At 52.9% G+C, this 140,700-nt stretch overlaps 2 protein-coding genes across 20 annotated transcripts; one reads left to right on the forward strand and one right to left on the reverse strand.

The window, feature by feature from the left end:
- The first annotated feature begins 2,341 nt into the window (after nt 1-2,341).
- BCOR (BCL6 corepressor) lies at nt 2,342-120,184 on the forward strand. Of its 19 annotated transcripts, none has more exons than XR_009333075.2 (18): nt 73,631-74,384; nt 93,424-93,549; nt 94,874-94,952; nt 95,894-98,734; nt 99,394-99,447; nt 99,919-100,105; nt 105,525-105,785; nt 106,133-106,477; nt 107,074-107,399; nt 107,731-107,985; nt 112,808-112,974; nt 114,169-114,314; nt 114,766-114,843; nt 115,042-115,198; nt 116,726-117,013; nt 118,444-118,550; nt 119,226-119,304; nt 119,908-120,184. XR_009333075.2 is itself a non-coding variant. In XM_067023413.1 (17 exons), the coding sequence occupies exons 4-17, from the start codon at nt 93,464-93,466 to the stop codon at nt 117,015-117,017; spliced, it is 5,274 nt and encodes a 1,757-aa protein (XP_066879514.1). In that variant the 5' UTR covers nt 73,631-74,384; nt 90,855-90,931; nt 91,205-91,268; nt 93,424-93,463; the 3' UTR covers nt 117,018-117,889. The 19 variants fall into 19 exon arrangements, 14 of the variants coding, with proteins under 14 accessions (XP_066879519.1, XP_066879516.1, XP_058906686.1 ...); XR_010838642.1 differs by having other exon boundaries at nt 120,019-120,184; XR_010838643.1 differs by having other exon boundaries at nt 106,235-106,477.
- Nucleotides 66,252-67,157, reverse strand: LOC136793388 (uncharacterized). The gene has a single exon (XM_067023178.1). It carries the CDS (start codon nt 67,155-67,157, stop codon nt 66,252-66,254), a length of 906 nt encoding a protein of 301 aa, XP_066879279.1.
- Nucleotides 120,185-140,700: the final 20,516 nt, after the last annotated feature.

A 140,700-nucleotide genomic window follows, 5' to 3' on the forward strand; every position in this document is an offset into this window, starting at 1 on the left:
CCACCTGTGAGCGCCCACCATCCCCATGCTCAGACCCAGGCTGGGTTTTGGGGGACCTGGAGGACGAAAGCCATAGGAATGCCACCCTGCTCCAAGTTTTTCCCAACTCTGGCTCTGATGTGGTTTGCAGGCCAAGTTAATGCCCCTGTTTCCACAACATCACTTCCTCTGCAGCGTGAGAAAAGAGGAAGAAAACTCGCTCTGTGACTCTCCTCTTCCCCCAGGGAAAGCACAAAGCTGTTGGAAACAATAAAAGCAGCCCTGTGTAAAGGGGAGACTTTTGTCTGTGCAGTCAGGGGTTGCTGCGCCCGCGACTTCCTGCAGGGACATTCGGCAGCTTTGCAGATAAATAAATGCTCACATTCAGAATGACCAGCCTAGAACACTTTTATGAGCCTTTTCTCCTCCCCAGGCTGTACACAGATAATAAATCATATTAGCATCCTGAACCTCTGGTTCAGCATCACTTGTCACCAGTTCCCCCTGCACGAGGGGTAAGTGAATTTCGGCAAGACTGTGTTCAGCTACGATCCGGCCATGTAGGATTGAGGCCTGTGGCCTCCTTGGAAACCACTTGATGTTTCCAACCTGGGCTGGCCACAAGCTGAGGTCACAGGGTCCTGCTGGTCACTCCAGACCAGACTGTAAAAGAGGCGGCTGAAACCCCAGCCTTCTAATCAATATTGGATTGTTACTTAGAAAATAAACGCTTTCATTTCTTGGTTCATTATCATAGGACCATGAGCCAAAATAGACAACTGTCAGAAAGAGAGAAAGACAAAGAAGGAAGGGAGGGAGGAAGGGAGGGGTAGAGAGAGAGAGGGAGGACAGACTATATATCACTAATCAGAAACAGAGACTAGCCATTTTCCTCTTCCATGTTCTGCCTAATATAGTGACTTACACCACAGAGGCATTCAACAGATGTTGGAGGAATCAAACTGGAAGGGAGAAAGTTTACTTTCAGGTAACCGGAAATGAAATTTGTCCTCATTTCAGGCTGCCCAATTAGTGACACAGAAGGAACAACTGGTTAGGTTTAGAAAATGGTTGTGTGTGTGTGTGGGGGGGGGAGACGGCGGATGACAATATGGATTACCTGAATATATGAATTTTTAAAAATCGCATCCTCTCTTTGCCTACCGGAAGGAGCAGGACAGCCCAGAGCACCAGCGGCAGCTTTCCAAATGGCAGATATGGTCCTACTGCCCAGCATCTCGGAGCTGTTGGTTGAGGTAGATGACTGCCTTCCAAGAGATGTGACCTCACAGCTGGTGAGGGCTGGGGCTCTGGAACAAGCTGCACAGATGCACGGATCATGGTGTTCCTTATGTGGTCTGTGAATTAAAAGATAACCACTGAGCTGCAAGTCACGCTCCCCCCACGCCAACACCACCACCAGCAGCCTGTGGAAGGGAAGCCAATGAGCCATGTTTGGTGGGCGTATACTCCTTTCCTGTGATATGTTCAGAATCACTTCAAATGCAGCTCCAGGCTGCCTGACCCTGAGCAGTTTCCTACGGAGAAGGAACAGGGCGGGGCAAATGGCTGAGATCAAGTAAAAGCTGCTTTGGGGATGTGCCCCAACAGGTTCAAACGCTGCCCGGCTGATTGGCTGGGGGCAGGGGTGGGAGGTTAATATATTTTTGAATAAGAGTTTCCTGTTATCTGCAAACAGTCACAAAACAGCTAGAGATTTTATTAAGGTAAAACAGTCCTCTTAAAAGGAGCAGTGGTTGGGGCAGTTTTCTCTAAAATCACTTGCCATCAGTGATTCTGTCAATCATTTATTCAGACACCCATTCATTTCACCATTATTTATTAAGGCCTACTGGGTGCCAGTCACAACGCAACGTGGAAAATATGTAGCCCTCAAGTGAACACTAGGTTCTGTAGGTGGGCCTGTACTTTTGATTCCAAGGTGAGCACTAGCATAATGTTTAACCACCCCGGACTCTGGGACACCTGGGTTCAAATTCCTACTCCTACTAAGTCATTTAGCTTGCTGGGTGACTGATAGAGTCAATTAACTGACCTTTCTCTACGCCTCAGTTTCCTGATCCGTAAAGTTCAAGGGCTTCTAAAGTACTCGGCACAGCGAAGAAGTGGGAGCTACTATTACTATTTAGCGCAATCCCTCCACCCCACCCCAGCTCTGATCCGTGCCGCACTCCACCGCTCCGTGGTATTTCGGAGGCTGCCCAGGCCCTCCGCCGCTGGGCCGTGACCCTGGAAATCAGGTCAGGCACCAGTCAAGGCGGCGTGTGCGTGTGCGTGTGTGTGTGTGTGTGTGTGTGTGTGTGTGCACGCGCGCGCGCGCGCGCGTGTTGGGGTGGGAGTTGGGGGGGTGGCTTTCTTTGCGCGCGGCTTTCCCCAGGGCCTCTGGACAGTCTAAAAACTCACTTGGGAGGAGAGGAATGAGCGTGAAGTGGCTCTTTCGATCTGAGACACCCCCTCCCGGAGGAATCACCCCCTCCCCCCAGCCCAGCGCGGAGTGAAATCTTAGAAGCCGCCGCTGCCGGGTTTGAACAGAATGCCGGAGTCGGTGGAAGCCGGAGCTGGTCGGCCCGAAGGTCAGCGAGTTGTTTTGAGTTCTCGTACCCGGAAGGGGGGGAGGCAAGGAGGAGAGGACGCCGGGGCCCGAGAGACCCCGCGTCAGAGCAGAAATTGTTTGTGCTCCGGAACAGGCAGATAGGCGGAAGCCGCGACGGGGGCGGGTCACGTGCGGCGGTGGCGGCGCAGCTGGCGGGGGAGCCGGGCTGGGACAAGGGCCGGGCGGGGGTAGCACGGGGCGGCGGCTTTCGCAGCCGAGGGTGGAACCGGTGTACTCCGGACGCTGAGAGCGAGTGGTGCCCCGAGCCCGGGGCGAGGGAGGTGCGCGAGTTATGGAGGGGCTGGGGTGGGAGCCAGCGTGCTCGGAGCTCCGCGTGGTGCCGCACGGGCGGGACGAGGGATTGCTGGGGGGTGGCACGGGGTACGGAAGCGGACCCCCCAGGCAAGACTGGCGATAGCGGGACCGACGCGGAGACTGCGCGGGCGTCTCAACCCCGAGAATGGAGGCGCCGCTCCTGTAGTCGCCGGCCTTGTTGTCTTCTTGCACGCAAATCCCGGAACGACCGGAGCCGCCATCCCTGCCTGCGTCCCAGGGGTGCCCCATTACGCGCGGGGAAGGCTGCATCCCGCAGGGCGACTCGGGCGGGTCAGGCTGCGGAGGTGGCTCCGCGGAGAATGCGGGCCGGAGTCGTGGTGCACACGACCCACGCTCCTCCCCCTCCCCCGGAAGAGCGGGCGAGGGAAGGCGCGGGCCATCTGTGGGGACTCCCCGGGGCTGTGGGAGCGGTGCGGGGGCCGCAGAGCGGGAGAGGTGCTGTAGAGAGACCATTGGCCCTACCTTAAAGACAGGGGTGGCCTCGTGGCCGGGGTTGAGGAGTCTGAAGTTTCCCCAAAGTAGCGAGCGCTACTCCGGCGTGGGATGGAAAGAACACAAACTTGGCCATCCGCCAGAACCCTTGGGGACGCCTGACTTCGGTGCCACCCTGCGAGTGGTCCGAAGTGTCCCCCTCCGCTCCGTAGTCCACGAGGTTGAGGTCCGAGGCCTAGAAAAGTGGGAGAGTGTGGTCAGGCCTCGGACGGGAAACCCACCCAAGTTCCTCTCCGACGCCACGCGAGAAAGGCGCGGAACAGTCGTCTCGCAAAGTTTCCCGCCCCCCTCCCATCGGAGAAGGGCAGCTCTTCCGGCGGTGGGGGCGGGGGAATGGCCTCGGCCCGGGGAGCGGTGCTAGTTCGTTTTTCCGCGACCAGGTCGCAGGAGAGGGGCGCGGGCCGCCAGCGTGTTCGCGTCCCCAGAGTGGCGGCGCTTGGCCCGCTGCGACGTCTGCTCGGAGTCTCGGCAGCGGGAGCTGTGCAGAGTCTGGGACGACGCGAGACGCCATTTGCATCCCCCCTCCCTCCTGCAGGTTGGCGGGGGCCGGGGTGTCGCCCGCCGCGGAAGCGTATTCCTGGCAGTGACACTGATTAGATGCTGTGTCGGTACGTGCACAGAATCGGGTGGGCCTTCACCTCTCCTGTGCGCATACACTTTCTGTTGGAAAAGTTGCGGGTTATTCACCCCCCGCGCCACACAGCTGCTGTCTCCAGGGCGGAATTTGGAGAGCACGTTTGCTCAGCCCGAGGGAGAGAGGATCGCGCCGGCGCGGGGAGGCCGCCGGGCCCAGGCTGCGAAAATCCAGCCCTGGCTTTGCGTCGAGCTGCCGAGTGCGGCGCTTACGCGCGCCCGGCCAGCCGAGGCCTGGTTTCCATCTGCCCCTTTTGCCTCCGTGTTAAGTTCGCCGGAGAAAACCCAATGATCCGTACAGAGCCCCTCGGAGGAGAACATCCCCCCCCAGCCCGATTCTGACCGATGGAAAAAATGACAGTATAGGTCAGAACAGGCTGCCCGCGAGTATTAATGCGGCCGTCTCCGTTCCCGGTGCTTGGGGAGGATGGGCGCCAAGCCAGGAAACCGCCGAAGGAGGAGCCTGCCCCTTCCCGGGCTAGAAAACGTGGATTCTTAGAGAGACCAGACAGACATGGGCAGACAGCTGAGAGAACTTAGCCCATCTAAATACAGGTTGTTCATGTATCTTTCAAGCAAGATAAATCTTTTTTTTTTAATCAAGTAAACGTTGAGTCAGTTATAAATACTGTGAGAACTAGTTGATGTGTGAATGAAACCCTGCTCTCTGCCTGCCATTAAACGTGTGTGCAGGAGGTGCCGGGCTGAGCATGATGTATCTTAGCACAGCCCGTGTGTGTCCTAAGAAACCGCGGTCCCCTTTGCACTCCACCTTCGAGGACTCTTACTATAACTCTAAACGGGGATTGCGTTTAGTTGTAGTTTCTATATGAGGGTTGCTTGCTCCTTGCAAACTCCCTCCTGAGGCTGTTTGTACTTCAGACTAGATGGTCCTGGGTTTTGGCTTTTATAAGCCCACGTTTTTCTCTTGCCTTTTTCTTTAACCTGCGTTCGTGCTGCTGGGTGCCGGGGAGTCCCCGGCCCCCGGCCCCAGACGTCTGCTCCCGCCGCCCTCGGACTCTCACTCGCGCACCACGCGGCCTCGGTGGAGGGGAAAAGTGAACGCTCCGGGTGGCGCTCAAGAACTGGAATTCTGACTTAGGGCTGCGGGTTTGTTCCGGAGGCTGGCCGGCAGCGGCTTGGGAGCCAGAGGCTGTGAAGGGGAAGCCCCGGAGGTGACCCTGAGGCTTCGGGAGCAAACCCGGAGGCACCCGCGTCTTTGTCTTTCGCGGGGCTGGCCGCCTGGCACGCACAGTTCCGATAAGGATCAACTGCAAGAGCGAGAGCGCACCGCCAGCACATTTCAGTGATTAGGCGAACGCCGGCAGCCACGTAAGGGAAAGGCCATTTGCGTTGTCTTTGAAAAGGAAAAGGCTGTCCCACCTAATGAATTATGAGTGACCTGGGAGAGGCCAGGCGGGGAGTGAGTGGCGCCGAGGCCTCCTCGGGGCGCTTCTTTGCCCCAACTCCGCCCCATCGCGCAGGAGACCCCATTTCAAAGGAAATGGGAAGCTTTTTGAAATTAGAAATCTGACCCATTCTATGTACGTAAATAGTGGTGCATTTGTGAGTCCCTAAAATGAGACTCACCAGCAGCCCAGAGACTGGGGCCTGCTGCCTGCCATCTCTGGGCCAGTGTTAAAATCTGGCTAACTTACATCCCCAGAGGATGTGGCTTTTGCCCAGCGCCTCTAAGAACTGATTTATAGAAGGTGGCCTTGAGCCATCAGAAAGGGTGTCCTGGAAGAGTCTACAAGACGTCCTCTAAACCAGTGCTGTTCGCCCAAGGCCTCAGGGAGAGGGTGGGTAATTGTGCCTGAGCCCTAGCAGGAGCTTCCCATTAATCCAGTCTAAATGAGCACCATTAAAGCAAAGTTCCCCCTTCCATCTCTACCACACACGAGGGTCTTTAAAGGAAAATCTAGTGGAGACGGTTTGAACCCATTTTTGCCTTCTTAACTTTTGTGGGCAGCAGTGCCCTTTCTACCCTGTGCAAACCCTGCCTTCAGCTGCTTCAGCCTGGTAAGAGGGTACCAAATCCTAACAACAAATATTGTAGCACTGTATGCCAGGCAGAGTTCGATGCACTTTATGTATTAACTCTTATCCTGAAAACAACCCAGTGTGTTAGACACGTTATTGGTATCATTTTACAGAGAAGGACACTGAGGCCCAGAACTGTTAAGTGGCTTTGTCGCACAGTTTGGGCTATGGCCAGGATCGCCCCCGACTGAGGAATGTAGGGCTGTGCTGCCTCCCCAGTGTTGTGTAGTGAAGGTGAGCTGTTTGGGGGGTGTTGGACCCCCCACCTTCCAAAGCGTTATGGGAAGAGATGAGGAAGCCCGACATTTGGCCCTTATTTTGCACGTTATTGTGGCTCCGCGGCGGAGAAGGGACCAGGGAAGGCAGTGCAAAGGCCCCTCGCCCCACCTCGCCACATAGCATCCGGTGGTCACGTCCGCCGGAGGTGGCTGGGGACTGGGGACAGCCGATTGCCGAGGAACTCCTTATCGCCAAGAGTCAGTGGTCCCGGGAGGCGGAGCTAAACTACCGCCTGCGGGGGCGGCTGGGTCACGCCGGTCCCTGGGCTCCGGGCGCGCCGCCGGGCTCCTCTCGCAGAGCTGGCCGGACGCCCGGCAACGCCTTCCGCACCTCGTGGCTCCCCTCCGCTTGAGCCGCCAGCCCTGGGCACGCAGCCTCGCGGCCGGGGGCTGGAGAGGCCAGCTAGGCAAGTCCCGATTGGGACGGCTGGTTCCGGGTTGCTCACACTCACCCTGCCTCCCCCAAACACTCATCCCCCTTTCCGGGCGCGCGCGCCTGCGCGTGTACACACACACACACACACACACACGACTCAAGCGCGCAGCCCGCCTCCGCGTGTACACACACACACACACACACACACACACATACACACGTCTCAAGCGCGCAGCCCGCCTCCCGGGCCTCCGCCTTCCCTTCCTCCTCCCCTCTCCGGCGCTTCGGAAGCCCGTGGCGGTTGTGTGCTGCACCGGGGGAGAATCAGGGTGGAGGGGCCGCGCTGCCCTGCTCCTCCCCAGGGTCCGTGCACATGCTGGCACTCCTGGGACGTGCAGCCAGGCCTGGGGATCCCCAACTCCCCCGGAAGTGGCGGCGGCTGGGGGGGACCTGTGCGCTCTGTGTTTCATGATGGCCCGGGGGGTCAAAGGGGAAGGCTAGACAGTGGGGCCTACGCGTGGGTGGCGGTGGCGATAAATCCCCTCTCCGCGAAGGCTGGCCGGGTCTCAGGCCACCGCTACTGGGAGTCTACCCTGCATGTCTTGTATTGGCCGCAGCTTGACGCCCTGCGTGCCCGGGCTAGAGTGTGGCCCTGTGTGTCTTGAGGCGGGGGCTGTTGTGATCGGAGGCGGCTGGGCGATCAGCTCCCCATCTCACATCCTCGAGCCTTTACTTTTAGCTAGCGAAGACCCACGGGCCCCCGCTACCCTAGCCACCGCCGGGCCCGAGGAGGGACAGGCTGGCCTGGCGGCAGGCTGGCCTACCCACACTTGCAGGCGTTGAGAGAGGCTCCGAGACCCCGGCCGGCTGCCGAGCCGAGGGAGGGAGCGCAGCAGCCCGCGCGCGCCTAAGGCAGAACACACGCCTTTCCCGGAACCTTGAAACCCAGGGGAGCCGCTGCCATCTTCGCGTGACGAGCAGCGAGACGCCGGTGATTAAGTGCTTCTTTCCGGCTCCCTCTCCGGGTTGCGGCTCTCCTCCTTGCCAGGGAGGGAAGGATAAAACCTGGGGGGAGAAAAAGCACACCACTGCGCTCTCCACTCGCCCTCGATGTCCTCACTGGTCTTCCAGGGTGCGTCTGCGCGGGGCGCCCTCCCCCCTTTCACCCCGCCTCGCCGAGGATCGAGGCTTTGGGGCATCCACATACCTCAGTTTCCATCCGCCTCGGCCCAAATCTGGGAGTTTAATGGGGGGGCACACATTGCCGTAGCCACACGTCCCCCATCTCTTCTCCTCCCATGGGGATTAAAGTTTAATACAGGAATCCCCCACCCACACCAGGGACTAATCCTGCCGCCCCTCCTGGGATTAACTCGGCTCACAGGTCCATAAAACACTTCCGGCGCGGCCAGAGGGTCTGTCTGCAGAAACACTTTAAAATTGTCCTCCCGGGCCTGGAGTCGGAATTGACCCGGTGGAGGGAAGTAAGTAAACAGACTGTTGTAAGAGACTATCCGTGCGGTTTGCAGGCTGTGGAAAGAGATGCCTAAAATGTGGGCCGTCGGGGCTGCTTCAACCCAGAGGGTGGCTGGGGTCTCAGTAGACACATCTCAGAAAAGGATGCAGCATTTGCTATATGACATTGATCTGAAGGAGGGTGGATGCAGGCAGGAGCTGGCAGGTTTCAGCTGGCTTCTGGCCCCAGTTCAATGAGGAAGACTAGATTCCTGAAACTTGGTCGGGGGGAGTGTCTCCTTATCTGTAAATGGGAACAGTAACACTCATCCTGCCCCTCTCAGGTGGGATTCTGAGAACCAAAGTCTTCAAGCACTTTGTAAACGGGGCCTGACCCCCTGCACATCACTGTGACTAATGTTCAGTCTCTCTTACTCTAGAAAACACAGTGATTTGCTGATTAAAAAACAAAACAAAGTAAAAACCAGCTTTTCCTCAAATCCATGCAGGAATGTACAGGTAAAGGGAATCCAAAAGCTGTTTAAAACATCCTTTTCATTTACATCACTTCAAATTAAGTTTCTGAGGTAATGGGAGAATCTTAGGAATGCTCTAAGAAAAACCCCTGTCAAAAGTGGGGTTAAATGGAAAGAAAAAAGACCTCTAAATTGGGTCAAATCACATTTTAAGGAGAAGAAAACCGGATGAAGAATATAAATTCTAAGTAGCTTTCTGGCTCCCGTATCCTTCTCTTAGTCTGGAGAGCAGATGTTATAGATAGCCACGCCACCCCCCAGAACCCCGGAAGTAGGCCCTGACTCGGGCTTGATCAGCTAAGGGCGAGGTGACTGGCGTTTAGGGTGGGGACAGTGACGAAGGGCAATAATTTGCTTAAAATGAACATAAGAAAGACCTAGGCCTGCCTCTGCGCCCTGAAGGCCCAGAACTGCTAAAACTGTGGGGGTGGGGGGGCGCCAGGTGACCTCCTTCCCCGCAGATGGACTCACGCAGCGTGACCGGCCCCAGGTGGCGCCCAGGCGCGCTGGGGATAGAGGCCCAGGCTGCGCATTCGCTCAGCCTCGCAGACTGCAAGCGGGGGCCTCTGGCTGGACCGCCCACCGACCTTTCTCTCCCCAGCCAGGCCCCGAGGCCTCCGGGCAGGGTCTACTCGCCACCACCCCAATGCCCCTCGTGCTGCGCTCTCCCCTCCCTGGCACCCGGCCCGGATCCCGAGGCCTCCCCCGCCCGCAGCCGCCGTTCTTCCCCTCGTGATTCAATTAGCAACGGTGCAGAAAGCCTGTTTACCTCTGCAGGCCAGGGCGACTCGATCTGCGTAAAAAGCCCTAACGCCAGCGCCGACCAGTAGGGGGGGATTGTCCTATAGATTATTTCTCCTCCTGGGTTTGTTTTTTTTTCTTTCTTTTTTTTTTTAACGAGAAGGCTTGGTTGGAGAGGGGGTGGGGTGGCGTGTTGCTGCTGTTTTTTAAAACATCGTATTTGAAAGAGAAACAAAAGCCACACAAAAGCCGTTTAGGAGGTACCAAGGCTGTTTTTACATATAAAAAGTGCAGCGAATACCAAGGGGCCCCCAGCAGTGATAAACTAAATGGTTGGCCGATTTCGACAATTAGCAGTTAATGTGTTATCTGCGATCTGCAAACAAGTTTTGAGGCTCGAAGGACACCAAATTCCTGTTCCAGTCGACGGCGTTGTACTCGAATCTGTCGGGCACCTCCGATGCTCTCGGTTTCCCTGAGTGCGAATCCAGCTTCGGCAAACGTGGGTTTCCCGAGTTGGAGGACAGACTTGGGTCTCAGAAAATTCACTTGGGCAGCCGAGAAGCCTCTGCCTGCATCGCCCCTCCGGCCCGAGCTTGTCTCTTTGTTCCAGTTTCTCCAATTTTTTTTCACTCCCCTCCAATTTCGCAGACCTCTTAATTTTGCACGTAGTAGGCCTCCAACAAATGTGGAATGAGTGTCAGAAACCAAAGTGAGTCTCTTGGCCTGGAAGGCAGCCTGGTGCGCGGCCTCGCCCTCGGAACCCCATTTGGGTGCCCAGAGCCCTCTGGCCGCCGCAGCCTGCGCACAGCTTCGCCCTGCGCGGGCCTGAGCGGGCGGGGGAGGCCGGGAGGCACGAAGCGCCCGGAGCCTGCACGATGATAAATATTGCGCAGACAGCCCATAAATAATTTGCATTATGTTCAGCTGACAACGCAGGGCGATTAATTTTAATAGCTACATATTTGCCTGGGCTGCTGCTTTCGTAGGCCCGGTAATGAAAGGCGAGAGGCCGCCCTGGCTCTGTGCTCGCGGTCCCGGAAGGCAGCCAGGAGGTGCGGGAGCGCCCGACACGGCGTCTCCTCCAGGCAGCCTCCCGGCGAGTCTCAACCCCTGGGCCCCCCTCTCGCTCTCCGGGCCGTGTAGACGTGGGGTGCGCGCGCGCCGCGGGAGTACCCCCGGGGCCTCGAGCAACAGGAACCACCATAATGACACTGCACATTTGTCTATAGGGGGAGAGCCACTTGTGGACCAGGAGACCCTCCCCAAGGCGATGCGCCCCACCCGGACCAAGTCTGGAGTGAACTCCGGAGGGGATTTCACGTTCCAGTTTTGGTGGGGGTGGGGAAGTGCTAGTGCTCAGCCCGCCGATTCACCGGTGGGCCCCGGCGCGGCAGAGGCTTTTCCGCCCTCGGGACCCCGGCAAGGGGCAGAACAAAGCCCAGCTGCCCACGCGTCCTCTCCGCGCGCGTCCTGAGTCCTGCGGTCTTGCGCCCCGCGGGAGCCCCCTCTAAAATGCTTCCCGAGCTCCTCGATTAAAAGGACCGCACACATAAAAGACGGAAGAAAGGATTTGGAGCAGCTCTTAAAAAGAGGGGGCGGGGAGGGGAGCGCAGCGAAGAAGCACACGGCGCAGCGGCTGCCGCGGTCCCGTGGTGGCCGGGTGCGCGCGTGTGCGTGTCTGTGTGTGCGTTCCGATGACAAAGCCCCGCCGCCGCCTGCGAGCTCCAAGCTGCCTGAGCACTGGTGGGGGAGGGGAGGGGAGGAGGGGAGCCTGCGCTCGCGTAGGTAGCGGGGAGTCGAAGCTTCCCGGGAGAAAGAGTTCATTCATAAGCTGGAGGAGGCCTCCTGGCCGGGCCAGGTGGAGCCTCCCGAAGCCAATACCTGTGTATTTTCTTATTTGAAAAGGGGCGAGCGCATCGATCATTACCATATTTTAATTGCCTTTCGCAAAGGTCATCTCTAATTATGGGTTGCGAGGAGGGTTGGCCAGGGTCTGTAAGCCCTTTATTATGTGTGTGCGTGAGTGTGTGTGTGTCGCCGCTGAGACAATGCGCCCAGCTTATCGAAATGCCAATCCGAGGGTGTCCGTGCGCGCCTGCGAGGCGGTCACGACGTGCTGGATCCACGCAGACAGACCAGGCTGCGTGCACAATAAAAGCCGAGCAGGCGGCGAAGGGCCGCGCAGACCCACGGGTTTTCTTTTTAGAAACGGTGGTGCGAAAAGACTTGACAATAATAACACGCAGCAGAATTAAATCAGGGCGGGAATAAGAAAATGCATTTTCGTTTCTAGAACCGCGTACTGTGTTTAACCCATCCGATCCCCCAAGAGCTTTTTGTGCCCACGTGGAGGCCCGCGCAGGGACAGGTGCGGGGCAGAGAGTGGCTTTGGGACTGCCTGGTGATGGTCCAGGACAGCCACCTTATTTTAAAATAATACTAATCTCTTCATTTAATTCAGCGTAGTTGTCAGCTGCAGTGACGTGGAATCCTTAACGATGTCTGTTTTATGGGGAATGATACCCGACTAGTTGAAAAGGAGAAAGAAAACATTAAGGGTTTTTTTTAACTTTTAAAAGTCTGCATTTCCTTAGTTTTCATCACTTGCGGAAACCCTTGAGGCAGAAGCCTATTTTAACTTCGTCTGAGGGAGCAGCCGGCAAGGTTGTTGGAGGGTCAGGGGTTCTTAGGAGGCTATTTTGGAGATGAGGGGGTGGAAATCAGTGAAGAGCTGTTGGTCAGGGGTGGCCAGCAGCCACTCTAAACTTGACTTTATCAAAGGAGCTTGACATCTCTGAGCCACCATGCTGTTTCTGGGAGTCCCGCCTGGCAGAGCCAGGGGCTGGGGTCAGAAGCCTCAGAGAGTTAGAGGGTTTTGTACCAGCTCTGCTTCCTGCTCTGCCCCCCACACCTGGCCTCCTGGCCTCACCAGCAGCCTGCTCTGCCCGGAGGAAGGCAGAGCCAGATGACTGGTCCAACCCCCGAGAGACCGCCTGGCTTTCTCCTCCCCTGTAATCAAAACCAGATGCACTTAAGCGCCTTTCATCAGAGGAAGCCCAAAGCCCTTTAACAGGCTTCAATAAAAGCCTTGCTCGGGCCTACCAGCCAGCTCAGTGTCCAGGCTCCTGTGCCCATGTCTCACCTGAGGAAGCCTGGGGTCGCAGACAGGGTCTCGCTCCTCCCAGAGGGGCCCCAGAAGCCAAGGACATCTACCCAACCAAGGCAGCCTTTCCAGGCAAGTAGGGTACCAGGATCCTTGCCAGCTGTGTGAGTACAGACTCCGTTGATAGGAGAAAAGAAACAGGCATGGAAGAGAAGCCAGCAGCTAGTGCTTAAGGAAGGATAAGAGTGGCCTTGTGAGAAGAAACCGGGGAGGGGGGGGCTAAGAAAGTAGAAGTGAAGTGAAAGGGTGATGACGATCAGATCAAGATATTCAGAAGGGCTCCACGGTACTTGGACCACCCTGCATTCAGAGCCCCTATCCTACTGTATTGCAGTGTTTCTGTCTTCCCCACTAGACTTCAAACTCCCCAAGGGCAGAAACTGTCTTATTTATCTTTGCAAGCTTGGCACAGGTTGGCACAAAATACGTGATCAAAATGTTTGGGAGATCACAGGTGTGGTGGAAAGCTCTGGAGCAAGACACATCTGGGCTTAAGATGGGAGCTCTGCCCCCAGCGGTTATGTAAACTTTTTGAGCCTCCGTTTCCTTATGTGTGAAATGGGCATGAGAATGCCTGCATCACGAGATTGGGGAAAGATTTGGTGAAGTAATTGCATGTAAAGCAATAATAAGGTTTTAATCAATAATAATAATAAGGTTTTAATAAATGTTGTACCCTTGTTCTTGAAAGAGTGAGGAAGGGTTGGGGCTGATATTGTTTGAAGCATAGGAAGAAAGGTCCTAGCTGGGCACAGATCTCACTGGCCTGGGATTTGGGTCAGCAGAGAGAATTGTTTCTCAAATGTGTGTTGCAGTAGCCCTGTGAATTGGAGCTGCAGGACACCACTGTCCAGCAGGCAGGCAGCCCCAAAGCTGTGAGCTCGGGGAGCCGTGCCAGCCTTTGGACTCAGGCTCTGGGGAAGGGGTAGGTCCCAGGCCCTTGGGTGCTCCTCTGCAGGGCTTCCTGTGGCTGAGCCCTGCTTGTGCCCTGAGGGCCAGGCCACCTGAGATGAGTGGCTGGTACATAATCCCAGTTGGTGCTGGCTTTCTCTGGTCTGGGGGAGAGCTGTCCCTTGGGCTTGACCTCTGCTCCTGTTTCATGGCTGTATTTTATCTCTGACGAGTTCACCCCTTAGCATTTGGCAGGACGGGGGCGAGGCGGCATTGTCTACTTCTCTGTGCGGCTTGGCCCATTCTGGCCTGTTCAGTAGCTCCTCACCTCTCACCTCCCCACCCCACGCAAAATTTGGCCTATTTTTCTCCACATTGCAGGCGACTTGTTCTTTTCTCCTGCTCCTTGGCTGCTGTGCTTATTGGGTGTGTGTATTGGGGGATGGGGGATTAGGACCTGGCCCCTCCATCTTCTCCTCCTCAGTCTTCCACATTCCAGATGGCTTGCAGCCCCTCCCCAGGTCTCCCCTGAGCTCAGCATTTCCCCAGGGGGGCAGGCTGTAAGTTAGGGTCGGTGGGCTGCCTGGGCAGCAGGGGCCTGTGAGTACCTGCCTCGGGGGAGGAGAAAGAGGGGAAAGGGGGAGGGAGAGGCCAGGGGTGCTGCTGGGTGATTCTGTGGGTGTGGCCAAGCAAATGTGACTCTGAGTATCATGAATGGAAACGTATTTGTCTGGACTGTGACACAAATGGGGTAGTTGGGTGCCAGGGAATGAGAAGATGTGGGGTTTGTGGAGGAATTGGGAAGAAAATGAAGTAAGCTGATCCTTCTTCTGTATTGCATCCCACCCCCTCCCCAACATGAGAAACTTCAAGAAGAGGCAAGGAAAACGTGGGGAGGGGAGGGAGGAGGAAAGATGGGACAGCAAAACTAGCCCGGTGGAAATGTTCGGTCCCTCTCTCCTGCCCCGTGAACTGGCTCCCAGCGTAGGCCAGGAGGGAACAAAAAATGGGGTCCTTTCAACCAGATCCTTTAGGGGAAATGTGAGATCAGATTTGAGGAGGAGACAGGTCACCGTCTGTCCTCCAGGGATTCCATAAAGAACAAGGCGTTGTGTCATCCAAGGTGGAGGATTTGGATTGTGATGAAATATGTCCTGTTCTCCACACTTCTGTTTTTAATCTGCTCGCCTTCTTCTATGGATTTCACAACATGTTATAAAACTGACCTCCCCTACTGACTATGGCGAGTGAGGGTCAGAGCTTGTCAGCTGCCAGGGAGCTAGTGCAGAAGCAATTGAATTCTGCTTGTGGACTCAGTGGGTCCAGAATTTGGTGGAAGTTCTGGGAGCTGGAATCATCTGGACGCTGCCTGCTGCCTCACCCACCTGTCCAGCTGCTGGCTGAGGCCTCAGCTGTGTTCTGCAGCACAAGCACAGGGCTCTCTGTGTGGCTTAGGCTTCCTCATAGTATGGTGGCTTAAGGGTAGTAGGACTTGAAGTTATATAGCAGCAGCTCAGGGCTCCAAAAACAAGCATGCCAGCATCACCTCTTCCAACCCACCCTCAGAAATCGTGTGGTGTCATTTCTACTATATTCTACTGCCTACGATGAGTCACAGGCCCACTCAGATTCAAGGGGAAGGGACATAGACCCTCATTGCGAGGAGTGTCAAAGAACTTACGGCCACTGAGAAAAAAAAAAAAAAAAAAAGAAAGAAAGCCATGCCAGGCACTCTTGAGAGCTAAGCCTAATTAGCACTGGCTCTAAACAGAATAGTCTATGTTATAATAGGAGCTTGTACCCTCAAGAGGCTGTATAAATTATATGGGGGGTGAGGGGGAGACAGAGAGTTAAAATTAGGCCAGGGTAAAATAAATAGAGCCGTAAAGCAAATATGGGTTTTATGAAAAATAGACGATATCAAAGGACAGCTCTCTCTGTGAGCTTGTGAAGTGTGGGAAGAACTGAGGAAGAATTGGTTGGTGGAATCAGCTGGGTTTTAGGCCCTTCAGTGTTGAAAGGGAAAGCAGGTAAAGGACAGGACTGGGAATCTGGCCACCACCATCCTTCACCCGCCATCTTGGGGGGGATCTGTGGTAACCCTTCATCGCTTCAGGCAACATTAGTTTCACGATTTGCTTGCAAATCCCCCCCCCTTTTTTTTTTTTCAACATACAGATATCTTTCTGTGGTACAGAGCTGGAAATGTAATCAGTGCATTTGCTAAAGTGTGGAAAAAATAATACATTACTCTAATAATAAATTACTCTAATACTTACTGTTCGGCCCCTACCCCCAGGTGTGGTTTTAAATATCCAGCATGGATAGTGTTGTGACTGAAAGGGGCTGGGTACATCTCTAGGGCCTCGGGTTCCCATTATCCTTGTCTCTAACCCCTGAATGGAGAGTTTGACTTCTAATTTCATGCTAGGGGTTTCACAGGCAACATAATTGTATTTGCCTCTGCCTTTGATCTGCTATTTGATCTGCTATTTCATTGTGGCTTGACTAGGAGACAGAGATAGCAACGTAGTGGAAAAACACGATTTTGCTTAGCTTCGGAATTGGCAGTTATTATTTTCTCTGACTCCCTTAATGTGACACACCTTCCCTAAATCTGAAATCTAATCATTTTCCCGTTTTTGAAATTCCAAAAGGCATGTGCATCCTCTGGCCTGCTTTCCTTTTTACTCATGAAGATTTCATTTTCAACAAGGCTTTGGGGCAGGATGCTCATATTTTTAAAAGATCTCAATGAACATCGAAGTCCCAGAGTTAGTGGAGAACTCCTGGGTGAACTGGGACCTACCTGCCCCTTTCCTGACCTCACCCCAACTTCCCAGGATGCAGCTGGTTCACCCCAGCCTCTCTTCAGGTGATTAGGGTCTGTAGGGCTGAAAACCAGGTCTGCTGTGCTGGAAACCAAAGAAACCCAGATGCAGCAGGAACCTTGCGGGTCAGAACTGAGCAACCTCCAGGGTAGTCCCCGAAGTAAGCTGGCTTCTCGAGCAGGGTCACCACATCAGGTTGTGTAGTTTGTGCACTGCACTAAGGTTCCCAGCCAAGACGGGGAGTGAGGACTGGAATTCAGGCCCAGAGGCACCTTTCTCCAATGCTCCCAAAGTCACCAAGTAGGCTAGTGGCAGTTCTGTTTTCAGGGCAGAGAAGAAACAGATTTTCTCTCTGATCAAGAAGAAAAGAGATGGTGACACAGGGCAGGACGGGGGTCAAAAGGGCATCTTGGGAGCAGAGCGGGCCAGCCTTAGGCTGCAGATCAAGCCAGTGTTGACCCAGCAGGTTGGAGTAGTAGGCCCGTTACTCGCTCTTTGTTTTGTCCCCTCTCATGTGCAGGGTCCAGTGTTCATAAATTACTGAATTACTAGATCCCTCCTAGGCTTTATTTGGAGTTTTAAAAAAAGACAGGGGTGTCACTCTACCTATGTGTCTTGTTTAGCCAGCAAGGTGGGATTTGAGGGGGGGGATGTTTTCTTTGTTTTTGAATGTGAAGCCTTTCAGGGATGTTGTTAACTGCAGGCCTTTATGTAGTGGGTGTAGTCATTTGAGTGTAAGACCCTAACAGGTGGTGCAATAGAGTTGGACATCCTAACAGGTTACCTGTGAACTGTTCACACTAATGTGTAATGGATGGAGACAGTTTGCATTTAAAAGTGGAGGATCATCCAGAGAGAGCAATTCCTAGTCAAAGTTAACTCCAAAGAGGGATTTTTCTGGTGTCAGCAGTAGGCTCCTAGGGGAAGCCTGTGGAAGCCTTCTGAATTAGCCCCGTAAAGCTTACTCTTGTTCATTTCTATAGTGGACAGTATGGGTATGTGGAATTGCATTAATATTTGGGAAGGTATTTTCACAGTGAAGCCAGAAATGGCATCTCTCCCGAGAACAGCAGATTTGCTCTTCCTTTATAACTAGGAATGTACAGGCCAGGAGCTCCAAATCCATTCGCCTCCCTCCCTGTTTCTTTCCACACTTTGGGTAATTGGAGCTGGGTATGTTGAAGGAAGATACTTTCAAAAAACATTAGTTACATCATTGTGGCTGAGAGTTCTCAGAGTTTTATTCTTCTAAATAGGTGTGTGGTTTTAATTTAAAAAAATTAATTTGTAATTTTCACAAAGGAATATTTACCCAAAGTTTATGAAGCCAAATAGTATGTAAAGGCTTGGTACAAAAAAGCAGTCCCCCCGGGGGCACCTCCCTCTCTTGTTCTGCTGGTTTCTTCTGGTAGATACCATCATATTTCTAAGTAACATGTAGATGTGGCCTTCTCTGAAGTAATCCATAATAATAATATCTGTTGACCTCCTGGAACGGTAGAGGAGGATTTTAGTTCTCTGCATCATACTTCCCCTCCCCCACTCTCAAAATACAACTATATCATAATTTCTTTTTTTCTTTTTTTTTTTTTTTTTGGTGGTACGTGGGCCTCTCACTGTTGTGGCCTTTCCCGTTGCGGAGCGAAGGCTCCGGACGCACAGGCCCAGCGGCCATGGCTCACGGGCCCAGCCGCTCCGCGGCATGTGGGATCTTCCCGGACAGGGGCACGAACCCGTATCCCCTGCATCGGCAGGCGGACCCTCAACCACTGCGCCACCAGGGAAGCCCTATCATAATTTCTTATTAAATTCATATCCAGTGTTTACTTTGTGACCACATATAGATTGTTTATTGATGAGGCAGATGAGCTTCAGTGATTGCATTTCCTTTCTTGTATGATTTTTTTTTTCCTGGAGTTAATAATTGTCTCATTTTTTATTTGCTTAATTTTCTTTGACCTATGACTAATTTTCCCACACTCTCCAACCTCTGTACAAATCATCTTGGGACAGTTTTCTGCATTCACATCTTGGAGACCATCTGCAAATAGGCGGATCATTTTTGTTTTGTGTGTTTTATTTTTCATTCCCATTTTCTTTAAGTCTGAAACCTTTTTTAGAAGTTTCGAGTCTTCCATTTAGTTTTATTTTCTAAAACTTTTCTTTTTATGAAGTGTGGTGGGAGTTTTACCGATTTCAAAGCGGGGGAGGTAGGAGGTGGTGGCTTTGTGTTTGGATGGAAAATTGCATCTCTACAGCTCAGCTTATGTCAGGAGCTGAGAAATGAATCCTAAGTTTCTGAATCTTGGTATTTTGCTTAGTTTAAATAAACTTTCACCATTTTCCCTAAACATCAACCTTTCAGAAGTGATGACTGTTATTCCCTGGAACCCTGGAACTATTCAGTGTTAGCATATTTTTATCCTCCCTTCCCCTCCCAGAACTGATTCTACATTTTAAAAATAATTAATTGGCCCTTCCCCAGACCATTTACTGCAGGATTCATGCCCTTTGTTTACATTCATTTCACTTTGCCTTTTATTTGTGTTTAGTGAGTCATTTACAAGTCAGCCTTCCCACCTAGATTGTAAATTACTTGAGGGCCAGGGGTGCCTTTTTACAAAATTCACTTTTGTACTTTTGGATTCCCCTAGGGACTAAGCCAGTGCCTTGCCCTTAGCAAGCTCTCCATAAACGCCTGTCAAAAAGCGGACAAGTAGAGTGACAGTCTTCTCCAATCAAGATCCCTTAAAGAGAGGTAACTTTCAAATCCTCTCTTGCCCCGAAAGCGGCTTAGAGACCCCTTGAACGGCGGGGACTGCGCTGCAGGCCTCGCCCCCCGGGATGACAGCAGCCCAAGTTGCGGGATGCGCGGCCAGGCCGCTGGGCGCAGGAGAGGTGATAACGCGTGGGCCATTCAGGAGTCCGGGAACCGGAGGTCGTTTCTCCGGATTAAAATCCGCTCTGGCGTGGCGGCCAGGGGCGACTACAGACCGCGCTTTAACCAGGAGCGGCCGCCCCGGGCCAGGGGTCAGCCTTGACCCGCTGCGCGGAGGGGCCTCCGGAGGGAGCGGGCGCGGCGCCCCGGGAACGCCCGCGCGGCCGCCTCGGCCCGGCCTGCGGCTCTGCGGTCCCACCGCCGGGGGCAGCGCCGCCCGCGCCGCCCGGGCTAAGATGGCGGCCGGCGTGCAGCCCGCGCCCGGGGGAGAGGCGGGCGCAGTCCCCCAGGAGCCGGCACGCCCGGCCCGGGCCTCCAGCGCGGAGGCCGCTCCTGCTTGGCCTACGGGGACCCCTGAGGACCCAGTCCTGCCCCTTCCCCAGACAAGCTCCCTGCCCTGCGTCCTACCTGGATGGTTCCTACAGGGATTACCCAACTCCCCCAGATTCCTGATAGGGGGAGGTAGGGACAGGCCCTGGCTGAGATGAGGACTGCGAGGAGGATGGCTGTCAGACTAGACACAGTGGACAGAGGACCAGTGGGTACCACTGGGTGCAGGCCTCACCCCCAAGCCATTTCCTCCCATCCTGGCAGCTCGGCCGCTAAGGCGTGGGACACAACACGTACAATTACACAATACCCATGACCGCAGATCGCGAATCCTGCCTGATTAAGATACAGGGCCCAGAGCTCTTGAAATCAGGAATGTCTTGGAAAACGGGGTACATCCGGTTGGGGAATCCATAATATAACCCAGTAAAGGCTACAGAATGTGAGCTGCCCATCACATTTGCACTGACATCAGTATGCGCACTGTGTAGGCTGCCTTCTTCCTAGGACACTCCAGAACCTGAGATCCAGTTTACCAGAAATGGCACTGATGAATACTGCCCATTCTGAGTGATCTCACCTTGGGCTCAGGTGGGGAGGTCAGAAGGGCCACCCGAGGGAGTAGCTGAAGCAGGTAGAATCACAATGGTAGGAACGGAGAAGTACCCGGAAAAGCTTCCCATTGCCCTTTGTAAACTGCAGCCCGACACCTCCCACCGGTTCAAGATTCCATCCAAAGTTTGCAAGTTGCTTATCAGCTCAGCAGGAGAGGCTGAATGTGAACTTTTTTGTTTTGTTTTGGTGAAATAAAGTCGTTCTGCATAATGTTTGCACCGGCTGGTTATTCTCATGGAGAACACTTCCTTCACCCACCCAGGCGGCAGCCACACCAGCCTTTCTTTACTTCTGCTGCCCCTCTATTAATTACCTCTCTCTTGCCCCAGTTTAGGCAGCCCCCGGTGCTTTGTTCAAGTACAGCAATAAACCCAAGACTGGGCCTAATCCTCCCTTGGTCCTGACCTTCTAGCGGGGCCTGGAGCCTGGTGGGCCCTCCTGCCCCCCCCCCAACTGATTAGGGCCAAGGACCCTGCTTGTTGTGTTTGTGTTTTCTCCCCTCTGCACACTTGATACTTTTCAGACCGCTTCACCAAAAAAATAAATCGTGTACAAGAAAAAGTTCAAAGCGGCCCTTTGGAGCCAGGCCTGCAGGAGCCAGCCTGCCACCTAGCCAACCATCTGATTTCTAAACCGTAGCCCGCGCCAACGGGTTACCGCAGACCTTGCACCCACCGAATTCCTCTAGTAGCGCCAGATCGGGTGGCCCGGGGGCACCCACCTCCAGCCTTGTCCGGCCCCGTGCCCCTCTCGGGAGGCGCAGTAACCATAAACGGTACGACAGGCGCCGGCCGAACTGGTTCGGTAACGGCTCCCTGGAGACAGCCGCCTCGAGCGGCAGGCCCCATCTGCAGTGCAGCTGAACGAGTTAAGCTGCCCCGGGTGTGAGCGACCCGGGGTGGGGCCTGGACGAGAGAGAACCAGCGGCAGCTCCGGGCAGCCTCGGCCTCAGGATCCCCCAGTTACAGAACTGGATGGACCTGACTCCTTGCTCCCGAAGGGCTGCGTGGGAGGCTCGGAAGACCCCAGGGAAGGGTTGGGGCGGCGGCTTCCGAGCGGGTCCCGAAGTGTGAGGCAGCGCTGGGGACCTTGGAATCGGAGAGGAGATGCACCCTCCTGGCCCCCCACCCCGGGCGGGGAAGGCGCTTCTGCGCCAAACTAGCTGGGAAAAGCTGCAGCACCCGACCCTCAGGCTCCTGCAGCCGAGATGAGCCCATGATACAAGCAGGCAAGGGGAGCGCGGCTGTCCGCGCAGCCCCAGGTGTGCTAAGGTTAACTGGCCACCTCCGGGACAGCCTGCCCCCACAGTGCAGCCCCTGCCTTCCACCCTCGGGCGCCGGCCGGATCCTGGGCAGCACGGGCCACCGCCCTGGGATCGCCGGGCTCAGCCCAGCGCGGCTCCGCCTCAGCCTCACAAAGGCCGCGTGCGGCTGGAGCAGACGAGGAGCGGCCACAACTCTCAGATCTTTAATTACGCCCCTACCCTTCCCCCCACCCCATCGCCGGCTTCCAGCCCTTTAATCAATTTCACGATATTAAATATTAATTTCCCGCCAGCCAGTCTTTCTCGAAGGAGGGGGAGGGGACGGGCAGGGCAGCTCCGAGGAAGGGACGGCTTTGTAGGGTGTGACCTGGTTGGTAGGGCGTGAGGGCTCTTAAGTGACCTGTGCCGGGAACGCGGAGCCACCGGGTCTGCGCTTTGCGGCTGGGGAACTTGGAGAGTTATGAACGCCGGTATGCAGGCCTCCCGGAGGGGCAGCTAGGTGCGCCCAGTCTCAGTGCGCTGGGCGACAGCCTCCTGCTCCCCACCCCCCAGCCCCCAGCCCCGAGTCAGCTTCACGCGGGCCCGCGGCGCGCAGCGATGATGGATCGCGCCTGGCGGGGGTGATTTGGTGTTGATCGCACATTATCACTGGCAGGTTGGACTGGTTGCTGATGGACGACTTCTAGCGGCTGCAGCAGCGTCTTCAGACACCGCGCGGGGACACGCTTGCTCTGCGAGGGTCTCTTTCCCCCCCCAACTCCTCCCCCGCCCCACTTCCCAGAGACAGGAGGCCCTGAGAGTCCGAGCGTGATCTTGCGGCACCCAAGGCCGCCCGCCCCGGTCTGGGTTCTGGTATGGGCCGAAGGCCGGGCGAGGAGGGGAGCCAGGACGCCTCTCCCACTTCCTCCCATTCCTCCTTCCCCGCCTGCTCCCCCCCTTCCTTCCTGCTTCCCCATCGAAACCGGGAGGGCCTGGGTCACTCGCCGTGCGGTTTCCCCGCTGCCGGGTCCAGGCCGCAGGCGGCGGGGGGGAGCTACCCCGCCCCACGGCTCCCGCCCCTCTCCCGGGGCTCGCAGCACCGCGGCGCTGCAGTGCGCCCCTCCTCGCCTCTTTTTCTAAAGTGCCTGCAGATACAAAAGCGGTTTCGTAATGCCTTCCGTCTGCGAGAGCCGGAGGACCTTGGCTGACCTTTCGGAAACTGATTGCAACTGCCTGTTAACAGCCCGTACTGACCGCACGGAGCGGAGCGGAGGACAATCATTTAAGTGACAGACGGCGAGGTGGCCTCGGCTCAGTCGAGCGGCCTGGTTAAGCCCGCTCCGCCCCTCCCCCCGAGTCTCTCCCCACCCCTAGCTTCGGGCGCACTGCGGGCTGTGGCGGGCGCTCGGGCGGGCAGGGAGGGCGCGTCGTGCGCGCGCGCGTGTGTGAGTGTGTGTGTGTGTGTCCGCGATTACCGGCCGACGGGTTAACCCTTAGCCGAGCGGCCGGCCCTTTTGAGGCCGGACGCTGCTGGCTTAATCTGCCATCTGCAAAAGAGGAATGAAAGGGCCGCCTCCGCCGACTTTCCCTAATGGGTAAACTGTCCCCTCTCAGCGTGACCGGGGCTGCGTCCCTCCTGCTGCCGGGGAAAGATCCCGACCCTCGGTCCTTCCGGCACGTCCCTGGGTCCCCTCCGTGCGCCCCCTCCCTCCCTGCACACAGACACCGACACGGGGAACAGCACGGGGACAACGCGAGGGGTCCAAAGGCTCCGAGAGACTCGTGGTGCAGTGGACGTGGGTGTTCCCAGTGTTTTCTGTTTTGGAAACTGGAGATGGGTGGGGGGTGGGACCGCACTGGGAAGGCGAGGTGGGGGAGGGGAGGCTGGTGACAGGGCACCTCGGGCTGCGCTCGCTCCCTCTCTCGGGAGAGATCGCCAGCTGCTCTCCAACAGGCAGCGCCCTGAAATCTATTTAAAGAGAGGGAAAGGGGAGGAGAACAAAGGGGGAGGAGGGGGGCGGCGAGCAGAGCCAGGGCGAGAGCGAGCGAGCAGGGAGGATCCGCCGCTCCGCGGGCACATCAAGCGCTCACATCTGTACACTCCGCGATCGATGGGGAGAATGGATAATATTTGTCAGCTGCAGACCTTTCTCTTCCCGGTTCCCGGGGAGGGGAGGGGAGGGGAGGGGAGGGGGAGGGGGAGGGGGAGGGGGAGGGGCGGGCAGACCAGGCGAGAGAGGCCGCCTCAAGGACAGCGCGCTTCTCGCTGCAGCCACACGGAAACCCAGAGCCATGAAAGCCCGGGGATTTTTCTCTTATTATCATTATTAATTATTTTTTATTATTCCACAGCAGCCAGAGAACGCTCGGCGGCGCCCCTCCCCCGCTTGCCCGCCGCCTCCCTTTGTTGATTCTCAGCTGCGAGCGCGGCGGGCCCGAGCCGCCGCCGCCGCCGCTGCCGCCGAGCACGATCTGCTCTTGCGCCCTCGGTCGCAGCTGCGGCCCAGGAAGCCTGAGCTGCGTCCCCGCCCCCCGCCCCCCACGGCGCGGCTGCCCCCGCACCCCCCCCCCCCCTGCTGCCCGCCACGAGGCCGGCCCAGCCTCTTCGCTGTTCCTCGCTGCGGCTCCGCGTCCCCAACGCCGAGCAGAGGCGCTGGCTGCTGCCGCCCCGAGCCTCCGGCCGCGCGGGGGCCTTCGCCACCCCCCCACCCCGCGGCGGCTGCACTCTGATGCCGCCGTCCCCACACATGGTCTTCATTTCGCACACTAGCTGCGTGCTTCCTCTCCGCTCCCCTCCTCGGGGCTTTTCGGAACGAGGAGGGAGGTTTAGAGGAAGTTGGAAACCCAGCGAGCCCAGGGGAAAGGGGGAAAACCCTCGCTCTCTTTCTGAGCTTCCGAGGCGGAGGGGAGCGCCCCGCGGAGGGTGGGGCAGAGCCTGGGTGTCCTCCCCTTCCTCAGGTGCGGGAAGGGCGAAGTGAGCGGTGGCGGTCGGGGGAGGACAGGGAGATGGAGAGCGAGAGTTCCAGGTCTGCTTTCGCTCCGTTCCCTCGCCCGCACGCACCGGCCTGGGCAGAAGTGACCCGCCCCCTCGCAACGGCACAGCGGGCCTGGGAGCCGATCGGATTAGCGGTCATCAAATGGGACCAAAGACACCTCAGACTGTCCCCCACCTCCCGCGCGGGGAAGCTCCCTGGGCCTTTGCCCCCTTCCTCCTCCAGGATTGAAAGCCCAGAGCCGACGCCCCACAGGCCCGGGGTCCGGGCCCACTCTGGGGGTGGGGGGGAATTGTGATGCAGAAAGTTCTAGTCAGGGTTTACTTGTAGCTTTGCGCCCCCCATCCCCGCTGTCCTTCTACGATTCTGGGCCAGCCTGCGGCGGCGTCCCCGACTGCTCCGCGGTCTTGGGCAGGGCAGGAAGCTGGCACGGCCGCCGGCTGGGCCGGCGCCACTTGGCCGGGCCGGCTGCTCGCTGGAACTCGCGCGGCACCTTCGCGCCGAGTCGGGTTCCCGGGTCTCCCGCCCGGTCACCCTGAGCGGCTGACCGCCCCCCCACCCCCTGGTCCGTCGTCCTCCCTCCGGAGTCTCCCTGTCTCCACCCGCCCTCTCAGTTTTTCCCCTCCTCAGTCTGTCTCAGGAGCCCCGTAGCGCAGTCAACCGCCCTTCCCGAGATTCAAAAAGAAGTTTTGTGTTTCCCCGGGGGCAGCAGCCTAATGCTTCCCTTGTTTTCCGGAACAAAGCAGACATTCAGTGGGGAGGGGGCAGGAGCTGACTCCTTCCCCTCCCCGCAGCACCCCGCACCCCTGCAGGTTCAGAACGCTCGCTCCCCGGCCCCGGTGGCCTGGGGGTGGGGTGGGGGCCCTTCTTCTCCGGACTCGGCTACAAAAGCCTCGCCCTCGGCGCCTCCCCCCTCCCCCCCCCAGCCTCTGCCGGGAGCCGGAGAGAAGGCGACATGGTGTTTGGGTGAGGTTCCCAGCCTGGGCGGGGGTGGGGGGGGCGCACGCAGCTGTTTACAGTGTGCCTGTGCTGCTGGAAGCTCACCCGCCGCCGCCTGACAGCGTGGGGCACCCGCGCGCTGCCAGCTCAGAGGAGGCGCGGGGCGGCGAGCCCTCCGGCACTCGGCCCGAGGCCTCGGCAGCCCCGGGCCCCGGGCGCGCGGGGAAGCTCGAGGTCTCCAATAGCGCATTCCTCTTCTAGCCCACAGACCGTCCCCCCACCTCCTCCCCAACAATGGTCTGAATCCGGTAGTGCATCAAAGGAACTGGGGGGAAGGAGTGAAGAGCTCGCAAGGGGCGCTCAGAGCAGTCTTTGCTCCCGGCTTCTGGGCACTCCTTCCCCTCGCCGGGGGTTAGTTCTCCGGCCAGAGTGAGCAAAGCACACCACTCTTGCGACTCGGAGATGCTTCTCCCTCCGGATAGCTCTTCGCAGACTCACCTGCCCCTGCCCACCCTGCCCGATGGACTTCCCCTCGCCCCACTGCCGGGGGAACCGCTGCACTAACTGTGCCCACGCGCGCCAGGCCTTCTTGTCCGCGCAGTGCTGCCTTAGATCCCGCTCCAGTTCTTCCCCTCTCCCCGGGCCTGTGGCCGGCCCCCGGCGCCTCCAGCGCGGCCTGAAACTTGATCCCGTGTCGGAAGGACAGTGTGTAAACACCAGGCGCGCTCCGAGAGCCCGCGGGAGGTGCCGGGCGAGGGCCGCCCGGGCAGCTCCGAGGCCCCGTGCTCCCGCCCGCCTGCTCGCCCTGGGCACGATCGGCGGGGCCGCCGCCTCGCTCTCTGCCTTCCCAGTTGGCTCAGCTAATTGGAGCCGCCGCCGCCACTGCGGCGGCCTCTTGTTGAATTTTCTAGATCGTAACCGTTCAGTCGTGGCTGCTTGCGGCTCCCCTCCCCCTCCCCCAGCTGTTATCTCCGCCGGCAACTTGTTGGTGGTGGGGACCGTCCCTCCGCTGACCCTGGCCTCAAGCTCGGTGTACACCCCAGCAGTTCGGGGGGGTGTTTGTGCGGTGCTTGGGAGGGGAGGTAGAGTCTTATCCGAACTGTGAGGCTTCGCGCCGGAATCTCAAGCCCCTTGTTTTGGTGAATGCAAATACTATCCAGGGGATCCTATGGGCAGAAAGCCATCGTCCTTGCTGTCTTGCACCAGGAGGTAGTGATAGTCCCGAGAGGCTTCAGGACCAACTCCACCAGCAGTTTTGGTTGGTTCCAGGAAAACGTTCAGAAGGGCGGGGTGGTGGGGAGGCCCACCGGGGCTGCCTACCTCCTCCAAGCCGAATCAGCCCTGAGCTTGTGCCAGGAGGCCCTCCTGGGCCCTTGGGTCCCCCCCAGCTGAGCCTCCCTTCTCCCTTGGCCAGCTGTCTCATACCCTAGTCACATGACCCTGCTAGATGCAAACTGTGGGGTCTGCAAACTGTCAGGTCTGCATGGGTCTGGAGGAGGCCCAGAGCCTGGCCCGTTGGCCAAGGTGGGAAGGAGCCAGGGACTCAGGAGGACGTTGCTGGCGATGCTGGGGCAGTTGCTCTATATCCAACACCCGCCTTAGAACGTCTTTTCCTCTGAAAAGAACTTTTGCTAGTGCGTTTCACAGGCCCGGGGCCCGGTGTTGTAAAAGTGGCTGCACCCCCAGCCCGGAAACGCATAAATACAGGCAGGCAAACTCCCAGGGGGCTGGGTCTGTGAGCCACCACCGAGGGGATCTATAGCAGCCAGAGAGCATCAGCTTTTCCTGTGACAGTTCTGAGAAGGGCCCCTGTTCCCTCCCTTTGATGGTTTCTCTGACAACTGTTAGGGAACAAAGAGGCAAGGCCACTGGCTCATTAACTGTCATTTTCTAACACCTCTTTCCTTCCCTTCTAACTTTTACCCAAATTGCCACTTTGGGGTTTTCCTGAGGTGTCCTTTCTATTTATAACCAGAGCAAGATTTCTGATTCAATCCATATTGATTTAAGGCATGATAAAAAAGGGAATCTATAAAACTAATATTATAAGTTAGTGTCTGGGATGGCAACTTCAATAGGTCAAGTTCACCTAGTTCTTTGGCATCTGTAAACCTCCAGGCCCTTCCAATCAGATAACCTAAGTGTGTCTCCCACTGTTAGTTTCTCTTCTCTTTCTGTAGTGGAAAAAAAGGAATCCTTTCAAAGATGTTTATTCTTCTTCACCCCTTCGCTATCAGTGTGTGAGAACCTTGTTTCTGTGTAGGGGAAAGTGTATTTCTGTGTTTTGATAAAGAAGAAAGTAATTTGTGTTCCTCTTCAGGCCTGAAAAGATAATTGTGCGTCCCGGGAGCTCGCTCTTCTCCTGGCTGTTTAACAGACAATCTGGATTCTTGTTCTGTAGCAGGAGTACTTCAATGTCCCAGCCTCCTTCTCATCGTCGTCCCCTTCTCTGTCACCAGCCAGCCATCACCAGACCCTTCAGCAGGTCACATGGCCGAGGGTTTCTGTCTTGAAGGCTGGTGGTGCCTCAGAAGACCCTGTGACTCCGAGCCTAATTCACATTTCTTTTACTGTGCAAAGAATATTCTGAGCCATTGGAATTCCCAGTCCATCTCCCTGAAAGCTTATGCCAAAAGCTCCCCATGGGGCCTATCGGTGATGGATGTCATGAGGCCCTGGGAAGGAGCCATTACGGTGGGAAGTGTTGAGTGCTTGCCTGCAGGACTCAGATCTGAACCAAACTGAAGTGCAAATGGCAGCAAAAAGGGCAGCTCCATCCACCTGATACCTTGCTTGAAAATAAATCCTACCCCATCCCACTCCCCAGCTGGTAAAGCCTGGGAGCACATCATTCCTGTGGCCTCCCTTTAGCGTGACTTAGGAATGGTACAGTTCAGCATATCAGGAAGTTGAGAGGCATCCACTACTCCTCACTTCCCCTGGCGCTGGGCTCAGCTTGGCTGAACTTGCCGTTCCTGTCTCTTTAGAGGAGCTGGTTGTGTTCCCAAAGCAGGATCGCACTGTGCCGCCTCCCCAGGGATCCCCAGCTATTGATTTTTAATATCCGTATTCAGTATTGTGTATTAAATATTGAATCCATGCACGAGAGGATGTGATGCAAATCACCAGCCGTGCCTGAGACTTTAATAGTTGTTTTATTGCCCGGAAACCACAGTTGGACGCAAGGCATCCTGCAGCCAAGGCTGGGGGTGGGGATGACAGGCAGAGAGGAGAGCTGAGCAGACAAGCAGAGCGGGGCCTCCCGAAGATACAAGACCTCTGGAATGGCCACTGCTGAAGGCACAGCCAGGAACCGACAGCTCACCCCTGGGCAGGTGGGTTGGGGGCCAGCTCGCAGGCTGCTATGGAAAGAGCGGACGGAGGCTGTTGGGTGAGACCTGAGTAGAGGAAGAGGTGTGAGGCTGTGTCCTTCCTTCCTGGACTTCCTAACTGGACTGTTCATTCCCGTCCGGCCATCCGCCTTCCCCTCCACACAGATATTCACCCAGACACACACACACACAGAGCTATTGAACAGGAAAGTGAACTTGGGAGCAGGAAACCCCAGGCCTGGGGCCTCCTCCACCACTCTTAGCTCTGAGACCTTGGTGCAGACCTCTCTTAACCCCTCTGGGCCCCATCTCTCTCCTCTGCCAATAGGGGTAACGCTATCTGCTCTACCTCCCTCACAGCCCGGTGGTGAGGCCGGTGCAAAGAAGATAATATTCAGGGAAAAGGCTTTTGTAAACTGTCAGGCCCCACATAGGCTGGCTGAGGGATTAGTGCTGGCTTTCCCTTTATGCTCCCCTTGTCCTCCAGGCTGTGGCTCCGAGCTGGCTTCTTTTCTCTCAGGCGTGCGCCCCCTCCCCTGTTACGGGCCCTTTCCTCCTCTCCCCTGGCCACCTCCGCTTGGTCTCCCGGGCTCCTCTGCCAGGACTCTGCACTCAGGCTGTGCAGTTAGGTTTCGAGGACGCCCAGCAGGGAGACAGGAAGGGCGAGAACGACTCGTGTGTGTGTGTGTGTGTGTGTGTGTGTGTGTGTGTGTGTGTGTGTGTGCGGTGGGGGTGGGTACAGCCAGTGTGCCGCCAAGCCAACAGCCGCGGGAAAGCGCTCAGCTTCATTCGAGGAAGAGAGGCGAGCTCCGCGGCTTGCTGCCCCGGGCTGCAGAGCCAGCGGGGGGAGAAGTGGGGAGGATCAGTGAGTAGGGGGCGCTGCTGGCCCAGTGGGGGGTGGGGGTGGGAGCGGCGGAGAACTTGAGGCTGGGGGTCTCTTCTCACATGACACTGTTCCTCCTTGCAGGAAGTCCAGTCTTGATTCCCGATTATTGGAAAGTCGGGGCGTGGGCTTTGCCATAGGGGTCTTGCGATCGGGAAGCTGGAATGTCAATTCGGTCGAGGGTGGTGGCCTCTCAGCGCCTCCAAGTCAGATAAACAGTTGCCAGAGGCCCCCCCAGGGTGGAGACTCGAGGGCTGCACTCTTGCCTTGAGAAAGTGCGGAGCTCCTCAAACCCATACCTTGTCTGGGGGTCAGGGAGGGGCGGGGACCAGAGGGGTACCTATCATTTAAGCCCACTCCGTGGACCCCACCATCTGCTGGGAAGATCCAAGCTGACTCGCCGAGCCAGCCCAGGCCCAACAGAGACCAGCTCTGGCAGTAGGCCCCGCCGGGAGTCCGCATCGGCGTCCTTGGGCGCGCAAACCGGGGGATGCCAGGCAGGGCCTGGCTGCGCACGCCTCCGCGTCGGGGCTTGGGCATCTGCTGCTGCCTGCGTTTCCGGGTCTGCGGCTGAGCCTCCCTGGCTCTCTCCTCCCGCTTTGTTTCGCTGCCAACTTCTCGCCTGCCCTCGCCAGTCTCCTGGGTCGGCCGGTCGCGCTCTGCCTCTCCGAGTGCGTCTCAGCTTTTACGCTTCCTCGCTCTTTGCGCACGTGTGTGACCGCCTTCCCTCAACCCAGGCTCAGCTCGGCCTCTTCTCGCGGGCTACTTGGCACTGCCCTCGGATCGCTGCGAGTGTGCACCCCTGGCGCCCCCTCCCCTGCCCCAGGCTGCAGCGCCCGGGGCTCGGCGACCTCCGGGACTGAAACGTGCTGAAACATGCCGAGGTTCTGGTTTAGCTCCCCGAAAGCAAACCCAAGAGGATTCCAAGTATCCCTCACTGCGCTCCTCGTTGCTCCCAGCCCTAGGCAGCAACTGGAGGGGGACTTTTATGAGACCTACTTTGCAGAGTTAAAGGGAACCACTTCTGTGGCCGACCTCGCGCCGTCTGTGGCGTTCTGCGAACTCTCGAGACTGTAAGCCTCTGAGAATTTGAGTACACGGCTATGCCGCTGACCCGAAAGTTGGCCGGACGTGTGGGTCCGGGTGGCGGTGCCCGAAAGTGCGTGTGCATGTGCGGATCGCAGGGACTCTCGGTGGATTAGCCGCCACAAAGGGAGGAGGAGGGGGCGCGGGCCTTGGACGCTGGGGCTGGGGGCCAGCTGGGGGCCTGCGAACACCCTAGGCCGCGGGTCAAGTGAAGACACCCTTCCGAGCCCGCCCCCTCCCCCTGAGACCCGTGCGCGGCCGGTCTCTGAGGCGGAAACACCGTCCAACTCCTTGAAAGTAAACTTGCCGCGAGGGGAGCGAAGGGGGGAGGGGGCTGGCGGGGGTGTCTGCGTCTGGAAGGCTTGTGTCAAGTTTCAGCCCCTAATGACTCGCGGTGGCAAGGTGCCAGGGCCCTGGGAACGGCGGCAGGGGGAAGGGCGGCGGGGGGTCGGGGTGAGAGTGACCGGACTCGCGAACCCAGAGGCGCACCGCGCGTTCTCCGGCCGGAGGAGGCCGGCGGGGCGGGGGCGGCGGGCGGGGAGGGGGCGCTCCGAGAGCCGCCTGAGCCGAGAGGAGCGCAGGCATCTTCCGCAATCCATTCATGCACTGAAGCGCGTGCAGAGCTGCTGATCGCTGCCATTGTTACTCGCGGGCGGTGTGGGAGCCGAGCCTCCACTCTGGCGAGAGATAAATGGCCTCTGACAGCCCCTCCTCGCCAAGAGAGCTCCTCGGATTTCACCGCGCGGCGGCTCTCAGGTCTGTGCCTCGCTCGCTTCCCGGTGAGAACCTTTAAATCAGCCTCCCGGCCCTCCCTCCTCCCGGACGCTGCCCCCCGCCTGCTCAGGCCCTGGCAGGGCCCCGGGCGCGCTGCGCGCAGTCTCCGGCCCCCTCCCCACCTGGTGGGGAGGACAAGGTGGGGAGCTCCGGGCGGACACGCGGGCCGCGGGGGGAGGCGGCTGGAGCCCCCCGCCCCAGCTCCGCACCTCCCCCGGAGCTGAGCCCCGCGCCCCGCCTCCGCGCCCACAAGATGGATCAGGCTACCGTGCGGAGAGCGGGCTGTAAATATTTAAAAAGTCTCTCGCGCGCCGGCGGTAATGGCTTTCGCAGTCGGAATGTGTGCTGGGAGAAGAGAGGAAGGACGATGCGTGTACTGTGTTGCGAGATGGGGGAATTGTTCCTATTTCCCCCCCCACGCCGTGGTCCGGGGTGGGCTGCAGGTTCCGGCTTCCCGATTTCCCGCCCTCCGTTCTCTGCCGCCGCGTCCCACGATAGCGTTTGAGAAAGCCAATCGATAGGGAACTTGAGCATGGCACGGCGACGGAGGCTCGGACGAGGTGACCTGGAGCCACTCTCCCCTTCAGGGTCTCCAGAGGTCCTAGGCTGGGACTGGTCCGAGACCCCCGGTCCAGGTCTGCTTCTCCCTGATGCACAGGGGAGGGCGGGAAACGCACAGGTTGAAGCCCCCTGAGTTTGGGTGGTCGCTAAAGCCCGGACGGGGATCTCTGCAGCGGGGCCCTGAGCCCTGTTTGTGCCTTTGCTCCCCTCCCCATGCCTCTCTTAAGCCTTGATGCACTCTAAAGGAGAGCCCTTCCCCCGCCGGCCCCCCCCTTTTGAATCGGAAAGTAGCTTTGTGGCTGCTGGGACCAAAACCTGGGAGGAGGCAACGCGGAGAGATTGGAGGGGGGGAGGTGGCGGTGCCTCGAGCCCAGGCTCAGTGGAGGTCACTCGTGGATGTGGAGGGGGATCCTTAGTACTGCTTGCGACTGTGGGCCTGGGATCTTTAAGGCTGAGCCCAGCCGGATGGAAGAGGTGGGGGAGGGGCATCCAGCTTTCTCAGCTTCTCGGCTGGGAGAGGCTTAATGGGCCCACCACAGGGTGTGTGCAGGCTGAGGCTGTCGCCTTTGCCAGTGGCCCCTCCCTGGCGGGGCGGGGGCGCCGAGTTGCCCAGAGCTGGGGCGGGCCGGGTGCCGCGGGTTCGCGCGGAAGGTTGGAGGGTGTGGGCCCATGCTGGGGCTGCTCCTCTGCACCCCTCCGCTCCGCCCGCTCGGGGACCAGCCAAAGTGTGGGTGCTGGCGGCATGTCAGGGCGCGCCAGGGCTGCTCTCCGCGTTCGAGCGCGTGGAGCTCCCGACTCCTGGCAGCTCCGCGCACGCCGTTTCCAGGGGCTTGTGTTGCGCCCTACTCGCTTGTTTGTCTCGTGTGAGCCTCGTAAACCGCCCTGATTTATTACCCAGACTAAATGCTTAATTTGTGAATATGAAACAGATTAAAAGGGGCGGGGGGGAGGGGGCTTGGGGTCGGCATATTTTAGCAATCAGACCAAAGCAGGCCGGCAGATGTTTCAAATTTGTCGACATTTTCAGGCTCATGTGGAAAGCCAGCCAGAATGGTCAAGAGGTCCTTTCTCCTTCCTTCAACCTGAGAACTTGGCAGTGATCAAAAGGAGGTGATTAGTAGCTACAGAGAAAAGACACCAGAAGGCAAGGAGTTAACAGAGGCAGAGCCCTTCACCTCGAAGATTGGAATGGGGGTGAGGGGTGAGAGCTGGTCACAAAGGCGAGAGGGGTCCGGACTAAAAAGGCCCAAGTCCTAGAAGCCAACTTCGAAGAATAAAGTAGAGGATCCATTAAAAGTTAATTCAGCAAATAAACTTCATTTGCGATAATACAAACAGGAAAGATGGAAAGGCCAACTTAAAATAGCCAAAAGATAATAAAAATAAATCGTTTTTATGTGGCCTGTACATGTGCTTCGCTACAGTGATCTGCAGCGGCATGGGCCTCTCCCGAGCACCCTCTCCCTTTGAAAAGCCCCCATGTGTACAGGCAGTGTTTGGGTTTTTTTTCTTTTTTTGGCATTTGTCATTTTGGGGCAACTTCACACATCAAAGGCGAGCACAGTGTTCTTATCAGCTCCCTGGTTTCAGCCGCCCAGTGAAGCAGATACAGTTTCTATAAATTGGACTTCTCCTCTGGGTTTTGATTGATCATCACCATATGAGATTATTGAAAGTCTAATGTCTCATTTCACTTTCTCCAAGGGGTGAGGAGGGGAACAGTTTATTGGAAGTCAGGCCACGTGAAGATTCTGGTGTTGTGCAATAGTAATTCCCATTATCCTGGGTATATCAGCCTCTGGAAAGTCCCATGCATCTCCTGCTGGTTCCTTGTACCACCTTCCCCCCCCCCCCCCAGGTCTCAGCTTCAGGCACTGTTAACAGGTACAGTACAAACTAGAGCCTTCTGGAGCCTTTGTAGTTAGAAGGACAAAATGGCTGTTGACTAAAAATAAGGCAAGAAAAGATTAATTTTTTAAAACATTTATTATTAACTCAAGAATCCCCTTTCGAGGACTGTTTCCTACTCCAAACTTTTTTGTTCTCCTTTTGCCTCAATACCATCTTTCATTTTATTAAAGTTGATTATGGTCCCTCTGTCTTGTCCTCAGCCAGACAAAGGCTTAGGGAAAGTCAGAGAACGTATTAATTATATGTTTCTTGTAAACTGACTTTTCATTTCCCCCTAACACATTTAGTTGGCTTGGTGTTTAGTTCAGCGCTCAATTGCTGCAAATATGCTGCTTTAAAATGCTGTCTTTATTAAAACAAATAAATGAATGCAGAGACCTTTCTAATTTCAACTCGCGTGGGCTAGAAACAGAACAGAAAACCGAAAGCGAGAGCAAGAATGAGGGAAAGGCAGCGGGGAGGAGAGAGAAAAGAGACCAGGACACACACACACACACACACACACACACACACACGCAAGCACACGCAAGCACACGAACGCACGGCTCCCTCCCCAACCCTGTTAAACTGGTCCATACAATTGTCCCTGGCCGCACCCTGCAGCTCGCCAGCCCGCCTGGATATTCCATCACTTGGCGCCTAAGGCGATCATTAGCTGTGAAAGGACAGCCTCCTCTACCTGCTGGCAGCCCATCACTTACCAGCCAGGGGGGAGGCTGGCTGCAGGCTCCTGCGCCTGGACTGGGCCCCATTTGCTCAGCCCGAGAGGGATCCTGGGTCCTTGCCCCTGGGTGCATTGGTGCCTAATTAAACTCTATCCAGGGCAACGTGCACTAAATCTACGAAGGCTGAGAGGAAGCTGGGGTGGGGTGGGGTGGGGGGGAGGCGGTCATTACCTGGGCAGAGAAAGTGAATCTTCTGAGAGACAGGAAGGGATCCCTCTGATCACACTGTCTGTTTATCCTCAGCAGAGCCTCTGAGTACACATTTAACTCTCGTGCTGAAATCAAGGAGACATGGAAATGAGGAAGAAAAAAAAAAAATCCAGAGCCCACACATAACTAAACAGGGCCTGTGTCACCACCAGGCAAGAGGGAGGTCTTCCGTAGCTCCAAACGGACAATGCTAGCTGCAGAAAAATGACTCGGGTGCCCTTGTGGCATTGGAGCTATTGCTCATGTGCCACGGCCCCATCGCACGTGGGAGCCGGAGCTGTATAAATGGCTGTGAGGACAGAAAGAAGCAGACGTGTCAGGAGCCCAAGGACCAGGTGTGTATGTTGTGAAGCTAAACGGACCGTGGAAAAGCAGAGGAAGCATCCTCAGCCGAAGGCCAGGGACCCCACTAAGACCTGAGCCCTGGCAGGACGGAAATGGCCAGACCATGTCTTAAAGCAACAGCTGGGAAAACAGGAGTGCACGCAGATCTCAGAGCATAGCCTCCAGGGCTTTGATTGAGCCCCCATTTAGTCCAGCTGAGGAAATCGGTTCAGAGCGTGACAACGCTAGCTCAAGGTGACACATCAGTGGCAAAAGTAGGACCAGAACCCAGAGCTCCCTGATTTGGGAGTCAGAGGAGTAAGAGGACTTCTGGTTAGAGAGGGACCCGGGGTGATCTTGGTCACTGCAGAGCCCAGGTATTCTTGTCACATAGCATTTGTTAAGCACTTGCTGTGTGCAGAGCGCTGTGCTGGGCCTACGAGACCACAGTGCTAGGAGCCCTCAAAGGCCCGAGCAGGTGAGTAGGGGGTAACACAGGCCATGAAGGACGGTGGGCGAGGGGGCTGGGGAAGAAGGAAGCTGGCCACTCGAAGGGCCACAGCGAGGTTTACGGGAGGGCAGCCTGGACATGAGGCCACTCTCCCCTGGGTGGAGGTGCGAGAGAGGCCATCTGGACCAGGGCCTTTCACTCCGCTGTCGTCGGAGGGCCTGCCGGCGTTTCCCAAGGCAGGAAGGGAAAGTGAGGCTCGTGCGAATGGAGGAGGCAACTTTTCTAGCTCGAGCACTACGTGCAGCTCTCTCTCTTGCTCTGGACAAATACGAGAGTGTAGCTTACCCCCCAAAAGCTCCTGGATAAATGGAGGCTCTCTGGGGGAGCCGGTAAGGGAGTACCGCCTCCCTTAACAAAATAAACCTGAGACTCTCCAAGGTGTAGCACTGGAAGCAGTCTTCCAGCAGAGAAAGGGGGCTGGCTTAAGTGCCCCCGACCCCCCCCCCCCGCACCCCCTGGATTCCACCTGCCCCTTGGGGCGCTCGCAGTGTGATCACAGGTGCCCTCCCTGCAGCCATCTGGCCTCCACCCAGCCTCTGCTCTTGGTTTCTCTAAGCAGAGGCGAAACACGCTGGAACCTTCAAAGCACATTCCTAAACACTAAGGGAGAGCGGTGGGGAAGCGAAAACAAAGGCCCAGGAGCGCTGGAGCAGTTCAGCTTACAGAGTCTGTGGGCCAACAGGGCTGGCCCAAGTTCAGTCAGACTTCCTGGCCGCGGGCCAGCTGGAGCTGGCAGCCTGCCCCGTCCAGCCCACCACTCAGGCCCACATCGCCCCCAGCCCAGGGCACACCCTCGCACCTAGCCCGAGCCCCAGGAAAGCCTGCTGCCCCTTATAGCAGTGCCCTCGGCCCGCCCTCCCCTCATCTAGGTGGCTAGCTCCAGACAGCCAGCGAATGGCCTCTGCAGCCCTCCACCCAGAGCTTGCCAAGAGTGACGGCGTTGCCAGCGGGCCAGACCCTTGGGGTGGCCCGGTGGGTCTGGCAGGGGCGGGGGTAGCTTCAGGCCTTGAGCAGCCAAGTGTGGCCGTTGTGAACACTTGGTCACTGTTTACCCTCGTGCGTCGTAAAAATATCATCATGTTCTATATGTGTCAAGGCTGGGAAGCACTGCTAACTCTCGATAAGTGTGACATCCAGGCCCCAAGAGGTACCCATACATATCACGGGGAGAGTATTGGGCCATATGGACCCTGTCCGAAGGTGAGCACGGCTCATTCATTCCACAAGCACTCCATAGAGCCCCCTCTGTGTGTTGAGCACGGCGCTTGCGACTGTTGGAGGTGGCTGGGGGAGACCCCAGGCTACCAGGCTCTGGGCCCCTCCTTAGAGGACTTATAATCTCCCCTGTGCTCATAGTACCTAAAGCCGGCAGAAAGCTGCCCTTGACTTTCCTCCTCAAGCTTATATTCTTCAAGCCTGAGTGGATGGAGTGTTTCTGCCCAATTTCCACTTACAGCTGGATAACCAAAGATTGCCCCACACTCAGAGCAGCCAGCCTGCTGGATAGGGACTTGGGAACCGGGAGTTCTGCGCTTTCTTTCCTGAGGTTCCACCCAGACGATGTCACGTGCACGGCAGATGCTATGGATTACACCTGCCTGTGGCACAAAATTCCGAGAATATCTAGGGGCGCCTCTCCGCCATCCCACCACACCGTTCTTCAGCCACCCAGGCTGCCTCTCTATAGGCAATCACCGCTCCCGGTTTCTTGCTTACCCTCTCCAACATAGTCTATTTTCTTTTTTAAAAAAATTTTGGCCTTGCCCCTCAGCAATGCGGGATCTTAGTTCCCTGACCAGGAATCAAACCTGTGCCCCCTGCAGTGGAAGCGTGAAATCTGAACCACTGGACCACCAGGGAAGTCCCCCAAGATAGTCTATTAAAGCTAATTCTTTTTATTTATTTATTTTAAATTTATTTGTTTTATTTATTTATTTTGGGCTGCGTTCGGTCTTCGTTGCTGCGGGCAGGTTTTCTCTACTTGCGGCAAGCGGGGGCTGCTCTTCGTTGCTGTGCGTGGGCTTCTCATTGCAGTGGCTTCTCTTGTTGCGGAGCGCGGGCTCTAGGCGCGTGCACTTCAGTAGTTGTGGCACGAGGGTTCAGTAGTGGCTCGCGGGCTCTAGAGCTCAGGCTCAGTAGTTGTGGCGCACGGGCTTAGTTGCTCCGCGGCATGTGGGATCTTCCCAGGCCACGTCTCGAACCTGTGTTCCCTGCATTGGCAAGTAGATACTTTTTTTTTTTTTTTTTTTTTGCGGCACGCGGGCCTCTCACCGCCGCGGCCCCTCCCGTTGCGGAGCACAGGCTCCGGACGCGCAGGCCCAGCGGCCATGGCTCACGGGCCCAGCCGCTCCGCGGCATGTTGGATCTTCCCGGACTGGGGCATGAACCCGTGTCCCCTACATTGGCAGGCGGACCCCCAACCACTGTGTCACCAGGGAAGCCCAAAGCTAATTCTTTTTAAAACATTTAAATTTTATTTTGAAAAAAAATCCCAAACCCACAGAAAAATGTAAAGAACCAGTACAATGAACACGCATATAGGAAGGCAGGTTTTTGAAAGCACTATATTTATTCAACACTCCTACCCTTGGAAAGAATTCAAAACCCCTTCAAAGATCTGAATTAATTTAACTTTAATCTTAAAATGTTACTTAGGCCCTCATGGATGCATTGCTTGTACAGGGTGCTCCCCCCATAGCCCCCAGCACCTTATCATTAAGCTTGGCTCGTGGGAGGTTTCTGGGATTCAATAGCCAAGACAACACAGTAGCTGGGAGGGCTCAGCCAGGCTGCTCTGGTTCCTTCCAAACCTGGCTTGGCCACTTGACCAGCTGCGTGGCCTTAGGCAATTGCTCTCAGTGTGGCCTTGGGCAATTGCTCTCAGTGCCTCACTTTGCCTGTCTATAAAATGGAGGGGGGGGGAGATACAGCAACAGATTTCATAATGTTGGGAGAATTAACTTAGTTGATGGAGATAAAGCAAGTAAAATAGTGCCTGGCATATAGAAGGTGCTTAACAAGTATTGGGGCGACAAGGCAAACACATTTGGTATCAGCTTTGCTTCGGTGATTGCACGTGAGTCATTTGGCCCTGAGTTCATGGCCTCCCAGTTTTCATCAGTAACCGCGAGAGAGGCCGGAGGAAACCCAGAATGTGGCTTCATAATCCTTCCCAGCCTGAGAGAATTGCCCTGGCTCAGCTCTGCTCGGAGCCGGGGGCTTCCCCTGGACAGTTTCCACACTCATGAAGAGTTTCTAGCCGTGCTTATTAAAAAGACGTTTGGAGGGAAAGCCTTTTTTTTTTTTTCTCCCCATTTTCTAGCCTGGCTAGTTGCTTCCCTGCTGATAGAACCATCTTCGAAGAAAGAACTAGCGTTCACTTTCAGGACAAAGCCGAATACATCCTTCTCCCTCTGGGAGTTCCAGGCTCACAAAGGCCCATTTCAGGCCCAAGTTGAGGGTCAGATGGGGCAAGTGGGTACGATCCCAGGAACCACCCCCCCGACCCCCGCGTCTGACAAGCCAGAGAGGTTCTTAAGGACTCTCAGACAAAGTTGTCCAAGATGCTCTTCACATGGGCTGCGTCGAATGGCAGATGTCTGAAGAGCCAGAGGCAAGAGACGACACGGGAAAGATAAGGAAATTTGTTTAAAGGTATACTTTGCTCTGTGCTATAAAATACTGCACCTAATGTTAGGCTTTGACGGCTGTAATGTCTGACCTTGACATTGTGGTGTTTCTGCCATATAATTTAATTAACGTGTAATGCTGGCCCAATGCCAGGGAGTCAAATGTCCTGATGGCTCTTGGAAGCCACATCAATCCCTTTGAAGTTCCCCCCAGTGAACTGACACACAGAAACCTCCTACGGCTGAGGACAGCCCTGCGATGGGCCACAGAAACGTAGCAGGGTCGTGGTTCCATTGGATGGCACTGGCCAAGCCACCTGCTAACTTGTCACAGTTCTGGAGGCCTGCTGTGGTTTCTGAGGGCCCTAACCACGGGGAGCGGCTCCTTGAGGAAAAAGTCCCTCACCCCTCATCTGGGACAATATCCGGTGATCTGCTCACAGATTTTTTTTTTCTGCACAAAATGTTTTCTTCTTCCTCAACTTTGCCTATCACCAAGTCGTTGAGCTTCACAGAGGAACACAAATTAGACAAGAGGCATATTAATTGAAGGCAAAAAGCACTATCCATCCATTCCTCACATAATTGTTTAACACCTACCACGCACGTACTAGGGCTTTGGGCGTTTATAGCAGGGAACAAAACAGTATCTTGGCCATAATAAAACTTTGTTTTACTTGAGAAACAATAAGTGCATGAGCCATCTATCTATCTATCTATCTATCTATCTATCTACCTATCTATACACACACACACACACACACACACACACACACACACACACACACATACATATATATATATATATATATATATATATATATATATATAACATTTCAGGTTATGATAAATCTATGAAGAATTAAGAAGGGTAAGGGGAGGGACTTCCCTGGCGTTCCAGTGGTTAAGACTCCACGCTTCCAATGCAGGGGGTGTGGGTTCAATCCCTGCTCTGGGAACTAAAACGCACATGCTGCACAACACGGTAAAAAAAAAACAGGGGGTAAGGGGAGAGAGATGAGATGTTCTTTTAGATGGCAGATTGTGCATTGATAGAATAAAGTGCTCAGGTGGTATATCAGTCCACGCTTGCTGCAATTATGCTGTATAACGAGCTGCTACCCCCAGACTTAATAGTTGACATCAGTAAGCATTTAGTTCTCATATCCGTGTCTGTGGATCCCCTGTGGTTAGCTGATCTAGACTGTGCCCGACTGGGCTTGACTGCAACTGTGGGTTGGGTCCAGTCTGCTCTATGGGTCTCTCATCCTCCAAGGACGAGCGGGCTACCTGGGACACGGCCTCCTGGCAATAGCAGAAGTGCAAGAGGGTAGAGTAGAAATGCAGTGACTCAAGTCCTAGACTCAGAGCTTGTACATTGTTACTTCTGCTTACATTCCACTGGCTGAAGGACATTCATGGCCTGACATCAATGGGGTGGGGGGGGCACTCCACCTCTAGAAGGATGAACTGTAAAGTCACGTGGTGAAGGGTGTGGATATAAGGTGGGCTGAAGATTTGGGAACAGTAATGCAATCTGAAACAGATGGTTCAAACCAAAACTAGGTATCTCTAGCTAAGACATTTATATATACAAATACGTATATGAAATGATATGACCACCTTTGCTGGAATCCTCTGTTTTAGATTACATTAAATCCATGCAATAATTACACATTCACATCCCTGAGGTGCTTTATTATGGGACCAGAGGCTTCTGAATCATGGCCGCCAACCTCAGGAAACCTGGGAAGATGGACCACAGGCCATCCCAGTGCTGAGAAAGAACACCATGATGGAGACCTTTCTTCTTGCCTGGGTTTCCTACGTAAGGATGGGGGTGTAGGTGGGAAAAAACAGAGGAGACCCGAGACCTTGCTGGCCTCTGAGCATGTCTTGGAGTGACACAAATCTGGAGTAAGACCCAGGAAGTATCACCACTGGACCTCACTCTACTACCAAGTACATTCTAGCTAGTCTCACTGGCTGTCTAGGACAGGCCTCATGCATTGATTGTTTAAGGGAATAGGTCGAAGATTCCAGCTCTTTCTTACAGCTCCTTTCCCCCCAGTCCTGCCCTGCCTTTCTCAGGCCATCCTTGAATAATGTGGGAGGGATGCCTAATGTCTCTTCAAAAAGTGATGATGTTTAAAATCAGGCCTCCCTTCAATGAATTCCTCCAGGGCTCTGTAGTAAGCCAAGTACTGGAAACTGGCCCTTCCCTTTAAGAAGGAAAGCTCGCTGTTCAATTGATTCAGACAGCTAATGGAGTATAATCACCTTTGCCCAAAGTGATTCCAATCAAAGGAATCCACTATATAAAAATTCAAGGTGGAAGCATCAAGATTTACATCTTGTGGGGGCTTCCCTGGTGGCGCAGTGGTTGAGAGTCCGCCTGCTGATGCAGGGGACACGGGTTCGTGCCCCGGTCCGGGAGGATCCCACGTGCCGCGGAGCGGCTGGGCCCGTGAGCCATGGCTGCTGAGCCTGCGTGTCCAGAGCCTGTGCTCCGCAACGGGAGAGGCCACAGCAGTGAGAGGCCCGCGTACCGCAAAAAAAAAAAAAAAAAAAAAAAAAGATTTACATCTTGTAAGCAGAGAGAATGGAGTGTTGGGGCAGATGTTTAATGGTGGGGCCCCATGAGGATTCAGACCATCTCTTATTTGGGGGAATTCTGCCTCCTATCTCCAAAGGTGTGTGAGGTGATCCATCTTCTGTAACGAATCCTAGCCTAGGTCTGGAGAGGGGACCAGCTTGGATGTAATCGCCTCTTAGACCAGCCGCCATTATGGAGCGTGTCGGGCACTCCTGAAACTGCAACTTGCTCTCTGATTTCACTGACAACTTTGCTTGATTTAACTGGGTCCATCTTGAACTTATCCATGTCGGAACGTCCCTCGGCTTTGTTTCTTTGTCACTCTCCATGTAAATCTCTTCGCAACTCTATCCCAGAGGCCCTTCTGTGCCTTCTGCCTTCATTCCCCATTAGATGATGATGATGACAATGGTGATGATTTCGTTTTTATTGACGCAAAATAGCTGCACAGAAAAGCACACAGATCATTAGCGTCAGGCTTGATGAACACACCCATATATCCAGTACCCAGATCGGGAAACATCACCAGCACCCCAGAAATCATCTTGTGCCCCCTTCCAAGTACTATGGCCCCAGAGATAACTGCTAACCTAACTTCTAATAGCATGATTAGCGTTGCCTGATTTGGTACTTTATAGAAACGGAATCTACAATATGAAATTTTTGCGTGTCTGGTTCCTCTTGCTCCACACTATGTGTGCTGGATGGTTCACTCATTCTCTTTGCTGTGTACTATTCCATGGTATGAATACACCACATCTTATTTCTCTGCTATTCTCCCATTGATGGGTACTTGGGCAGTTTTGCTTTGGGGCTATTCCTAATAGTGCCATTATGAACACTTATGTACATGCCTTCTAGTGAATAGATGGACACGTTTCTGCTGGGTGTCTGTATACCCACAAGCTGAGTCGCTGGGCCTGTGTTCAGCATTCATAGATGGCGCCAAACCTTTTCCAAAGTGGTCATGCCAATTTATATTCCCAGAACTGAATAGGGGAATTCTCCTTGCCAGCACTTGGAATTTTCTCTTTCCTTTTAGGCATTCTGGTGGACCCTATGAGATTTTAAGCTCGTAAAGGGCAGAAACAAAGGATTTTTCTTCCTTGAAAATTCTCCCAAGTGTCTCCTGAAAAACCATCCTGGGGAAAATGTTAGCTGATGCCCTGGGAAATACAAGCACATGGTTTTCTTTTACTTTTCAGGAAAAGCTGAAATGTGGTCCTTGATCTTTAATGACAGTAGCTTTTGGAAACTGAGAAAATAAACATCTGGATCAAGCCTCAAATTCCCACTCCCACCCCCCCGACCACCGCCAATCTGGTCCTGCTCTACAGTGGTTTCCATACGACACAAGCACACCTGCCCGGCAGCCCCAGGCCTCTGCCAGCCCACACCTTCTTGCCTGCTCTGCTCCCTGAGGGAGACTCAGCTCCGGGATCCCTCACCTGGAGTGATCTCCTTGCTCACCTTGACGCCCAGCTCCAGGCACACCTCCTCCACAGAGCCCTCCCAGACTACCTTTAAGTCGAAATCTCCCAGGTGCTTATCGTCATAGCCACAAAACTTATCCTTTGTTTGTTCGGTTACACCTTATCTCCTCAGCTCAGTTGTAAGTTCTTGGAGGGACCACGTTGTCTAGCAAGGTGTTTTCTCTCACACACCAGTTGCCTACGACGTGCTTATTGATCAGATACATGACCGTTAGGTTCTGTCTCTTAGTTGTGTGGGGCCGGAGAAGACTTCTCAGATGGTAAGATCAAGGAAGTCTCAATTGACTCAGACTGAGCATGTGTGGTGAGTGATGTCCCGACACTGGGTATATTTTGAAGAAAAGGTTGCTGGTCCCCTCTAATTGTCTATAATAACCTGGCTGAGCAGCGGGGCCTGCTGGTTGGTTCACTCACCAATGGTCTCAGTATCACCTGGGGTGTCAGCGTAGAATGCAGTGTCCTAGCCTCACTCCTTAGACCTGGGGCGGGACCTGGAAATCTCTGTCTTCACCTCTCACCACAGTTGACGCTGATGCACAGCCAGGTTTGGAAACTAATTGATTCTGGAAAGAATGCTCCCTTCTAGGAAGTGAGAAAATGTCAGGGGCCATGGGAGGAGGGGCTGTGATAGACGGTTTGGATTTAGAGAAGCAGAGTTTGAGTCTTAACTCTTCCACTTACCAGCGTGTGACCACGGACAAGGTACTCAACCCCTCTGAGCCTCAGTTTCCTCTTCTGTGAAGTGGGAACCTCACTATGGATCTGGTTTTGGTGCAAAAATTACCCCAGATTTGTTGGTAATTTATCAACAAATTACTTTGCCCCTGAAAACAACTGTTTTATTTTGGTCACAATTCTGTGGGTCAGGAGTTCTTGGGAAGGGCTCAGCCGGGTGGTTCTCTTTGGGAGTTACAGTCAGATATCAACAGGGACTGCAGCCATCTGACAGATGTCCAAGATGGCACGCCCACGCGGCTACCAGTTGTTGCTGGCCATTGTCTGGGAGCTCACCTGGGCTGTAAACTGGGGCATCTACCTGTGACTCCCCAGCATGGCCATGACTTCTTTTTGACTTGTCCCAGAATGGGTGCCCCAGAAAGCCAGGAGGAAGCTGCATGGCCTTTTCTGACTTGGCCTTCGAAGTCTCACAGCATCACTTCTGTTGCATTCAGAGCAGTCATGAGCCCACCCAGATTTCTTTTTTTTTTTGCGGTGCATGGGCCTCTCACTGTCGTGGCCTCTCCCGTTTCAGAGCACAGGCTCCGGACGCACAGGCTCAGCGGCCATGGCTCACGGGCCCACGGGCCCAGCCGCTCCGTGGCATGTGGGATCTTCCCGGACCGGGGCACGAACCCGTGTCCCCTGCATCGGCAGGCGGACTCCCAACCACTGCGCCACCAGGGAAGACCCCCACCCAGATTTCTTGACGGGAAGAGTGTCAAATGACCCACGGACCTGTTTAAAACTGCCATGGTATCTGATGGGGTTGTGATGAGGATTAAGTGAGATATCTTTGAAGTGCTGAACAAATGTGAATTCCTCATCTTCTAGTTTGAGGCCCAGGAGCTCCCAGGGCAAAGTCAGTGCCAGGTGCCAGGTTTCCAGTTGCTTTTGTTCATGTCTACTGGGCTGTAAGGATGGGGTGAAGGGACAGTCTTTCTCAGTTTCTTTATTTTTTTTATTTTTTATTTTTTTTTTGTCGGGATCTTAGTTTCCCAACCAAGGATTGAACCTGGGCCCCAGCAATGAAAATGCCGAGTCCTAACCACTGGACCACCAGGGAACTCCCTCTTTCTCAGTTTCTAGTCATTTCTAGTGCCTTGGGATAGTTAGTACAGGGCAGCAGTGAGGTACTTTCTGATTCCCCGATGGGGGTTGTTGGATGCATAAGGTCTCCCGTGGTCTCCTGAGACCCCCGTATCAGCCCCAACCAAGTGCCTGGGCTCAACTGGAACCTTCTTGGGCTCCAAATGGGAACACCCGGCTGAGGACACAATGTCTCCAGGACAGATGCCCTGGTGTGGGTCCCTTGGGAGGCCCACACGTGTTGGGATGGGGAACTGAGTGGCAGCTGAATAGAAAGCAGTCAGAGAGTGGCTCTTGGGGGCATTGTTCTTCCTTCTCTTGTTCAGGAGTGGGTCCCGTCTCTGCCCTTGCTTTCTTTGCCCCAGGTCGGGAGAGAGTCGGGGGCTGAGGAGAGGTCAAAGGGAGACCATTGGGCCAGCTCCCGGGCTGCCAGGAGAAGATGGGGGATGGCTTGCCTTCCAGAGCTACATTCAAGGGTGCCTCCGGATAAGGCAGCATTAAGAGAGGGAGGCTGGGTTCCAGTTGATGCCAGAGTGGGTAGGATTTGCCCAACAGGGAAGGCAGGACAGAAGAGGGAGGAGCCCTTATGCGTCTGCTCCAATGAGCTGCTGTCCTTTGGAAAGGTGGCCGAGTGCTCTCCCTGAGGTGCTCTCCCAGGGACCCCTCTCGCTCACACTCGTATTCTGGAAAAAGATGGCGGGACCTGTGTTTGCCAGTCTGAGGATGCTGCTCCCTCTGGTCCTCGTGCTTTTCCTCCTGGGGCTCCCTCACCTTCTTCATCACCCCCACTAGCCTTACCTCACGTTGGGCGACCGTGTTGTTCAGAGCAGGGCTGGGTAAGGCTCAGAGCCGCACAGCCATGCAACGCTTTAGCCCCCAGAGCTCACATAATTGCACTCCTACGTGCCCAACACCGTGCTGAGGGCGAGAGATGGTCCACAGGCCTCGTGATGCTGGTCAAGGAGAGCAAATTGATGAACAGGCACCATGTGCCCAAGTGAATGATACACGTGTGTAAGCACCTCAGGGATCCATGGCCGGGCAGCTCTTGGAGGGCTGGGGAGGCCAGGAGAGGACTAACTAGGCTAGGCCATAATGCAGGCTGCTCATCCTCTCACAGCTCTGTGCCTCAGTTTCCCCATCTGTAAAGTGGGGATAACGAGGTGCCCGCCTTGAAGCATCAGTCATGAGGATGAAATGAGGGGATGCAGATAAGCATTTGGCAGGGCTCTGGGCACACAGTCAGCCGCTAGTCAAGCTGGTCTTCAGTGGTTAGGGATTTGCGGAAGCAGGAGTGAGGGAAGGAGGGAGGAGAGCCTGCGGAGTTGCCCAGGGAGGGTGGAGTCATCCAGAAGGAGAAACCAGCAGGGAGCCTGGAGGGAGGTGGTGGAGGGGAGGCCTGCTACAGGGGTGGGTTCCATCCGCCCCTTCCTGCCCCCAGGTAAGGACAATGAAGAGCTCCCCACGCCCCCCACCTCCACCACTCCAAGGCCTCCCAGCTCCTCCCCGCTTCGGACTGTGGACTGCGTCACCTGCTCCCTGAGGCTTTTCCAGGTGGCTCTACCCTGGTTCTACCTTTCGAACCCGGCCTGGATCCTCCTTATAGACCAGCTCCTCCTATTTCTATTCACTGCGCGGGGTGGGGGTGGGGGAATCCCCATTCTCCTTAAGCATCAAACCTTGGGGGAGAAGAAAGACCATCACTTTGCAAGTCCAGGCCCACTAGCTTTGTGACCTTAGGAGAGGTACTTAACCTCTCTGAGTCTCAGTTTCCTCATCAACAAGAGGGTAATCATTGTGACTAGTGACTTGTTTTGCCCATACTTCTAGAATTAAAGAAGAGAATGCATTAAATATGCACCTAATACTTAGTAGGCGCTTAATAAATGGTGGCTATTTCCATAGTGATTCTACTTCTGTGTATCTAGAAGGTGTTTGGCTAAACGACATCCGGGGATTTGACTGACATAGGCAGCCGTTCCTTGTTGGCAGATAAAGAAATGGAGGTCTTCCTCTCTCTTGATGATTCAGGGAAAGTGCTCCCTGCCCCCTTTCCCTCCTGAGAGGTACCCCATACTGTGCCTCAGAACTGGAAACAGCAGGCACAGACACAGTGCGGTGGTCAAGCCAGAGGTAGCTGACGGAAGAAAGAGTTCTAGATAAAGATTTTTCTCACTTAATGGAGGGCTTTGCCCAATAGTCCCGAAAACATAACTTTCTTCTAAAACTCTGGGATGGAACCCTTTCTATAGTATGTTTCAATGAGATGTATTAGTTTGTTATTGCTGTGTAACAAACTGCTCTAAAATGCAGTGGCTTAACACAACAACAATTTCTTCTTCCTCACCATTGGGTGGGTTGGCCGGGCTCGTTCATGCAGCTCACTCAACTCAGGGGAGGCCCAAGATGGCCTCATGCACAGTATGGCAGTTGGTGCCAGTTCTCAGCTGGGGTGAACAGTGGCTCTCCAACCTGTCACCTCGAATCCTCTAACACACAAAACTGGCTTCCTTATGTGGCATTTCCAGAACTGCCTGAGAGAGTGAAACAGGTTGCTGCAAGGTCTTTTAAGGCCTTATCTCAGAAGTCACACAGTGTCACTTCTGCCACATTCTGTCGGTCAGAGCGAGTCACCAGGCCAACCCAGCTTCTAGGGAAGGGGACATAGATTCCACTCTGTATTAGTCCGCTCGGGTTGCCATAACAAAGGTACCACAGACCAGGTGCCTAAAATCACCGAAATATACTGCCTCACAGATCTAGAGGCTGGAAGTCCAAGATCAAGGTGTGGGCAGGGTTGGTGGCTTCTGAAGCCTCTCTCCTTTGGCTTGTAGACGGCTACCTTCTTCCTGTGTCCTCACATGGTCTTCTCTCTGTGTGTCTGTGTCCATATTTCCTCTTCTAAGGACCCAGTCAGACTGGATTAGGGCCCACCTGTGTGAACTCATTTTGAATAACCACATTTTAACTTAATTACCTATTTAAAGACCCTAACACCAAATACAGTCACATTCAGAGCTACTAGGGCTTAGGATTCCAAAATATGGATTTGGGGGGGACACAATTCATCCCATAACACACCGTTTGGTGGGGAGAGCTACAAAGAAGTTGTGACCATCTTTGTGTGTGTGTGTGTGTGTGTGGCCCTTTTTAATCTGTGACAGGAGACTATAGTAAATGCTCAAACATACAACTGCTAGTACTGTTATTTCTGCTATTTTATTACCTGCCCGTTGAGAGGTTAGTGAGGAAAAACTCCAACTCTAGGTCCTTAAACCCTCCAGATTCACTCTCTCCAACAAACACGCATCTTTCCCAGGGCAGCTGCCCCTAGTACATCACTGCAGGTGCTCAGCAGGCTGCAAGGACCTCATGTGCCTGTGCCACTGGCTCCCTGGCTTTGAGGGGACTGTGTGGGCAACCTCCCAGAACAGGACAAGCCAGGCTGGCCTCACCGGCCTTTATCACCCCACGCCCCAGGCCCCAGACAAACCCCTCCATCTTCCATCTGGCCTGCCGCTTCCCCCAGGTGCCTGAGGTGTCTTTTTCAGGGCAGTCTAGTTCCCATAACACCTGACTTATACATATGGGGTGTTTAATAAGAGTTTGAAGCATAGAATTGAGTTCAGAATCTTCGTGGTCCCCTTAACCCCTAGCTCAACGATTCCCCCCAGTCCTCATATCCCAAAGTCACCAAGAGCCCAGTGGGGATTTGGAAGGTTTCTCCTATCGCAGCTTCTCTGGTTCTTATTCCTCCCCTCCCAGGCCCCTGCCCCTTCCCCCAAATCCATTCCACAGCTGCCTCTCCTCGCGACGTGGCATCCTCGAAGACACGGGGTTTTGACATTGAACCTGACTTTTATTTGCTGTGGATTGGTGGAACGGCGATGCTGGGAGAGAGGAAACATTTCTGCTCCCCCCGGAACCCCCTTACACACACACACACACACACACACACACACACACACACACACACACACTTCCGGAGCCAGATAAATGCAGGAAAGTAAGACGCAGCTGCAGGTCCAGCCACCCCAAGAGACGTGAGAAAGTGTGGAAGAAAACAAGAAGAAAAGGTGCGGAGTTGGGAGAGGTCAAGTGCCATATTATTTGCAGTTCTGATGGGCACACAGCGCAGCTCAGGGCTGCGGTGTTGGTAGCAGCCCAGCAGAAAAGGCTGACAAAGCCAACACCCATTGCCAGAGCCGCAGCTCTGCGGGGCGGCCCAACGAGTTCTGCCTCTGAACACCATTGTGAATGGACAGGACGGTGAATGTGCAGAAACCTTCACCCCCAAAATGCGATTAACTGACTGTAGCACCCCTACTGAGTACACTGCCCTCCCGTCCCCAGTGACCACCCACCCGCGTCCCCACCCCGCCACTGCACACAGCTTGGTGGCAGGCCAGGTGTGAGGTACCCTCCAGGGTGGGAGAAACAGGTTCATCCAGAAGGGGAATTCACCCAGGGATTTCAGGAAAGAGCCACAACGGGTATTTCTGATCCCCAGGACCGCCCCCCCCCTTTTTTTTTTAAAGTTGCTGCTTACATGGATGGACCTAGAGATTATCATACTAAGTGAAGTCAGAAAGAGAAAGACAAATATCATAGGAGATCACTTATATGTAGAATCTAAAAAAAAAAAAAAAAAAGATACAACTGAACTTATTTACAAAACAGAAACAGACTCACAGACTTCAAAAACGAACTTCTGGTTACGGGGGGCGGGGGGAAGGGTAGGGAGAGGGATAAATTAGGAGTTGGGGATTAACATATACACACGACTATATATAAAGTAGATACCCAACAAGGGCCTACTGTATAGCACAGGGAACTCTACTCAGTGCTCTGTAATAACCTACATGGGAAAAGAATCTGAAAAAGAACAGATATATGTATATGTGTAACTGAATCACTTTGCTCTACCCCCTGAAACTAACGCAACATTGTAAGTCAACTATACTCCAATATAAAATTAAAATTTAAAAAAAAAGAATGGTAAGAAACCAAAAAATAATTGCCTCTTGACCCACAGTGGATGGCTTCGACCTGTAGAAAGGAAGGTCAGCCAGTATCTGAGACTCCCTGGCCCCCGAGTTGCCCCAGGGCCCAGGAAAGAGGTCAGCCACACTAACTGCCCTGCTGTCGCCAAGAGCCCCTGCTGCGCTGAGCAGTTCCTGCTAAGTCAGAACGCGTTCTCCCAACCGTCTGGCTGCTCGGCAGGCCCAGGCGGCAGTGTGCAGCCACTGGCTGAGTGTGACGCTGGGCTGTGGGCCTTTGAAACAAGCACGCTTCGCTTCACTCTGGATTCTGAGTTGTCTGCTTGGAAACAGAGAACATCTTGGCCCTGGCGGTGAGCGATCTAAGCCCTGGTGGCAGGGGAGTTGAGATTCTCGGGATGACCGGCTGAAGGCTGCTAAGAATATCCAGCCACAGGCCTGACCACAAGCCAGTGAAGGCCCCACGTGGCGGCTTCCGTGGTCCTTCAGGCATGGGAGGAAGGAGCTGACTGGGCAGCCGGTGCTCGTGGGGTCCCTCAGTTGGAAGTGTGTAGACGCAGAAGTAAAGAGTAAGGTCAAGTAACATTTAAAAAAATCCAAGAAGCCCATCCTGCCCCCAAGGAATGCATAATCCCAGGAGGAAGGACATCAGCCACAAGGGACTTAGTGCGCGTTTGCGCGTTACAGGTTAAAGTGAGGACAACCACACAGAAGGGGCCGGCGGCAAGGCACCTCACATGCGTCTGTGAGGCTGCAAGTGCCAAAGAGAGAGCACCCACACCGGCTTCCTGCAGCCAGATCAGGTAGATCTCGTGGCCTAGCAGCTGACGGAATGGTGGGGAGCCCGGGATACATGGTCCGTCCTCTAGACCTCAGTTCCCACATCTGCAAAGCCAGGGATTCGGGTCACTGTTTCATAAACGTTTTGAAAGGTCAGGTCTCAGACCTTCCGGACTTTGATGCATGCGCCCCCTGAAAAATGGACACGGACACCAAGGCCACCATTTTTGCACCATTCCAAGGGGTTGCTTGGCCCCAAGCTGACCATCCAAGGATCTCAAGCAAAGGTTCTGAGGTTTTGGCTTAGGGGAGGAAGTGTTCTTGGAGGTCTGGAGAGGACTGGGAAGAGTTCAGGGATAGGGCTTCCCTGGTGGCGCAGTGGTTGAGAGTCTGCCTGCCGATGCAGGGGACGCGGGTTCGTGCCCCGGTCTGGGAGGATCCCACGTGCTGCGGAGCGGCTGGGCCCGTGAGCCATGGCCGCTGCGCCTGTGCGTCCGGAGCCTGTGCTCCGCAACGGGAGAGGCCACAACAGTGAGAGGCCCGCGCACTGCAAAAAACAACAAAGTTCAGGGATAAAGTGGGATTGAAGGAGGGGCAGAAATGAAATATCTACTCCTTCATCCAACAAATGTGGTGAGTGGCAGCTGTGGGCAGGCACAGTGGGTGCAGCCACAAAGGAAACACAGGGGTCCTGGGTCTTGTGGGACCACCTTTCTAGCTGGAGAGACAAGCCCCTTCGGCTCCAGCCACACAGGCCGTGGTTGTTCGCTTGCTCAAATAGTTCAGAGACAGTCGTACTTCAGGACCTGCGCACTTACCCTTCAGCTGCCTGGAGCTCTTTTTCCCTTATCCCCAGACAGCTGGTCCCCTCTCAGCTCAGAAGCCACGCCCGGGATGAGGCCTCCCTGGCCATCCCCAGCCCTCGCAGCCACGCTGCCCTGTTTCATCTTCTTTGCAGCTCATATCATCACCCGAAGTTATCTTCTCTATTTGCTTTGTGTTTATGGTCTGTCTCCCTTAGCACAGGGACCCTGTCAATCTTGTTCTCCACGGTGCCCCGGCGCCCAGGACAGTGCTAGGCATAGAGTAAACACCTGTCAGAGATGTGATGAACCAAATGAACTAATTATAGACTTAAAGATAGATTGCTGCGAACTGGTGAGGCCTGTGGTGTAAGGCTAAGGACCAGGTGGTTTGAGAGGGTGAAGCTGGGGGACTAACCTGGCTCGGGGGAATGTGTCTTAGAGGCAATGCTGTTTAGATAGAGCTCCAAATGACTAGGAGAGTGGGGTAGAGGGAAGGCGGATCCGGGCAGTCTCCTGGGATGGCCCGGATGTGGGAAGGGGCTGGAAACAGAAGCCGAGAGCAAAGGTCTGAAGGGTAGGGCCTGGTGAGCTCGCTGAGGGTTTTCACCTTCATCTCAGTAATGAAAGCTGTAGGGGTACCATTGCTCTGGCTCCAGGGCGCTGTGCCCCCTATTACCTCTCTGATCCATCCTCCTGCTTTACACTCTGGCCACACTGGAATCCTGCTTGTTCCTTACACACCGCAGGCACCCTCCCGCCACAGGTCCTTTGCAGTGGCTATGCCTCTGTCTGCAACTCTCTTCCTCCAGAAATGCTCTTGGCTCCCTCACCTCCTTCGAGTCTTTGCTCACCTCTCACCTTCTCAAAGAGGGTTCCCCTGACCACCCCCGAACCCTGAAACCTTCTCCCTACCCCCTGCCCTCCTGCTGGCCCTTACCTGCTCCCACTTTTCTTTCCTTGGTGTGTATCACTGTCTACTGTCCGAGGCAATTTTAAGACCCGTTACCTTCATTGTTTATCATCCATCTCTCTCCTGCTGGAATAAAAGCACCTCAAGGACAGGCATCCATTTTGCTCCCCAGGATGTGCCGAGTGTCTGGAAGGGCACCTGGTACTCAGTAGCAGTCGAGATTTGCAGGGATGGTCGTTGCTGTTGGCTGCTGTGCTGGAAATGGACGGCAGAGGGGCAGGAGCGGAGAAAGGGGGCCAGTTAGGAGGTCATTGCCAGGTCTTAGGCAAGAGATTGTGCTAGGCAGGCGCTGGATGCAGAGGGAACGGATGACTCCTAGAGCTGCCAAGAGGACAGAAAACAGGATTCGGTGATGGGTCAGGTTGGAGGGGAGGGGTGGTCAGAGAGCTCACAGGTGACTCCCGGGTCCCTGGACTGCATTCTGGGCATAACTGGGTGTCATGACCAGGTGGTGTGTGGGAACCAGGGAGAAGAAGCAGGGTTAGAGGAAAGAAGGGAGAAAGGGGTTCCCGGAGGGGAACATTCATGAGCACCAGTGGGGGAAAGGCTCACCTGTCTAGGGGAGAGTGAAAAGTGCGGTTTGGCTGGAGTGGAAGGAGGTTCCTGTGGAGGAGAGGAAGATGGCAGGAAAGGCCGGATCAGGGGGCCTGGCCATCCGCTAACGCTGCCTACTTGCTGCTCTTGCTTTGGCATCCTGGGCGCTGTGAATCCTCACCCTGAACATGACCCATCCACCTGGTGCATTGCTCTCAACGACTTGCTGCTATCATGGAGCAGAAAGTTTGCTTCTGCTCCTGTGATTTTAAACCGTGCTTCCTGGCTGTCTATAGAAAAACCTCACTGCCCTGCCTCCCCACCCCGACTCCACCCACAGTGTCCCTCCACTCTCCTGCATCCGGGTCTCCGGCCCAAGAGCTCACATGCAATTATAAGCCTTCTCCTTCCCCAGTTTGTTTGCCTAGTTTTTTGTTTATTGTATTTGTTTTTCTTTTTGGCCACGCCCCCGCGGCTTGCGGGATCATATTAGTTCCCCAACCAGGAATCAAAGCCACGGCTCTCTCGGTAGTAAAAGCACGGCGTCCTAAGCACTGGACCGCCAGGGAATTCCCTATCTATTGTATTTTTAATTTTGTTAACATTCTATTGAAGTGCAGCACACAGACAGAAAAGTATCTAAATCCTAAATGTTCAGCTTGATGAATCTTTACAAGCTGGACACACCCGTGTAGCCAGCATCCAGATCAAGATGCAGCGTATTCTCAGGCCCCCCACCCCGAACTCCCTGTTGTGCCCCCTCCCAAGGGGCAGGCCCCTCTCCATTGTCCCCCTTCCTCCAAGGTCATCCCTAGGCTGACTTTTGACACCTTAGATTGGCTTTGCCCACTTTAAAACGTGAGGTAAATGGAATCCTATTGAGAGTGTGCTTTTGAGGTGGGCCTGCATTTTATTTTATTTTTTTAATTAATTAATTAATTTATTTATTTGCGGTACGCGGGCCTCTCACTGTTGTGGCCTCTCCCGTTGCGGAGCACAGGCTCCGGACGCGCAGGCTCAGCGGCCACGGCTCATGGGCCCAGCCGCTCCGCGGCACGTGGGATCTTCCCGGACCGGGGCACGAACCTGTGTCCCCTGCATCGGCAGGCGGACTCTCAACCACTGCGCCACCAGGGAAGCCCAGGGCCTGCATTTTAAAATCAGTCTTCCTGGCGGCCTTGAGGCAAGTGGTGTTAGGTGCTGGAATTGATAAACAAATGGAAAATGGGGTTAGCAGGGAGTGAAGGCAGTTGAGACTGGATCTGGAGAGTCCGGCCGAGATCTAAGAGGATCTTGAACTGTAGGAGGAGGAAGAAAAGTAGCTCACACCTGAGGGAGGGAGAGACCCCTGCCTCTCAGAAGGACATTCTCCATGCTACCCTGATCCCAGAAGTGTCTCTTTAGCTAAAGATTAGAAAGGGTTTTTGCCTTAGGGGAAGTGACCATTCAAGTTCTATTGTTCGGGAAGATTTTTCTGCTGTGTGTGTGTGTGTGTGTGTGTGTGTGTGTGTGTGTGTGTGTGTGTGTGTTTATGAGAGAGAGAGAGAGAGAGAGAGAGAGAGAGGTATTCCTGGGAACCCATTTCTCTAATAATAATTCCTAGGGGGCCTCATGCTAGATGGACAGTACTGGCTTCCACCTGCGTGATGGTGATAATGGTGGCGAGAGGCCTCAGAGATGGGCAGAGATATTTGAGGATTTTAGAATCCAAAGTCCAGAGAGGGTGAGTGACTTGCCCAAGGTCACACACCTAGGGAATCAGCATTAGAAATGGGATCTCTTGTGCCTTCCCCAGTCCTTTCATTACTGTGTACCAGCCCCTTGCTTTACAAAGAACCTAGTGTTGCCACCAAAACAGCAGAATTACCTCATTTTTCATTTTTTATAAATTTATTTTTTTTTGGCTGTGTTGGGTCTTCGTTGCTGCACGCGGGCTTCCTCTAGTTGCAGTGAGTGGGGCTACTCTTTGTTGCGGTGCGTGGGCTTCTCATTACAGTGGCTTCTCGTTGTGGAGCATGGGCTCTAGGTGCGTGGGCTTCAGTAGTTGTGGCATGTGGGCTCAGTAGTTGTGGCTTGCGGGCCCTAGAGCACAGGCTCAGTAGTTGTGCCGCAAGGGCTTACTTGCTCCGCGGCATGTGGGATCTTCCCGGACCAGGGCTGGAACCCGTGTCCCCTGCATTGGCAGGTGGATTCTTAACCACTGCCCCACCATGGAAGTCCCAATTACCTCATTTTTGAAAGGCATTATGAATTCAGTTCTATATGTGGAACGGGGCACAGAGGTTGTGAGTGGGCATGACATTATAATTCACGTCCCACTCTATTTATCTTTGCTGGGTTTTGTGTATCTTTGGAAGCAGCCTTAAATCATTATTGGAACAAAGTAGGGAGAAAAATAATAATATATAATTACAAATGAGGACTAGACCGTATGAATCCTATTAATTGCCTTCCCTGCAATCCTTAGTTTGGGTATTTTCAGAATAATTAAAAGATTAGGCTTTCATTGGTGGAGGTGGTGGGTTAGCACTTAACCCTAAACAGTGGCATCACCTACTCCAGGGATGGCCCCGTGCCACCTGCTGCCTGGGACGCTTTCTGACTAACACCAAGGGCTGTGCTCCAATCTCTGAGTATTTACTCTCTGCTGAGGGGAAACTCTGGCAACGGCTGTGAAATAAACCCCAAAGCCAGGGAGAAGCCGAAGAAAGGAAATAGTCGGTGGCGCATTAATCATTGTCGGCAGAGCTAGAGCAGAGGACAGAGCCTGGTTTGAAGAAAGACAGAACCTGAATTATCTTGGAGATTGATCTTCCCTCGTGCACGCTCCCTGTGCCAGCAAATAGGTCAGGAAGGTCCCGGCGCAGCCACTGGCATTGAACTGGCGAGGGCATCCGCCGACTGGCCAGCATGCTTTGTCAAAGAGACCAGGGCAGGGATGACCACACTCTGTCACGGGGATCATCCCAGAGCTTCTGCTTACCCTGAACAGGCTGCATCTTGGAAAGCGACAGAACACAAGAGGCATCTCAGAGAGAACTTTGGGACAAATTCACTGCTGTCATGTCCTCAGAGGGCATCGTTGGCATGCCAGCATGCAGTGAAGGCCATTTCCTTTAGATCCGAAGAAAGCACCCAATTATGATGCGCCTGTGGAATTGGCAGAGTAATGATGCTGACCACAGGTGCCTGGAGAGTTGGAAAGACTGCATGGATCAAAGTTTAGGCTCTAGGAATCAGGCAGTGAGTGTCCAGGCAAGCAGACAAGTTAATTATCCTCTAAGCCTCAGTTTCCTCATCTGTGAAATGGGGATAATAATAGTACCTTTATTATGGGATAGTTTTGCCATATGTGAAACGAGATTAGTAGTGCGTATAAAGTGTTTAGAACTGTGCCTGGTGGATAGTGAGCCCTTAATAAATCCTAGCTATTGCTCTCCTAAGAGCTGAAAAGGGCTAGTGGCCCTCCTCCTCCCCAAATTCAAGAACTTCAGAGGGGCTGTGTAGTGGGTTCTCCCAATATCCTCTCTCGCCTGCTTTAGCTCTCCCCATGGTAAGAGCAGAGTAATCTTTATCAAAGCCCAAAGCTGGGAAAAACGTTGCCCAGAAATCTGAAAGGGCAAGGTGGTTTATAATTTCACCAAATGCTAAGCCATAATTTAGTACTGGTGGAGGTGCAGAAACTTTCCAAACAGAGCTAGACAATCTACTTGTTCTGAGGAGGAAGTCCTTCCCTTGAACTTGGCCCCTCACTTTTTCAAAGCTTACCTGAGAGGAAGGCAACTCTTCACGTAGATGATAAATTCTTAGGTTCCCATGGTGAACACAGCAGATCAGCCAAGACCTGCTGATCCCAGAAAGAAACAAACTCCTTTTATGATATTTACTCCAGTTGGCGAGTTGTCAAGACGACCCCAGAGGGACAGGATTGGAGAAGCTATGTAGGATCTGATCCCAGAAATAGTTTAAGGTTTGGGGGAACAGTGCATATGCATGGGAGACAAACAATTACTCTACTGGAAAGAGCCCAGGTTTGGAGTCAGGTAGAATCCCCATCACCAAACTCAGTTAGATTAGCTATATATTTGGGGAGGGCAATTGTGAGCTTCAGTTTCCTTAGCTGTAAAATGTGAATCATAATACTTAACCCATAGGGTTATTTTTGGGGCTTTGGTGAGGTAACTTGGGAATCTACCTAATAAAGTAACTGAAAAGAGCGAAGGCCCTCAATAAACAGTAGCTATTTTTATCATGGAGGAATTATTCATCCTTAAAAAAGACTTGCTTTGCTATCAAATGCATCATAATGACATAGTTACTGTTCAAAGTCAAACGGCGGCATGGGATTGAGAGAAGAACTCCGACTGCCCAAGGTCACCTGTGACCAGAACCCACTCTTCTGGTTTCTGAGGGTCTGGAGAAGAAGGGTGGTCTCAATCTTTTGCCACCAAGTACGGACCAAGTGGTTGGCAACAGGCAAAATACTCTAAGGAGTTTTGGGCTCTGTCTTGCTCTTCTTGGCTAGGATGTCCCTCTCTCACCTCCTGGGGCTGATATTCTGTGCCACTTAGCAAGGATAGGAACATCCAAGGCCCGCCCTCAGCGTGCACACCCAGGAACCCTGGCTCCTCTGACAAAAGCCTGTATACTTGCATCCCATGCTCCCATGAGCCTCTCCAGGCGATAATGGCTCCTCTGGCCTCATGCTTTACTTTCCTAATTTCTTAGGTCTTGATCCTCACCAGAACTACTGAGCTACTCCCTGCAAGCCCAGACACCCAGCTTTTCCTGAAGCACATGCCCATAATTATCTTACTCTCTCTTTTTTAAAAATTTTTTTTATTTATTTGTGTATTCTTTTTTTTGGCCAGCTGCACCAAAAGAAGTGATTCATGTGGGATCCTAGTTCCCCGACCAGGGATCAAACCCGTGCCCCCTACATTAGAAGGGCGGAGTCTCAATCATTGGACGGCCAGGGAAGTTCCTTGTTTTGCTCTCTTGAACTTGGTTTCTTCTCTGGCCATGATATAGAATATTGATTAGAGTTAGCAAAAATGTATGAAGCATTCAGTGACTCATTTACTGTTTATCAAGTGTTTTGGGGGGAATTCCCTGGCGGTCCAGTGTTTAGGACTCCCCGCTTCTACTGCAGGGGGCACGGGTTCGATCCCTGGTCAGGGAACTAAGATTTCACATGCCGTGTGGTGAGGCCAAAAGTAAAAAATAAATGAAGTGTTTTTTTAAGCATCTATATGTGCCAGGCATTGTGCCACAAATGTGCCGCAAACAACATTATGAGAACAGTATGTTTCTACATGTTCATTCCTGGATATTGATGCAAACTTAGTACACAGTGATGGTGCACCCTGTCCTTACAGAGCATACAGCCTTGTTGGGGAGATGACAGCCCAGGGAGGAATGCTCAGAGCCTATTAACAACAGGGCCATGTGTGCTGGCCCTCAGAGGGTGAGGCAGACAGTGGCAAGCCATGAGGTGGCAGGGATTGGAAGCCTTGTTAAGGAGTTTGGGTTTTGTTCCAAGTACAGTGGGAACTAGTGGGGTAGTGACATGAGACATGCTTTTTTTTTTTTTTCTCAAAAGACCTTTGTAGCTGCCATGTGGAGGATGGGTTGGGGGAGGGTGAGAGTGGCAGCACAGAGAACAGTGGGACTAGTAATCCTGTATGCTAATCCAGGCAAGAAGATGGTGCCCTGGCCAAGGTGGATTTGGGAGAATGGGAAGAAGTAGGTTGACTGGATAGAACATTTGGAAGTAGAATCGGTTAGTCTTGCCATCAGACTGGGGGAAGGCGAGGTGGGAGATGAAGAAGACAGGTCTAGAATGACCCCTTCCCTCCCACCCCCAAGATTATGCTTTAAGCACTTAAGTGGCTGAGACATTTTCTGCCATAGGGAAGGGAATTGGGACAAAGGGCAGGTCCCAAGGGAAGAGCAGGTCTCTTTTTTAAGGGACAGTTTGTCCTGCTTGCCACTCTTTCCCCAGGACCTGTTGCAGGGCCTGGAATTTAGGAAATACCCCCAAATATTTGTAGATTGATTTTTTAAAAATTCAGTTTTAGGTAGGCTATGTAGGAGGGTGACAAAGAATGTGGACTCTACAACTGACTGAGTTTGGATCTTAGCTCCACCATTTTCCGAGTAACTTTGGGAATGTTCTGCGACCTCTCTGCCTTAGTTTCCTCATCCGTAAAATGTGGATAATAATTCTACCTGCCTCAGAGGGTAGTTGTAAGGATTAATCGTTAATTTCTAGAAAGTCCTTAGAAGAGTGTTGCCAGCACTCTGCAAATATTCACTATTGTTATCATGAAGCTGGTCATAGATGGCCAAATTGAGATGTCAGGTCTGCAGTTTGATATGGGGGCCTGGAACTGGAAAAACAAATTGAAGGGTTATCAGGTCATCAGCAAGTAGGTGGTATTTAAAGCCATGAGCCTGGATGAGATTGGGGCAGGGGGAAGAGAAGGAAGGACGCAGGCCCAAGGCAACTAGAAGAGCACAGAGAAGAGTCCAGAAAGAGACTGAAAGAGACTCAGAGGTAGGATGCAAACCATGTGTGTGTGGTATCTGGGAAGCCAAGAGCAGTTCAAGTGGGGAGTGCTCAGGGGTGTTGAGTGCTTCCAAGGCCAAGGAAGGCTTGATCCCCCCCCTGCATCCCTACCCTCCAGCAACAAGGAAGTGGCAGGTGATCTTGGGCCCTTTCTGCAGAATAGCTAGGGAGGGTGGAGGTTGAAGAGTGTGGGTTGAAGAGTGTGATAAATGATGCATCTATACAGTGAAATTCCACAGGCCTTGGCACAGACAGAGCCCATCTCCAAGTGCTGATATAGAAAATGATCTGTAAGATGTAGCAATAAGTTTTATAGGTGAGGTACGGAACAGCTTGTGCAGTGTGTTCCCATTTCTGAAAATAAAGAAAGTGGTGGTGAGGGTGTTGAAGATGTTTAATCTTCCCCAGCAGTGTTGAAGATGTTTAATGTACCGACAAATATGTGTCTGTATCCCCTCTACGTTGTGTTTTACATAAACTGTAAGGTACTCAAATTGTAACGTACTATACACACCCATTCTGCACATTATGGTTTTCCCCTAACAATAGACCTTAGGGGCCATTCCCTATCAATACTGCAGAGCAAATTTTTATTTTTTAAAAGAGGTACAGAATGTTCCCTTGTATGCATGAACCATCAATGTCATTGCTGGACATTTAGGTTGTTTCTAATCTTATGCTGTTGCAAACAAAGCTGTAATTTATCCCAATATCTTAGAATAACTTCAAAACGAGCTGAGTGTTAGAGGGCACACAAGGTAAGGAAATGGAAATACTAATGGACGGAGACACCTCTTTTGAGAACTACAGCTGTGCAGGGGAACGGATAAATAGGGAGCTGGGGAAGGAGATGTGGGCCTAAAGAAGGGCATTCTAAAGATGGAAGATGCTTCAAGGGAATGAATACAACAGAGTAATTCAATAAAGAGTGCATGGGGGTGGGGGAGGGAGGCAGTCAGGAAGAGCCTCTGCCAGTGATATTTTAGCAGGTGTAGGAGGATGACTTAAAATGGTATGAGGCCCTGTGCTGAGTGCTGTGGGAACAGCAGGTTGGATGAATGGACACAGGCCTTCAGGAAGGTTCCACTCCAGCAGGGAAGCTACGATGTTTCACAAATCAGTTGTGATATTGTTAGAAAGTGGTTGATTCTGTTACTGAGGTATAAAGGTCTATAAACATCCCACTGGGTGCCTGCTGGTGGAATTTGCTCACACTTCCGGTGATTCCCTGGGTTTTTTATAAACCATTAGCTGGAGGAGAGGAGAATGATATTTTGCCTGGAATTTGTGGATTTTCCTATAGGGATTAAATGACATGCACGCCCCGGAAGCCTGAAAGAAAAGAAAAGGAAAGAAAGGAAGGAAGGAAAGAAAGAAGGAAGAAAGGAAATAAATAAATAAATAAAAATCCCAAGAAGAATTTATATTCCTGATGGCTTTGCTGATGGTCGTGTAAATTGTATATTTAATCAAAGGCACTCGAATGTCTCTTTTTTTTTTTAACTATTGAAGAGCCATTTAAATGTCAACATAAGTGATTCCCTCCCAAATAGTGCTGTTTATACATTACTTCCCCTAATAGACCATAATGATTCATAAGGAGGCATTTCGCGCCTCTAAATTGTAGGCCTATTGAAATATAAATTAAGATGATAAATAATTTGACCTTACCTGAGAGTACTAAGTATTTACATGTGTCAAATACGAAATTACCCTGAATATCAGGGTCCCTAAAAAGGCAGCCTTCCTCTCCTGGCTGAATTCAATAAATGAAACGGGTTTAAATATCTCCTTTAAAGTATGGAGAAAAGAGAGGGGCAGACACAAAAGAACGGGCCAGGGACCCGGCCGTCCCCGCCCTCCAGACTTCGCCTTGGCCTGGGGGCCCAGGACCCCTCCCCGGGAGTGCAAGGCGGGTGCCGGCCGCCCCCGCATGCCCCGCGCGCCCTCTTCGCCCCCTCCTCCCGCGACGCCGCTGGAGTTTCTAAACATGGAGTTTCTACAGGAACTTTGCCAGGCCGAGCTCGCCGCCCTCCCGGGTCCCCGCAGCGGGATTCACCGAGTCGGCGGCGCCGCGCGGCCTCCCCGCCCCCACGCCTCCGGGGAGCCGCTGACCTGGCGGCCTCCAGCTCCGCAAAGCCCTCCGCCAGGTTCATAACCCGAGAAGGCGCGGAACCTCCCGGGCCCTGCGCCCCCGCCCGACCCTGCCAGGGCCCCGGAGGGTGCCAGCTGGGCGCCCTCGGCGGGACCCGAGCCCAACCTGCCCGCCGGGCCTGTTTGTTAGCGACCGCCTGAGCTTGGGGCCCGGGGCTCGGCGAGCTCTCCGCTCCCCGGACCGGGGCCGAGCCGCGGGGGTCGCCGAGGAGGCGGAGGGGCACAGGCCACGGAGGGCCCGGGCCGGGTGCGTTGACCGCTCGCGCCGGGTTTTTGTTTTGTTTTGAAGCCGGGCGTGGGGGAGGGGCAGCACCTTGTCAATGAGAAATTTCCTGTTCGCAAGACTCTGCTTGCAGAGTTTCTGTCCTGCCCTTGAACTGACAAGTGGATCTCCGCAGCACGAGCCCCCGAGAGTTCATCCAGCAGCGCCGGGCGCGCGCAGGGGTGGGGGCGGGGGCACCCGCGCCGCGGCGCCGAGCCCCCGGGAGCCCGGCGGAGCGGGGCCGACGCCTGCCCTCCCGGTTCCCGGGCGCACCCGTGAGCGCCCAGCCGAGCGGTGACTAATCTGCGGCTCTGGGCCTCTTGGCGCGCAGCCCGGGCTCGCCTCCCGCCCCCTCGTTCCATCCCCCTCCCTGCCGGCCTCCCGGCCCCGCCGCGCCGAGCTCCGCGGAGAGAATCGCGCGGGCCGCCGCCGCCGCCGTCGCGTTCCTGGGAGTGTGGGAAGCGGGTCGAGGCAGGCGGCTCCCGAGCCGTCTCTCCAGTCGCTCTTCTTCGACCCAGGCCCAAGTGTGCGTGTGTGTTTCCTTCCCCGTAAGCACTTTGATCAGCGTTTCCTCAGCGCCGCGGAGGAGCCAGGGCGAACCGGAGCTTTTAACCCCCTGCGTGCCGCCCCACGGTGGGCTCCGTGGGGAGGGTGCCGCTGGGAGACTAGTCGACACGGGGGCGATCGGTTTGGTTTGGCAAGCCAGTGTCTGGAGGAGCCCGACCGGATCCGAGGAGCTTGCCCAAGCGCGGCAGGCTCTCCTGGGGAGAGCAGGCCGCGAGGCCCGGGGCGGCTCGTTAATGTTCCAGCCTGCCCGGGGGCCGCACAGTAACCCGACCTGACTGGCGAGGCGAGGTGCGGGCTTGAAAGGCCGGGCAGGCGGAGGCTTCTGGAGGGGATCTGGAGGCCCCGGGGAGACCCACTTTCACGCACCCTGTCCTCTGGCGCGTGGACGGCTCCCAACTCGGGGTGGGGGCCTCGCTCTCGCCCCGCGGATTCGGCTCTGGCCGCCGTTCCCTCCCCTGGCCAGGCCTCGCCGGTGAGTTAATGATTGATTTACTGGCTCCGCGCGGCCGGCGACCTCCCAGCTATTTGTCCAAGCTGAGGAGTTGCTGGCGAGCAGCGCAAAGGCCGGGAGCGCGGGGGTCGCCCGGGAAGGGAAGCCGCGCTGCTGACGGGAACGAGCGACCACTTGATTAGCCCCCACTGAGAGGCTCTAGCCGTGTCCGGGGCGAACCTGCTGGAGGCCCGGGCCGGGCGAAGGGAACATTGGGAAGCGCCACACGTAAACGGGTTGGCAGCTGGTGATTAGGCCGCCCGGTTTTATGAGTCATAATGGGTCGCCCGCCTGGCCCTCAGCCTGCTCGCTGTGGACTCGGCGCGCCGGGGTCCAGGCGGTGGACCGTTCTGGGCCGTGCAGAGAGGGATGCTCTGGAGGGGCTGGGCCGCCGAAGGCGTTGCGCAGGATTTCCTCTTATTTCTCGCAGAAGGCAACACAAACACCCTAAATCAAACCGCTCCGACAACCAAGGGCTCCACACAGACACATCAATAAGAATTTCGCCTCCCGCGTTCGAACGCACTGAAACACTTGTCCTATTTTTATGCAAATGACACCACACAAATAGATCTCGCAGGCCAGGGAGTGGGGCGAGAGGAGGAGGGGCGCCGCCGCCCCAGCCTGGGGGCTGTGAAGGGAGGAGGGAGTCCCAAGCCCGCATCCCGGGACCCGCGCCGGCTCGGGCACAGCGGGGCTGGTACTGGCCAGGCGGCCCGCCCCGCGCGCAGTGGCTCCCTGCCAGCGCCGCCAAGTCGGCCGCGTCCCCAGGCTGCCTGCAGAGGCGGATTAGGGAAGGAGCGAAGCGAGCCTGTGACTAATCGCGGGGCCTCGGACCGGAGCACCAAGGCCATGTGCGACTGACAGGATCGACACTTGCAGAGGACACGGCGACGCCTCGCTTAATTGCAGGCTTAAAAAATTGCCGCCTGAGCAGCTCCGGTGCGGAGCCACGGCATGCGCTCTGGGCTGGGGAGCGCGCCAGGGGGACCTGCGCTCTCGCCCGGAGGAGGGAGGTTTGGCGTCTCCTGGATCGAGGGACCCGGCCCTCCTGTCCGTTCCCCACTATGCAATGTCCCCCCACCCCGCTTGCGGACCGGGCTGTAGCTGAGCCGACCAGTAGAGTAAGATCTAGCTCCCAGGCCTAGGTTTCTGACCCTTTCCCCCGTGGGGCCCACGTTCTCCCTTCTCACCATAGATCCTATAAAAGAGGCTATACAGTTGGAGGTGAGAGATTCCAACAAACCCTTAATATAAAAACCACACACGCGAACCACTTTCTTCTCTTCCCTCCCCTTCCTTCTTCATCGGCTGATACAAAGCCCTGAATGACCAAAGGGAGGGAGAGGCAAGTCAAGGCTTCAAGGAGCGAGGTTACCGAGTGCCAAAAGCTCGGGGCCCACGGACACGCACCCTAGGCTCTTCACCCCTGGTCACAGTCCCTCTAGCCCAGACCTCCTTCCTGGAGCGCTGAGGCCTCTCAGGGGGAGAAGGGGGGAAGCGTTGGTAGGCCGACTGGCCTGTGTGTGAGAGGGGAGGGGGGGAAGGCGGGGTGGCGGGGAACCCAGCGAGAGAAGTTTCCACCACGCTCTGGTCGGCTGCTGCCAAAATCCCCGGGCCCCTCCCCGCCCGCACCGCCTTCCGTTGCCACCACAAGTTTGGTTTAACGAGAGCTCGGGACAAAAGCAAACGTTTTCTATAGACCCCGAAAACAAAAGGGAAAGAGACGCGCGGGGCGGCCGAGAAGCGGCTGCTAGCGTAATGGTGCCGGGCGGACAGCAGAGCATTAGAACTGCAAAAGCCTCGCGGGCGGGAGGAAGTGCGAGGCTGGAGGCGGGAGCGCGGGCGGGGGAGGGGCGCTGCGCCATGTTTCCGTGTCACCCGCCGAGTCGCCGGCGCTGGGCTCGGCCGCCGGCTCCCGCCTGCCTCCGTAACAGCAGAAAGCGTGCGATTAGCAGCCAGACAGGCGGGGACTCCGGGCCCGCGGGGCCGCCGCACACGCCGCCCGCGGCCCGGCCCCGCGCCCCCCCGCCCGCCGGGTAATCATCCTCCTCGCTGCAGCGCTGTGTGCACTCTCATTAGAGCAGGGAGGCTTTTCTCTGCGCACTCGCTCGGCTCCCGCTGGCAAAACAACGCCTTCCCCGGCCGGGCCCTGGGCCAGGAGCTCCGGGGAGGGCGGGACGGGGGAGGGGGGGTGAGGCAGGGCAAGCGGCGCAGGTCATCTCGGCTGCCCGATCTCTGGGCACACAGGAGATGGGGAGGGTCCATCGGCCCTGCCCACGCCGAGTGGCAAAGTCCGAACCCCGTACCAGTGCCGCCATGACCTAGTCTTGTCCCCCGCCGGAGGCTAGAATGGGGGCTGAGGGGAGATGAGTGTGTCTGGTTTGGAGAGCGGGGGCGGACACCGGGAAGACTCCCAAAACAGGTTTTGCCCCATCTATCTTGCGAACGACCTCCTGAGGCCAGAAGCTGAATCCCAGGGGTGGCGGCCCTTCGACCCTCAGGGAGACCCGAGTCCCCGAGCTTCGGGCTTGATCGCACAGAAAGGGTGGGAGTTGGGGGCGGCCAGGGCGCGGCTGCGCCTGGCCCTGAGCTTCGGAGCCCCATTTTCTCCTCCGCGATCTCTGCACACAACAGTAGGCAGCGTCTCCCGGCACCACGCGCCCAGCTGCAGGGCCCGGGAGCAGGTGTTCCTGCCCGGCCGGAGTGGCGGCTCCGCGCCCCTCCTGTCCCAGCTGCCGGGGGAGCCGCGCTGATGGCGGTAATAGAGGAAGGTCCCGCTGGACCTCGAGAAGGGTCCTCCGGGTTTAAATGGGGATGCCCCAGGGCGAGGGCAGCCGCCTGGGACTAGGAGGGATCGAAGGTGACGCGCGACCAGCCTTCGTCTGGAACAGTCCTAGGGGCCAGCGGAGGCCGCTCGGTGCGGCGCAAGGGCTTCCGGTCCCGGTGACTGCGGCGGCGGCGGCGGGGCGGCTGGGAAGTTCCCGGGGCGGCCGCGAGGAGCACCCTCCCCTGGCTGCCGCCGCCGCGCAGCTTTCGGAACGGCGCCCTAGAAGCCTCTCGGCGTCTGGCAGCGCCGCTCTCGGCCGGCGCGGGGATGGGGGCTGCGGGGTGGTCCGGACCCAGCCCCCCGCAGGGCGGGGGAAGGGGGGCCGGAGACCCCGCGGGAGCTGCGGCGCGCCTCCCTGCCCCCGCTCCTCGCCGCCGCCGCCGCCGCCGCCGCCGCCGCTGATATGGCGGGCACGTGAAGCGCAGCTCGGCGCCTCGGCGCCAGCCAGGGAGCGGCCTGCCCCGCCGGCTCAGCTTACCCGCGGGCCCAGGAACGCGGAACCGAGCCCGGCCGGGCCCCGCAGAGCCCGCGCCCCCGCCCCGCTCCCAGCTCGCCGCGGCCCCGCACCCCCTCCCCGCCCGCGCCTGGTCTTGGGGCCGCGCCAGACTGGTCGCCCGAGGGGAACTCAGGCTGACTAATGGGACGCGTGTGGGCCTTACGTGAGGCCCGGCTGTCAGCGGATGCCCGTTTGCTTGGCGCCTACGCTGGGGCCAGGCTTTTCGCGGAAGGGCGAGAGGAGGGGTTTCCCCGCTCGGCGGTTTCGGCTCCCCGGGGACTATCCGGCCGCGGCTAGCCCCGGGCTTTAGGTCGTACCCGGAGAGGGCAGACTCGGTGTACGCCCAGCGCCGAGTTGCGAACCCGTGATGGGGGGTGAAGAAGTGGGACTCGGGAGCTGTAAGCCGGAGGTGGGCGCAGAGGCTCATCAACTTAGCCTGGGGCGCCTACCTTGATGTTTGCGATCTGGGGCCAGCGGCTGGGTTGGGGGGAATTTACAGGCCGCCCTGCGGGCCTGGAGTTCAATACCGAAACCTCCCTCAACAAATAGAAAGTCTTCTGGAAACCCCTTGGTGAGATTTTTGTGCGAGAAAAGAATTTTATAAGACTCCCTGAGAGTCCGGTTCGGCTGAGAGTTCTCGGGTTCTGGGGCGCATGACGCCTTTTCCTTCCTTTACAGGGGCCTGTAAAAATCAGCAGAGTTTCTTATTATTTCGCATTAACAACCGCTTCGTGTTGACATAGTTATATGATCCTCCCAAATATAACTACCTGTTTAGTTTTAACACACGAGCGCGATGGTGAAACACAAACAGCGATCAGGAACTCAGAGAAGGAAAACCCGGCTGCGAGCCTGGGGTTGGATGCAGGATAAATCCTCATCACGCATCCCTGGTTTTATTCAGCTTAATTACACTAGTAATCCTGCCCCCCACGAGAAAGCCTGAAACCTTGTAGTCGAGGTGCGACTTTTCCTGGGGAGCCCCGCGGATGGGGAGGGGGTTGCTGGTGTAGAGAAGGTGAGTTTTAAATGTCAGTTCCAAATGAAAATGCTTTCCTTCAGCCTTTTTCTTTTTTTGATGCAGTTTTCGAAAGGAGCATTTTTGTGAGATAAGAAGTGACCGATCAAAATCGCTGAGGGGAGGTTGTAAGCAGCCGCTTTGCCTCAGCTTAGCGTTATCTTATCTTTCACACTTGCATGGCGGAAAAAAAAATTGGCTTATCTTTATCCCCACCCCCTTCTCGCCTTAATTGCTAAAAAACACTGGTGTGTTAAACGGGGAGGAAGGAGGTCTCTGGATTGTCAGTGGAAAGGGAAGATTCAAAAATGTGGGCACCTGGGGGAAGCCAGGATAGTAGGGTTTATTCTTGTCCCCGGGCCTTTCTTTTTAGTACAACGTAGAAGGTCCAGTCCGGGGAGGAAGGCTCGATGGCCAGATTTAAAAAAAAAAAAAATCTGGGGATGGCCTTGGGTCGTGTGGCTTCCCTAGGCCTCACTTTCTCCGCGGTGCATTTACCAACCTCTTCTTCCCTTCATCCCTCAGAAGCTAGCGGTGGGTCTGGGATTGAGGCCTCTCACTCTGCCTTCATTCCTACCCCCCCCATACACGTCCCCCTTTTGGGGAGGGGGATGCAAGGCTGGGGCACACGGCCTGCTGGAAATCATTAAAATATATGCGAGTGTCTGCAAACACACACTTTTAAATCATGGCGTTTCCCCTCCACGCTGGTATATTTAAACTCCAGAGCGAGCTGGATCTCCTCCCTCTCAGTCGTTTGTCTGTGTCACCGACAGGCCGCTAATGGCCGGGCTTCCAGGCGCTGTGCATTATGCATTAGCCTCCTCCCTCCGCCGCACACAGAAGGTTCTGTCAGGCCTCGCAAAACAAACCACCCTGCGCATCCCCCCCCCCCGCCCCGCGCTCGCGGCCGGGGGCTGCGCGACTGCCAACGTGCTGGAGACGCCGGGATGGGGGGGAGCATCGCGGGCGAAGGCCGAGCAGATTGGACCCGGAGGGGGAGGGGGGAGGGGGGGAAATGCAGCGGATTAGGCCGTTTGGAATCCCCAGCCCTGCGCTAGCCCCAAGCTTTGCTCCCTGGCTGACCTTCCCGGGGCAACCGCCCCGCGCCACTCACCTCTGCGTCCGACTTTGTGGTGGCCTCAGAGGTACTCAGGGACAGGCCAGCGCCGCGTTTTCATCTGCTGGGCGGTACTCCCTTCTTGCCCCGAGTGAGGGGCTGGCGGAGCCTTCCAGATCCCTCCAGTCCCCGGGATGGTGCCCGCGAAGGGGCTCAGGGTGGTGCGTGTCCCCAGGGGTCCCGCGGCCACCGAGGAGGGAAGCTGCAAATAAAACGGCTCGGGCGGAAGGCCGCCCTGCTGGGTCTGCGAGCGAGGAGTTGGTGTTCTCCGCCCCCTTCTCCCCGCGGTTCCCACTCACTGACCCCGACTGGGTAAAATATGAGCTGGAGGCACCTCGCTAAATAAGCAGCCCGGGCGGGACGTGGCGTCTGAGTTTATCTACAGGAGCATCCAGCCCAGCTCGGTGGCTTCGAGTGCTCTTAAGCAGGGGCCAGGTGGGGCGCAAGACGGGGCCTCCCCAAGCCGCCAGTATTTATGCTCATTCGGCTGACATCCGTCTACCCAGCAAGCCCCTCAGTGTCAGCGGTAGTTCACCCACCGGTGCCTGGTCAGAGCCTGAAATCTAGCCCAGACCAGAAATTCTGAGAGGCAGTTGCTACTACCATGTTGGGCCTGCCTTCTGGACCCTCCTCCCACAAACGCCCAGTAACCGTTAAAAGACTAGACAGAAAGAGCAACCGTCTTCAACCTGGAGACCCCTAAGTCTAGCAGACTCCTACCAGGGAAGGCAGCTACCTTTAGATGTTTCCAGATAAGTGAAATCCCTAGGACAAGGATGCCTTGTGCTTGGGAGATGGGCCAGTGGGTCTTCTAAGTGCCACTTGATAAGCCCAGAGCTCTTTTACAAAGTGACCAGGGAAGACTGTTATTGTAGGTGTTTGTTTTTTAAAATAGTTAACAGGCTAGCTCACACTATATAGAGTAAAAATACATTCTCTGTAATCACACAAATCCCACCTATTCTGATAACCAGTGGCATAGACGTGAGAACAGCCTCTGAAGAGCACCATCGGGGCCTACAGAGCTTTATGACTTAGTTCCTGCAAGTATGTTACAAACAAACCCCACGCACCATGTTAGGGTCCCAGGGTCCTCCAAACACCAGGTAAGAGCCGCACCACGGGATGCATGACCTTTCCCGTAGGCCTTGGGAGGTGACTGAAGGTGTGGAAGAGGGCCTGGCAGACCTTACACAGTCAGCCTGGCAGGCAAAGGGTGACCAGGCTCCAGGCCTGCTCCCCGGAAGTGCCAACCTGCTTGTCCAGTTGCAGAGGCTGGATAGAATCCGAAGCAGGAGAGTGCCCGAGAGCCATAGGTTATAACTGGGAGACCCTTCCCAGGGGACAAGAGGCAGGTGGGAGAGGAGTGGCCCTGCAGCTCAGTTGGAAGCACCTCGCCATTCTGTGCCTATTTCTTTATTTCTCCGCTGCCTGTGCGGCCTCCCTTCCCTTGCGCTCACTCGCTGGCTCTCTCCCGCCGCCTCCTCCTTTGCTTTCATTGAAATCCTCCCCTTGCTGAGTGCCGAGTGTAGCAGCCTGACCCCCAGGTCAGCTCCTGAGGGACTCGTGGGAGGGCAGAGGAGGAGGGAGCAGGAGTAGGCCCGCACAGGCTGCAGGCTCCATGGTGTCCCCACTCCCGGAGCCCCTTCCCAAGTGAGGACACAAGATGGGACTGCCATTCCTGAGCTTTCTGCTTCACCTCCCTGGAATAATGCCAACCAACTGGGCCAATAGGTGTAAACTCCTTCCCCCTCCTCCACCTTAGAGCACCTCAGGAAAAATCTCACATTTTAATCCCCAGTGAGTCATGAACCCCTCCCCCCCCCGTACATTCATGCCTCTTAGGACTGCCTTAATAAGATTTTTTTTAATAAGATATTTTTTAAAGTCCCACAGAGTTGCAAAATATATCCCTCGGAGATGGAAGGGAAACCTTTTAATCCCACCAAGGATACCACGGAGGCAAGACTCCTTAAAAAGGGGGGAGGGGGTGGGGTGCGTGCGCTCGCGTGCGCGCGCGCATACTGCAAATTACGTCAAAGGCGAATTTACTGGTCTGTTTGTCTCCAGCATCAAATTTCTCCCACAGTCAGCCCTCCTCTGGCCCCTTCGCATTTACGGCACCGCCCCCCTCCCCAATTCATTTTAACTTTTAAAGTTAGACAAACAGGCCCCTTTGTCAGCAGCCCTGGGAGGCCACAGGACTCGGAGAGGCAGCAGACTCCGTGTTTTAACTTGGTTCCTGGATTTTCCAAAAGTTCTGGACGGTTACACGCAACTTTCAACTCCGGGAAAAGCCTGTGCCTGGGGGGAGAGTTGGGGAGGCATGGGAAGGGGAGAGAAGGTGGCCGGGCATGGGGCCAGGGTCTCTGCGGTGGCCTAACTGAGCCAGAAGAGCCTGGCACGGCTCCGCACTCACCCAGGCCAGCTCTCCCTCTCGGCCCACAGTGGCACAGCGGCCTCCTTGCCTGGAACCGCATTCAGTGTTTCCCCACAAATACCCAACTTAAGCCTTCCCGGTTATTTTAGATTTGTTTTGAATAAAAGGAGTTGCTTCAAAAAGAAATGTTGCTACAACACACAACCAGAGGCCTTTTCTCCAGCTGTGTCTGTAACTTGCATGCGTTCAGTCTTATAACTTTTAATGTCTGGCCCTAAAATGTCTTTATAAAAAATAGCTTTACAGCATAATAGTCCAGGTGTCTTTCTGCTTGTTACCGGAGATTAAAAAAATGTGTGGGTTAGCCTTCAGAGACATCCACCTCCAGAGAGACCAGGAAGAAAAAGGCGTACATTCCATTATGCAGGCACGGGTCCTGGAAGCCGTGGCGGCCCAGCAGGGCTGGGAACTGCTCACAGGGGCACTTGCCCGCCTGTCTTTTGCATCAGTTGTTTTAAGCAGCTCTGGAGCATGAAGATTTAATTCTGCCCGAAGTTTCGTGTTTCAAACGGTAGAGATGTTTCACTTCTGCTTTGGAAAAGGCTGTTTTTATAACTATGTACTGAGAACTAAAACAGAATAAATAAAATCGCACCTAACACCAGTCCTGCAGTCAGTATTAAGTCTAATTTTTTAAAGGGATCTGCTAGCTAGAGCTGATTTTGGCCTTGACCTTGACTTAGTAATCAACTTGAGATGCTTTTGATTATTTTTGGCATGGAGACACTCCAGGATATTTTAAAACTTTCCGTGTGGATTTACAAGCCACCTCCATTTCGGATTGATGTTCTCATCGAGCCTGCACCATCTTGTCCTTAGGCAGAAAGAGACTCCCCCACGTTCAGCATAAAAAGAGCCTATCCAGCAACGGAGTGGGGTCACCTTTTGCGGCGGTGTCCGGGCCCGGTTAGGCCGGAACACCCCTCCCCCACTCCCACCCCTTCCCGCCCGCTTCACGAACTGGGGCTTCTCGGCTCGCCCTAGAGGCTCTGCGCTCTGGGGAGGCCGGAACCTCGCCTCTCCGCTTCCCCCTCTCGCCTGCCTGCCCCCGCCCTCCCCCCGCGCCCAGCGCCGCGTCGGGTGCGCTGGAGAAGCTCAATACGTGTCAATTGAATTGAACTGCTGCGGGCTCAGGCTGTACGCCGCCGCCGAGCTCCGATCAGCACGACGTTACCGAGTGGAAATTTATGGAGCGAACGGTGTAAGCCAAAAGTTGCTCCCTGCCAAGGAAAATAAAACGCGGGAGATAATCTCCCGAGGCAGGGGTGAGGGGCCAGGACAGACCCTCTAATCATCTGAGACGCAGACTGAAATGCCCGAGAACGGGGAGAAATTCTGGTGGATCTCCACTCCCCTACCGCCCCCACCCCCGCCTCCTTGTGCCCCACGGGCTGCCTCCTCCATCCCCCGCCTCTCCAAGCAATTCCCACACAATCGAAACGTCCGGGGAACTCGGGCGCGGAGTTCGGGCGGAACGGCCACCGTTGCCCAAGGTGGGGTTTTCAGGTAGCTCTTGACAACGAAATGGGAAAGGGCTTCTCCGGGAGAAAGGGGCGACCCAGGGTGGGGATGGGCACCGACGCGCACTCGCCAGGCTCTGCTTCGTCTCGGAGGGGACGCACGACCGGGAGAGCGCAGCGCTGGTGGCGAGAGGAGGCAGCGGCGGGTGCCGCTGGGGTTTGACAGCTTTGGCTGAGCCGAGTGCTAGGCGCTTTATGGTAATTGCGGTCCTCCACTGGCCTTCTGGGTAGCGAGGGGAGTCTCGGCGCGCGGCTGGGAGAGCCGCCCCCGCCGCCCCCCATCCCCTCGGCTCAGGATCAGCGGGCCGCCCGCGCCGCCGCCGCCGCCCAAGTCGGTCTCTCGCTCGCCCAGGACGCGCGCCCGGGTTGGGTGTGCGCAGCCAACTCGGTCCGAGCGGGGGAAGGGAGGACAAGGGGCGAGGGGGACGCCACCCAAGTGGTCTGGGGTTCGGACCCAGAGAGGCGAAACGCGCCGGGAGCCGATGACGGCTGGGGAAACTCGGGCAAACCTTTCTTGGGGAATCACCCCTCCGAAACCCCACCGCCCAGGCGCTGCAACGGAGGGTGAGCGGAGGGTGAGCGGAGGCTGGGGGAGCTCAAACTTGCGAGAGCTGGAGGCGGCGGCGGCGGGCGGGCGGCTGTCGCCCGAGCGCTGCGCCTGCGGGGGGAGGGGAGGCGGCTGCTGGGAGGGAGGGAGGGAGGGAGGGAGGGAGGGCGGGCGAGAGGGCGGAGGGAGGGGGAGGAGGAAGAGGAGGGAACCAGGGAGGGGGGACGCGTTGGGATCGCGGCGTGCGGCGGCAGACGGAGCCTGGGCTCCCAGCGGCGAGGTGAGGCAGAGCTACGCTCCTTGCTGAACGCGGACCGAGCTCGGCGGCAGCGGGGAAGACGCGCCGGAGCCCAGACCGCGACCGAGAGCGGGAGCGAGGCGGCAGCGGAGGGGGAGCCCGCGAGCTGCCGGGCGGGGAGCCCAAGCCGCGCTGTCGCCGCGCAGGGAAGACTTGGCCAACACACTCACACACACACATTCACACACCCAGCCCGAGCGGGCGCTCGCGGCGAACCGTCAACATGGCGCTGGGGCTCCTGCCCGAGCGCGGGCGGCAGCAGCAGCGGCGCGAGAGCTGCTGAGCCCGGCTGAGCCCGGCCGAGCCCGGCCAAGCCGCCGGAGCCCGGAGGATCGCGCGGGGCTGTCGCCACCTGCCCGGAGGCTTTGAGCCCGCCCCGCCCTGCCCCGCCCCCACCCGGCCCAGAGCCCACCCCTCGGCGGGGCCGACCCCGAGGGCAGCCGGCTGGCAGCAGACGGCGAGGGAGGCGAGCGAGCGCGACGCCGTGAGCGGGTTACGGAGACGGCAAACTTTGCTGTTCGCCGCGCTTCCCCGGCCCGGCCCCTTCTCCCATCGCCAGCGTCGCCACCCCACTTTCCTCCAACCCCGCACACCTCTCCCCACCCACCCCACCTCCCGTCGCTCCTCCTCGCCGCCTCGACTCTGCTCCGGGGAAAACTTCAAAGCGCCGGATCGCAGGCTCCCTGCTTATTCCCCGGCCGGGGATTTCAGGTCAGTGCCCGGAACACCTTTCCCCGGGGAGGCCGCGCGGGCTGGCGGGCGTGCGTGCGGCGGGCTGCAGTCGGCCCCCTCCCTCGGGGCCCAGACTAGCGGCGGGTGGCTCCTCTGACTCTCGCGTACCCCTCGAAGCTTGTGCCTCGCGCTTCACTTTGGCTGCTTTGCTCGCTTTCGTTTTTATTTCCTAACTGTAAGTTATTAAAAATGCAGCCAACCTAAGCGGCCCGGCGTGGGCTTCGGGGAGGGAGGGGCGCGGCGGGGGGTGGGGGCTGCCGCCCCCCTGGGGGCTGGGAGGAGAGCAGGGAGTTCGCGGAGTGGAAGTTTGCAGGCAGTGTGTGCCTGTGTGCGCGGGAGCGCGGTCGTCGCTGAGCGCCGCGAGTCGGGCGGGGGGGCCGGGGGGGTGAGCTGGGCTGGAAGCTGGGAAGCTCGGCTCGGCGTTAGCTCGCTAGCAGGAAGGGGAGGGCGGCGGGTTCCCGTCTGCTTTCTTTTTCGACTCGGGAAAGAACTGTAAAAACCCCCAGCCGCCGCTGCCTCGTCTCGCCTCTCCGGGGGCAGCTTGTTCTTGCTCGTGGAACGACGGCGTGTGCGTGCGCGAGGGTGTGTGTGGCGGGCGCCCCGGGCCGAGCCGAGCTCGACCTGCCGCCACTGCCGCGCGACTCGGGAGGGGAGTCCCGGTTTTTTTTTTTTTTTTTTTTTGGCTTGCTCCAAAGCGTGAATCACGTGGATTAAAAAAAAAATACTAGGAAATCGAGCAGAGCGAGGGGTTCCGACTCGGCCCGCCCGCCAGCCAGCCAGCCAGCCAGCCAGGTCAGACGCTTTGTTTTGTAAATGTTCTTTTAAAATTTTAATCTGCCACCCTGGTTCACCCCCACCCTCCCCGCGAAGTCGTGGGGTTGGTTTTAAGTTGTGAGACCCCAGGGGCGGGGGTAGATCGTGCGGGGGCGGCGGCGGGCGGGGTGGGCGAGACCTGGGGTCCTCCTCTGGGCAGCGAGGAGTCTGGTGGAAAGCCCTGTAGGGCGTGTGCGAGTCTGCGGCCGGAGGAAGTTGGTCCCACTCGGAGGGCGTGCGGCGCAGAGGCTGAGGGCGAAGAGGAACTTGCGCACCCGGGCGCGATCCTCGGCCGAGGCGGGGAGGGCGAGGCGCCGCCGCGCCGCGGGGCCCGCGCTCGGAGCAGGCGGGCGGCTGCGCTGCAGAGCCTCCGCCAACTAGGGGGCTCGGGGCGGCGGCGACGTGCTCCTGCTGTTTACCAAGCAAGCCCTGGGGCGCCGTGTGCGGAGTAGGGCGGCTCGAGGCACGCGTGGTCCCGGCGGGCTTCCCGCCGCCTGCACTCTCGAGTGGGCACGTCCCCGGGTCCCTGAGACGGCTGAGCCTGGCCGCGTGTAGGCCGAGGCCGGGGCGAGGCTTAATTTGCAGTTAATGAATCTTTTCCAGAAAGTCCGCGATCTCCAGCTAGAGGCTGCGAGTGCCCGCGCGCGAGGGCGCGCGCCGCCGGCGTCTAAAGGGTTGGGGGTTGGGGGGATGGAAGAGCGAAGGAGGGGGGAGGGTTATGTGTATTTAAAAACAAACCTTAAAAAAAGAAACCAGCGCGCTTCAAATAGGTATTCGTACAGCCTCCTGTGTCTAGAGTAGACAGCTCAGGGTTTTAGCTGTTTTTTTTTTTTTTTTTTTCTTTTTTGAGAGAAGGCCAGAGGAGGGATAGTGGTATTTGATTCTAGGGGTAGTCTCTGGAGAAAAATCCTTAAAATGACTTGGGAATAAAAACGAGGAGGAAATGGCCCACCCCAGAAGGTGGTGGGTGGTGAACGCAGACAGACTTGGGTATTTCTAGCCATCTGACACTTCCTGTGGCACTGGAAACGGACACCGCGGGCCGAAATCAATCCTTACGAGGTGTTGGATTCGGTTTGGCCAACAGAATTGCTTGTGTGGAAGGCATTTTAATTGTCGGCCTCCGAGACTCCTGTACGTGGACACTTGGAAAATACGTTTGCTTCTCGACCCTTCCCACTCCACCCCCGACCTGTTATCTGGTCTGGGCTTTGCAGTGTTGGTTCCCGTGTTTATTTTGGGCATGATTTCACCGCGTGGAGGAAGGGAGGAGATAGCGGTGATTAATATGCCGTCCAGGTTTAATCCGAGGCTGGCCTTTAGTGTGCGGGTTTACGCAGCCACTCACCGGGATTGCCTGGGGTAGTGAGGGGGGCGCGCGGGGTTCGGGCGCCAGGCGATCTGCGGGCAGGTCGGGGTTGGGGCTCGGACGGCCCCAGCGCTGTCCTTTGAGGCGCTGTCACCAGTAGGTGACTGAGAGTTAATTAGGAAGTGTTCTCCGGATCAATGGGCCGCACAGCTCATTAGCGATTCTCTCCAGCCCTTTGCAGGGCCGGCCGGGCCTCTGCCTCCCACACAGGCCGGGGCCCCGCGGCCCGGGCTGCAGAGAACGTCGCTGGGAAGTGGGGAGGGACGGGCGGCGAGAGGCGACCGGGAGGCGAGTGTAACTTCGCCGGGCGGCGCGTTGCGTGCGGCGCCTCGAGGCCCGCGCAGCCCGCTCTTTCTTCCTGTTCTCGGTCGCCTCGACTGTATCTTTAACTCGCTCCCGCTCGCGTCGCTGCCTGGCTGCTCCTCCCCGCCTCCCTCGCCTATCTCTTGTTCTCTAAGCACGACGCCTGTGCTCCCCGCCCAGTTTGGGATTAGACAAGATAAAAATAGGACTGCCCAGCGCGCAGAGCTGTGACTGTGCCCCGGCAGCCGGGCTGGCGGGAGCGCTGGGGGCCGGGGCCGGGGCGGACCCGCGGTGCGCTCGGGGCAGCCCGAGCCCATAGGCTCCTACCCCGACCCTGCAGGCGCGGTCACGCTCCAGGGTTCTGTCCGCCGGGAGCCGTGCGGGCAGGAGGACCTGGGTAGGGTCTCCGCACTCGCGGGTGTTGTTGGTGTGCTTGTGATAGATCGGTCTAGACAGGCATGCAGGCTCCCTCCCGGCTGAAGGACGGGAAGGGGGGGGCGGGCCGCGGAGGCGGCGGCAGACTCCCGTGAGCGAGCGAGCCTGCGGGCCCAGCGACCAGGGTGGAGGGAAGGCTGCGAGGGTTTCTCTTAACCCTTTGAAGACGATAGGGAGAGTGGGGGTGGGGAGTATAGTAGAAATTCCTGGAGGCAAAGTAGCCCCCTGGGGAGAGGAGGCGGGAGTTTGGGCTTAGGGTTTTCCTTTCTCTTCTGTGTATGCAATCTCACGTCCTGGTACATTGGGCTCGATTCTTCGACGAACCAAACGCAGCTGCTAGGTGCTCTTAATTTGACCCGATACTTCTCAATGGAGGAGGTGTGAACACACACAGTGGGCACCCTCACTTAAGGAACTGAGTTGGGGAGATGCAGAGGTTAGACCTTAATGTTCCCAGCGGCCCAGTATGTGAAGGTCTGCTCAGAGCTTTAGTCGGTGGGGCCTCTGACCGAGAGTGCTGCCGACCAAAGACCCAAGCCTGAAATGCCTGGCCAGTGTGTACAGGTATGCATCGGAGAGAGCAAAGGGGTCCTTGAGTTGTCTATGTAAATAAAAACACTTTTAACCATGAACTTGTGAAGAGTTCAAATAAGATATGTGCAGGGAGGCAGCCTCCAAACAGGAGTTGGTCAGTGACGTGTACAAGATCGATCATGTGTATACACATACATGGGGTCAACATTGAATTGGTCTAAAAATTTAATACAACTCTGCAGGCATTGGTCTCGTTCTTTCCCTGAGTTAGAAATTGGTGGGTGGGTTACCCTATAGAGAAATGAATCATTAGTCACACTTCTCTCTCCTTCCCTCTCCTCTCCCTTTTAGGGTTTGTAGTCTTAGGGGATCCTCTAGTTACATTAAACTGCAAACCCATATTGGTCTGGGAATGAGCCACATTATAGGCAAAGCAAGAATGTAAGTCGTGGGGAGGTGTACGTGTTAGACAGGAATGCACAGATTAAGATGTGCGCCTGAATGACATGTGCTGAGACAAATCAAGACACTTGGGCTCTGATGCCCACATGGAACAAGAGATACAGAAGAGATAAAGAACTGGCCGCGAGGAATGTAAACATGGGTATGCAAATACTGAGACCTAGAGCGAGATTCTAGGAGAAAATCCCAGACTTTGTTGAGCTGGAAACTGGAGCAGAATTTCTGTAAGTTCGTTCCAGAGACAAAAGCCCATTTAAAGGTGTGAAGAGGGTCACTTGGAAACACAAAAAGCATTCACATGCATACATCCATGCTTAGATACACAGGCTGAATGACAAAAACTCCTCAATGCCTGATGAAGATTTTCCTGCCCAGTGAGACCGAGCAGGGCACAGAAGTGTGGGCCACACAGCCACATTCGCGGAAATAATACTGTGTCTTTGGCTAGAGGGAAACTGAGAGCAACGGTGCCTAGCTAAGGGTGGATGGCCCTTAGTTACTAAGATTGCTTCTGGTTATAGTTTCTTCCCATCTAGAGCAGGGAAGAGAGTATGGCTTGAGTAGGTAGGAGGATTTCTGAAAGATTTTTGAGTTCTTGACCCTGAGAGGATGGATGGTGGAGGAAAAAGAGGCGTAGCTTTGCACTCTGGGTCGGGAGCAAGGGATGTTGCGCTCCTCTAAGTCCTGTTTGCTAAGGTGGCGCAGGGCCTAGTGAACTGACAGAGACTGAACTGAAAGAAGTGCGAAGTTCGGTCTCTGGGCGGAATCAAGGGGAGGTATGCTTTCTTTCCCTCCCCCCCCCCCCTTGAGGAGACCGTGCGGGGACGGCCAGCATAGGGAGGATTAGCAGGCGCCTCTGTGACCCCAGACGCGCGCGTAAACTCGGCTTGGGTTTGGTTTGCCCGCGGCGTCGATTTGCCGCGGTCCCTCTTTGTCTGAGCCCAGCCGGGAATTCCAGCTTTTATTGGGAAGACCGCACTCGGGTGGAGCCCGCGCTGGGTCGGGCACGACAGCCGGGCCGCGGGGCTGGGCAGGAGGCTCGCCGGCCTCCGAGCCGCCTGAACCCCAGGACGGTCCTCGGGAGTGCCCAGCGGCCCCGGCAATGCCGCCTCGGTGGTTTCCTCGAGGGCGCTGGGCCCGGCCGACCCAGCCCGGCGGGGCAGGGGGCCTCACGGGTCCACTTGGGCCACCGCACCGCCCCCCTCCCCGCTGGCCCCACCCCTCCCCCGCCAGCCCGAGGCCGAAAGGAGCTCTGAAGGCCCTTTGTTAAGCTCCAGGGTCACACCCGTGCCCCGGGGGCCGCGCAGGGGCGGGAGGACCTTCTCCTGGCTGGAAGCCTCCAGCCCTCGGCTCACACGGTTCGGGCCTGGAGGGGCCTCGCCCAGTCAGGGGAGGGGAGGCCGAAGCCGGCCCGGCCCGACCGGGCTGCTTCGCCCGAGAGTGTACGGCCGGCAGGATTCCGTCTGTTTGCAAGGCAGGCTGCGCTGCCGGGGCCTAGATGGTGGCGCTGGCTTGAGAAGCAGCCGGGGCAGGAGTGGAAGGTTTTTTCCGGCTACCCCCGTGGCAGCCAAGCCGCCTGTGCCCCGAGCACTTGGCTGGGGACGTCTCCCAACCTCCAGCCCGGCCCGACGGCTTTCGCTGGTTGCCCCCCATGTGTTACTCCGGAAGGGATAGCTGACTTTCTGTTCAATGGGAATTAACCAACGAGCCCCCCCCCCCCACACCCGCTCCGCAACGTTTCTGTAGAAGGCCCCCTTTCCCAGCGCAGGCTCATTTCCGCCTGCCCCTAGTCGAGGGTGTTGGAAACGGGGGGGGGGGGCGTCCCCGCACTTTGTTATTTCTTAGAACCATGTCTCCCCGGCCAGCCATCGCCCCTCAGCACCCATGGGCTCCGGCGCCCCGTGATTAGACTAGCGGGGAAGTCCGCTAGGAGAAGATCCTGACAGCATAAAATATAATTTGATCTAAAAGACAGTTTCCAGTATAATCTCATTATGCATCACAGACTCCCGGTGTTATTTTGTGGAAGGCGGACAATGATCAATTTACATTGACCCGGGGCTGGGCGAGCTTTTAGATGGTAATTGCCATATTGATTTGCATGCAAAAAGGAGACCTGCTAAAATTAAAGACCGGAAGCTAAATTAAACTAAATTTATTGTCTAGGTGCAAACCAGAGGAACTACTGGGGGGAAGAGGGTGAGTCAGGTCAGGGTGCCAGGGGCAGAGCAGGTGAGAGGCCCAAGAGCTTCGGTAGGTCACAGATTTGGGAGCGATCTTTGCCCTGGTGATTTCAAAACGTGAGGAGGGGGCTTGTTTAGGGTATGGGGACCCAGCAGGGAAAAGTTATAAACAGGCACTATTGCACTGAAGGCACTGGGATCTTTTAATGCTAATAGTAAGTGCGAGGGGAGATGAGAGGTTTATAGGGTTATAGGGGTCTTCCTGCACCATTTCCGGCACCCCCCATTTCTATTGTTCTATCCGAGCGCTCATAACCGTGTCAAGGGCACCCAAATTCTTGCATCTGAAGAGTTAAATTTTTTTTTAAAGACGGGGCTTAAACTCCCCCCCCCACCCCGCGTCAGGTCTTTCGGAGAGAGCGAGAGTAGGGGGCGGTTCTGCATGCCGCTGCGGGCAGGCCCGGACCTTTGGAGGCTGCGGGAGTTCCTCCCCGGACGCAGCAGCAGTCCCAGACTCGGCCGGACGCCGATCGCTTTGGGAAGCGGCTCGCTCCAGGTGGCCCAAGTGGCGGGGGCGGGGGAGGGTCTACCGGGGCCAGGGACTCACGGTGCCCGGGGGCGGGGGTCACCTCCCTGGAAGTTGGAAGGGCCTGCACGGAGGGGGTGGAGGAGGGAAGGCGGGGGCTGGAAATCCTGTCCCAATCGGCGGTGATCGCCAAGGCCGGAAAGTTTAAAAAAGAGAGAAAGCCACTGGCTGCGAGCCAGGGGCTGCCGGGCCGCCGGGGCGTGTTTGGCTGGCTAGAGGGGTGAGGACCCGGCTCCGCCATCGCCTCGGTCCCTCCCGCTGCGGAGGCCCTGGCCCGCCCCACGCGCTCCTGGAGTCATTTCACACATCCGGAGCCTCGGCCACTGGAGGAGCCACCCGCCCCGGGGCCGGGAAGCCGCATGGGCGGCTGAGTGTCCGGCGCTCCTTGCCCGTTCCCCTTCCCACCGAGCTGAGCTGGAGACGGCCCTCGGTCTTGGAGCCTGTGGCGTCTGTGGCATCGGGTGTGGATAGTTCCCGGAGCTTCTGAAAGCCCGGGGCAAACCAGGAAATTGAGGATGGGGTGGGGAGGGGATGTTGAGCGCTGATCCTGCGCTGCTGGGGTGAGAAGTTGGGGAGAGGAGAGCTAACCCCAACCTCTGGCTTGTCTCGGGACTTGGCTTTTTGTGGGGACCCCCAGGAGTTCAGGAGGGTCTGGCATCTTGCAAGCCGCTTCCCCCTCAATTGCCTCCCCAGCCCACTTTGGTCCCTGGGTTATTCATTAAAGTCCTAGGAAAGGTAGATGTAGGCACTCTTTCCAAAGGGCTTTTGCTCTGTCTAGATAATTTGATTTATTGCTTTATGTGACAAAACTAGGGTGGCAAGCCTTGTTCTAGTTCCAGGTGTCAGCACTTTTTACAGAGAGCTAAGAGTAGCACCCACCTCCCACTGCCTGTTCTGGGCTCCTGGAGGAGGGGAAAGTGGAGCCTTGTTGGGATCCCTGGCCTCACACCAGGGTGTTCCAGTGTAGGGAGATGCGTAGGATGTTGGCAGAAATTTCGAAAGACTTCACATGGACTAAGAGATTTCTGGGTGTAGGAGAAACTAGGGTCCAGGCTCCTTGTGGACCGAATTTCATAGGTGTTAAGTGCTATCCTTTTACCCTGTCTGTATTGGAGTACAAGGGCTAAGGAAGCCTTCTGAACTTCTTGGGGATTCCGGATGGCACAATTTGACCAATAATTGGCTCCTCTCCGCAACTCCAGGACTGAGTTTGACCGTGGCCCATTTTTACTAGCTGTGTGACCTTGGGGGCAGGTTATTTATGGCCTCTGAGCCTCAGTAAGTTTCTTCATTTGTAAGACTGGGAATAATTATCCACCTTTAGGATCAAAGAATACTTGGCACGTAGTAGGCCCTGAGGATTAGTAATTGCTTTGAATGACTGGTCAGATTTCTGTAGGTTGCTTCTCCATTCCCTGCTTGCCCCTGAGATGCCCCCCCCAACCATGACCTGCGTAAGCCAGTGTCTGGGGACCAACCTGCAGGTTAAGCTCCCCTCCAAGGGTATTCTTGAGGCTATTCCTCCAGGTCTGCCCCCGTGGGTTCCCTCTTTCCCTTTGTTACAGTTCTTTGCATTCTGCGCTTTAAAGGATTCCATATGAAAAGGCTGTTTTTTTTTTCTCCCCCTAAGTGGGATCATTTATATGGTTAGGAATTGATTCCAGAACCGGTATCTAGGTGCTCTTTGGCAAGTCCTCCCGTCGTTCTTTGGGGGGGGGGGGGGGGAGAGAACAGCAGCGGCTGGAGGGGAGAGACCTGGTGGGAAGAGGTGAAAGGGTCTGGCCCGCTGCAGAGGCCAGAGGTGCTGTGGTTTGTTTGATAGGGATTAAGTCCGGATGTTATGAGGTCTCAGTGTGGTTTTCAATAAAGTCTGTAAGGGATTGCTTCTTTTATATCGATATGTATTTTTAAAAATTACTAGCATGAGAAGAAAACCAGACCTGTATGGATCCAGGCCGGTAGTAAGCTACTGTGATCAGGTTTCCTACTAGACTCCCAGAGGGGAAGTCAGCGTTTGATTGAAGCTACACTTGGTTCTTGACTCTCTGGGGATGCCTGCTCTGAAACAGGAGCCCTCCCTTTCTCTCCTCCCCCCCACCCCCCTTTTCCCTTCTTCCCCTAAAAGCCTTTGTGCTGAAAGAGCTTCAGTAGGCATGAGTCCCTGGTACCTCTCTAAAGAATGCCTTCCAGCCTTTGCTGACATTGTTTTGTGAACAGTGGGTCTTACCAGGCCAGCAGTTTTCCCCCCATCTTAGCTCACTATTTTAAAGGTTCGAGTATGCCCAGGATGTGCCCAACTGCAGTGCTTTCCCAGTGTGTGTAGCCAGGGCCTTGCCTGTAATCTGAAGACACCTTAACCTTTGCCCTAGGTGCCCCCCGGGGGGGGGGTGAAGGTGGGGAGAGCAAGGACAGGGGATTGTTGTTGAGTGTCTGTTTGTTTTCTCCAGCCACAGAGGCAGAGGGGTGGAGTGGGGCGAGGCCGAGAGAGTATGTTCCAGCCTTGGGTCTGATTTGAAACTTGGTTTAATTGGAGAAACTCTTAGGCATTTAACAGTTCTGTACAAATGCAAACTTGAAATAGCTCTAGGCCTACGTCATTAAGGAAAGAATAAATGAAGTACAGAAATGTCCAAACTATGTAAATCCTAGAGTTGTCTGCCCTCCCATAAACACATGACAAGTGCCAAGGCATTTCCAGTCAAAACACCCATGGAACCAGCAGCCTCCATCCTTTGTATTTATTATTTTATTAACAGCATTTTACACAGCATTTAACAAGCACAGCCTGCCTGCTTTCCACCAGGGCTCTCAGCAGACTGAGGGGTGGAAAACAGATGGGGGTGGCGAGGAGTGGTCTCTAGAAGAGACTTCTAAGCTGGAGAAATCTCTTCAGATGGGCAAGGAAAAGGAACATTTGGGGTTCCTTTCTCCTGGCCCCAAAGAGAAGACAAAAGTAATGCTTTGGAGGAAGAAATCCTCTCTCCCTTCTCCGGAGGAAAGTTGTGCAGATGTGGTCTGTCTAGTCTCCACTTCGATTCCAGAAGGTGTGAAGCAGGGTCTACTTTCCCAATACTCTGCCCATCAGTTATTGGTGCTTTTCAAAGAATAAGTATTTGTCTGCTATCATTATTCTATATCCTGGTGTAAAGTTTATAACGAAAACTAATGCCTTTCTTAAGTCATAAAATGAGCCTTGTATGATTATTTAATTAAAATCTATTTAAGGACCGATTAGGCGTGTAATTTGCGCTAATAATGACGATTATGGAAATGTTCGACTTAACCAAAAATCATAAAGGAGACATTTTGATCAGTGGGGCGACCAGGGAGGATTCAGGGAGTTGGACAGTTTTCCGAAACACACGAGGCTTTGGGCTGCAGAAAGTGCCGAGCTGCCTAGCCTCTGGCACACACTAGAGAGGGCTGCAGGACCCCAGGCCTGGCCAGGGCAGGCCGACCCACGCTTTGCTGAGCAGAGAAACAGACCCTGGGAGTCTGAACAACCTTTATTCCCAGCTGAGGAAATGGGGGAGGGGGCCTGGGAGGAGGAAACTCTGGGAGAGAGCTGATGAACCCCACAGAACTCTGCGCGAAATGGCTGTGTGTTCTCTTGCTTTAACAATCAGCAGCGACACACGCATTGCTGCCTCGGCTAGCCTTGGCTGGAGCCTGGAGGGGTGGGGGGAGGGGGTCTCTTGTTCCGGAGAAACCTGCCAGCTGCTGGGCTTGGTGCGAAGGCAGACACAATGCTGCTGTTGTTGGTTTGATCTCTAACTGTGGATTGTTAGTCTGGCTTTAACTATGTGGTAAGGGGGGAATGTGAAGGCTGTTTACAGCGAGTGCAAATAATGTGACAGCTGTTGGTGCACGAGCAGCGCTGTGCCTCCTCGGCGATCACACAAAGCGCGCACTATGCAGGCCCGCGGAGAGCTGCAGAGGTGGCCGCCCCTTGCTGGCCCGGGAGCCCTCGGATGCGCTGCGAGAGAGCCCTCGGCGGCGGCACCCGCCCCGCCCCGCACCCCGCGACACGCATCTTTCTGGCTCCTGGGATCGTGGTGGACGTGCGCGCTGGTTGGTGTGTTGTGGTTTAGGGAACTTGTTAGGCAGAGGTGGCAGGAGAAGGCCTGCGGGGTCATGAGTGTCAACTGTCTGGAGGGGTTTGGCTGGGATCTGTTGACCTGGGGCCTCAGCGGCTTGTGACCGGGTTGTTAAGATTTGGGGAAATAACTTTCCGCCCTAAAGCAAGCCTGTTGGAAAGAATGTATTATTAACTGAAGGCTTTCTGGAAATTGCAGGGGCTCTGAAGGCCGTTGTTCTTCCTCTGAAATGGCCCTGTTATTCAGACAAGTTCAAGAGACAGGCGGCCGCTGTGTTCTATGCCCTCAGCCCTGTTTCCTGGATTGGAAACACAAGTGTGTAGGTTCAGGACCCGAAGGGGGGTGAATGGGGGTGGGGAGGGGTGCAAGTCGGCTTTTGATTTCCCATCTCCCTTTGCCTTCCTGGTTTTTAAGAGCGCACTTGCCTTTCAGCTGCAGGACCAACGGTGCTGTCTTGAGGTCTGCCCACAGCGCCACCCACTCTGTGACTTAATCAACTAGATGCCCACAGCCCGGCCTTCTCTGAGTTCCTGGTCCTCTGCCAGGCGCTGCGGGGAGGCGCCAGGGTGGGAGGGAGAACAGTTGGTGGGTGGCAGCAATACCCCGCTGGGCCGGTCCAAGCTGGCGGGCTCAGGATGGTCCGGAAGATGGGCCTGCCCCTGGGCTGTCCTGGGGCAAGCTGGGTGTACAAACCACTCCCCCCAGTCTCAAGGTTGAAGAAGGCTTTGCAGCCCTGGCCCCCTGGGCTTTGGAGGATCATTTAGAGCTGATTTAATTCTATATCCTGCCCTTCTGTGTGACTTTGGCCCCTGAGTGTACAGCTTGCAGGATATCTGCAAATTATGGGTTCACTCCCTCCCCCCACCCCTGCCCCCAGATCTACTCTCTGAGTTATAATGTGGACTTCTACATCTAGTTGGGTTCCCTAGTGGGGAGCTGCGAGATGCTTCTGGAATGATACATGAACTTCGGTGCCAGTTCTATAAATTGGTCTCTTTTTATGACGTGTGCCATTTTCTGTAGGAATGTTGCTTGCAAAACGAGTTTCGCCTTGGAGGAAAGGCGGAAAGATAAACAAGCTTGCAACGCCAAAACACTGGCAGTCTTTCCCTCCTTCCAGCTCTCTTAAAGCAGCCGGGCTGTATTTCCAGGATTAGACTCGTGCTTGTGAAGAGGGACTCTGGTTGGCTTTTTTTTCCCCCCAAGCAAATGCAAATTAGAGAAAAATAATTTTCTTTCAACGATATGCAATGTATTAGTCACTTGTTATCGTGCTCCGAGGCAGGCCTCATTTGCGCGTCTGCCAGCTCGCTCACATCTGCTCGGCGCTGTTTGGGGCATTTTAACCTTGGCGGTGTCGTGTCTGGTCCCACGGATCAAGGAGGAGTAATTAAGCTCTGAACAGCTAGAAAAATTCACGGGCCCCCACGTCTACCACAGTTTTCCCACAGCTTTGTTTGGGGTGTTCCGGGTTCCAAGATGAACAGACGTGGGGTTCCTATTGTTCCTTGTAAAGAAAGTGGGAGCCCCTGTCCTCCCCTGACCCTCATCCCCAGCCTTCCCAGGGCTCCCAGGCTGCACACAATCAGCAGGGAAGCCGGGTGCAGATCACAGGACCCTGTGTTTTATGCATCTTTTATTCGTAAAAAGTTCCTTTGTGCTTCCTGTGTGTACTAATGATAGCTGTCGTTAATAGCCTTATGGTATAGCTTGTTCCTTGTGGGGGGAGGAGTTTGCAGCGAGTTCACTTTATTTCTACAAAGCCCTGATGGAGGCTGCAGTGCAGTGACACCCCCTCTAGAGTTGTGGTCTATGGATCATTTGTTCTGGATTTGCCTCCAGGTTGTGTAGACTCCAAGTGGGAACCCAGCCTGTAGGGACCAGACCCGAGTGGGTGTGGAGGGTGGGTTGGCGGGGAGGAGAGGAGTAAGGTTGATTAATTGCATTCAACCTAGGTTTCCTGTCCTGGGCTGCTGCCTCCTGTTGAGGGACACCAGCTTCCAAATGGGGCCCCCTCTTGCATACACACGTGGTTGTGTGTGGCACAACCGTGAAAGAAAGTGAAAGGAACAAAAAGCTGAGGCCTGGCGTCGGGGGTGGGGGGTGGTGGTGGTGGAGGGGAAGCGTCTGAGGTTGGTCCAAGAGCTGACCGGGGGCCACGGCTCTGTTTTTGGGCAAGGGGGCGTGTGGCGGGCAGCCCCGGTTTGGCAGCGGCTCTCCCGGTCGATCCTTGCTGGTGCCCCCCTCCCCAAGTTCTCGAGCCCCCTTTTACAGTTGGCTACACCTGGCTTGCATCTTTCAATCGGGGAAGGTGGGGGAGGCGTCCACGGAGAGAACACTCCAGACTAGCCGAAGGGAGCGCAGGAAGATGGCCCGGAGCGGTCTCCAGTCAGTGCCCACTCCCCTGGGGCGTGCCGCCGCACATCCTGGGTTCGCCGCACATCCTGGGTTCTCCGTGCGCCCACCCAAAGTTGCTTTTTGTCAGAGATTCAGCGGCAGGCGCCTGGGAAGGGGGAGCCCAGAGGAGCGCGCGGGCGGGGTGAGCTGGGGTCGGGGGCTGGCCGAGAGAGCGGGGGGTCCTGGAAGGTCGGGCGGGGGGTGCGTGGGGGGGGCGGCCCCGCGCGGGGACCTGGCGGAGGAGGGGCGAGGAGCCTGCGGCAGCGCGGCTGTGTGTGGTGGGAGAGAAAATCCCTTTGTTGCCGACCGATCGCGCTCGGGGCTGAGGCGGGGGAGGGGGCGCCGCCCCTCCCCCACTCGCAGCCGCCGCCGCCGCTGCTGCGGGCCAAGTTCACTCCCGACTGACCCGAGTGGCTCGCAGCTCTATCCTGGCGCCCCGGGAGGAGGCAGGGAAGGTTCTGGTTGCTCAAAAGGTCAGGGCCGGCCGCGTGAGTTGCCCGTCCCCCACCCCGTCACACCCCCACTCCTGCTCCGCAGCTCTGTTACTAATGCAAAACTTGGGTCGTGAGTGGGGACGCCTCTGGAGGCGGCGACAGCCATGACTTGGAGTGTGCCAAGAGACAGTGCCTGGGCAGGCTGGATCACTTCTCCCACCCCACGCCCCCCCCCCCCCCCAGCACCCATGCCCGGCTGCAGGACCCAGTCGGTGACCTCCTTCAGCCACACCCCAGGAAGACTGCGACCCCCCCCCCCGACCTGGGGGCATCCTTGGGGTTCCCCTCTCCCCACTGCTACACATACTGGGGAAAACATCCCAGGAGGACTTGTCCCAACGCTGCACACCCTGGACCGCTTTTTCTCATCTCCCACCTCCTTGCGGCCCCCAGTCCTAAAATAGGAACTTCTTCATCCCTCCCTTCCTTGACGCCAATAGAGAAGTGCCTGTGTGTGACTCAGTCTGCGCTTGGAGCAGTCCCAGGAAGGGCTCCCGCGCCATGAGCTTTGGGCCTCCATGAAAGCCACACACTCTGCAGAAGGTCACCCCTCCCTGGCCCCCTCTGTGTCCCTGCCTCAGCCTGCCCTCTGCCGCAAAGAAACTATGCAGCCGTTCTGGCGTTTGTTTGTTACCTAGTATATTTAGTGGAGTCAGATGCTGTTTAATGGGTTAGATGTGGCCTGCACCAGCTATTGCCAGGCAGAACTCAAGTCCATAGTGCAGTTTAATCCTCTGGAAAACACGGTGCCAAATATTTACAGATGAGGGGGCCAAAGTTGAAGAGGTCCGGCCACCTGCCCAGAGACACGCCGTGGATGAGAGTGGGAGCTGTGGTGACTGCGCGCGCATCCTCCACAGAGAACCAGCCATGCCCATGCAGTGAGGGACACCCCTTCCCCGAAGAGGTCCCCAGCCTACGGAGGACCGTGGCACATGGCATGCTGGCTGGGAGCCCTGCCGTCTGCCCGGCCTTCTGAGCCGGAAGCTCCCCAAAACCTGGCCAGGTCTTCTTGGTCACTAACTGGATAAGTGCCGGATGCGGCAAGGGGTGCCTAGAGAGCGAGGCCCTAGGAAGGGGCACCGTTAGTATTGGAGTGGAGTTGGGATGGTTTGGTGGCGCTGCTTCCCATTCCGTCGCTGCCACTTGACAAGTGTGCTGTGCAGACTTGAACCAATCCATCAGCCCCTCAAGGGCGGAGGCAGTGGAAAGTGGCCCGGTGCCAGGAGGAGCTGGGGTGGAGAGAAAGGAGAGGTGCCAGGAGTGGCCTGGTGCTGCCTTCCTCCCTCCACTCACACCAGCCTCTCACGGCCACTGCTCCTTCCTTTGCAACCTGTTTGTTGCCTGCCAAGGGAAGTCGCCTTTAAAGAAAAAAAAAACTAAACAAACGTTCTCTCCTTTTCCTCGTTCCATAATGGTGTCTTCATGGCAGGAATCGGCAGAATGGTGGCGGGTGCAGCTGGGGACCCGTGTGCCCCCTCGTGTCTTTTCACAGCGGGCCAAGGTGCTCTCACTCAGGGATGCCGAGGTTGGGGTGACAGCTCCTAATCTTGGTCCCTCTGACCTCTTTCTGCCAATCAGGCTCTTCTCCCCAGTGTCCAGGCCAAGCTCAGATGCTAATCATAACTCTTGGCTCCCGGACCAGATAACTGCTCAGGTCTGTCGAGGGAGACTCAAGCTCTCCTGTGCCCTTAGGGCCAGACTGAAAGCCGGAGACCACACGGCGAGTCTGCGTTTTGCAAGCCGGGTCTCTCCCAGAACTGGGTGTTCAGCGGGCAGCCACCACAATTCCTGGTCTGTTCTTCAGAAACCAGACGCTCCTCCGTCTCCCCGGCTGACCCCTTCTCTTGGCCACCTTCCCTCTTCATCCCTATTCCACATCCTCGCCCCCTTCTCTCCACTGCTGGAAAAAGGGGTTAAAACCCAGAGCCAAGGTGTAGCTTAGCAGCTCCCACTGGAAACAGGTTGGTGCTTGTAAAGTGCTTTTCATGACTGACTTCACACATCTTGGCACTTCCAGAAGCATCACCCACGTGTGGAAGAAAGGGGGGGGGTCATTGAGAAATAAGGGCAGATGAGCCTCTTATATACAGCAGCAAAGCGCCTGCTCTGTCTGTCATCTAAATGACGTCATTTGCCCCCTGCACCATGACCCACAGCCAAAGGGTCAGGGAAGTCACTTTTGAAGAACTTTTCCTTGGAGGTTAAAAAAAGAAGAAGAAGAAAGTAAGAAAGACCCCCAACTATTTCAATAGCCGCTTGTAGAAGAGGAGTGGGGTGAGCCTGGCTGTGTCTCTGACCCTGTCTCTGTGTCCCTTACGCCCAAGATCCCCTTAGTTAGTTCTACATCCCAGAGAGATGGGGGGTGGGCCCGTTCTTCAGTGATGGGATGTAAGCAGTATGGCCTTTCCCCAGGATGAGGTGAGGGTGTTCCTGCCCAGGATTTGGGCTGTCACTCTGGAGAAGGGCCTCATGCCAGGCAGGGCCCCGGCTCCTACGCCCTTTCCGCTCAGGTCCATCTTTGGCCCGGAACCTGAAGAGTTAAAAGTCTTTAGCTCGTTGCAATGAAATTATGGCTGGCAGTGGCGCCGCTGTTTGTTCAACAGACCTCCACTTTTAAACAGTTCACAAAAAGTTCATGGGGCAGCTAAAGATTATAAGTGTGTGTGTGTGTGTGTGTGTGTGTGTGTGTGTGTGTGTGTGTGTGTGTGTGTGTAGGTGTAGTCAGCAGGATCCAATACTGAGCCTTGCCCCTCCTCCTCTTGTTTCTTCACAGCCAGCCCCCCACCCCGCCCCCACTCCCATGACACCGGCCATGCTTGGGGCCTCAACCCTCCATCTGACACTGTGCACGTAAGAACACTTCATCCTGACACTGGGTGTTATTTATCTGTGCGGTATTAATATTGAAAACCCCACCAGACAAGACCTGGAAGGGCGGGGAGAGGCTTTGAAAGCACCCCATGGTCCCAGGTGTCTCTAAACTGCATTCCCCTCTCATGCTAAGTCCAGGCCGCCCTTTCTAAAGAAAAGCCCTTTCAAGGGAAGGGGGCTGCTGGTCCTTTTTGAGGGGAGGGGAGAGGGCTCAATAGGATGATTGTAGCAGCGGCCTTTCTGTTTCCTCAGTCAGGTGCTCAGAGGTCCTTGTCCCAAGGTGACAACTAAAGGAGACATGTAAGAGGCAGCTTGTGTAAGTTTTGAAGACTGGGGCACCAGAAGATTGGGGCTTCGAGGGCACACACGCTTCTTCCCTCATCCTTTTCTTAAGGGTTTGATGGAGTGACCCCTTGGCTTCTGGTATAATGTCCAAATTTCATCATGACAACCAGCCAGGGGGTGGCATGGTGTGGTCCTCCCGCTGCAGCCACGGCCAGGACACTTGCGCCGAGGAATGTTGCTCCTCCACCTTTTAGATGAGGCTTCCCTGGACATCTTCCTTTTGGTCTTCCTTTTGTTAGAAGGGGCGGCAGGGGTTAGGGAGGGGACACTTTGTTGAACGTGCCTTCTGGTCGGCCCTGCACTAGTGGTGGCCTGCCCCCAACTTGATTTGTATGTTCAGAACACGGAAGAATAGCCCGTGAGCCCCCCACAGAACCTTCCTTGGCGCCCAAGTCCATCTGAGTCCACCTTTTCGGGGCACTGTGGCCAGCCACTGGAAATGCCCCAGTCTGTCTAAAGAAAGGGACGCTTCCTAAAGAAATAGCTTCTCTAGAATCCCACCAGGCCGGACACAACTGGGAGATCTCTGCCTCTCCTCCAGCTTCATTGTTGAGCTCTAACTACACGCCGCCGTTTGTCTGCGCGTGCGGCTCTTGATTAACAGAAGGTGTTCTCTTCTGTATAGGGGCCGACGGGGGATGCTGGTGGACAAAAGCCTGTGTTAGGACAAAGAAATGCAGAGGGATAGCCTGGCTGGCTTTGGGATTCAGGTCTCCCAGATGCTCCCCGACCCCACCCCTAGTCACTCGCAGAAAAAGAGTCCCCAGTCTTTGGTGGCTCCCACCCAACCGACCTGGCAGTCAGCTCCGTGTGCTAAAGTGTAAAAGCAAGCATTTGCATATTTTTTCCTGCTAACAAAGGAAGTGTGTCGACTTAGGGAACATTTGGGCTTTCGGAAACTGTGTGGGTGGGTGTGTGAGGGAGGAGAAAGAAAAGTTCCCCCAATGAGCTGCACACCAGTGATTTCACACTCAGGTTTGGGTCCTGTGTAAAGAGGCCGTGGCTGGGGGGGGGGGCTCCCCCGCCACCCCTCCCCGGACAAGGGAGTCTGCGAACAGGGGAATTGCCTAGGGCCATCGGTCCCAGGCATTAAAGGCTCCCCTACTTATTAACCCAGCATTTAACAGCAGGATATGGGGCTGAAGCGCAGTCAAAAGAAACGGCTCAACCTCCAAAGAGCAATTAAAATCCTGCACGAGGATAAATCACGCGCCGTGATAATCCTGTTAATAAAATGCAGCTTGTCCTGACCCTTCACTCATGCAGCAAACTAGAATGTGATGTGGGTGGGGCTGGTGGGCCGGGAAGTTAAGGAGGGGGCGGGGCTCTCCCCTCTGCCTCGGCAGCCTCCCCCCTCCTCCCGGTAGACGGAAAACGGGTGGCTTCTGCTTGCTCCCCGCGGGCCGCGGGCCGGAAACTTGCAGCCCCAGCCTGAGCCCAGCAGCCTGGGCTGCTACGGAGGACTTCTGCACTCGCTACTGATTGCTGGTCCCCAGTGAGCAGGCGTCATTGAATTACTCAGCCGCCTCCCTCTGCAGCTCCCAGGCCAAACCACCCAGGTTTGGGGCTTAATCTAATCTAGGGCTCGGGTCGGGTGGCTCGCCAGTCCACTGACTCTTTTTAACCCTCCATCTGTAAGTCACTCACACCACAGCCGTGGAAGTGAGTCGTAGTTTGGGCCGCCATACCGGACTGTTGTGCCTTTTATCCCGCACCCCACCCCCGTCCCCAATCCTTTCAGCCCCCGCAAGAAGAATCAATGTGGGGCTCCCTGGAATCCAGCACCGTCCGCTTTCAATCCAAGTGTGTTCTCCAAAAGGCTGGGAAAGGGGAAGGGAGAAGGGCAGGTGCAGGGTGACGTGTGCTGTACCTTGAATGGTGTGGCCTGTGGCTCTTGAACCCTCTCTGCATCTCCAGCGCCTCCTGCCAGGGAAGTTCCATCTCCCTCCTTGAACCTCTGGCTCATTCATGTGTGTTCCTTTGCCCCTGGCCATCTGTAGAACATGGAGCAGGGTCTGCCTTCCCAAGTGCATTCTGTGTGAATTGCCTAGAAGGAGGGTTTCTCTTGTTCCCTCTTTGGCTCCTTTTTTATTCAACCTCCTGGGATTCTTTTTTGTTTTAAACAGACTAGACGCTTGAAGAAAAGCTGCCATCCAAGAAGACGACATGCTTTCAGCAACCCCCCTGTATGGGAACGTTCACAGCTGGATGAACAGCGAGAGGGTCCGCATGTGTGGGATCAGCGACGACAGGTAAATGCGTGTGTCTGGCTGAGGCCTGGGGAGAGCGTGGGTCCTTCCCCAGGGCTCCTGAGCAGAGCCCCTCCTTCACGTCCTCACAGCCAGAGTGGGCCCAAAGGGGGTAGGGGGGAGATCTCCTGCCTAGCTGGCGGCCCTTGATTTACAGTTTTAACAGGCAACCTGGCTCAGCGAAGCATTGCCGCCCTTTAAGAGATTAGCCCCTAAAGCGGCCTTTCAGTGCACTTTTGTACTTAATTTATTATTTCATATTTATGAAGGAGAATTAATCCCAGTCTATATGCTGCTTTAACTCTAAATGTCAGGAGTGTGGGCCCAGGTGGATCGGCATTCGATGTGCTTTTAAAACAAATACTTTGCTCAGTAATAAATGGGGCGATAGCCACCCTTCACATCATTGAAGCCCAGGGTTTCTCTGGGTCCCCCGCCACCTGTTCAGTGAGGCCATTGGCTTCTGGTTTCAGTCACCCGACAGCTCTGTTATGCTTCCTAATCAGTAATTTTGGAGTGCGGGGTAGAGGCAGCTAAGCAGTAGATAATTGAAGCTGCTCTTCCGGGTAATGATGAAACTTTTTCTCTGCCGCTTGTCAGTGATTTTATCCTGGGGATTTGGAAGTTGGCACCAAGCACTTTCTTTATCGATGCTCTCTGATAACAAGTTCCAGGGCAGCCACAGCAGCCTGGCACAGATGTGCGGCTTCCCCTGGAGCAGCTGACATTTGTATGATATTAGTGTGTATCCCCCATCATTTTGATAGAGGCAGTCAAATATGGCTTCATTATCACCGTGGAAACCAGTTTCGTAGGACATGGTACCTAACTTTGTTTGGGGAAAAGTTTTGAAAGCCTGTCCTCACGGGTAGCACAGAAGTGATTGATGTAGCCAGCTCGCAGACTCCAGCCTTGAGGTCCCCCCTTTGGCTTTGGCCATTGTATTACTTCATGCTTGTCCTCAGGTAGAGCTTATAAGGGTCTGCTAGGACAGCAGAGCCCAGACTGCCCTGCCCGGCCACTCTAGAGAAAAAATTGTGAGGGTGGCGTGGTTGTGCAGAATTTCTGCCTTACCCAACTCGAGGACGTATTTGTGATTTCACATCCCTCTTGCCCTGCCTTTCCTTTGTTTTTCCCAGTCCCGTTGAATCACCATTCGGCGACAACTTTCAATATGGGCCATTGGGGAGGATTTTTTTTTTTTTTTTTTTTTTAAGGGCAGTTGGAAACATGGAGTTATTAGAAACTGGTCTATTCTGGGGCAATCTGTGAAAGATGGATTAAGCGAGGAATGCTTTCATGAAGTTGGTGTGTCCCTTCTAAATAGGAAAATTCCTGTAAACGATGGTGACGCTTCAAAGGCCAGACTGGAACTAAGAGAAGAAAATCCCTTGAATCACAACGTGGTAAGAGATTAATGGCTTCTGTTGATGTGCTGAGTTATCAGTGATCTATAATCAATCGTGCATTCATTTGCATACCATTAAGGGACCTTTGGGGGGCGGGGTGGGGTGTTTCAGGGCAGGGCTGAGTAGAAAGCCTAGGCTGCAGGACGAAGCCTCACCCAGTTTCTTCCTGGCTCGCTTTCTGGGCTGTGCTCGCCATTTACGTCCTCGTCCCCCAGTGACTGGTGGGATACGTGCCGCCTTTTCTTCGATAAGCTACGTGCCACATCAGCGCTCCCAGCTGGATAAATTTGTAGCCTCCAAGTACACCCTTAGGGTTTACCTTCCCAGTAAAATATGAAACAGAGCTGTCTTCAGATACCAGGGAGAGGAAGTCAAAAGACACAACTACAGTTTGACCCATGGCCTCTTTATTGATTTAGAAATGAGACAGCTCAAGTCCTTCATTCCTTACTGTCCCCCTGAAGATTGTTTTTTGTTATGTTAAATAATGCCTAGCTACATCCGGGAACAACAGTGAACATCACCCCGCCCCAACCTGACAGGGCCTGGGGAAGGTGAGTCCGAGTTCTGTACCCCACGAGGGTGGTTCTGAGAGCAGTGGAGTTGGTATCACCTCAGTTGCAGCAAAGAATTTTTGCTGAGATGGTGGATCTTCCAGAGTTAATAGATGACTGAATTAATGCAGGGGCCTCAAGTCTAAAGGGACCAACGTTTTACGTGCTTTCAGGATACTAGTTGGACAAAGGTGAGATGGCAGGCAGAGGAGGGTTCTGGATAAGCGGGGAGGGGGCCAAAGACCTTGTGAATCCTTTATTTTTTAACCCTTTCGGCTCAGATGTTGAGGCTGATGTCTTATTGAGCTAGTCCGCGGTTTCTCTTTGGGATGGGCTGCTTTGAAGGCGTGTCCTCAGTAATACCCATATTCTTCTTCTGCGAAGGTGGACGCGACCACGGCCCATCGGATCGATGGCCTGGCAGCGCTGAGCATGGACCGCACCGGCCTGATCCGGGAAGGGCTGCGTGTCCCCGGAAACATCGTCTATTCTAGCTTGTGTGGACTGGGCTCAGAGAAAGGGCGGGAGGCTGCCACAACCATAGGTGGTCTGGGGTTTTCTTCCGAAAGAAACCCAGAGATGCAGTTCAAACCGAATACACCCGAGACGGTGGAGGCCTCTGCTGTCTCCGGAAAACCCCCAAATGGCTTCAGTGCTATATACAAAACGCCACCCGGAATACAAAAAAGTGCTGTCCCCACGGCAGAAACACTGGGCTTGGACAGACCTGCCAGCGACAAACAGAGCCCGCTCAACATCAATGGTGCTAGTTACCTGCGGCTGCCCTGGGTCAATCCTTACATGGAGGGGGCCACGCCAGCCATCTACCCTTTTCTCGACTCGCCAAATAAGTATTCCCTGAACATGTACAAGGCCTTGCTACCTCAGCAGTCCTACGGCCTGGCCCAGCCACTGTATTCTCCGGTCTGTACCAACGGGGAGCGATTTCTCTACCTGCCGCCACCTCACTACGTCAGTCCCCACATCCCGTCGTCCCTGGCCTCGCCCATGAGACTCTCGACGCCTTCGGCCTCACCAGCCATCCCGCCTCTGGTCCACTGCGCAGACAAAAGCCTGCCCTGGAAGATGGGCGTCAGTCCTGGGAACCCGGTCGATTCCCACTCGTATCCCCACATACAGAACAGTAAGCAGCCTAGGGTGCCCTCTGCCAAGGCGGTCACCAGCGGCCTGCCTGGGGACACGGCTCTCCTGTTGCCCCCCTCGCCTCGGCCTTCACCCCGCGTCCACCTTCCCTCCCAGCCCGCTGCAGACACCTACTCCGAGTTCCATAAGCACTATGCCAGGATCTCCACCTCGCCCTCGGTCACCCTGTCGAAGCCATACATGACGGTCAGCAGCGAGTTCCCCGCGGCCAGGCTCTGCAGCAGCAAGTATCCAAAGGCTCCAGAAGGAGCCGAAAGCACCCAGCCAGCTCCCGGGCACACCCGGAAAACAGCAGGTCAAGACAGAAAAGATGGCAGCTCACCTCCTCTCTTGGAGAAGCAGACGGTTACCAAAGACGTCACGGATAAGCCACTAGACTTGTCCTCTAAAGTGGTGGATGTAGATGCTTCCAAAGCTGACCACATGAAAAAGATGGCTCCGACGGTCCTGGTTCACAGCAGAGCTGGAAGCGGCCTAGTGCTCTCCGGAAGTGAGATTCCGAAAGAAACTCTATCTCCTCCAGGAAATGGCTGTGCTATCTATAGATCTGAGATCATTAGCACGGCTCCCTCGTCCTGGGTGGTGCCCGGGCCAAGTCCTAACGAAGAGAACAATGGCAAAGGCCTGCCGCTGAAAAACAAGGCCTTGGACTGGGCCATCCCACAGCAGCGCAGTTCTTCGTGTCCCCGCATGGGCGCCGCTGACGCCGTGGTCACTAACGTTTCGGGGTCGGTGTCGAGCGCTGGCCGCCCAGCCTCTGCGTCGCCAGCCCCAAATGCCACCGCCGAGGGCAGCAAGACCAGCAGGAGCTCCGTGGATACCACGCCATCCGTCATCCAGCACGTGGGCCAGCCCCCGACCACACCTGCCAAGCACAGCAGCGGCACCGGCAGCAAGGGCGCCAAAGCCAGCAACCCAGAGGCGAGCTTCAAAGCGAACGAGAATGGCCTCCCGCCGAGCTCAATATTTCTCTCACCAAACGAGGCGTTCAGGTCCCCACCAATCCCCTACCCCAGGAGTTACCTGCCTTACCCAGCGCCCGAGGGCATTGCCATAAGTCCCCTCTCCTTACACGGCAAAGGCCCTGTCTACCCTCACCCGGTGTTGTTGCCCAATGGCAGTCTCTTTCCTGGGCACCTCGCCCCAAAGCCGGGACTGCCCTATGGGCTACCCACAGGCAGGCCGGAGTTTGTGACCTACCAGGACGCGCTGGGGTTGGGCATGGTGCATCCCATGTTGATACCTCACACGCCCATCGAGATCACTAAAGAGGAGAAACCGGAGAGGAGGTCCCGGTCCCACGAGAGGACCCGCTACGAGGACCCAAGCCTCCGGAACCGGTTTTCTGAGATGCTGGAACCTGGCAGCACCAAGTTACATCCAGAAGTCCCCGCGGACAAGAACCTAAAGCCCAGCCCCAGCTGGAATCAAGGGAAGACCGTCGTCAAGAGTGACAAGCTCGTCTATGTAGACCTCCTCCGGGAAGAGCCAGATGCGAAAACCGACGCTAACGTGTCCAAACCCGGCTTCACAGCTGAGAGTGTCAGCCAGAGTGCCGAGCCCACCAAACCCCCGCCTGACCCGGCCCTACAGCCACACCGGGATTTCATTGCCCTGAGAGAGGAGTTGGGGCGCATCAGTGACTTCCACGAAGCCTATACTTTCAAACAGGCTCCGGGCCAGCCAGTCTTCGGCTTAAGCAAGGAGAATGTTCCAGCGGGAACCAACAAGGAGAACCTGGCGATGCCGGTCTCGACTCCATTCCTGGAGCCTCCCCTGGGGAGCGATGGCTCTGCGGTCACTTTCGGGAAAACCCAAGAGGATCCCAAACCATTTTGCGTGGGCAGTGCCCCACCGAGTGTGGATGTCACCCCCACCTATACCAAAGACGGAGCTGACGAGGCAGAATCCACTGATGGCAAAGTTCTGAAACCGAAGCCATCTAAGCTGGCAAAGAGAATCGCAAACTCCGCTGGTTACGTGGGTGACCGGTTCAAGTGCGTCACTACCGAACTGTATGCAGACTCCAGTCAGCTCAGCCGGGAGCAGCGGGCATTGCAGGTGAGCCCCCCACCCGAATTTCAGGAGCCTGACCAGTTGTCAGGTTTTTTTAATGTGTGAAGAGGAGGGGGCCAGGGGTATGATAGGGCAGGACACCGGGCTGATTTGGTTAATGAAGCTTATGATAATTTAAATGTTTGAAATGTGTCCAGTAAGGGGACGTAAGTGGATACTTTAAGTTATTCTGTAGATTTTAAGCGAACTCCACTCGAATGCTGATAACGGAAGTTTTAATTATTGCGAAGGATGTCTAAAAGACTGCATGACATTTACCTATCAATCGCTTTGATTTCTCTGCCGTTACTGTACGTTAACAAATATACCTAAAAGCGCTGCTTAGAATGCCTTACGTGATACTTGGTGGAGGTGTGTAGCGGCCGCATGTCTGTGAGATTCGTGCAATTTTTTTTTTTTTTCACCAAAAAAACAAACAAAAAAAAACCAAAAAAAACAAACCTTGCTTAAAGGGATAGAGTATGTATTTAACTTGCTAGTGAATGATAGATGTTGTATAGGAATTTCCTTAAGATATTTTACTTTTAATTAAAAGATAAATAAGCCAAATTGTTTTGCAATGTTAAGAAAAAAATTGGTTTATGCTTATAAAAATGGATGAAGTTATCTAAATGATCCATTGAGTGCCCATTTTAATTACATAGATGGAAGGATTACAAGAGGACAGTATTTTATGTCTACCCGCTGCTTACTGTGAGGTCAGTTCTTCAAATTTTTATTACTAGAATCTTACATAAACCTTTTGAGTTAAATTTCATTTCCAAATATACAAAGGGAAGTTTGTGGGCCATGGTCGTCTTTATTCATTGTGCATTTGTTTTCTTTTCTGTTGTGTTTTTGTTTCGCTTTCTTTGCGTTGTGTTTTTGTTTTGTTTTATTTACCTTCGAAAGAGAATGTCTGTCTCTATGCCACAGTGTATGTATGGCTATACATACACACCGCATATATCTCTACATACATATGGCTTTATGAATAAAGAGTGTGTGACTACTTACATATAGACACTCTTACATTTTTATCGTTAAATTTTAAAATATCTCAGTTGTATCATAAATTGTGGTTGGTTTTGGGCAAACTTTTCTTTGAAGATACTTTCCTTTAAGGTAAGGGCAGTGAAATAGCTTTGGTGGTAAGGTGTGTCTTTTTTCCATCTCCGTTCTCTTTCTAGCGTGCAATGATGCGCTTCTCAGAGTTGGAGATGAAAGAGCGAGAAGGTGGCCACCCCACGACCAAAGACTCCGAGGTGTGCAAATTCAGCCCCGCTGACTGGGAAAGGCTGAAAGGAAGTCAGGACAAAAAGCCAAAGTCGGTCGCCCTGGAGGAGGCCATTGCCGACCAGAACGACAGTGAGAGATGTAAGTGAACCCAGGCGGCTCGCGTGTGGTACCACGTCGGTGGGAACGGGGCGATTCCGCTCCCAGTGCTGAGGGAGGTGAGAGGAAACAATATGCTTCCGATGGCCCAGCATCTGGGTGGCGGCTGTTGGAGAACGGGCTGCTCTGGCCATCCTTCCCAGCTGTGGATTGCAAGGCTGGTTGTCCTTTTGAGTGTTGCAGCATCCAGGAGTGAAGCACCTATGAAATGTTTCCTGGCACGCATCTCTTTTTTTCCGGAGAAATGCTAGTCCTGTAGTTAGTAATAGTCCAATACAGTAGAGCAGAGGAATGGCAGTGCAAGACCTCCAGCGTAGCAGGTATGTGTTCTGTTTTGTAGCAGGTACGGATACGGGTTTTTGGTAGCAGTGGAATGACACTTGCAGCCAGAGCCAGACCCTCCAGAGTGACAGTCTCCTATGGGAGGGAGTGGAGAGTGCTCGGATTCTCCCGCCAAAGGCAGAGGTTTCGTTAAAATGAGATGAGGGCTGATGAAGGCACCAGAAAGATGAGCATAATTATTTTCTGTGGCAGGCTTGTTTGCAGTCATTAGGAGTTGACAACACGCTCCAAGGGCGTGGGATAAACGAGGGCGTTCTTCCTACCAGACGGCGTGTATTATGTTTTGGAGGCAAAATTGGAGAAAAAGCTAGTGTTTGCCTCGAGTCACACTCTGTGGTCCCAACAGCTGCTCCCCCACTGGGATTGACTTCGGGCTTTGCCCTCGAGACTTCCTGGGCTAATGAGATGTGTTGGCAGCAAGTGGAGGTCTTTCTCCCGCTTTCTTCAGTGTGTGTGCTTGTGGCCTGCAGCTTGCTCCGGACCCCAGAAACCTCACCGGTGATGGTGAATGAGGGCATCTAGGTGAACGTCGAGGACAGGGTGGGCGTGAAGTCCTCCTCAGACAGGACAGTCGTGTGTGGTGGGCACATTTGGGAGGTCCAGGCCCTTGGACCCAGTCGTAGGGTAGGCGTTCCCCCGCACCCTTAGGTTGTGGGTGCCTGATGCAGTTTGGGAAAATTGTCGTCAGTAACAACGTGTGCTTCTCTCTGCTGCTTGGAGCACTGCCCTCCCCCAGCTCATCTTTGGGGTCAGACAAAGGCCTGTGGCCCAGGTTCTGGGTAAGCCACACCGGGACCAGTTTGTCCTACGTGGCTCCCTTAGAAGGGGATTTCTGTGGCTAGTCAGTGGCAGCCTTACCCGAGTGATGGGGCTCGTGATGTGCCTGGAGTAGACGATTCCGAGCTCCTCCCCCTCGGGATTGGAATGAAAACTGGAGGGTCCAGGCCACCCTGGAGTAAAGCAGCAAGAAAGCCTTACCCTCCTGAGTGGCCTCATAACTCAGCTCTTGGGAAAGTTTCTCAGAGAGATCTGATAAAAGTGGGCAAGGCCAAGTTCACGGGGATGCACTTTTCTGAGGAGGGGATCTGCCTGTTCCGGGTGGATGGTGAGGGAGGCTGGAGGAAGGGAGCGGGAAGTTAACCGGCCTCGAGTCTTCTTGCCCTTTTTTCCAGCAATATGGTCAAACCCAGGGTGGCTGCTGCCCTTCATGTCTCAATGACCTCACCCCGCCCTTCTTCCCAGAGAAGTTTGTGTGTGTGTGCTTCCCAGTCTTTCCTGCTGAGCGTGGAGACAAGAACTCGGTGTGGCTGATGGGGAGCAGGGCCTGAGCCCCAGATGATTCCAGAAGCCCCCTCCGCCCACTGCCTGCCTCCAATCTCAGACCCACTGACGGGTCTCTTCCTGGAGCACCCGGGACATGGCCCAGTGAGCCATGAATCGCCACCGTGGGAGGGCAGGAGAAGGGTTGGGGAAGGTGAGGGGCTCCGTTTGAAAGATTGGGGCAACGGAGGTGGGTTCACCATCCACCCTCTGTCTTGTAGAGACGTGTGGCTTGTAAATAGTTGGTCAAGAAAGGTCACCTAAAGGAGCCATTGTTCTTACTGCCGCCTCCTCATCCAAGGCACAGCAGGTGTTCATTCCATTCAGCTGGAAATTAATGGGCCTTCTTGTTCTTGGGCCATCATGTCTTGAGCTGATATGGGCTCAGGTCCTTCTCACGGGTGACGGTGTGGCCAAGAGCTGAGCTGCGAGCACATGGGAGCTGGGGCGGTGATTTGGGGCAGGCAGGGGTCACAGAGAGGGTCCAGGACACCTTCAAGATGCCTTCCCCCTTCTGAGGCAGCCCCTACCCATGGAGGGACCGGGAGCTTCTAAGATGGTGGGTGCTGTTTGCACGGCCCTGGTTGTCCCGGTGCGGGTGCATCCTGTTGCTAGGGGCTTGTTTAAAAAATGAATTCACTTGAAAACACAGTGGCCGAGGTAATCATTTATTCTTTATGATCACATGGGTGGCTGAGTTAAATTTTTATTTTGGAAGTTCACCAAATGAGTTTGGAGGTTCCTCAGACTTGGAAGTTCATTACTAGGAACCCTCAGTGGCATTTGAAGATGGGGCGGGGCGAGGAGTCACTGGTCCCTTCCTTCTCAAACTTGGAGTGACCATCTCCCTTGCCAACCACTTGGCTGGGACAGACCTAGGACCTGCTCAGTGGCAATGCCTGGCCAGGAGCCGGAGGAAGCCTCAGTCAAGGGGCTTCATGAAATTTCTTTGCTCAGGGAACTTCTCTTCCAGCTGAGCACCTGCACGTTTGTAAACTACTTTGGAACAGAGATCCCCTGCACTCCTTCTGTAGAGGGTGTAAGTTTTAACAAGGTTAGCCCTTACTGGAGGTGCTATAGTTAAGCTGCAGAGAGGGGGATTTTAATCCTGGGGAGCCTTCCAACAACTCAGAACCCTCTCACCTTGTTTAGGCCTCACTGGGCATGGCTCAACAGTGGTGAGGATGCTTTGTTGCCACGGTGACTTGTAAATGTTGCTATGGTGATGCTTCTGTGAGGTGATGCTATGGCACAACCATAATGAATTATGGGATATATGTGCTGTGAGTCATATGACCATGCTGCAGGGAGCAAGCATTAAACCTCAAACAGTACAGCCACGTTCACATCTTGCTTAGACTGGGTGACCAAGGGCACATGGCTTCCCGCTTTTAGAAGGGCCAAAAGTAGCAATGATGGCAAAGCCTGATGGTTAGGATCCCCGTGTATCTATTTATCCCCCCATCTCCTTTGCCCTCAAGGGTAATCCTCCTGTGGGTCGTGGTTAGAACAGTCATTGAGAAGCTCCAAGTGACATGGAGCCTCTCCCCCATAGCTGGTGGCCATGGGTATCTTGGGCAGTCTGGGTGGGTGTCCTTCAGAGTTATTACTGGCCTGGGTAAGGTCACAGTAGCGTAAGGTCTTGGGGGGCCTTAGCTGAGGGGAATTGAGATCTTTGCCCTAAAAGGCTCCGGGGTTGGGGGAAGGGTGGATGGACCTAGTTTGGAAAAAGGAACTTTAAAATTGGACAGGGGGGTTCTTAAGGTAGCCCTTACATTCCTCCATGGATCCCCTCCCACGGAGCTTTTAGGGAAGGCTGATTGGACCAGAGAAGTCCAATGGTATAAGCAGCAGGGCTCTCCTCTTAAAATTTCATACATTTCAGACCTGAAATTCAGGCTGGTCTGAAAGTCTTGGCATCTTTTGGTTAAAGGGATTTTTCCAGCCTTTCTCTGTGCTGAGCCCGGCTCGTGATTATGAAGCCCACCCCTGGGAGGAGGCTAGCAGTAACATTCCCACTTTACAAGTGAAGGGGGCCGAGTTGTAAAGCGGCGCCATTCCTGCCCGAGTGTTTAAGAGGGTCACAGAGCAGCCGGAGTGAGAGTTGCAGCGTGCCCTCTTCACCGGGCCTGCGGTAGCCTGGGCTGCATCACCCGTAAGCACAGGCCAGGAGTTTGGGGTTTCTCCTGCTGCTATGACAGGAGACCCTTGCAGTTGGGGTGATTCCACCATTCCGGCAAGAGTAGATGGGGATCTGTCCCGCCTTGGGGATACCCTTGGAGAAAAGGTAAGTGGGTTCCACCGTTGAGAACACAGGTCAGGCTAGCCAAGGCCAGGGTGAAGTTCATCCCCACAACTGACTGCCATTAAATGCTGGGAATGCCCCCAAGAGAGGCTGATCAGGGGACCAGCCGGCCGGGCAGAAGTGGGAGTGATACTTGAAGTGGTCTAGGGAGAGGAAGAGGAATGGGAGCAGCATGTGAGGGGTGTGTCCATGATTTCATCTAGAAAAACGGGCTGTGGGAGCTTAGATCAGGTGTTAACAAAATACCAAACTCATACACCCACCCCCACCCCCGGCCGGTGATGGACAGGGTCATCTTAGGGGAACTCTTTAACATCACAGTGATCATTATGGAATTATTTGTGTGTTAGAAAAAATGTGACCAGCAAAGCAGTTGAACCGTTTCTTTGGCTAGAGCAAAAGTGAGGAGTGATGTAAAGCTGGGGTGATTGGAGGAAAAGCCCCAAGTGGATGCTAGGTTGAGCAGAGGGGCGGAAGCAACACAAGCGGAGCTGGGGTGTGAGAAGTTTAGCACGCCGCACTCCCCCGCCCCCCATGAAGGGGGTTGGAGTCTTTGGAATGTCCTTGCCTGGGAAGGAAGGCGTGGAGAAGTGCCAGGTGGGGTGACTGTTGTCCCCATGGGTGTGTCTAGTGTCGCCGAGGGCCTTCTTCCTAGACAGGAAATAGGAGCAGCCCCTTGATGGCAGTGAAATGCTTCCCCCCCCATGGGTGTGGAAAGAGGACAGACGGACTTGTAGCAATCTGGTTGAGTTCTTTGAAATTACCGTTGACCCTTGTGTGTGCACCAGGAAGCCTTTCCTTTATCTTTGCCAGGCTCCTTTTCCCTTGGTCTCCCAGCTTCCCAGCCTCCCACCATTCTTTCCCTACCCTCTTTCTTCACCCTCGCCCCTGCTGACCCAAGTGAACATTGGTGCTATCTCTGTGTAGATGACATTTGGGGGATATTTCGTCTCTTTATGACATCAGCCTTTTTTGTTTATTACAAAATTATGACCTCAGCAACTGTTTCCATAGTAATTTGTAGCTCTGCCCTGGATTGGTTGGATCTTACTGTGAGGTCACTCACCCACAGTTGAAAAGGACCCTAGAAGGGGACCTGAGTGCCTTGGAGAAGGCAGTTAGGGAATTATCTCATGTGCCTATAGAAGGATGATCTAGACGCCTCACTTTGACTCTTCTCCTGCTCCAGCTATGGAAAGGAAGAAGGGAAATTGTGAGTGGGCTACACGCCTCATTTTCTGCTTTCTTTGCCGGTTGTCTTCAGCTGCCCTTCCTTTGGGACGTTGTCTTTCTGAGGATTTTGTGCTTCCAGCGTGTGAGGCCCCTGGTCTCCAAAGGAGGGTCTGTTGGTAGCAGATTGCCTTGGGCATGGGGGCCCTGCCTGCTCCTGGTAACCTTTCTTCCGTCCTTTCTGGGTTGTCTCCCCTCCCCTAGGCGAGTACAGTGCTGGAAGCAAACACGACCCTTTCGAAGCCCCAGAGGACAAAGATCTTCCTGGGGAGAAGTACTTCATGGACACGCAGGCCGCCAGCGAGCCCCCCGCCGACCAGGCAGCCCCGGACGCGCCATGCAGCCCCACCCTCCGGCTGGACAGAAAGCGCAAAGTCTCTGGCGACAGCAACCACACTGAGACCACTGTGGAAGAGCTCCCGGAGGACCCTCTGCTGAAAGCCAAGCGGAGACGGGTCTCCAAAGGTGAGCTCGGTTTGGCTTCGGGCCCGCAGGGCGCCCAGCGGAAGTCCTGGAGCGGAGCAGTGGAAAGTTCCAGTCCCACCCTGGAGCCCTGGGGGGAGCCACTCACACCTCCCCACCCCACCCACCACCCCACCCCACCCCACTCCCCAAAGCCAGGTGCTGGGGCTGGAGCCCAAAGATGGCCAAAGGCAAATAGGCCCCCTCCCGAAACTTGGTGACAAGTTCCAGCCAACACAGTGACCACACCCCTCCCCTCCCCCCACCCCTATTAGTGATGTGTAAGACAGTTTGTTCCCCCCCCACCCCGGGGGGGCTTCTTCATTAATTTGTAGTTATTTCTCCATTAGATGACTGGCCTGAGAGGGAAATGACAAACAGTTCCTCTAACCACTTAGAAGACCCACATTATAGTGAGCTGACCAACCTGAAGGTGTGCATTGAATTAACAGGGCTCCATCCCAAAAAGCAACGCCACTTGCTGCACCTTAGAGAACGGTGGGAGCAGCAGGTGTCGGCAGCAGAGAGCAAACCTGGCCGGCAGGGCAGGAAGGAAGTGACCCAGGCGGTTCAGCCTGCGGTCACCCCCCAGGGCAATAGCATCTCCGAAGAGAAACCTGGCAGGAAAAGGGCAGAGGCCAAAAGCAACAGAAGCTGGTTGGAGGAGTCCCTTAAATGCAGTGACAATGAACAAGGTACGCACGGGGCGGGGGGCGCTCCTGGAGGGTGGATCACCCGCCCTCTGTGGGAAACGGCCCTGGAGGGGACCTGAGCGCCATCCAAGTTGACAAGAATATAACGTGTGGCGAGCGGGGAGTTTTCTTCATGAGGTCCTTTCAGCCTGCACACTTCCTTATGGAATGTACAGTGAGGCGGGAGCTTGACTTCCTGGGCTGCTCCCGCAGCTGGGCAGGAAGGGAAGTCTTGGGTGACCCCGGGCGCTTGTCAGCGCCCTCATTCCAGCCTCAGGCTGTCCCCAGTCGCCCTGTCCCGAGCACCCAGGCCCCCCACGGGTGGGGACGGGAGCGCAGGAAGGGCTGGCTTCTGCCCTCTCTTGCGGCCCTTTGAAGCAACTTGCCATTTGGCGTTTCGTGGGTTAACCTATTTGCCGGTTGAATGTGGGATAATTAAAATATTAATGCTTTGAAAACATAATTGGTATATCTTTAAAAACTGAAGCCGCTCCAGTGATCAGTGCTTAACAATGGGTTTTTCTTTCCTCACCGGCTACAACTGTGTAACGCCCGCTTCTTCTCCCCCTGCCTCCCGCCCTCCCCCCCTGTGGATTCAGCCTTGCCTGTGTTCTCCGGCTCTCCGCCCATGAAGGGCCTTTCATCCACCAATGCAAGCGGCAAAAAGCAGACTCAGCCAAGCTGCACGCCAGCCTCAAGGCTGCCTACCAAACATCAAAGATTTAAAGAAAGCCAGAAGACAGATGTGCTGTGCACGGACGAAGAAGAGGATTGCCAGGCTACGTCCCTGCTGCAGAAATACACCGACAACGGCGAGAAACCATCCGGGAAGCGACTGTGCAAAACCAAGCATTTGATCCCTCAGGAGCCCAGGCGGGGCTTGCCGCTGCCAGGGGACTACTACGTGGAGAATGCCGATGGCAAGGTACCTCTTGCCCCTGGCTCTCCCCCGCCCCCCGGGCCTGTGCGAGCATATCCTGCCTGCCTACTTCTCTGCTTCTAGGGACAAAGCTTTCCTTTTCCTGAACCCCTCCCCACAAAACGTCACTGCCCCTTCCTAGGGGACCTGTCTCCTGGGTGGTGGTGAAGTTTCCAGCTAGTAAAAATGCAACCCCTTCCTCCCACCCTGCCTCCCCCAGACAGAGAGGAGGAAAAGTGCTTTCCTCCACTCAGGTTTGTAACTCAGGGAGGAGGGGAACCAGACTTGTGGTGGAAGGACAGCCTGAAATGTGTGCGATGCCTTGGTTTCGTGATAGGTGACCGTCCGGAGATTTCGAAAGCGGCCTGAGCCCAGTTCCGACTATGATCTTTCGCCGGCCAAGCAGGACCAGAAGCCCTTGGACCGTTTGCAGCAATTGCTACCAGCTTCCCAGGCCTCGCAGCTGCCATGCTCAAGCTCCCCTCCAGAGACCACCCAGTCCCGCCCGATGCCACCGGAAGCGCGGAGACTTATTGTCAATAAGAACGCGGGCGAGACCCTCCTACAGCGGGCCGCCCGGCTTGGCTACGAGGTGAGCATCCTTGTGGGTGCCCCGGATTCAGGATCCGCCGGCTGCTGCTCCTTGGGTGGGGGACACACTGGCTGGGGATGGGGGGGGGGGCGGGTCTCAGAGCCCGGCCCCCTCCACGTGGAGGGCTGGGCTGGGTGTTCCAGCAGGGTGTTTGCGTTGGCCCCGCTCACACTGCTGGCTCTTTGGTGGCTTGTTCAGTCGTGGTGTGAAAAGAAAGGCAGGCCTCTCTGATGTTCCGTTCACATTCAGGCAGGTAGGCTGCTTCGGCCAGTCCGGCTCACTTATCTCTGATATAAAATCTGACCTGACCCAGGGCTTGGCGACTAGGGGAATTTTAATGAGCCCTTTTGACTTCTGAATAGCAAGAGGGAGAGTAGTTATTAGCTCTATTTTGGGTTACTTGTGCTGTTTGGGGCAGAGTGATGCCCCTGTGGGGTAGCGGGTGGGAAGTGTCTGTGCAGGGTAGGGGGTGGGAATGGGGCACAGGAGCCGAGGGCTGATGGGCGGGGAGCGGGGGTTGAGCCTTGCGCAAAACTGCCTGTCCACACCGCTGTATCCCAACCCAGCACGGCTGATGACAGTGATAGCCTCTATTGCTAGAGCAGCATAGACAGAAAGATAGCTGATATCTTTCTAAGCCCGTGTGATCTGTAGTAACTCCTTTCACCCTTTTAACATCTTCACGTGGGAGTAACGAGTACTAGCTCACTCTCGGATGAGGAAACTGAGCCTCAGAGGGGTTAGCTAGTACCCGTACGGGTAGCAATCCAGCAGTGCTCCACAGCCCAGCACCCCCCACCACGACCGGCTCACATTGGAATTGCCCTCTGCCCTGTGCAGTTCCGCCACCATACTTGTCAGTAGAAATTGTGATGTAATAGCCCACAGGGCAAAGCCATTTTTTTGTGCTGGCATCAGCCCTCTGGGAGTTGAATGGGGACAGTAAAATGCGGCTCAGCAGGCTGAGCGTGGAGGTGTGGATGAGCACTGGGGTGGCAGGACCCAGGCTGGCCCGGAGCCCTGGCGCCCACACCCTCAGCCAGCTCTGTGCCCCTGTCCCCCGTCCCCCGTCTCCCGTCCCCCCCCCCCGCTCCCCCCACCACCACATAGTGCCGTGAGCTCTTTGAGGTGTGCCCTAAGGCATGACTGGGTGGGAAGTTGGAAGCGCTAGGGCTATGCTTAGTTTGGGGGTGGTTTTTTTTGTTGTTGGTTGAATGTGCTGTTGTTTATATCTACACGTCTCTTGGAGACCTCTCCATTAGCTAGAGAGCACTTTCTGGTAGTTAGCGCAGTTACTTGCAGGCGAAGTCCAAGGAGTGTACCCAGTTGGTTTCCCAAGAGCTGAGAGCAGCAGTGCCTAGGAGGACAGAGCAGATGTTGCACATAGTGCTGAGCTAGACCCCCGTGATTGAGAAAATAGACTCCTTGCTTCCAGCAAACGCTGGAGGTGGGGGGGGAGCCCCCCAACCCCAACTTTTGGGATAGGGTTGAGAAAATAGACTCCCACTTCCGGCAAATGCTGGAGATGGGGGGGGGGGCGGGGTGCTACTGCACCCACCGTGGAGGGCGGGGCTCCTAGCCCCACCTGTGAACTTGGCATCATTTCCAGCAGTCTCCCTTTGGGACCAGAGACCTCAAAAGACCCTCGTTGGTCCTCTAAGACAGTTTCCATTTTGGTTTGGTGGGTCTGAGGCCTGGACCAAGGGGCACTTGATCCATACTTTTTTAGGCTACCTGGCCTTTGATTGCACAGGAAGCCTTGGGAATGTTTATGGTCGGATTTGTTTTTTTCTTCAAATGTAAATTTCAATACGTAGATTACACAGATCACCAGTTTTGATGCTGAACATTGTGACAAGTAGATGAACCCTTTCAACTTTGAATCTGGGATTTCTCTGGGCAGAATTTTCAATGTTGGGATGATGGCCCAGTTGGGAGATGTGGCAACTTAAACCTTTTAAAATTGAAGGACAGTTTGCTTAACCAGATAAGGGTGTGGTTTGGGGAGGGTTTTCCTGAAGTTTTGTCTTCAGCATTCTTGGTTATTTTCTTCTGCTTAGCAAAGATACCACGTGCAGTAAAAAAGCTGTCTGAGCTTTATGTCATGCTAATCTGGTTCTGGAAGTTTAGAAACACACTCTGGCTTCAGATCCGTGTTAAATAGATCACTTGCGTGGCCAAAGACCTCAAACCTTTCCCTCCCAGGAAAAAGGCTTCTATTTCTTAGGCTAAAATGCCAGTGTGCAACCACATGCTTGTGCCTTTAGCGGTGATGGTTAAATTTTCTATGAATTGAATAAATCATGTTTTTTAAAAAGTTAATGAGGCATTTAATTAATTAACAACGTCGGGTTTATGGCCTTTATGGTTACATTTTGCGGGTAATGGCATTCGGCTTATAGCCGCTTAACAGAGAGTTGTCCAACAAAAGCAGTTTGATTTTGCTTTGGAATGGGTGGGCTGCCCTTCAAACACTCCCGTTTATTTTTAGCGGAGAAAATAAACCAAGAAATGTGTTGCGTAGACAGACTCGCCCGGCCTCTTCACCTTTCAGTTAGAGAAACTGTTGGAGACGACGGTCGCCATCCATTTAGAGGCCATCACCCTCCCAGCTAGGAGAGTGTACTTAGCCCACTTGACCCCCAACAGAGAAGGCCTGTGGGATGCTCGTCACAGCTGGATTGCATCCCTCTAGCTGGGGCCCTCTTGGGCCTTTTGAATCTTCCCAGGTGACCAGGTACCAAAGACCTGAGTTATAGGTCTAGTATTTCATGTTAGTTGAACTTGGGGTTTAATATTTCTGGGCCTCAGTTTCCCCAAATGTCGAATGAGGATAGTACTACCTTCCTTTCCTGATATCTCCTGGGTTCCTGTGGATGACAGAGGATGTCCTCATCTGGGGAAATGAGAAGCATTGTGTAAATAGTGGTATCAACGTGGTTGAGTTAGGACAGCCCATGGCAAAAAGTCTGACCTGGCCATGGGGCTACTGCTGCCTTTGCTGCCCATCTTCCAGGAGAAGGGAGTTGACTTACCCATCAGCTTGGACGGCCTTTCATTTCTAGGTACCCTTGAATCGGCCCCAGTAGTGATGAAGGTTTCCGGGTGAAGGCCATGATTGTCACAGCAAATAAACCCTGGGTTGAGTAAATTGATCTGTGCACAGCAGTTGGTGGCGTTCAGACCTGATCCCAGAGCCACGTGACAGGGCCTCTCCCTGGCTGAGGCACACAACTCATTAGCTTGCAGCCGTCCACTCAAATCTGGCTAGTGAGGGCCTGCTAAAAGAGCAGCAGCTTCATGCGGTATCCTGGATACCAGGGCTCGGGGCAGGTGGCCTGGGAGCCCAGAGGATTGTGGGCTTTCTGGCAGGTTGGGATCTAAATGGAGAAACGCATTCGTGGGCGTGCCTTTTCTCTTCCTCCTCTTGTTTTGGAAGGGAGCTGCCGCAGTGACCTGAAGTAACAGGGCACCGATGGCCAGGTTTACCAGCATACCCCATTAGGTTCACGTGATGAGCAAATGGAACATTCTAGTTTGCTCCCAAGTGAGTGGTCACCTTTGATTGGCGTGTCCTCCAAAGGGCATAAAAGGTTTTACAGAACCCATCTCGCACTTAAGGGCGGCTAGAATGACCCCCGTTTTAGGTTTAACAGATGAGTTACCTGAGAGATGTCACAAGGGGGCCTGTTCTGACCCCATCCCATCCCCCCTTACCCAGCAGACCGTGTGTTAGGCCACATGCAAGCTCTGCCTACTCGCAGCTCTCAGAACCTGACAGCTCTCTGCTGGGCATGACTTACCCAGTATAAACAGTATAACGTATTTTCTGGTGGCAAATGCTTTCGATGTGTTTGAAAACTTTCTTAAGGTAATAAAAACATTGAATAAATTACTGCTCTGCTTACTGGGAGTGGTTCATATTAATATTTTAACAAGCCAAAGAAATAAGATTAATAACAGTGATTCTAATGCACATTTTTGACACAGAACACCTTCAGTGGGGCGGGGGGTGAACGTTTGATTCTTGAAATGTGGAGGTTGCAGCATGTGGTATATCAGGTTCCTGTCATTAACTTTGGTAAATATGAAAATATTAGACTGATTCTGCCCAGAGAGGGTGGAGTGAGGCAAAATAGAGGGTGGGGTTATTGGAAGCATTTTGTGTCATTCCTTGAGGATGGAGAGAGAGAGCTTCCCTTTAACTCTACTTAACATACAAACAAGAGCATCTGAGGCCCAGGTTCTGATTTGGGGTCTTAACAGGGGGTGCGAGGATGTAGCTGACCTGGGTGTTCCTCCTTCTCTAAGCTGGGGAATGTTCTCCGGCTGATTTAAGCTCTCTTTAAGCATTGGTCATCCATCCATACTTTTATCTAAACTTGTGTTATCATCCACTGCCACCGACTGAACGGACCCAGCAAGTGAGAATGGTCTGTACTTGGCAATGTGTCGTCTAAGATGTTAGCAGCAGTGACACCTCTGTACCGGTCATGTCGGCCCCTGGGCTGAGGGCTTTCATCGCTATCCGAATGCGTCCTCTCAGCAGCCCTATGGAAGCTTGGAGAAGTTCAAGGGGTAACTTGCCCATGGCCGGGCCACTGGTGCGGCAGAGCCTTAGACAACACTGTCTGCATCTCCAAGCCCTTTGCACGCACTCTTGCCCCCCACCAAGATGTCTGCCGCCTGCCCGTGCCATAGTGGGCTTTTGGACCCAAGGATGTATGCCTTTGAAAGTGGGCACCGCCAAGCTATGGAGAGGTCACCCTTACAAGGTTCACTGTGTGGTGGTCTGATGGAATCTCCTCTCCTCTCCCCATAGGAAGTGGTCTTGTACTGCCTGGAGAACAAGATTTGTGATGTGAACCACCGCGACAACGCGGGTTACTGTGCCCTGCACGAGGCTTGTGCAAGGGGTTGGCTCAACATTGTACGACACCTCCTTGAATATGGCGCCGATGTCAACTGCAGTGCCCAGGATGGAACCAGGTCAGTGGCGGTCTTGCTCTTGGCCTGGCCCTGCTGCGGCATAGGCAGTGGTTCTCAGGGTGTGCGGGGAACCCCAGAAGGAAAGATGGGAGAGTGAGTGCCATGTAAGCACACTGATGTCCTCTAGTCCTCTAGAATGGAATCGGACAGATCTTTCTGGCAAATTTACATAGAACTTTAAAACTCTGTGACGCTCTTATGGACAGAAGTCCCTGTTGAGCCTGCATGAATAATCAGGGGTGTTCTCTTTTAAGACCCTGGGCTTTTCACCAGCATCTGTTGAATCAAAATATTTAAAATATATGTGAGTTGAAAGTTCCAGGAGTACAGACAGGTCCAATGGCGACTGGCTTGATAGGACCTGCCGTGTCCACCCACATCCCCGGGCCTGGCCCCCACTCTGTCCTTGACCTCGGTTTATTGGCCGGAGGCCCAGGTCTGAGTCAGCCCAAGCATCTTCCTGGTTGTGCCTGGGATGCTACCACGAACCAGGGCACTGGGGCTTTCCTGACAGTCATAGAGTTAGCAAAACCGAAAGGTATTTGGTGGTTCATGGTCTCCAAATAGCATTCTTTCTGGATGGGACTGCGGACAGTGTTCCTGACCCCAGCGGACACGGGCAGGAGGACCCCGTACCCTCCTGAGAACTCGCCCTGCCTGTCGACTGCTTCTGGGCGAGAGGGTTGATCACTCATCTCCAAGTCGGTTTCAGGAGAGGTTCCGCTTTGCCCCTAGTTTCTTTTACAAGGTGCACTTTTTTTTTGTTGTTTGTAATGGTATAACAATTGCTTGTCGTATTGGCAAGCAATTGATGCTGGGATTCCTCCCCCTCTCCGCCGTAAGTTATCTTCTTACAGTCTGTCACTATTTAAGTTCACTGGAAACGTTTTCATCGTGGCCTGAGTTCCTCCTTGGGCCGTGCATTAAGAGAGATTTGCATTTAAGAATTAGGCCTGAGATAGTCCCTTCACCTGTCCTGTAAAGGGTTATGTGTCGAAATAACAGAATAATTTGTCGCTTGACCATGGGCCAGTCACAGTGCCTCAGTTCCCTATGTGGAATGGCAGTGACCGTACACTCAACATCCTTGGTGAAATAGCGAACCTACGAGGCTTGGCCGCACACGCTTGATTTTGCTGTGTTGCTAGAAGCAAGTGTCGCGTGCACAGGTGTAATCCCCCGCACCTCTCCTAGGCCTCTCCATGATGCTGTCGAGAACGATCATCTCGAAATTGTCCGCTTGCTCCTCTCCTATGGTGCTGACCCCACCCTGGCTACATACTCAGGTAGAACCATCATGAAAATGACCCACAGCGAACTTCTGGAAAAGTTCTTAACAGGTACGAAAGAGGTCAAGAAACGGTCTTGTTCAAGCATCTAGACGGTGACTTCACAGGCTCTCACCTGGGTTCCCCCTACCCCCACCCCCCGTTTACCCTAAGTGACACTTTACTGGGAAAAGTGGCCTAAATAACGTTAGTCTGTCAAAGAAGAGATACATACTTTGAGTTTTGCAAGGGAGGGCTGGAAAACTCTTAGCTAGCCAGGCTAGCTTTTGTTTGGCAGGCTGGGGCGGTGAGGCGGGCAGTCCTTCAGGAAGGCGGGTTGACGCGTGGGTAGGTTTCAGTCAGATACCTGGAGGCGTGTGCAGTGGGACTTGTCGGGAGGTGACACCAGCCCCAGCGTGAGATGTTCCCGAACTCCAGCAGCGTTTGCCTCTTGCCAGCAGGCGTTATCTTGTTTCTCTCTCTCTCTCCCTCTCCCTCTCCCTCTCTCTCCCTCTCTCTCCAGACTATTTAAACGACCTGCAGGTTCCTGATGACTATGACCCCAGTGGCTCTTGGGAGTTCTATGGCAGCTCTGTGTGTGGTGAGCAGCCTTGTTCGTTTCAGTTGGGCGGGACGTGCATGAGTTACAGATCGTAACTGGTGTGGGCGAGGGCTTGCGGGGGTGGTGGTGCTGTGAGCAGGGCTTGCTTGGGAAAGAATTTTTCCAGGGTCCTTTTTGGAGAACAGCTGGAATCTTGCTCCAGCTTACCGACCTCTCTCTTGTTTGCCCCCCGGTTAGAACCAGATGATGAAAGTGGTTACGATGTTTTAGCAAATCCCCCAGGACCGGAGGACCAGGATGACAGCGACGAGGCCTATGGTGACCTCTTTGAATTCGAGTTCTCCGAAAGCCCCCTTTTGCCGTGTTATAACGTCCAGGTGTCCGTCGCTCAGGGGTGAGCGTGGCCAGCGTGTGGTCGAGAACCAGCCCAGCTGCTCTATGGGGTGGCAGGAGTTAGAAATCCCCTTCAGCAGATGAGGGTGGATGGGTGGTGGGGGGGTGAGTGAATTCCTCACCAAGTGTCCACTGACCTCACATAATGCAGTAGAACTTTTCCAGAAAAGTTTGGGGGGTGGGAGGGCTCCCCAGCAAACTGCCCTCATTGGAACACACCCCTAGAGCCCAAAGGACACAGGAGTCAGTGACTGGAATTGCACAGTTTCAGTCACTAAACTCTTGGGGAAGGGATCCTCCCCAAACGGCTACCGTAGGGGCCTTCCAAGGCGCGTGAGGTCCACGGGACGATACTGATGTATCCTCTTCTCGTATAAGATTAGAGAAAGCCATATGTGGCACCTGGGATCTTATGTGTCTTCAGATTTGCTTAGATGGAGTCTTGTCCCCATGGTCGGGCCACTGTGCCCCATGACCAACCCTTTGGAGTGAACACATCAGGAGACCTTGCTCTGCTGTGTGTTGACCCCGGTGCTTAAGGAGTAGCATCCTCCTTGGACTCTGAGGCTGGGAACGTGTCTGCCTTTGTGGTGACATTCTATTCAGGATAGAGATCATAAAGCATGGCAGGGTACCAGGAAGGATTGTACCACCTCCCTTCTCGAAAAAGCCTCACTCCCGGAAGCATTGAGGGGTGGGTTGGAGGTGTGGGAAAGGAAAGGAAAGCCAGGTGACCTCAAGCGTTTCTCATGCTCTCTCTGTGAGGGCTGGAGGAGCGGAGAGATCAAAGAGGTGTTTGCCATCTCCCTTGGGTTGGCATACAGACTGGCTTTCCCCAGTGACTAGAACGGGGCGCACTTACTTGGAGAGGGGTGACGTGAGTTGTGGCCAGAGCCAAGACAGCACTGGGGTGGCCTGCAACGAGGCTTGTTCAGGGGCCCTGCTCCTGCTTTTGTCTAAGTTGGCTGATCTGCCCTAGATGGTCTCTTAAAACATGCACATGAGTCCAGAGTTCCCCCACTAGAAGTAGATCTTCCAGACTTCCCTGGTGGCACAGTGGTTAAGAATCCGCCTGCCAGTGCAGGGGACACGGGTTCAAGCCCTGGTCCGGGAAGATCCCACATGCTGCGGAGCAACTAAGCCCGTGCGCCACAGCTACTGAGCCTGCGCTCTAGAGCCCGCGAGCCACAACTACTGAAGCCCGCGTGCCTAGAGCCCATGCTCCGCAACAAGAGAAGCCACTGCAGTGAGAAGCCCGCGCACCACAACGAAGAGTAGCCCCCGCTCGCCGCAACTAGAGAAAGCCCGTGCGCAGCAACAGACCCAACGCAGCCAAAAATAAATAAATAAATAAAATTTAAAAAAAAAGAAGAAGTAGATCTTCTAAGGACAGTGAGAAGTGGGGTGGGGGTGGGGTAATCAAAGTGGAAGTAACGGGCCCTTTCACCGCCAGGAGACGGGTAGTTCATAGTTGGGAGCGCTTCTAATTTTGCCGGAAACTCAAACCACTGTCCTTTCTCTGGTGCAGGCCTCGGAACTGGCTGTTGCTTTCAGACATGCTCAAGAAATTGAAAATGTCCTCCCGCATATTCCGCTGCAATTTCCCAAATGTGGAAATTGTCACCATCGCGGAGGCCGAGTTCTACCGGCAAGTGTCAGCAAGTCTCTTATTCTCTTGCTCCAAAGACCTGGAGTCCTTTAATCCTGAAAGTAAGGAGCTCTTAGATCTGGTGGAGTTCACGAACGAGCTTCAGACTCTGCTGGGCTCATCCATGGAGTGGCTCCACCCCAGCGACATGGACTCAGACGACTACTGGTGAGCTCGCCGGGGCCCGCCGTGTACAGTGTGTCATAGTGTTAATCCTTGTGCATATGTGTCATAATACGACTATTTCTGTAAAGAAAGGACACTATTACATATGAAAATATCTCTTCTTTATATAAGAGACACGACTCCAGTCGGAAGGACTTAGAAACATGTTTTTTTCTTTTTAAACTTTTAAGTCAGTTTTTATGAAGTTGTTATAATGTTTCTTTACTTTTCAATGCACACATGCTTTGGGATATGTTTGTTTTTACTCGGAACAATTGTTTCTTTTCTTTTTTAAGGAGAAAAAAAATAAGGAAAAGGAGCTCCACACTTTGACTTAATTTCATACAAAGCTCCGACGACAGAGGCCATAACTGTTGAGAGTGTGGTCAGAACCGTGTGGTTGGTTTGGGGGGTTGAATTCGGGGAAGGCACTTGGCGACGTTGTAACTTTATGTTTTGTTTACAGAGTACCTGCTCAGGCCAGGTCAATGCTATTGGATGTGATCCAGTAGTGTGTAATATAAATTCAAACCATATCCACACACAACAACTAATTGTATGAAACTTTTATATCCTAATTTAAAAGCTGTGAAATTAGTTTTCACGCATCAAACCGGATTGTTTATATGTTTAAACATTTTATGCTCTTATTTAAAGAAGACTTTGAGCTATTTTTTTCTGTACCCTGTAAAATACCGAAAACTAACATAATATGTTGAGGTTGCTTGAAATTGTACATAAAACTAAAATTTTCTGAATTGTGTGTTTATGTTTGAAATCTGTGTTTTAACTTTGTAAGTAAATTCTCTGCCTTTGTATTTATATTTTACAAAAATTTTCTTAAAAGGCAATAAACCTGTTGAGGAAAGGAGAAAATTGAAGTACCTTGTTTCCTATGTATTTTCCTAAAACATTATTACTGTTGTCACAATTTTTTTTAAGGTGGTGTTAATGGTCGGTTCCCTATAGATAACTTTAGGGCAATCTATAGTCTCTATAAACTGAAACAGACTAGAGGATTTCAGGGGAGTGAGACTCTGAAGACAATTTGAAGTTCTATCCTGAAAACTCAGTTCATAGACATATATGTTGATGTTTCTCAGATCCTTCTCCACCTTATCGCCTCTGATGCCCTAGTAAGCTTTTACATTGCCTTTTACCTTGATGGACTACAGTAGCTTCATCATGGCCAACCCTTTATCTTTAGGAATACGTTTTCCAGAAGCAGGACTTTCATTGTGTCACTTCTCCCTCCAGACCTCGTGTTTTTCTGTTACCTTTTAACATGAAGTCCAAACCTGCTTGGCCCAATAGTCAAGGCTTGTAGTTTTGACCACTCAGCTACTCTACTGCTCTTACTTCTTGCAGCAGTATCCCTGTTGGGTACTATCAATTTCCGTCCTACATCCTTTTAATTCCTTCTTTCATTGCAGAGGCTAGAAACCTGAAAACTACTAGACTCCCTTGCCGCTAGGATTCTGAATGGTCGGTTTGGAAGGCAGAGCGAGGTAGAGGCATCTTCCTGCTCTACTGGCTGCTGGTAAGAAGGGTTAGGGAGACATGCTGGCCAGTTTTAGTGACTCGACCAGCCTTCCAACACTGGGTCTTCAGCTTTGTGGGTAATGAGACACAGTAGTGATTGTGGTGATGCCTGGACGACAACCTCAGCAGACTGTTCTTAAATCCAGTGGTTCTGGTGTCATCCCTGACTCACATTCCTCCAGCCCTCCCAAAGATTTTATAAGCATCTGATTCCTTATATCAAATCCATTTGGGATCAGAATGCCCTTAGTGCTTTTCAGTCTTGCAATGAACCCCGAGAACACCTAGGCAGAGCAGACAGAAGGGGCCATGGAGATGATGTACTTGAGTGGGGTCGTAAAGTATGCAGAGGGAGGGGACCTGCAAGCTCTGTGACCTGGCAGGTGGGAAAAGAGAGCCGTGTTTGGGAATGGGGAAATCCAGCACTGTCAGAGGTGGAAATGAGAGAGAGTCCATTGTTGGTGAGTACCCTTTGGTCCTGAAGACAAAAGGGAACCAACAGTGTTCTTGATTTACTATTTTTTTGATCATAAAAAAATACACTTTCATTGTTTTTTAAAAATCCTAGCATTTCAGAAATAGAGGTTCTTGTCATCCCAAGCCAACCCTTCCTCCCATTCCCCACTCCAGAGTTAAAACCAGTGTTTACAGTTTGCTGAATATTGTTTATTAGGAAGTCATCTCAAACAACAGGAGAGAAAGACAAAGTAAATAGCAAGACCTGCAGAAATGATCGAAACGAAAGAACACTGGTGAGCCTGAACTACTATAGGTAACGGGGGGCTCCCGAGAGCCCAAGTTAAAGCAATGAGTAACTCCAAGGTATTTGGCTGTTTGTATTTGCATTTGTGCTGGAGGTACGGGGGGGGGCCCGAGACCAACTGAGGGTCTATCCTGGATGAAGGTCATTTTATTAATAAAGCCAAGAAAATAAGTGGGAGCCACAGGTTTAAGGGGTGCAGGGGAAGTAAGCAATGGGCTTGGTTTAGGAGACATTTATGGTTGTGGTTTATGCAGTTGGAGGAGCTGTTGTTGAGTTAGAACATTTATTGTAAGAACCATCAGGGTGTTAGAAAACGTGGACAAAGAATAACTAGGGTAATGACCCAGGGTATATAGATGAACTGCCCACTAGAAAAGTTTGGATGTCAAGGAATTCCCCATGGGTAAAGAGGAGGGACCATAGGTGTAGATGCACCCGCCCCCTGCCCCCACCCCACCCCACCCCTGTGGGAGCAGAGGGAGTGCACCCACTGGGTGTAGAGGAGCTCTCCACAGTGAAGATATGGTATAAATGAGGTCATACTGGCTGCAGCGGGCTCCCAGGTATAGATTCACTCATACTGCTTACCCAGGTGGAGAGTAGAAGTATGGTTCTTCTGAAGGTGCCTCTAAAGGTCAAGATCATTCCCTTTGTCCGGTCCTACCTCCTGGCTACAATGTGGTTCTGACCGCTATACCCACAGCACCCACCCTGGACCATGGAAGCATGGAAGTCAAGCACTCAATATATTTGGAGGAGCCTGGGTACCTGAGGACCTAGTGGCACAGAGCCACCATGCCAGCCCTGCCCTGCTCTGCCTGCCTTTTTATGTTTGAGAAAAATAAACAGTTCTGTTGAAGCCACTGTTATTTTGAGTTTTTCTATGACTCCCACCAAATCTAATCTTAATATGCTTATCATTTGTGTGCACTTGGGCATCTTCCTCTTTCAGCCTCTTCAAATTGGCCCAACAGTGTAACAGCAAAGGGGTGAAAACACCCAGATCACCATCAGCCGGGCCCTGTCTGAAGTAACCGTGGTACATCTGCACAGTGGGTACTGTGCAACTGTACAAGGAATTGAGAGGTAGCTCTAAATTGCTTTAGAAATGGTTACCTCTGGGTAAAGAAGAACAAGCTGCCAGGAAAAGGGGTGGAAGCTTCACTTCTCTGAATGTTCTTATAGTATCGATTTATGTTCTTATAGTATCGATTTGACTTTAGAGGTTACATAATTATAAACCAAAAGCAATGTCAAATCAAAAAGCAAAATGAAACTAACCTTAACTATCCAGTCGGAAGCATAACCACAGGGAAAGGAACTACTTCAAGTGACTTTAAAACACAGTAAAGTGATTGTGTAATCCCTTGCCCTAAGGACAAAAAAGTACAGAAACGGTTTAGATTATTTTCACTAATCCTATCCTTGGCGGTAGTGTCAGCATTGTTATGCTGATAGTGTCCTGTTCGTGTGGTGAGATGACGCAAAAAGTATTTGGCATGGTTGAGAACTGGGATTTTTAGCATGGGAGAAAGGAGATGTAAATATAGGATTGGTGAGGTTAAATAGAAATTGTGTAGTCCTTGGGAATTCCCTGGCAGTCCTGTGGTTAGGACTCCATGTTTTCACTGCTGCAGGTGCGGGTTCGATCCCTGGTTGGGGAACTAAGATCCCTCCAGCCACGTGGTGTGGCAAAAAAAAAAAAAAAGAAAAAAGAAACGAAAAGAAAAAGAAATTGTGTAGTCCTGAACCTGAATTAGAAGTATCAGTACGCACTCATGATGAATTAAAAAAAATAAAAAAGGTTTCCTTCTGTCCACTGAAAATGCCTAGAAATAATAACTAATAGAAATGAGCGCCACCAACTCCCAGACTGTGGTTTCTAAATACCTTTTCTCACTAAAGAGAATTGAGGTTCCTTTGAGAAATGGTTGATCCCAGTGAGAGTTGTCAGGGAGTATGGACATACACAATATAAGCTGGTAGGGCTGTGTCAGACTCAGTAGCCAACTTGGAGGAGCCCCTATAAATATGGGCCACTTTTAGCATCAGTGAGGATAACTGCAAAGAATATAAAGTAGTTCCCTACCCCACCCCACACATCTGCAGTTTCACTTTCTGAGGTTTCAGTTACCCACAGTCAACCTTGGTCTGAAAATATTAAATGGAAAATTCCAGAAACAATTCATAAGTTCTAAATTGTGCACTGTCCTGAGTAGCATGATGAAATTTTGCTCCATCCTGCTCAGTCCTGCCCAGGACGTGAATCGTCCCTTTGTCCAGCTTATCCATGCTGTATATGCTACCTGCCTGTTAGTCACTTAGTAGGCAACTGGGTCATCAGATCAACTGTCGCAGTATCGTAGCCCCTGGGTATAGGGTTTGATACTGTCTGCAGTTTCAGGCATCCACTGGGGCGTCTTGGAACGTATGCCCCATTGATAAGGGGGGAGTACGGTAAACATTAAATATGTTCAAATCCATGAGTTCATAATGAATGGTATATATAAGACAACAAACTCATTGATCTCTTTGGAGGGATGATAGGGAAAACCTCATCATTTGAAACTGGCAAATATAGGGGAAAAAATGAAGCATTTCCCTGCCTTTCCTACATGAAATGTTTTGCTTTACAACAGTATTACAGCCAATATAATGTGTTACCAGGTCACAACCCTTAATGAAATAGTAGATCCAGGCAATGACCATTCATGAATGCCAACACTACCGAAAATAGAAAGGACACACAAAAAGGAACAACCAGGTATTCTGAGCCTCCTGATAAGCAAACACTTCACCTCCTATGAAGTAGTCTTGCCAAAAAATTGAACCTGAAACTGATGAGCCTCCAGACCAGCACTGCCCAATAGAAATATGTGAGTCGCTTGTGTAATTTAGAATATTCTAATAACTACATTTTTTATTTAGAGGTGTTTTGGGTTTTTGTTTCTTTTTTTTAGAGGGTTATTTTGTTTCTTTGTTTGTTTTTGGCCACGCCACGTGGCTTATGGGATCTTAGTTCCCCAACCAGGGATTGAACCTGGGCCCTCAGCAGTGAAAGCGTGGAGTCTGAACCACTGGACTGCCAGGGAAGTCCCTAGTAGCTACAGTTTAAAAAGGGAAAAGAAACAGATGAAATTAATCTTAATATTTTAACTCAATATATCCAAAACATTACCATTTCAACATGTTATCAATATAAAAATCGTTATTAATGTGATAGCTTACTTTTGTTTTTTCCTACTAAAACTTAAAAAAAATCCAATGTATATTTTATAGCACTTTTCAATTTGGACTGGCCACATTTCAAGTGCTCAGTAGCCACATGTGGCAAGTGGCTACCATACTGGACAGTGTATGTTTAAGATCTATTTACAATTTACAGGAAATACAGGGGACAGAAGAACGTGTTAGGACATTATGGGTATGCATTCAGCAAAAGCCAGATTGAGGCTCTGTAAGGCACATGATTTGGTTTCTTCAAACTGTAAGTGGAAAAAAAAAAAAAACAGATGGAGGGGGGAACCTATAGACTAAAAGAGATTTAAGAGAAATACCAACTGCAAAATATGGATCTTAGAGTCCAGTTTGAACAGACAAACTAAAAAAAGAAAATATTTGTGAAAAACAGGGAAATAGGAACACTGAACATTTTTTTGGTAGAGACCTTATCTTTTAATAATACATGCTGAAATATTTATGGATGAAATGATAAGATACCTGGGATTTGCATCAAAATCATCCAGGAGGTGGGGGAAGGGAGAGGTGTGTATAGACGAAACAAGCCTGATCAGCAGTGGGTAATTGTTGAAGTGGGTGATGGGTACGTGGGGGTTTATTTGCACTATACTCTTCTACTTTGGGGTATATTTGAAATTTTCTACACTAAAAGGTTTTTGTTGTTTTGTTTAATGAGCATCAATACTTGTCTTTCAGAGTTGTGAGGATTAAATGAGAGCAGCAAGCGCAATACCCATCAGGTAGTAGGCACTAGATAAATGCTTAGATTCCCCTTTCTCAAAAGTTGTATACTTAAAAATAAATAAATAAAAGACCCTGAAATGATCCTGTCTCTTCACATACAATTTGTAAATTCCTGCAGACTATATTTGTTTTCCGTATCTCTACCATCTGGTGATGACCTGGTCACTGGGAAAACTGGCAGAGAGAGAAATTATGGCAAATGCTAGTCCTCAATGGCAAAAGCTCAGTCAGGGGTGGGGCAAGACTCTGTGTACACCTATTATATAGTTTTTAATGTTTTAAATATTCAAAAACCAGAAACAAAAATAGATGAATAAAGATAAATGCTTAATTTGAATATAAATAGGAACAAATGAAACTTTGTATCCCATTGACAACATTACCACACAGAGTGTACATCCTTAGTGGAATATATTCTAAGGACAAACATAACTGCAAAGATATCATGAACTTTACTTAGCAGATCTCTTGTAGTGATGTTTGTATTGAAATTGTATTTTATAGGCATCATAAGATAGAGCAAATGATAAGTACATTGGTAATTTTGGGAACTTCTGTGTGAGAAGGGAGGTATGAATATGGAATGTGCAGAAGGCAGAAGGAACCTTGTGATGTTGGATTTGAATTGTCAACTCAGTATTTAAACAAATACAAGCTCTGACTGCCCACTAAAAGGGCCTAAAAAACAATGAACACATCCAGGACCAAGTTCTTGGTTTCTAAATACCATTCTCCACTATCAAGAACCAGGGGTTGCTTGAAAAAATGGCTGACCCTGAGTCTGTAGCAGGGAACGTACAAGGGGAGCCTCACCCGTAAAGGAAGAGACTGGCACCATATGCCTCCCAACATGATGAATAAGAATAAGAAGGACACAGCATCACCTCTGCAGTGTTCTTGTCAAAAATTCGGAACCTGAATCCAATCATGAGGAAATGGATAAATCCAGAATGTGGGATATTCTGCAGGACAAGTGGCCTGGCTTTCTTTTTTTCTTTTTTTCTTTTTTTTTTTTTTGCGGTACGCGGGCCTCTCACCGCTGTGGCCTCTCCCGTTGCGGCGCAGAGGCTCCGGACGCGCAGGCTCAGTGGTCATGGCTCACGGGCCCAGCTGCTCCGCGGCACGTGGGATCTTCCCGGACTGGGGCACGAACCCGTGTCCCCTGCATCGGCAGGCGGACTCTCAACCACTGCGCCACCAGGGAAGCCCCTGGCTTTCTTTTTATTTCTATTTTTTAATCACTGCCATGAAAAACAAAAGCAGGAGGGAATGTTCTAGATTCGAGAAGATTGAAGAGACAAGACAATGTAATGCAATGCATGAACCTTGATAGTATCCTAGATCAGGGAAAAAATAGTTATAAGACACTTTTGACTAATAAATTGGATAATAAGCAAAAACCAAGAACAACAATAACAAACCACTTTTGAGACTACTGGGGAAATTTTTAAACTCAATCTCATTGAGGTATAATTTAGATACAATAAAAGACACCCATTTTAAATGTATACTTCTGTGAGTTTTGACAATTTTATACCCATGTAACCACCACTCCCAGTCAAGAATCTAAGTTCCTTTATGCCTCTTTGCTTTCAACATTCCCCTCACCCCAGACAACCATTGATGTGGTTTCTATCACTACAGAGTCAATGGGGAAATTGAAATAAAGACCATAAATTAGAGGATATTATTGAATAAATGTAAATTTTCTTAGAAGTGATAATGGCGTTGCAGTTATGTAGGAAAATGCTCTTATTCTTGGGCGATGTATGCTAGGGTGTTTAGGGGTGAATTATCATGATGTCTGTAATTTAGTTTCAAATGATTCAGCAAAAAGTATACATACACAGATAACAAAAGCATGGTAAAATAATAATTTGTGAATCTAGGCAAAGGGCATATTAAAGTGTTCTTTCAACTTTTTATAGGTTTGAAACATTTCAAAATAATAAGTTTGAAGGGGGAAAAATGTAATTTTCACCTCAGACTTTTTTCAATGCCTCTCATAACTGCTTCCACAGAGAGAGATGACATGAAGACAGGTTAAAACACTCTTCTTCCTTTTCTAAAAGGTCTTAGGATTCTGTCACAAACAGAAGGCCCAAAAGGTTTTGCAGCCTCTCTCCACTAAGGCCCCTCCCAAAGCCCAGGTTCAGAGTTTGGGGTTTGAATTTGGGTCTGGTTTGGGGGAGGGGGTGTCTCTCCCCCTCACACTGAAGTCACTCCGTATCTTAGTCTGTTCAAGCTGCTATAAAAAAAAGCCATAGACTGGGGACGTTATAAACAACAGAAATTACTTTCTCACAGTTCTGGAGGCTAGAAGTTCGAGATCAGGATATCTGCATGGTTGGGTTCTGGAGAGGGCCCTCTTCCGGGTTGCAGGTTGCCAACTTCTCCTTGTATCCCCACATGGCAGAAAGGAGCTAATTAGCTCTCTGGCCTCTTATAAAGGCACTAATCCCCGTCATGAGGGCTCCACCCTTATGACCTAATCACCTCCCACAGGCCCTGCCTCCAAATACCAGCACATTGAAGGTTAAGCTTTCAACATGAAATTTGAGGGAGACACCAACATTCAGTCCACAACACCCTCCTTCCCAGAGCCCTCTGGCTTGGACAAACGGGAGGATTGATCAGCCAGGCCTCACCCTGGGTAGGCTGTCCCTGCATGAAGTCCCTGCAGGCAGGGAGCCAGAACCAAGGTGCTGGGGAGGGTTGCTGTGCCCGCCATGAGAGTGCACTGTATTTCATGGAAGGTCCCAGCTGTCTTTCTCCTCTGGAACCACTACCGCGTTCAGGCCAAGGCCACATTTCCCCGGGGGACGGAGGCTGTTCCAGCCAGTGACTGCACACAGCAGCAGTACAGAGGCCGCTCATTCTGGCCAGATGTGGGGTTCCTCCAATGGTTGACTTTAGCTCAAGACTCTCCACAACGTGGCTGGAGATTTCTTGGCACTACACTGCACTCTGAGAGTGTTCCTTCCCCTCTCCTTCCACGAGTGTCTGACCTGATTGAGGTCTGAAAGCTCTCCTTTCATTTTCCTGCTTCCTCGCTGACGACTGGCTTTCCTATCTAATCCCATTGTGGCATCTACTTCTTGGGTGACCCAAACGCATACAACTTTCCCTCTGCCACACGTGCTATAAAAGAGGAATAGGACCAGAGTTAGCAGGCGCCCAGTATGATTTTGGAAACTTTTCTTTCCCTCAAGGTGTTTATATTAAAAGTAGTCAGGACTTCCCTGGTGGCGCAGTGGTTGAGAATCCGCCTGCTGATGCAGGGAACACGGGTTCGTGCCCCGGTCCGGGAAGATCCCACGTGCCGCGGAGCGGCTGGGCCCGTGAGCCATGGCTGCTGAGCCTGTGTGTCCGGAGCCTGCGCTCTGCAACGGGAGGGGCCGCAACAGTGAGAGGCCCGCGTACCGCCAAAAAAAAAATAATAAATAATAAATAAATAAATAAATAAATAAAAGTAGGCAGTGGAGTAAGAAGAAGAAAGAGTCTGCTTTAGATGACTGGTCAGGACAGAGAGGGCCTCTCTGGGAAGGTGGCGTTTTGAGCAGGCAAGTGAATAAATAAACGGGTTTATAGTCAACCAAAGAGATACTAGACCCCAGCTACACCAACCAAGACAGACGCATGTCACAAATGTAATATTGACCAAAATAGAAAGCGAGTTACAGAAGAAGGTGTACAGCATAACATATTTCTCTAACATTTCCAAATAGGCCAAGTACCGTGTTATACTCTTAATGGGTTTCTGACCAGTTACTAAAGATATAAAAACAAGAAGAGTGATACATACTTAGTTCAGGATAGTTGTTACCTCTGTGGGGCAGGGCGGGGTGGGGGGGCAGTGGAGGAAGGGAAATGGTTACTAGAAGGAGGAGGGCATCGGAGGGGGGAGGAGAAGGAAGAGGAAGAAGAAGGAAAGAAGGAAGGAGGGAATGCTAACGATATGAACTTTGGAAGTAGAAAATTTTTTTTGACTGAAGCCTGTGTGATGCTTAAAATAAAATAATAAATAGTTTCTGGTCTTCAGACACATCCTATGTCCACAATCCTAGAGGGAAAATGATAAGAGTTGGCAATTATAGCTTATCTGTCTGGCTTACCTCTACAGATTAATCTCGCTAGCAGGTGGGAGCATCACCTTGAACACTGTCACTCCCATCCCCAAATCTGCTAGATTTGCAAGGTCTATACAAGTCCTAACAATGCCCCCAGCCAAAGGCTTCAAGCTAAAAGGATGGGACGGAGACGGACAAGCCTGAAACCTTTGTAAGTTGGCCTACTTGTTCTGTTACACCACGAGATTGCAGTTCCCCAGAAATGAGCAGCCTTCATGGCCCATTCCCTGGGGTCGGAAGCAACTGCTTGTGCATGTGCAAGGCTGGCAAATTTAAGCAAAAGATAGGCTTAAGGAGACTCAACAAGGAGCAAGGAAGATTCCTGTCTCTTCTTCCTTCAGCCACCTTTCTCCTCCATCTTACACTTGATCTCTTCTAGTCACTCCCCTCCTTGCTTCCTCCCTGTTCCAGTTACCATGGCTGCGTAACAGTCACTCCCAAGCTTTATGGCTTATATTGGCATAAGGACAGGTACATAGATCAATGGGATAGAATAGAGGAGAGCCCAGAAAGAAAGCCTCACATAGATGGTCAACTGACTTTCAACAAGGGTGCCAGGACTGTTCAGTGGGGAAGGGACAGTCTTTTTAACAAATGATGCTGGGAAAACAGGATCCACCTGCAAAGAATGAAGTTGGATCCCAACTTCATACCATACCAAAAAAGAAACTCAAAATGGAGCAATGACCTACATGTAAGAACTAAAACTACCAAACTTTTAGGAGAAAACATTGGAGCAAATCTTGGTTAGGCAATGTTTTTTAAGAGATGGCACCTAACAACAACAACAAAAAAAGATGGCACCAAAAGCATGAACAACCAAACATGAACTGGTGTATATATATATATATATATATATATATATATAAATCACTTTGCTGTACACCTGAAACATTGTAAATCAACTATACTTCAATTTAAAAACTAAAATAAATGAGGTTAAAAAGAAAGAAAATTGGCTTTCTCAGGATTAAAAACTTTTGTGCTGCAAATGATACCATCAAGAAAGTGAAAAGAGGGACTTCCCTGGTGGCACAGTGGTTAAGAATCTGCCTGCCAATTCAGGGGACACAGGTTTGAGCCCTGATCCGGGAAGATCCTACATGCAGGGAGCAACTAAGCCCATGCACCACAGCTACTGAGCCTGCGAGCCACAACTACTGAGCCCGTGAGCCCCAACTACTGAAGCCTGCTCGCCTAGAGCCCGTGCTCCGCAACAAGAGAAGCCACTGTAATGAGAAGTGCGTGCACTGCAACGAGGAGTAGCCCCCGCTCACCGCAACTAGAGAAAGCCCGCGCACAGCAATGAAGACCCAACGCAGCCAAAAATAAATTAATAAAAAAAAATAAGATTGGAACTTAAAAAAAAGAAGAAGATATATCGATATAAACAGCCAAAAAGTACTTAAAAATATATGTTCAAGATCATTAGCCATCAGGGAAATGCAAATCAAAACCACAATGAAATACCACTTCACACCCATTGGATGGCTCTAATCAAAAGACAGAAAGTAACAAAAGTTAGTAAGAATGTGAAGAAGTTGGAACCTCTGTACAATGCTGGTAGGGATGGAAAATGATGCAGCCACTTTAGAACACAGTTTGGCAGTTCTTTAAAATGTTAACTAGAGAATTTTCCATATGCCCCAGCAATTCCACTCCTAGATATATACCCAAGAGGAATGAAAACACTTCCAGAGAAAATCTTGTACATGAATATTCATAGCAGCATTATTCATGAGCGAAAAAAAGTGGATATAGGGATTTCCCCGGTGGCGCAGTGGTTAAGAATCTGCCTGCCAATGCAGGGGACATGGGTTCGAGCCCTGGTCCGGGAAGATCCCACATGCCAGGGAGCAACTAAGCCCATGCACCACAGCTACTGAGCCTGCGAGCCACAACTGCTGAGCCCACGAGCCCCAACTACTGGAGCCCGCTTGCCTAGAGCCCATGCTCCACAACAAGAGAAGCCACCGCAATGAGAGGCCCGCGCACCGCAACGAAGAGTAGCCCCCACTCGCCGCAACTAGAGAGAAAGCCGGCGAACAGCAACAAAGACCCAATGCAGCCAAAAATAAATAAATAAATTTTTTAAAAAAAATATGGATATAAATCCAATGTCCATCAACTGATGAATGGATAAATGTGAAAACGTAGTCTATCTATACAGCAGAATATTACTTAGCCATAGAAAGGAATGAAGTCCTGACACCCGCTACAATGTGGATGAACCTTGAAAACATTATGCTGAGTGAAGAAAGCCAGACGCACAAGGCCACGTATTACACAATTCCGTACATATGAAATGTCCAGAATAGGCAAATCCATAGAGACAGAAAGCAGATTAGTATTTGACAGGAGCTGAACAAGGGTAGAAGGAACATGGGACTTTTTTGGGGGGTGATGAAAATCTTCTAAAAGCGATTGTGGTGATGGTTTGCACAACTCTGTGAATATACAAAAACCGTTGGATTATATACTTCTAATGAGTGAAGTTTATGATATATGAATTACATGTCAATAAAGATGTCAAAAAGAAACTTCTTGTTTCAAAACAGCAACAATTATTTTTGAATCCAGAACTTGAGCAGGCCTCCTTTGGGAGAGCTTACCTATACTCCACTTGGCATCCCTTGGGGTGGCTCAGAGGTTGGGGCTGGAATCTTCTGGAGGCTCCTTCTCTCACACGTCTGGCAGTTGAAGCTGGCTGTCGGCTGGGGCTCCACCGGGGGTCTGGCAGTTGGAACACCTACACTCTGCATGTGGCCTGGGATGCTTCCCTCCACAGTGGCTGGGTTCCAAGGGCAAGCATCCTGTAAAAGTGGGGACCGCTCTGAAGCTTTCCTTTTATGATCCACCTCTGAAAGTCACACACTGTCACTCTCCCCACATTCTATTTGTTAGAAGCGAGTTACCAAGCCCAGCCTATATTCAAGAAGAGATGGATTAGACTGCGCCGCGCGGCTTGTGGGATCTTAATTCCCCTACCAGGGATTGAACTCGGGCCCTCGGCAGTGAGAGCGTGGAGGCCGAAGCACTGGACCACCAGGAGATTCCCTCGACTCCATCTTATGCGGGAAGAGGATCAAACAATTTGGAGGCCTGTTTTCAAGCCATCACATTCTCTCTGCTCCATACGTGCTCCAAATCTTTATGGAAGGGAAACCATTCAATGAGTGTAAACCAAGGAACCCCACTGAATTTACATTTCACAAAATGGCATAAAGGAGAAGTTTGGGCCAAATACTCACATGCGCCTGACTTGGGGTTACACCTGATTGTGACAGGGGCTATGAGAACCATCGGTGCCCTGTCTGAAGGGGCAGTATGGCTCTGGGATGGGCTGTTGCTGCGATCAGACCCTGGATTGTCAGGTCTTCTGACCTTTCAGAAGAGAAGCCAGTAATCTGGATTTTTATGTGAACTCTCACTAGCATTCATGACATTGATAAAACACTGGGTAGGCCAGGCCAAACAAAACCATCCCAGGGAGGCCCCGGGCCCACCAGTTTGTAAACTCTGATGTAAATCCATGGAGGTTTTTCTTCACTCACACGAAAATATGGAATACAAATTTCCAGAATTGCCCATGGTCTGGATGATTCACCCCCTGTCAGGGCAGGCGTGGGCAAAGAGACAATTTCAAGAGCCTCTGCTTCAAACGTTCCCCGAGAAGCAGTGCAGTGAGGCTTTTGAGCCTGGGGTCTTGGTTAGTTTCCTGATAAATAAATAAGTGAATCCAGTATAGAGCATGAACTTAAAAAATTCTTTTAATTTAAAAATTTTAAATTTTTTATTATGCAAATGAACTGCAAGCCCATGGGTGGGGGGAGACGAGGTTTTGGTGAATAGCCTTTCAACTTTCCTTTTCTGTTCATATATGTTTTGTTTTGTTTTTTCATATCATACAGGTGTGTTTTTAAAATTTTTAATTTAATTTAATTTTATTTTGGCCATGCTACACTTGCGTCTTTGTTCCCCGGCCAGGGGTCGAACCCATGCCCCCTGAAATGTAAAATGTGTAGTCCTAAGCACTGGACCGCCAGGGAATTCCCATACAGGTTTTTCTTCTTGAATTCCCCTTCTCACTTTATTATAAGAATGTTAGTCCTGTGAGTCCTGGATCCTGTTCCCATGGTCACCCACTACCATCACCCTGACACTTCCCATAGCTTAAGAGCAACATTTCCTAGACCCAGCAGGTGGGTTAAAGACCAGACACAGCCACAAACTGGAATGGAGGCCAAGGACATGTGGTGAGGCCCCACAAGTCCCCCAGAGTCCCCTCTTAAAAAGTAGCCTCTTAGATTCCATATATAAGTGATAACATACAGTATTTATCTTTGTCTGTCTGACTTATTTCACTAAGCATCATACCCTTTAGGTCCATCCATGTTGCTGCAAATGGCATTATTTCATTCATTTTTAATGGCTGAGTAATATTCCATTGTATACATGTACCACATCTTCTTTATCCATTCATCCGTTGATGGACACTTAGGTTGTTTCCATGTCTTGGCTATTGTAAATAGTGCTGCTATAAACATTGGGGTGCATGTATCATTTCGAAGTAGTGTTTTCATTTTCTTCAGATATATACCCAGGAGTGGAATTTTTTGAGTTTTTTTTAGACTCTTATCTTGAAAGAATTAGAAATGTAATGAACAAAATAAACTTTAAAACAGGCTAAAAAAGTAGCCTTAGGCCCCTTAGGCCTGATGGATCTGTTGATGTCACCTGGGTCTTCATGTAAAAACTTCTGCCTTCCCTTAAATTTATCCCTTCCTCTGCCTTCCCCTGTCCTCAGTCCCTGACCTGTCCAAGCCCATGACTCTCCCCCAGAATCTCCAACAACTGGCCCCGCTCTCCTGACTCACCTTGCTTGGGGGCAGTGGGGGGAGATAGGGTGGAGGCAGATATTCTGAGCAGATTGGACGCCCAGGAGCCCTTAGCTGAGACACTTGGTCTCACCTCAAGGAGCTCTCTGGAGACCGGAAGAGCACCATTTTCCACACACTAGGCCCAGTCTCAGTGCTCTCTCCTGCTTCTAGCTCCCACTTCTCCCCGGCTGAGGCCCACACGACACTCTGCTGACTGAGACCCCTCTCCCCTTCCCAGCTTCCTTTCACAGCCCGTCCTTCTCTCAACCCCCAGATCAACCCGTGTTTGCTACCATGTCCCTCAGAACCACTCTCCTCTTATTCCCCTGGTCCAAGGCCAGAACGCAGGCTAGTCAGGGCCCAGCAGCAAGTCTGGGTAGCCTCAAATATCACCCCTGCCTCTAGCCCTCTCTCCCTCCAAAGCATCCAGGACTTCACATTCCCAACTCCCCTGTCAGATCACCACCACCGACCCTCCCCTTCTGCACCAACCTTTCCAAATCTTTCCTGTTCCCAGAGCTGTGGCTTCACCCTCACAGCTGCCCCCTCCTTTAGCTCTCTCAGAAACCGTCCCCTACAACGTGGTTCTAAAAGGAAATAAAGGGACTTCCCTGGCAGTCCAGTGCTTAGGACTCCATGCTTCCATTGCTGGAGGCCCAGGTTTGATCCCTGGTTGGGGAGCTAAGATTCTGCAAGCTGTGTGGCACCGCCAAAACAAACAAACAAAAAGGAAATAAAACAAATGAAGTAAAATGTAAGCCACCACCAAAAATTCATGATTAGAATGAAGCTTCTGGAAACCCAGGAGGAGCTTATGTCTTTTCTGGTCCCTGGAACAGAACAGGCACACTATATTTCTGCCCTGTGGTGTCGTAAGTTCCTTGAGGACAGTGGCCGAGGTTTTTTGTGTCCACCTGAGTATTGAGTCTCCTCAGAAGTCTGCTAGGGCTTCCCTGGTGGTGCAGTGGTTGGGAGTCCGCCTGCCAATGCAGGGGACACGGGTTCGAGCCCTGGTCCGGGAAGATCCCACATGTCACAGAGCAACTAAGCCTGTGTGCCACAACTACTGAGCCCATGTGCCACAACTACTGAGCCTGTGCCCTAGAGCCCGTGGGCCACACCTGCTGAGCCCATGTGCCACAACTGCTGCAACCCTCGTGCCTGGGGCCCGTGTTCCACAACAAGAGAAGCCACCGCAATGAGAAGCCCGCGCACCACAACGAGGAGTAGCCCCTGCTCGTCACAACTAGAGAAAGCCTGTGCGCAGCAATGAAGACCCAACGCAGCTAAAAATAAAAAATAAATAAGTTTAAAAAAGAAAAAGAAGTCTGCCCACCATGGCCCCTCTGTCAGTGCTCACTCTGTATACACCAGCCACTTTGGATTCGGGCAATCTACTAAGAATTTGCATTGTCAGTCACTAAATTAAGCTGGAGAGAGTTTTCTTTGTATTCCCTCAGCCTGAACACCAGGCCTGAGTCAGGGCAGGCCCCGCCTAAATGTGTGCAACTGTACCTCTTTCCCCCCATCAGCAAAGAGAAATGACCCAACCCAGGAATCAGTGTTCCCTCAGGGAAGCCTAAAGCAGAGGGGCCTATGCTTTTGTTTATTCATTTATTTTCTAGTTAATTAAACTATCCATCATCTTTCTGGACACAAGAGGTCCAGTGATTTCAGAACTGAGGCCACCCCCATAGGGCCTTTAACCTTGGAAGCCTCATGCTACATTGTCCTCAGACAGCCGTCCCCTTCCTGCTCATCCATGTGCTCCTCCAATTTTTTTCTTTCCTTTTTTTTTTTTAACTTAAAAAAACCCCACATTTCTTTCTTTCTTTCTTTGGCTGTGTGGGGTCTTAGCTGCGGCACGTGGGATCTTTGTTGCAGTGTGTGGGCTCTTCATTGTGGTGCACAGGCTTCTCTCTAGTTGTGGTGCAAGGGCTCCGGAGCGTGTGGGCTCAGTAGTTGTGGCGCCTGGACTTAGTTGCCCTGCGGCATATGGGATCTTAGTTCCCCGACCAGGGATCGAACCCGCCTCTCCTGCATTGGAAGGCGTATTCTTAACCTCTGGACCATCAGGGAAGTCCTCTATATGTCTTTCAATGGAAGAAAAATAAGCATCTGTCTTGTCAAATAACTATGAGTAGTAGGAAAATAAAACTAAAGAGAATATGATCAGACCTGTCTCTACAGCCCAAGTACTATTGCAACCAAATTTTCCCTCAGAAAGCAGAAGCTACCCCAGAGGTTTTTCATAGAAACTTTTTTGGAAGTGTAACATACAAAAAAGTACACAAATCATAAATACACATCTTGATGAATACATGAATTTTCACAAGCTGAACACACCCATCTAAGCAGCACCCAGATGAAACAGAACGTGACCAGCACCCCAGAAGGCCCCTCAATGCCCCCTTCCAAGCACCTCCCCACCAAGGGTAACCCCTAGTTTGTCTTCTATCACAATAAATGAGTTTGGCCAGTTTTTATATTTTATATAAATGGAATCCTACTGTGCCCATTCTTTTGTGTTTGGCTTCTGTTGCTCAACATTTAATTTCTGAGATTCACTCATGTGGTTATGCATGGTTGTAGTCTGTTCACTCTCATTGCTATGTGGTGTTCCATTCTGTGACCTGTCCACAATGTATGGATCCATCACAATGCACTGATCCATTTGACTGGTGACAGTAACCTTGTATTTGAGTCCCAGAAAACTCTCTTGATTTGGATGACACTCTCAATGACTTTATTTCCAACAACAAAGTGGTGTTTAGGGAAGACCCATTAACCCGAAATGGCCTCAATCGATGCTGGTTTGCAATGCTTAGAGAGGTCACCTAGCAGAATTGGTTTATTTAAAAAAAAAGAAGAAGAAGAAGAAGGAAGGAAGAAGAAAGAAAAGGAGGGGCTGTTCAGGATGCTATAACAGAATACCACAGACTAGGAGGCTTAAAACAACAGACATTTATTTCTCAAAGTTCTGGAGGCTGGGAAGTCCAAGATCAAGGTGCTGGCAGATTTGGTGTCTGGTGAGAACCCATTTCCTGTGCCCTCACATGGTGGAAGGGACCAGGAAGCTCTCTGGGGTCCCTTTTATAAGGGCACTAATTCCATTCATGAGGGCTCCACCCTCATGACCTAATCACCTCCCAAAGGCCTTGTCTCCTGATGCCAGGGGGTTTGGTTTCAACATATGAATTGGGGGGGGGACACAAATATTCAGTCCTTTGTAGAGGCAAAGAAAGTTAACCAAGATTTAGTCATTATTCCCAGTTACAACACAAATATTGGATGCTGTTTTGGACAAGCCCTTGAATGCCTGCTTTCTTTCTTTCTTTCTTTCTTTTTAATTGGAGTATAACTGTTTTACAATAGAGTGTTAGTTTTTCCTTTACAACAAAGTGAATCAGTTATACATATACATATGTTCCCATATCTCTTCCCTCTTGCATCACCCTCTCTCCCACCCTCCCTATCCCACCCCTCTAGGTGGTCACAAAGCACAGAGGTGATCTCCCTGTGCTATGTGGCAGCTTCCCACTAGCTATCTAATTTACATTTGGTAGTGTATATATGTCACTGCCACTCTCCCACTTCATCACAGCCCACCGTTCCCCCTCCCCATATCCTCAAGTCCATGCTCTAGTAAGTCTGTGTTTTATTCCTGTCCTACCACTAATCTCTTCATAACATTTTTTTCCCTTAGAGTCCATATATATGTGTTAGCATACGGTATTTGTTTTTCTCCTTCTGACTTACTTCACTCTGTATGACAGACTCCAGGTCCATCCACCTCATTATAAATAACTCAGTTTCATTTCTTTTTATGGCTGAGTAATATTCCATTGTATATATGTGCCACATCTTCTTTATCCATTCATCTGTTGATGGACACTTAGGTTGCTTCCATGTCCTGGCTATTGTAAATAGAGCTGCAATGAACATTTTGGTACATGAGTCTTTCTGAATTATGGTTTTCTCAGGGTATATGCCCAGTAGTCGGATTGCTGGGTCATATGGTAGTTCTATTTGTAGTTTTTTAAGGAACCTCCATACTGTTCTCCATAGTGGCTGTATCAACTTACATTCCCACCAGCAGTGCAAGAGGGTTCCCTTTTCTCCACACCCTCTCCAGCATTTATTGTTTCTAGAGTTTTTGATGATGGCCAATCTGACCAGTATGAGATGATATCTCATTGTAGTTTTGATTTGCATTTCTCTAATGATTAATGATGTTAAGCATTCTTTCATGTGTTTGTTAGCAATCTGTATATCTTCTTTGGAGAAATGTCTTTTTAGTTCTTCTGCCCATTTTTGGATTGGGTTGTTTGTTTTTTTGTTATTGAGCTGCATGAGTTGCTTATAAATTTTGGATATTAATCCTTTGTCAGTTGCTTCATTTGCAAATATTTTCTCCCATTCTGAGGGTTGTCTTTTGGTCTTGTTTATAGTATCTTTTGCTGTGCAAAAGCTTTTAAGTTTTATTAGGTCCCATTTCTTTATTTTTGTTTTGATTTCCATTTCTCTAGGAGATGGGTCAAAAAGGATCTTGCTGTGATTTATGTCATAGAGTGTTCTGCCTATGTTTTCCTCTAAGAGTTTGATAGTGTCTGGCCTTACATTTAGGTCTTTAACCCATTTTGAGTTTATTTTTGTGTGTGGTGTTAGGGATTGTTCTAATTTCATACTTTTACATGTAGCTGTCCAGTTTTCCCAGCACCACTTATTGAAGAGGATGTCTTTTCTCCACTGTATATCCTTCCCTCCTTTATCAAAGATAAGGTGACCATATGTGTGTGGGTTTATCTCTGGGCTTTCTATCCTGTTCCATTGATCTATATTTCTGTTTTTGTGCCAGTACCATACTGTCTTGATTACTGTAGCCTTGTAGTAGAGTCTGAAGTCAGGGAGCCTAATTCCTCCAGCTCCATTTTTCGTTCTCAAGATTGCTTTGGCTATTCGGGGTCTTTTGTGTTTCCATACAAATTGTGAAATGTTTTGTTCTAGTTCTGTAAAAAATGCCAGTGGTAATTTGATAGGGATAGCATTGAATCTGTAGATTGCTTTGGGTAGTAGAGTCATTTTCACAATGTTGATTCTTCTAATCCAAGAACATGGTATATTTCTCCACCTATTTGTATCATCTTTAATTTCTTTCATCAGTGTCTTACAGTTTTCTGCATACAAGTCTTTTGTCTCCTTAGGTAGGTTTATTCCTAGATATTTTATTCTTTTTGTTGCAATGGTAAATGGGAGTGTTTTCTTAATTTCACTCTCAGATTTTTCATCATTAGTGTATAAGAATGCCAGAGATTTCTGTGCATTAATTTTGTATCCTGCAACTTTACCAAATTCATTGATTAGCTCTAGTAGTTTTCTGGTAGCATCCTTAGGATTCTCTATGTATAGTATCATGTCATCTGCAAACAGTGACAGCTTTACTTCTTCTTTTCCTATTTGGATTCCTTTTATTTCTTTTTCTTCTCTGATTGCTGAGGCTAGAACTTCCAAAACTAGGTTGAATAAGAGTGGTGAGAGTGGGCAACCTTGTCTTGTTCCTGATCTTAGTGGAAATGGTTTCAGTTTTTCACCATTGAGAACGATGCTAGCTGTGGGTTTGTCATATATGGCCTTTATTATGTTGAGGAAAGTTCCCTGTATGACTACTTTCTGCAGGGTTTTTATCATAAATGAGTGTTGAATTTTGTCAAAAGCTTTCTCTGCATCTATTGAGATGATCATATGGTTTTTCTCTTTCAGTTTGTTGATATGGTGTATCACGTTGATTGATTTGCATATATTGAAGAATCCTTGCATTCCTGGAATAAACCCCACTTGATCATGGTGTATGATCCTTTTAATATGCTGTTGGATTCTGTTTGCTAGTATTTTGTTGAGGATTTTTGCATCTATGTTCATCAGTGATATTGGCCTGTAGTTTTCTTTCTTTGTGACATCTTTGTCTGGTTTTGGTATCAGGGGGATGGTGGCCTCATAGAATGAGTTTGGGAGTGTTCCTCCCTCTGCTATCTTTTGGAAGAGTTTGAGAAGGATAGGTGTTAGCTCTTCTCTAAATGTTTGATAGAATTCGCCTGTGAAGCCATCTGGTCCTGGGCTTTTGTTTGTTGGAAGATTTTTAATCACAGTTTCAATTTCAGTGCTTGTGATTGGTCTGTTCATATTTTCTCTTTCTTCCTGGTTCAGTCTCGGCAGGTTGTGCATTTCTAAGAATTTGTCCATTTTTTCCAGGTTGTCCATTTTATTGCCATACAGTTGCTTGTAGTAATCTATAATAATCTTTTGTATTTCTGCAGTGTCAGTTGTTACTTCTCCTTTTTCATTTCTAATTCTATTGATTTGAGTCTTCTCCCTTTTATTCTTGATGAGTCTGGCTAATGGTTTATCAATTTTATTTATCTTCTCAAAGAACTAGCTTTTAGTTTTATTGATCTTTGCTATTGTTTCCTTCACTTCTTTTTCATTTATTTCTGATCTGATCTTTATGATTTCTTTCCTTCTGCTAAATTTGGGGTTTTTTTGTTCTTCTTTCTCTAATTGCTTTAAGTGCAAAGTTAGGTTGTTTATTCGAGATGTTTCCTGTTTTTTAAGGTATGATTGTATTGCTATAAACTTCCCTCTTAGAACTGCTTTTGCTGTATCCCATAGGTTTTGGGTCGTCGTGTCTCCATGGTCATTTGTTTCTAAGTATTTTTTGATTTCCTCTTTGATTTCTTCAGTGATCACTTCGTTATTAAGTAGTATATTGTTTAGCCTCCATGTGTATTTTTTACAGATCTTTTCCTGTAATTGATATCTAGTCTCATAGCATTGTGGTCGGAAAAGATACTTGATACAATTTCAATTTTCTTAAATTTGCCAAGGCTAGATTTGTGACCCAATATATGATCGATCCTGGAGAATGTTCCATGAGCACTTGAGAAAAATGTGTATTCTGTTGTTTTTGGATGGAATGTCCTATAAATATCAATTAAGTCCATCTTGTGTAATGTATCATTTAAAGCTTGTGTTTCCTTATTTATTTTCATTTTGGATGATCTGTCCATTGGTGAAAGTGGGGTGTTAAAGTCCCCTACTATAATTGTGTTACTGTCGATTTCCCCTTTTAAGGCTGTTAGTATTTGCCTTATGTATTGAGGTGCTCCTATGTTGGGTGCATAAATATTTACAATTGTTATATTTTCTTCTTGGATTGATCCCTTGATCATTATGTAGTGTCCTTCTTTGTCTCTTGTAATAGTCTTTATTTTAAAGTCTATTTTGTCTGATATGAGAATTGCTACTCCAGTTTTCTTCTGATTTCCATTTGCATGGAATATCTTTTTCCATCCCCTTACTTTCAGTCTGTATGTGTCCCTAGGTTTGAAGTGGGTCTCTTGTAGACAGCATATATATGCGTCTTGTTTTTGTATCCATTCAGCCAGTCTGTGTCTTTTGGTGGGAGCATTTAATCCATTTACATTTAAGGTAATTATCAATATGTATGTTCCTATTACCGTTTACTTAATTGTTTCGGGTTGTTCTTGTAGGTCTTTTCCTTCTCTTGTGTTTCTTGCCTAGAGAAGTTCCTTTAGGATTTGTTGTAGAGCTGGTTTGGTGGTGCTGAACTCTCTCAGCTTTTGCTTGTCTGTAAAGGTTTTAATTTCTCCATCAAATCTGAATGAGATCCTTGCTGGGTAGAGTAATCTTGGTTGTAGGTTTTTTTCCTTCATCACTTTAAATATGTCCTGCCACTCCCTTCTGGCTTGTAGAGTTTCTGCTGAAAGATCAGCTGTTAACCTTATGGGGATTCCCTTGTGTGTTATTTGTTGTTTTTCCCTTGCTGCTTTTAATATGTTTTCTTTGTATTTAATTTTTGACAGTTTGATTATTATGTGTCTTGGCGTGTTTCTCTTTGGGTTTATCCTGTATGGGACTCTCTGTGCTTCCTGGACTTGATTGACTATTTCCTTTCCTATATTAGGGAAGTTTTCAACTATAATCTCTTCAAATATTTTTTCAGTCCCTTTCTTTTTCTCTTCTTCTTCTGGGACCCCTATAATTCGAATGTTGGTGCGTTTAATGTTGTCCCAGAGGTCTCTGAGACTGTCCTCAGTTCTTTTCATTCTTTTTTCTTTCTTCTGCTCTGCATTAGTTATTTCCACTATTTTATCTTCCAGGTCACTTATCCGTCCTTCTGCCTCAGTTATTCTGCTATTGATCCCTTCTAGAGTATTTTTCATTTCATTTATTGTGTTGCTCATCATTGCTTGCTTCCTCTTTATTTCTTCTAGGTCCTTGTTAACTGTTTCTTGCAATTTGTCTATTCTATTTCCAAGATTTTGAATCATCTTTACTATCATTATTCTGAATTCTTTTTCAGGTAGACTGCCT

Source organism: Kogia breviceps, chromosome X, assembly GCF_026419965.1.
Source record: "Kogia breviceps isolate mKogBre1 chromosome X, mKogBre1 haplotype 1, whole genome shotgun sequence".
NCBI classification, from domain to species: Eukaryota; Metazoa; Chordata; class Mammalia; order Artiodactyla; family Physeteridae; genus Kogia; species Kogia breviceps.

What these genes read in the sequence shown, in the direction of transcription:
- LOC136793388 (XM_067023178.1), bottom strand. Translation starts at nt 67,157, where the DNA reads ATGAGCCTCTGCGCCCACCTCCGGCTTACAGCTCCCGAGTCCCACTTC.
- BCOR (XM_067023415.1), top strand. Translation starts at nt 93,464, where the DNA reads ATGCTTTCAGCAACCCCCCTGTATGGGAACGTTCACAGCTGGATGAAC. An exon ending in TCTGGAAAAGTTCTTAACAG is followed by an intron (nt 114,315 to 114,765) that starts GTACGAAAGAGG and finishes CTCTCTCTCCAG; the next exon opens with ACTATTTAAACGACCTGCAG. An exon ending in CTATGGCAGCTCTGTGTGTG is followed by an intron (nt 114,844 to 115,041) that starts GTGAGCAGCCTT and finishes CCCCCCGGTTAG; the next exon opens with AACCAGATGATGAAAGTGGT.